Source organism: Brassica napus, chromosome C4, assembly GCF_020379485.1.
Source record: "Brassica napus cultivar Da-Ae chromosome C4, Da-Ae, whole genome shotgun sequence".
Lineage (NCBI taxonomy): Eukaryota > Viridiplantae > Streptophyta > Magnoliopsida > Brassicales > Brassicaceae > Brassica > Brassica napus.
In genome coordinates this window covers 18,073,565-18,206,826 of record NC_063447.1, presented here as the reverse complement: position 1 = coordinate 18,206,826, position 133,262 = coordinate 18,073,565, and the positions used below count along the sequence as shown (strand labels likewise).

At 33.8% G+C, this 133,262-nt stretch overlaps 11 protein-coding genes, 2 long non-coding RNA genes, 1 other non-coding gene and 1 pseudogene across 17 annotated transcripts; 8 read left to right on the top strand and 7 right to left on the bottom strand.

Moving 5' to 3' along the window:
• The first annotated feature begins 14,060 nt into the window (after positions 1 to 14,060).
• LOC106390720 lies at positions 14,061 to 16,828 on the top strand. The gene is made up of 13 exons (XM_048754524.1): positions 14,061 to 14,212; positions 14,391 to 14,510; positions 14,603 to 14,714; positions 14,784 to 14,900; positions 15,056 to 15,160; positions 15,261 to 15,344; positions 15,425 to 15,540; positions 15,623 to 15,724; positions 15,805 to 15,918; positions 16,010 to 16,066; positions 16,150 to 16,216; positions 16,314 to 16,367; positions 16,466 to 16,828. The coding sequence occupies exons 2-13, from the start codon at positions 14,491 to 14,493 to the stop codon at positions 16,667 to 16,669; spliced, it is 1,152 nt and encodes a 383-aa protein (XP_048610481.1). The 5' UTR covers positions 14,061 to 14,212; positions 14,391 to 14,490; the 3' UTR covers positions 16,670 to 16,828.
• Positions 16,829 to 17,450: 622 nt separating this feature from the next.
• Positions 17,451 to 19,401, top strand: BNACNNG76420D (UDP-xylose transporter 1). Its single transcript, XM_013831243.3, has 7 exons — positions 17,451 to 17,727; positions 17,897 to 18,081; positions 18,177 to 18,244; positions 18,319 to 18,451; positions 18,534 to 18,695; positions 18,793 to 19,062; positions 19,153 to 19,401. The coding sequence occupies exons 1-7, from the start codon at positions 17,607 to 17,609 to the stop codon at positions 19,237 to 19,239; spliced, it is 1,026 nt and encodes a 341-aa protein (XP_013686697.1). The 5' UTR covers positions 17,451 to 17,606; the 3' UTR covers positions 19,240 to 19,401.
• Positions 19,402 to 30,115: 10,714 nt separating this feature from the next.
• On the top strand, positions 30,116 to 34,793 carry LOC106396537 (protein ENHANCED DISEASE RESISTANCE 2-like). The gene is made up of 21 exons (XM_013836949.3): positions 30,116 to 30,571; positions 30,646 to 30,720; positions 30,799 to 30,852; positions 30,926 to 30,991; positions 31,074 to 31,132; positions 31,213 to 31,346; positions 31,433 to 31,479; positions 31,566 to 31,663; positions 31,742 to 31,837; positions 31,915 to 31,979; positions 32,065 to 32,136; positions 32,476 to 32,622; positions 32,702 to 33,000; positions 33,089 to 33,152; positions 33,248 to 33,426; positions 33,518 to 33,619; positions 33,708 to 33,758; positions 33,845 to 33,988; positions 34,066 to 34,161; positions 34,257 to 34,358; positions 34,432 to 34,793. The coding sequence occupies exons 1-21, from the start codon at positions 30,419 to 30,421 to the stop codon at positions 34,528 to 34,530; spliced, it is 2,202 nt and encodes a 733-aa protein (XP_013692403.1). The 5' UTR covers positions 30,116 to 30,418; the 3' UTR covers positions 34,531 to 34,793.
• A 299-nt stretch (positions 34,794 to 35,092) lies between these two features.
• On the bottom strand, positions 35,093 to 36,067 carry LOC106394676 (cyclin-dependent protein kinase inhibitor SMR11). 2 transcript variants are annotated; one of them, XM_013835246.3, is made up of 2 exons: positions 35,813 to 36,067; positions 35,093 to 35,654 (listed from the first exon to the last, which is right to left on the bottom strand). In XM_013835246.3, exons 1-2 carry the CDS (start codon positions 36,009 to 36,011, stop codon positions 35,302 to 35,304), a joined length of 552 nt encoding a protein of 183 aa, XP_013690700.2. In that variant the 5' UTR covers positions 36,012 to 36,067; the 3' UTR covers positions 35,093 to 35,301. The 2 variants fall into 2 exon arrangements, with proteins under 2 accessions (XP_013690700.2, XP_048610480.1); XM_048754523.1 differs by lacking the exon at positions 35,813 to 36,067 and having other exon boundaries at positions 35,093 to 35,810.
• Positions 36,068 to 39,585: 3,518 nt separating this feature from the next.
• On the top strand, positions 39,586 to 40,086 carry LOC125585852. Its single transcript, XM_048755555.1, has one exon. It carries the CDS (start codon positions 39,586 to 39,588, stop codon positions 40,084 to 40,086), a length of 501 nt encoding a protein of 166 aa, XP_048611512.1.
• Positions 40,087 to 47,076: 6,990 nt separating this feature from the next.
• Positions 47,077 to 47,985, bottom strand: BNAC04G15940D (cyclin-dependent protein kinase inhibitor SMR11). Its single transcript, XM_013831630.3, has 2 exons — positions 47,840 to 47,985; positions 47,077 to 47,678 (listed from the first exon to the last, which is right to left on the bottom strand). Exons 1-2 carry the CDS (start codon positions 47,886 to 47,888, stop codon positions 47,269 to 47,271), a joined length of 459 nt encoding a protein of 152 aa, XP_013687084.2. The 5' UTR covers positions 47,889 to 47,985; the 3' UTR covers positions 47,077 to 47,268.
• Positions 47,986 to 58,417: 10,432 nt separating this feature from the next.
• Positions 58,418 to 61,292, bottom strand: LOC125585452 (annotated as a pseudogene).
• A 377-nt stretch (positions 61,293 to 61,669) lies between these two features.
• LOC106392070 lies at positions 61,670 to 69,166 on the bottom strand. Of its 2 annotated transcripts, XR_002657788.2 has the most exons (4): positions 68,618 to 69,166; positions 68,355 to 68,534; positions 63,425 to 65,537; positions 61,670 to 63,353 (listed from the first exon to the last, which is right to left on the bottom strand). It is a non-coding gene; the product is annotated as an uncharacterized LOC106392070 (long non-coding RNA). The 2 variants fall into 2 exon arrangements; XR_001278663.3 differs by lacking the exons at positions 61,670 to 63,353; positions 63,425 to 65,537 and adding an exon at positions 66,860 to 67,976 and having other exon boundaries at positions 68,618 to 69,132.
• Positions 69,167 to 71,060: 1,894 nt separating this feature from the next.
• Positions 71,061 to 73,834, top strand: LOC106396631 (putative GATA transcription factor 13). The gene is made up of 3 exons (XM_013837080.3): positions 71,061 to 71,289; positions 71,751 to 72,027; positions 72,835 to 73,834. Exons 2-3 carry the CDS (start codon positions 71,767 to 71,769, stop codon positions 73,492 to 73,494), a joined length of 921 nt encoding a protein of 306 aa, XP_013692534.1. The 5' UTR covers positions 71,061 to 71,289; positions 71,751 to 71,766; the 3' UTR covers positions 73,495 to 73,834.
• Positions 73,835 to 77,632: 3,798 nt separating this feature from the next.
• On the bottom strand, positions 77,633 to 77,739 carry LOC125586630. The gene has a single exon (XR_007323167.1). It is a non-coding gene; the product is annotated as a small nucleolar RNA R71 (small nucleolar RNA).
• Positions 77,740 to 92,010: 14,271 nt separating this feature from the next.
• On the top strand, positions 92,011 to 93,453 carry LOC111207493. The gene is made up of 2 exons (XR_002659745.2): positions 92,011 to 92,896; positions 92,993 to 93,453. It is a non-coding gene; the product is annotated as an uncharacterized LOC111207493 (long non-coding RNA).
• Positions 93,454 to 107,421: 13,968 nt separating this feature from the next.
• Positions 107,422 to 110,350, top strand: LOC106396551 (auxin response factor 10). Its single transcript, XM_013836968.3, has 5 exons — positions 107,422 to 107,677; positions 107,780 to 108,873; positions 108,958 to 109,832; positions 109,934 to 109,999; positions 110,087 to 110,350. Exons 2-5 carry the CDS (start codon positions 107,785 to 107,787, stop codon positions 110,166 to 110,168), a joined length of 2,112 nt encoding a protein of 703 aa, XP_013692422.1. The 5' UTR covers positions 107,422 to 107,677; positions 107,780 to 107,784; the 3' UTR covers positions 110,169 to 110,350.
• Positions 110,351 to 114,005: 3,655 nt separating this feature from the next.
• Positions 114,006 to 115,448, bottom strand: LOC106392910. The gene has a single exon (XM_013833681.1). The coding sequence runs from the start codon at positions 115,446 to 115,448 to the stop codon at positions 114,006 to 114,008; it is 1,443 nt and encodes a 480-aa protein (XP_013689135.1).
• Positions 115,449 to 128,072: 12,624 nt separating this feature from the next.
• On the top strand, positions 128,073 to 129,412 carry LOC106396340 (CASP-like protein 5A2). 2 transcript variants are annotated; one of them, XM_048754522.1, is made up of 4 exons: positions 128,073 to 128,431; positions 128,519 to 128,720; positions 128,843 to 128,975; positions 129,080 to 129,412. In XM_048754522.1, the coding sequence occupies exons 2-4, from the start codon at positions 128,590 to 128,592 to the stop codon at positions 129,398 to 129,400; spliced, it is 585 nt and encodes a 194-aa protein (XP_048610479.1). In that variant the 5' UTR covers positions 128,073 to 128,431; positions 128,519 to 128,589; the 3' UTR covers positions 129,401 to 129,412. The 2 variants fall into 2 exon arrangements, with proteins under 2 accessions (XP_048610479.1, XP_013692155.1); XM_013836701.3 differs by having other exon boundaries at positions 128,073 to 128,720.
• A 63-nt stretch (positions 129,413 to 129,475) lies between these two features.
• Positions 129,476 to 131,393, bottom strand: LOC106396338 (double-stranded RNA-binding protein 2-like). The gene is made up of 3 exons (XM_013836699.3): positions 130,880 to 131,393; positions 130,540 to 130,759; positions 129,476 to 130,456 (listed from the first exon to the last, which is right to left on the bottom strand). The coding sequence occupies exons 1-3, from the start codon at positions 131,123 to 131,125 to the stop codon at positions 129,621 to 129,623; spliced, it is 1,302 nt and encodes a 433-aa protein (XP_013692153.1). The 5' UTR covers positions 131,126 to 131,393; the 3' UTR covers positions 129,476 to 129,620.
• Positions 131,394 to 133,262: the final 1,869 nt, after the last annotated feature.

The following is a 133,262-nucleotide window of genomic DNA, read 5'->3' as shown; positions in this document are numbered from 1 at the left end:
CTGAAAATTTAGCTGTAAAATGTGTATTTTAAGTGAATTGGTTGTAATTTGAAGATTTATTTGTATAGATTTTTGTTGAAATTTTGATTGCAGTTATAAGTTTTTGGCTGTAAATATTTTAAAATAAATTAGTATTAGTTCGACTATAAAATATGTATGGTGTATAAGGTATAGTAGGATACAATTTGATAGATTTGTGACATTTTGGATGGATAATCTCAGAGATACAAATTATGAACGAATGTACGGTTTTTGCTTTAAATTTTAAATCTAATAAACTAATGCTTCATCCAGTCAATATATATAGGGATAGGGTTGCTATGTAAAAAAAAAATATATATATATATATATATATAACTACTATAGTTTATAGATATTTCTTAATAAATTCACACTCATAGTATAACAATGTAAAACTAAAGTTGTACTAATATTACGTGTATATGTCCGTAAGACAACAGTTAAATTATAACCTTTTGATGTATTGTGTCTTTTTTTGGTCTTAAACATTTACTAGAATTGGACCCGCACATTCTTGTGAGTTTTGTATTAATTTAGTGAAAATATAAATTATATAAAAATAAATAGTTGTGTAATTTGAATAACGTAGAACTAAAAATTGTTTTTGGTTGTAAATATTTTAAAATAAATTAGTGTTAGCTGGGCTATAAAATGTGTATTGTGTATAAGGTATAGGATGATACAATTTGATAGATTTGTGACATTTTGGATGGACAATCTCAGAGATACAAATTATGAACGAATGTACGGTTTTTGCTTTAAATTTTAAATCTAATAAACTAATGCTTCGTCCAGTCAATATACAAAGGGTTGCTATGTAAAATATATATATATATATATATATACTATATTTTAGAGAACTTTCTTAATAAATTCACAGTCGTAGTATAACAATGTAAAACTAAAATTGTACTAACATTACGTGCATCTGTCCGTAAGACAACAGTTAAATTATAACATTTTGATGTATTGTGTCTTTTCTTGGTCTTAAACATTTACTAGACTTGGACCCGCACATTCTTGTGAATTTTGTCTTAATTTAGTGAAAATATAAATTATATAAAAATAAATAGTTGTGTAATTTGAATAATGTAGAACTAAAAATTATTTTTGGAGCATTTTGTTGTTTTTTATTTATATTTGCATAAAGTTTTATAAATATTTTTTAATGTTTGGTGATACATAGTTATAATTAATATTAGATGTAGATATTGTGATTTAATTTCAATGAAATAAACATAGAGGAACAAAGTATATGAATTTAATAAGACTAAACAAAGTTTTAAAGATATTTATACTGCACTTCTATACGTTTTAGTTTAATAATTTTTTTTAAAAAAATTGTTGTAATAGAATAAGGATATGAATCGTGTATATATTTATAACTAGAGGGTGTCCGCGCTGCGCGCGGAATATTGTTTTATTATTGCTAAGAGCATGATTTTTTTGGATAATATAATTATGTTGTCGTTTTTATTTGTTAAGAGCATTATTTAGTGTTTTTAATGTATTAAATAGTAGTAGGTGATAGGTTAATATATTTTGTGTTTGTTTTTTTGAATAATGTGTTGTTGTGTGTATAGTACTTGTTAATAGTGAAGTGAACCTGTAACGTAAAAGAATATTGAATTTCAATAACTTTGCATCTATGCATTTGTTGATTAATTCTAAGATTAACGGTTTCAACGTCAAAATTGTTATTTTTTCATATTTTTGAAAATTATAACTTTTAAGATATTTTTTGTCCTCTCCCCATATTTTGACCTTGAGTTGTCACCGTCTATGTAATTCGTTACCTTTCTGGTGTGCGGTGCTTCTCAGCATCACCGAAAAAGACTCACTTCTTTCTCTTGTTTTTCTTTGGATTTTTCACCTGCGAAATTATATGGTATTTGTTGTAGATCAGATTTCTGAGTTTTCAGTTGTTCGGCTGATTCTCACGGTTTGTAGGTTGTTATATTCAATATTGATTGCTCATCTTTTTCTTTAGATTTCAGCTGATGTTAGGAACTGTATCTCCTTGGTTGGGTCAGATTTTAGTCGTGTTTGATGTTTTATTCCTCGTCGTTGGCTTACCGCCAATAGTCTTTGCTCGTCTTGGTTTTCAAGATCTAGTTTTTGGTGTTCTGACTTCTATGCTCTCTTTCATAGCTCGAGGACGGCTTCATAGTTTGCTGATTTCGTTTCGTCTCTCTTTCCCTCTGTATTCTCGCATCTCTTTGCAGCTTTCATCGCATCTCTGGTGGCTCTCCCTTTCACCATGTTTGCCACTCGAGGTTTAGATAATATTTTCGTTCGTGTATGCTCTGTGGGCTTCGAAGGTTATTTTTGGTCTCAAGTTTAGTTTCTGATTTTTTGGTGGTTGTCTTCCATTCTCCCTCCCTCAAGTTGTTTCTTTTCTTTCCATGTTTCTTTTGGTATAGGTGTGCGGAGTTAGTCTCTTGAAGCTTTGGTCCTTTCTATCCAGAACTTTGTGTTTTTTCACTTGCATGACCGTTTTGTATGTTCGTGTTTAGTTTATGAGATGTTTATTACCTTTTAGCTACTGGTTATGATTCCGGTGCTTTAAGCATATATCTTCCTACTTCTTGGTGGCTTTGGCCTTTCGATTATTATTCTCCATCTGGCCCATTTTCTTGGTTATTTGTGTTGGTGCTCTAATTTCTTATTCTTAGTTTGATTATCTTATGATAATAATAGTGAAATAAATATATAATTTGTAAATAAAATAAGAAAAATTAGTAAAAATAATAAAATGGTGAAAGTTTATGCTATTTTAGTTATGAATAAATTAAAATTTTAAAATATATTTATATTATTTTATTTATTTCGGACCAATAAGTGTGAAAAGGATTAGATAGTATACAATTAGAATTTATGGAGTAAATTGCAATAATTTAAAAGAAGAAGGATTTAAAATACAAAAAAAACATGAAGACACATGTCAACAAACCTCCCTTCCACGTGTCATAAGAAGGGAAAAAAACAATTTTATATATATATATAGATAAATAAACTATCAAATCTAACCAATGTATTTGAGAACCAAATTAAACAACAATTAATAAACTATTTTCATTAAATATGATTAATAGTAGGGTTGGGCAAAAAACCCGGATCCAAAAAACCGAACCGAACCCGATCCGAAAAAGTAGTATCAAACCCGAACCGAAATTGATTAAATATCCGTATGTGTTCAAAATTTAGGTATTTAGAGAACCGAAACCGAATCCGATCCGAACCGAAGTATTTCGGGTACCAGATTATATCCAAAATTGATTTATATATCTATATATATTAATTATTTTTAGATTTAATATATATTAAAAACATCAAAATATATAAGATACTTTTAAGTTATCCAAAATACTTATAAATATATACAAATAGTCAAAAGTACATGTCTAAAATAGCTAAAGTATACTCAAAACACCAACAATACTTAAAATATCTATTGATTCTCAATCCAAATATTCAAACCAAACCAATTTATATGTTAATTCTAGGTATTTTGACATTTGCTATTCAAATTTTCATGTAATATATTGTTTTGTTTATAGATTTTGAGAAATTTAAAGTATATAATGAATTTTAAAAGTTTAAAAATAATTTAAATGGGTGAACCGATCTCGAACCGAACCCGCAAAGATCCGAACCGAATCCATACCGAAATCTAGAAATACCCGAATGAGGCTGAAATCTTTGAACCCGAAAACCCAAAACCCGAATGGCCCGAACCGAACCCGAATAGGGGCCCGAACCGAACCGAACCAAACCGAACCCAAATAGTAGATTTTTAAAATGACTCTATTTTAATAGAATAGATGCTTAGATATTTTCAATAAATTTATCTTGTATTTGGAGTCTTATTGTATCGTGTATAAGATGTAGTAGGATACAATTTCTTCTTCTTTTTTTTGATCAAATAGTAGGATACAATTTCATATTGTGACATTTTGGATGGAAATCTCAGAACTACAGATCATGAACAAATGTATGGTTTTTGCATTAAATTTTAAATCTAATCCTCTGTATATTAATAGAGAAACATTAAAAAAGTTATAACGCGTAGTTTAACGCGTAGTTTGTACTAATTTAAAAAGTGTCATGTTGAGTTGTCACGTAATTGAAATTCTAATTTTGCTTATGTGGCGGCTTGGGAATCAATTGAGAATTTTGTTAGTCCAAAATTAAATTTCTAAGAAATGTTATATTATATAGTATGTCTCTTGTGTACCATTAATTTATCAAATTGAAACTATTATATATTCTTTCCTTAAATAAAACCTACGGAATTACCTAATATGATTAAGATATATAAGACAATTAATGATTTTAAATAATAAAGATTTGCTAACAATCTGTATATTTTCTATCATTTTTTTGATTATTTATAATTAAAATAAATTACACAATTACATTAATCATATAATAAAAATTTAGATTTTTTGTATATATTACTAAAACTGTTAAAAGTCTTAAATAAACTTTTTCGATCAAGGTTTAATTTTTTTCTATAATAAGATACAATGATTATAAAATCATATGAATAAATAATTTTATTTTAATAGGTGTTTAAGATACAATGATTAAATTTTTCAAAATGAATATAAATTACTAAAATTGTTAAAAGTCTCACATAAACTTTTGTGATCAAGGTTTAAATTTGTTTCTATAATAAGATACAATGATTATAAATCATATGAATAAATATATATATTTCATATCGTTTAAATTAAACTATACAATATGAATATACACTTATATTTTGATATCTGCGTTGCACATATATTGAAAAATTAATATTTTAATTTTAAAATCTTCATTGTTTTTTTTTAAATGATTATAAATTATTGAAACCACTAACATTCCACATTAAAAAAAAATCGCTGGTGTAAAATTTTGTTACACAAATGTGCAAATAATCATAAAACCATATGAGTAGAAACCACATTTAATAAATATCCATATTAAAATTATACTATATATCTATGTTATTATCATTTAAATTTAATTATATATTATATACGATAGATAAAATTGATTGTTTTGATTTATTTACCCTAAAATAATTGCGAATAAACAAGAGCGGTCGTTTGATTTATATGTGCACGCCAATTTATTACATAATAGTAACTGATTTCTTAGTTATTTAATATATAATTATTATTTTATTATTTCATAATATGCAAAAAAACATAAAAATGAATAAATATAAAATATTTATTCTGCACAAGGCGCGGATCTTAACCTAAGTATGTATCTCTTTAATTTAAATCTTAAACATTTTCTAAATCTCAGGCCAGGACAAAATAACGAAATGAGAATAAACTCAAAAATCAATATTTATATCAAGCAATAACCAAAATGAAAAAAACGACACAAAAATGATAAAAATATTGAAGATAGATAAGAATGACACGTGAACATAAATTTCTCATAACCATAATTAACTTTTAAATTGCTAAATATGATATAAAACCGAACTGACATAGTTTCATTGTAATCAAATAGTATGTCTGAGATTTTTCGGCCTAAACGTTAGGTTCTTATGCGATAAGTGATTTTTTTGATCTAAAATATTTTTAAAAATGAGATAAGCTCATAAGTAAACAAATTATGTAATTAAAAAAAGTTTTTAAAAAATTGTTTAAGAGCCAAAAATATTTATTCGATCAAAAATATAAATTTTATTTTTCCATACGATATTTCTTAAATAATTTTCATATAAATTCATCATGAGCAAGACGCAGGTCTTATCCTAGTAAACTAATGCTTCATCCAATCAATATATATATAGGGTTGCTATGTAAAGATAAATAAATATATATATATATATAAGTACTATAGTTTATAGAACTTTCTTAACCAGTTCACATTCATAATTTAACAATGTAAAACTAAAAGTTGTACTAACATAACGTGCATCTGTCCCTAAGATTCACGGTTAAATTATAACCAATTTTGGTGTATTGTGTTTTTCTTGGTCTTAAACACTTATGCTTATCTATTTTCAATCATTTTATCTTGTATTTGGAGTCTTAGCATATAACAGGTTGTGGAGCGGTTTCACCCAAGAATCAGAGAAATTGAAGTGGTTCAACATCAGAAATCATCAAAGGACGTGTAGTGTGAACCTGTAGAGACGTAGACATGGACGGTAATCATAATCATATCCAACCGCACGCATTATACCTACCCTAATTCCATACACTGCATACAACACAAACTCGTTCCTCTAAATCCGCCTGACATGTACATATTAGACCATCTCCAATGTATTCCTCTATTTTTTTTTCTATAATATAAAAACTCTGTAATATATGTGAGTTTGTCTAGAATATATTCCTCTATTGTTTCGTCTAAAAAAAGATTTTTAAAAGATTTTTTTTTTTAATTTTACAATTAACACCCTTTAACTTATAAATGTTGAAAATTAACCTATTCATTACATTTTTTGGAAATTTTTCATAAAAGTGCAATATTATTTAATTTAAACATTTTATTACAAAAACATTAAAAATAATAAAACAAAGTAGACATTATCTAACCATCATTATTATTATATTTTTCTCATTATGAAATGAGAAATGAGTTTTTTTAATATTTTTGAATTGACTTTAAAACTCTTGGAATCAATTATCTTCATCATATGATATTTGAAACAACCAGCAATAAAATCCACAAGTTTCATGTCCATCCATTTTGTTTGGACAATACTCTAACGTTCTTCGTAGATCCGGAAGTAATTTACCATAATATTAAGTTGTTTTGATATGTTGTATTAATTAATATTTAAGTTCAACTTAAATATGTTATCAATATGTAACATCTATGTGGACTTTTTAATAATTAAATTATAATTAAAAATTTTAGTTTTAAATATAAAATTTTAGTATTATTTGTTAAACCCATGTTGAAGTGTTAATGTCTGGATACATTTATTTTTGAACATCTTTCCAAAGAGTTTTATACTAATTAGGATTAGATACTGCTTCATATACTAAATAATATTTGTCTTAATTAGTTCTTGATATGAGAATGTGATTAATATCCTAACATTTTTTGAAACAATGTTTTTTTATGAGATCTTATCGAATATACACATCTCGTATATGTTGATTATAAACCAATGTCATAATGTGAACTGAATGCAAGATTCCACTTATGCAAGATTCATTTTAGGTAGAAAATCCTCTTTGGCTAATTAAGTAAATTGCAAGTCTTACGAACATGAAGTCAACAAACGAAGAGCTTTTTTTTTTTTTTTTGGCTCAACTTCATACTTTCATTAACCAATTCATGATACAAGAACTTACTTGACCACAGTAGATTTTCACCACAAATGCATTGAGTCGGTCTAGTACCACCCTAGCTCACTTGATTGGAACTAACGTTACCTAACCTTAACTCAATGCATATTGAACCACAATGAGAATGAAACCAATCCACGACTCAGACTGATCCATCTCTTCGACCACACCTAAATTGACCTCATGGTACAACAACGTCTACTAACACAAATGAATTAAAGACTTCACCGAAACAAATTAGAACCTAGCTAAGGATCCGAATGATTGACATTAATGCTCATGACCCAGTAGCCTCTTCACCAAGGTGCATATTCGGGAACTCCCCATCCTCCTGGTCTTCGACCGTTGTGACCTTCAACCTAAAAACGGACACAAGATCCGAATGAAATTCGGGTTTCGGCTACGTAAAACGCGGGTCGCTATAGCTCGTCGGGCTTTCAGAGAAGTGGGACTCATATCAAAGGATAATACTTTCGGCGCAAGGGTTTAGAGTCACCACCACGAACCACCGCTATAATTGCTTCCTCTTGACCACTTTTATCGGCGGGAGTCATTGTTCGTGTGCTTCCCCATAACCAGAAAACCATACCCTGTCCGCCCGCTGTTGAATCTTCCTCCGCTTACCTCACCGTCGCCTAGGGACGTAGATATAAGGAGCAGAGGACGTCTCCCGAAGCCACGCGCCGTCGCCGGATCGGAGTCATCGAGATCTGAAAAGGGGAAAACCAGATCCGTTTTCTCCGATAACCCTAAAAGCCGACTTTCTTCCTTCCGTCGTCTCGTTGACCTCGCCGCGACTCCAAGAATGTCGGATCTTTCCACCATCAGTTTCAATCAGAAACTTTGAAAGGATTTCCGACCCAGAGCACGCGCGCATATCAGCCAGGATCAAGTAAGAGGAGAGAAAGAAAAGTAAAAGAAGAGTGAAGGTAAGAAGAGATGCCTCCGGCATCGGATTAACCGGGCCGGATCTAGGGTTCTGCCTTCTGAGTTAGAGAGATGCGAGAGGTTTTTCTAGAGAGAGAGTATGCTACTCTGTTTTGTTGCGAATACAGACGGAGAGCCTTTTAAATTTTAAATCTTGTTGGTTCGAAACAATTTATTAAAAATAATAATGTGTTCGTTAAATCTAAGTCTATTAAAAGGGAGATATGCTGAGTCCTAAAGCTATCCACATAGGATTAAAAAATCCACAAATAATATAGCACATCTCAGCAACATTTCAGTCAACTTTTGCCTTTACGTCAATCTTGAACATCATTGATCTATCTCTTTGTCTTCTTCTCTACAATCTCAGCTGTTTCTCATACTTAGAGAGCGGCTCAAAGGCTCAGAAAAACTTCCTCAGGTCCAGATCTTAGCGAGATTCCGATTCCTACCGCCGGTAATTTCATCTCTTATTCAATTTTGGTTTTGAATTAAGGAATCTACTTAGATTGTTTCAATTGTAATCCGTTGCAGGGATCAGAAAATCTGAGAGCGAGAATCGACTCTCTGAGGTAAAATTTTATTAAAATTGATCTGATTGGAGAATGGAATTGGTCGTGATGATGAGAATGTTTGGATTTGAATTTGAATTTGCATTCAGCTTTACTGAGTGTATAATTGAACATTAGGAGTTTTTTTCGTATTGGTTTTATTGATAGTATGATCTTGCTGATGATTATGGTTTGTTGTTCTCTCCACATACAGCTGTTGGTGCTTTATATTCTCAGCTCAAAGAGCTCCACAAGAAGAATGCAGACATGGAGGAGCGTGACAAAATGTTGTACTCAAAGGGACTTCCTTTTCTTTGCAGGAAAACAGATCCTGTATCTTTTAGATCCGCTTTTTGGTTTTATAGCTATCCCCCTTCCAAATATATGAAGCAGTTTATATCACAAATGCAGGGGGACACTGATTCTACGAGTAGGTTAATTGGTTATTATATGTGTATTCATGCATTCATATACTTAAGCTATATGAACACTGTATATTTATATAGGTTGGTCGCTAGAGACACTGTTCTTCCATTGGCAGCAACACTGCTGAAAGCATATGCAAAGTTGAGCCTCTGACAATAGCTGAGCTCAATTATTTATCATCACTGCTCCATCTCAGGTAAAACAACTAGCTGTCTTAATTTATAGATGTTAATGGTATGGCTCTGTATGTGATTCTGATATCCAACATGTAGGACATTGACTTCATATGTACCGGGAGAGTTGCTCGCGTTGACATGGACAAAGGGTGGTGTTATGCTGCATGCTCCACACTGTCTCCGCTATTGCGTTTGTGCGATGCGACAATGCTCATGCTGTCGGGACTCTCCGGTACGCCTACAGTTTATAAATATTTCTCTCCGTATGTATACTCATGTGTGTCAATACTTTGTCTTTGCCTTTGTTATGCTTTTTCCTTAGCTATCGCGTGGAGACGGCCATTGCTGATGGTACTGCTGAAGGTGCATTCTTTTGTTTTGATGGTGTAGTGACGAAATTACATAGCCTCAGAGCAAGTGAAGCTGGTCAAATGCTGGTAAGATACACGTCTGTCTCCTTACGTGTTTATCATCTACCAAGTACTAACACATCTACAAAACTTCCTGTGCCAAATAGGCTGAAGGAGTAAACCCTGAGGACTCTAAGATGCCTCCATTTACTACCCATATGGAAGCAAAGACATACACTTTCTAAGTCAGTGTTAGTACATATAACTTCACAGCAATCAGACATTCACCATCACGCGCATTCTCGATGAACGTGACCGTGTGCCAGTCCCTGACGTTGTCGACAACGTAAGTATAATGAGTATTATGTTGTTTCGCTATTTACATTTGAATGTATGTATGGCCATCTGGTTTGAACAGAGAGGTAGCGATGATGATGGGGACGACATGCCAGATGGCAATCCAATTCCTGTTAAGGTGGAAACTAGAGGGACCAGTGGTGAGGCAGCGTTCAATGCTGATATAGATCCAGTTGGTGTGCGCAGAAGAAGACGGCCAACTCATCTTCCGGGGTGGTTAAGAAGACGTGTGTGGCTTGAGATAGACTAGAAAGAACTATAAACACACTACTCAAAATTTAAATACTGCTTATGTATCTTCATTTCCTTTCGCGTATTGATTATCTATGTTTTTGTCTTTCTCCAATTTATGGGTACTATATTTGTTCATACAATCTTCCTAATATGAGTTATCTACCTATTAACTTTCCGCTACTAATTTATTTTTACTTATACATTTGTTTTAAACCTTTTGATTCAAAATGTGAGAAAATATTTTTTTTTGTTAAAATTTCCCAGATTAGATTTATTAGCTAACATGTTATTTAAAAAAATTATATGTTTATCAGTGTTTTAAAAACCGGACTGGTCGGTTGAACCGGTTGGACCGTGACTCACTCTTGTAACCGGTTCCGAGTTTGGCTAAGAACCGGATTTAAGTTGAACCAGCACCAAACTCGCTAAAACTGGTGATCCGGTTCAATACTAAAACCCGGTTTTCTCAAATTTAAGTTGATAATAAAAAAAATTATAATTTCTTAAGAAAAAAAATCATAAAACTTCATATTATATTTTAATATATGTCTAAATAAATTAGTTTTCATTATCTTTACATTTTATTTTCATTCATAAAAATAATTATATATTTAGTTACTTAATTTAAAAGTAAATTAAAATTTTAAAACCCGGTTGAACCTGTCCGACAATTGACCCAGTTATAATGCCGAATCAGTGTCCAGCTCGGTTTTAAAAATATTGTATTTATTTAAACCTTAAATTTTAAAATTATTATTTATTGGTGTTGGAGTATAGTTAATGATTATTTTATTGTATCGCATTAATGCATTGGTTTTATTATAAACCTTAATTTCGATTGGAGCCTGAATAGTATGATAACAAGTAAATAGTAAAAGTGTAAAGTTTAATTATTAGGGCTCATGTTTTATACAATCGTTAATTTACCTTATAATACATGTTATCATCGTTAAAGGCTATCATGACATCTACTAAACTTAATAGTTAAAACCCGGATAATATGAGCCGCAAAGTTGAACATGATATCAAACTATGAGATTTATGCATATCCTGTTGTTGTAATGTCTGACTGTATTTCCTTACGTATTATCAACCATACGTTAAGACTGATGAAAACCAGCTCATCGAACTGCCTGATGCAAACAAATCAGACCATACAGTTATTGTTTCAGATTATATATTTTAAAATATTTTTAGTTATAATGAATAAGTTATTTCTTTTATATCGTGTAAAACATTAATTTTAAGGAAAATTGTATAACGAAAAAGAAAAAAATAATTTATTTTATGAAAAAGAAAAAAATAATTTATTTTATGAAAAATATATATAAATGAGACCGAAATAACTTTATTTTACTTATTATTTATAACACCACTGAATTTTTTTTTAAAAACCGTAAACTAAATATTTATAATTCAAAATTATTATAATAACTCGACATCATATAATTTCTAAAATAAATATTAAAATAAATAGTTAGAATAATTGTGAAATAATTGTGAAATATTTATGAAAATAAATGCGATTTTTAATTAAAATTAATTAAACATTTTAAAGTACAGTTATTAAATATACCTACCAAATTGTAATGCAAACTTCACTTCTAACCTAAGATACTTCATAACCTAAGATACTTCGTATAAGTTTATAGGTGTACAGTCTATGGCTAATATTTTCACATGCAAAAAGGGGTTAAGCCGAGTGCTGAATACACACACACTTAAGACCCATAGATTAGAGCAACCCATAATTAACCAACAAATTAAGGATTACTAATTATATAAAAAATACTATAAAAAAACCCACATACACCTCAAACATAATTCCTACAACTTCTAATATTATAGACCATAAACCTCAAAATATACTGCTATTGCAAAAACGAACATAAAATACACAATGAAAATATACAATTATGAATGCCAATTCTTTTTCTCGTAAATGCACTTAAACATGTGAATTTGAATCTTAGTTGATGTCTCAGGCATATATATAATCAAGCTGTCATGACCGTAAAAAATTATAGTCTGGGTTAATTATATTTCCTTATTAATACACATATATTTTGTCACCCAGACTTGCGATCATGCAAATAGTCATAATTATCATATTTCAAAACCATGAAAGAAAAACACAGTCTAAAAGAGAGAGCACACCAACGCAACTTGCATAATTGGAGAGGATGGATACTACAAGAATAAATGTAGATCCACTAAGAGACTACCATGTCTACTCTTTTTTTTTTCATGCAATTTTAATCAAGACCAGTTAAGATAAACATAGTTTTCAACTTGAAGAGTGGCAGAGAGGTTGAGACATAATTTTCATTATGAGAAGATGAAAGCATATACCGACCAAGCTATTCACACTAACAAGAGTTTGTTTTTAAGATTTTTGTTAGAACATAGTTTGTTTTTAAGATAATATTGGCTTTTTAACATGCTTTTGCATACTCATTGCATAATTATACACACTTGCAAGGCATCGCCAATCTTATATTATACTCTAAATTTTATGTAGTGTTTCCAAATCTACAGAGTGATGGTTCGGTTTATATGATTTAAAGACTAATTTTTGGGTAGTGTTTTAAAAAAAAAATTGGATTAGTTTGGTTTGTGTTTTATTTTTATTTATAATGTGTTCCATAAGCTGGTTTTGAGAAAAATAGCATTTTTGTTGTTTGATATTTTTATTCAGATTATTCTTTATCATAAAATAGTTTGGTTTTGTAAAAATAACTGATTTAAATCATCTATTTTAATCAGAAACCATGTAAAGCAATTTCATTTCTCTTAATTCCGTTGATATTTTATCGGAAAAAAAAATTCTTAACCTTTAGCTAAAAAATTTAGTTTTTAGTCTCCTTGATAAAAGAATTTTGGTTAGTGTATCAAATCAATATTGTACAGCCGTAAATTAATTATACAAATGGAATTATTTATCATTTGAAATAAACAATGCAAAAAGCCCGTATATATGCCAGTTTGTATTTTTTGTAGAGAGGGCAGAAATTGAAAATTTAAAATCAATAATTCTAAATACATAAAAAGTTTAAAATAAAAAGTAGATTTAACAATTGTTTTATATGAAACAAAATATTTTAGCTGAAACTTAAGAATATTGACTATTCATCACTTTCCGTTGATTTTAATAATAAATAAACAACAAAGAGTGAGGGGTTGATTGGTTGTTTTGTAGTTTTTGTTTTTGTTTTTACTTTAGAAAATAAGCTGTGAATTGTTTTGCTATATATTTATTTTTAAAGCACTAAATAAAATCTTTAGAAAAGTTGATTTTGAAAACTAATATATTATTTTTTGAAAAAAAACTTTATGCTGTATCTTTAATTTTAAAAGCTAAAATATGATTGTTTTTTTAAAAAAAAAAATTAGAAAAAAATGGAAGTTTAAAATATTTACCACCATTACCAATCAACCCCTCAGTTTATTCATTTCAAATTCGTTGGACAACATAATAAATTAATTTGCGTATTATTACTTATAATTTTGGTAGTCAATTTTGAAATAATATATATACATGCTTTTATAAAAAATAAACAAACTAAAATTAATTAAAAATTATAAGAAGAAATTTACACGGGCGACCCTAGTTTTTTTAAAAGAGAGAAAAGAACAAATGTGTGAACTAATAATGGAGGTTTTACCTTTTTTTAATCATATTATCATTATTTTATAATTAAAAAAGGTATGTTGGGCCTTTGACAATTTTTTTAAAAAAAGAATCCACAGAATAGGAGGCCTCGTCTCTCTCGCACACTCTCACTCTCTCTCCGCTCTCTCTCATTCGCCAGATCACAGAAAATCTCTCATTCGTCAGATCTCCGAGTTCTTATCTTGTAAGTAATCTCTCGCTCTTCGTTTCGAGTTCTTATCCTGTTTTGAGCTATGTTTTCTTTATGAACAGGAACATGTTTCGGATTAAAACTGAAAGTGAAAGATTAAGACTTCTCACAATTATAACAAATGTTTAAAGAAAAAACTCTAAATTTGTCATTGTTTATTATTGCTGGTCAGTACTTTTCACAGTGTGGGTTTTGATTGCTTAAAGACGGAAGCTTTCCTCTAAGATTTGAGATTAGTATATTTGTTTTGGAGAATATTGCAAAGAAACAAAATGGGAACAATGCACCGAAGGTATGTTGTTTTGATTTTAGTGGAATAAAAAAAAAAGGAGTTATTTAGCTTGAAGAATTTACTTAAGTGGATTAGTAGCTCTGTTGTTGCAGTGGTTTAGCTCCTCGAAGAACAAACGAAAACGCAAAAGTTATTATCACAACAATACTGGGAATCGTCTTTGGCACTTTTATTGGCATCTCATTACCTTCTCTTTCTTTCAAGGTAATACTGAGAAGCTTTGTAGATTCTTCTTCTTCTTCTTCTTCTTCTTTTTAACCTCGTTTTATGCAGATTAACTTACCTTCGGCTCTTATATCATCTCTTGATGTCGCCTTGTCTGATGGCAAACTGTTATCAGCTCGTGACGACAAATCTCCTGAACATTTCGGTTCTAGAAAATTTCCTCAGGTATTATATTGAGTATCCTGTTTTAACATGTGAGGCTGAAGATAAAAATCATTTTCTTTATTTGATTAGGGAAACGAGTAGATTTGTTACTTTAGCTTCAGTTTTGCTTCATTTTTGGATGAAGTTTATCGTTGTATGGTATGTGTGATTTGCAGATATATGTTCCCACCAACCCGCGTGGTGCAGAACTACTACCTCCAGGGATTGTTGTTGCTAAAACTGATCTCTACTTGCGCAGATTATGGGGTGAACCTAATGAAGTATGCACACCTTTCTTTCTTTTTTTTTTAGAAAATTGGAAGCATTATTATATTACTTGATGATTGGAGTTTTTAATTAGTGAAACAATAACCTTGGCAGGATTTGAAGAAGAAGCCAAAATATCTTGTGACATTTACTGTTGGGTTTGAGCAGAGGAACCATATTAATTCAGTTGTTAAGAAGGTTCTGCAAATACCCATATTAATATCTTTTTATTTTTCTTTGGTTCGTTCACTCACTTGAATCTGACTTCTTCTTGTCAGTTTTCTGAAGATTTCCAGATTTTGCTTTTCCACTATGATGGCCGGACAACGGAGTGGGACCAGTTTGAGTGGTCGAAGAGTGCGATTCATATTAGTACAAGAAAGCAAACAAAATGGTTTAGTCATCTCTGCTAGTTTTAAACAATGTGCGTTCATCAGAAAAAAAAATTGTAATGTTTTCTTGACTGGTTTTGGCAGGTGGTATGCGAAGAGGTTCTTGCATCCTGATGTTGTTTCGGCTTACGAGTACATTTTCATATGGGATGAAGATCTTGGTGTGGAGCACTTCAATGCTGATAAGTAAGTTACCTTACCTCTCTGGAGTAGTACAGAGTCATTTTTTTACGTTTTTTGTAATGGGATTTTATTGAAACTTTCAGGTATATTCAGTTAGTTAAGAAGCATGGTTTAGAGATTTCTCAGCCAGGTCTAGAGCCCAACAATGGACTTACATGGGAAATGACAAAGAGGCGAGGTGACCGAGAGGTTCACAAGTAAGATCATCCCTCTCTTTCTTTAAACCATACTTTGCCTCTCTTTTTAATGTTCTGGATTAAGAATATGTTGTGTTTACTGGTGAAACAGAGATACTAAAGAGAAAGCAGGATGGTGTAGTGACCCACATTTACCTCCTTGCGCTGCGTAAATCTCTCTTTTAACTTCTCTTGCCCCCACTCTTCAGTGTTGTCATTGTCAGTACTGAGATTTTTTTGTCCTTCCCACAGGTTTGTAGAAATAATGGCGCCTGTGTTTTCTCGAGAAGCATGGCGATGTGTGTGGCATATGATTCAGGTTTGTGTTCAGCTCAGCTCTTTTGTCCGAGTATTTGTGAACGATAAGTCTAGTCTCACTTTTGAAGTTGAGGATTTGAAAAATGTTTTTGTTGAAGAATGATCTGGTTCATGGATGGGGTCTAGACTTTGCTCTCAGAAGATGCGTTGAAGTGAGTACTTTTTGTCCCTCTGCTTTCCCTAGTTAGTTTCTTTATAAAGTATACCATATTCTTTGGGCTGATGATTGAAAGCTTTGTGTTTTGTGCAGCCTGCTCATGAAAAGATTGGCGTTGTAGATTCGCAATGGATTATTCATAAAGTGATACCTTCGCTTGGAAGTCAAGGTAAGTCAGAGAATGGGAAAGCCCCATGGCAAGGAGTGAGAGAGAGATGCAAAAAGGAGTGGACTATGTTTCAGAACCGATTAGCAGATGCTGATAAAGAGTACCTTGGGAGGATGGTCAAAGGATAGATTATAGATTTTTATATTATGTTATTATATAGAAAAGAAAAAACACTTCCTATGTATATCAAACATGTAAAATCCCTTTTTATTGATATATTTGTGTGAGATTTATATGTTTGTATTGAACGTCATGTTTTATGTTCTATTTGATTTTTTATAAGTCTACCATGAAGCGATTAAATCGGACCGAGATATCAAATTCTGGTTTGAAAATTAGTTTGAACTTTGTTTTCTAAGTTAGAAATGTATTTGGAAACTATTGAAACTAAACTCAAACACTAGTTAACTATCAAAATTTGATTGCGTCACAATGTAGATTTCTTTCTTTTGATTCTGTACAAGGCCCCAATAAGAATATTCTTGGTTTGGACTTTGGAGTGAGTGTGAAGCTTTACACCAAATCAAATATTCGATTTTATTTATATTTTCTAATGTTTCACAACATGTTCTCCAAAAGAAATGTCTGAGAATTTCAGTTTCACCTTCCTTTTAGCTTTTAGTTCAAGTCAATTGGTTTTGTCCATCGAAAATCATAATGTCACCCTTTAATATTTCACCGGCTTTTAATTTTCATTGTTTTTGTATGGTTAGAAGTTTGCTTTCATATCATTAGGAGTAGCCTCTTATGAGGAAGAAGAGCACATATTAAGCAACATCATAATAGTTTCCTCATGTATCTTGTGTAATATGAAAAGACATAATTAAGAAAATATTATAAATTAGGAAGAACAGAAGGCACTGACTGACCTACTTGATGTTTGGTGTTAGGCACCAAACATTTTTAGACTAACAAAGCATAAAAACCTCATAAATCTCTTTTGCCTTTCATTCCTCACCACATTCCACAATCATTCTCTTTCTCTCATCAACATATAAGTTTCTATTCCTCTCTCCTCGTTGACATATTTTGAAGGGCTGCGAAGAGAGAGAAGAGAGGGAAAAAATGGGAGAGATGAAGAGTATGCAAATGGGTGTGATTGGAGCATTGTTTCTATCGGTTGCATCTTCTGTCTCCATTGTCATTTGCAACAAAGCTTTGATGACCAATCTTGGATTCCCTTTTGGTATTATTCCTTTACTCTCTTTTGTTACTTTTTCTATAGATGATCTACTGAATCATTCAATCAATGTGACCACCACATGTTATAAATTTAATATATTTTGATCAAACCGATTGTTCAGATTGTGATGTATAATGTATTGACTGGTTTTTGATACATGGTTTTGTTGCAGCAACAACACTAACAAGTTGGCATTTGATGGTAACATATTGCACACTTCATGTGGCATATAGACTGAACTTCTTTGAGAATAAACCAATAGACACGAAAACTGTTGTTCTCTTCGGCCTCCTCAATGGCATCTCCATTGGTCTTCTCAATCTCAGCCTTGGCTTCAATTCCATCGGCTTCTATCAAGTATATATAAATATGTTCGATATATTTTTGATTTTTTTTCATGTAACCATTTATATGATTGACCAATTTTGATGTTTATGCTTGAATAATACCAGATGACCAAACTTGCTATCATACCATTTACTGTTCTATTAGAAACTCTCTTCCTCAACAAGAAGTTTAGGTGAACCTTCGCTTGTTCTCTAATTATTTCTATTATTATTTACATATACTCAAAAACAGTGTTTAATTTTGCAGCCAAAAGATAAAATTCTCTTTATTTTTGTTGCTGGTTGGTGTTGGAATAGCATCAATAACAGATCTTCAGCTCAACTTTGTTGGTTCTGTTCTGTCTCTCCTTGCCATCGCAACAACTTGCGTCGGCCAAATTGTATGCTTCAGTTCATATCGTATAAAATCAATATAATAAATGATTTATAATATTAATGTATAATTGAATGTTTTGGTGAAAGCTAACAAACACAATCCAGAAGAAACTGAACGTGACTTCAACACAACTCCTTTACCAATCAGCCCCGTTTCAAGCCGCTATACTCTTCGTCTCTGGCCCCTTTGTCGACAAATACCTCACTAGCCTCAATGTCTTCTCCTTCCAGTACTCTCCTATCGTCGTGGTACTTTCACATCAATATATTCATTGTGAATTAGTTTTTAACGTAGAACTAGATTAAGAAACTTGACCGTGATGAATCATATTGTATATACATGTAGGGGTTCATAACGTTGTCTTGTTTGATAGCGGTTTCGGTTAACTTCAGCACGTTTTTAGTTATTGGAAAGACTTCTCCGGTGACGTACCAAGTCTTGGGGCATCTGAAAACGTGTTTGGTGCTCGCGTTTGGTTACACTCTCCTCCATGATCCTTTTACTCCTCGTAACATCGCAGGAATCCTCATCGCTGTCCTTGGCATGCTTCTCTACTCCTACTTCTGCTCTGTTGCTTCTAAATCCAAACAAGGCTCCTCCGAATCCGCTTTTATTGTACATATCACACCAACTACAATAAAAACACATAAGTCTTGAAAATTTCTATGTACTTGTGAATTAATTGGCTTTCTTTCTTTTTAATAGGGGAAAGACAGGGATACGACGCCGCTTTTGAGCCAAGAAAAAGAGAATCATGAAGCCAAGAAACTAGACAAGCATTCTGCAGTGTGATTGATTACAAAATATAATTAAAAAAATACAGTAACTCTTTCTTTCTGTTTTTGCTTGTATACTTCTGTATTTTTTTCAATTCATTGATAAAGTTTTTTGTTATTGAGAAAAATTGATGCAGACAATGGCCTTTTATATATTCACAGCCACATCCTTCACTTATGTTCGTATGCACACATGTATGAGTATTAATATAATTCTTAGATTGATGTTTAAATTGATATGATTCTTCATGATCAGATTCATGATCTTATGTTAACATATCATATATATGTATGAAATCAACCATTCACGCATGTTCATATGTAGTATTCAGACGCTCATATAAAATTGTGAAAATGTTATAGAGGAGTAATATTATCGAATTATAATGACATTAAGAACATTAATCTAACTGTTTGACATTATTCTTAAATAAAATAAATTCAAGATAATATTGACGATATTTTAGTTTGCAGCACCACCATCACTCTCGTATGATGAGTATTCAAGTGTGATAAAGAACCTGCATTTAAAGTTATTAGTACAATAAATTAAATAATATTTTCTTAATATATGCTTAAATAAATAGTATATAACATAACTTGGTCGTGGTTCATTAACTTCGTGTACATAAAGGTTCCATGGTACATGTTATACTAGGGAGTAGGGGCATAGTGAAAGGTCCCGACCCGGTTTTCTTTACCGCCGGTTCGTCCTCAGTTCGCTTGCCCCGACCTAAACTGGCCCTTTACGAAATATTCTCTTTATTTACGATTTTTAACCAGTTTTCTTCTAATAGGTTCAGTTCAGTACACAGGGTTCGATAAGTCTAATCCAGCAACTTAGCAGTCTACTAGTAATCATAGCATAATAAACATGTACCTTACTGCCTCGGTGCTTTGTTATCTGATAATCCATCCATACACTCCTTCCTTGCTGTCTTCCAGCTTCTCATCCGTCTTATCCAGCCAGCTCGATCAGATACTTAACCGAATCCCCTTGTTCCTTAGTCACTCAGCCAACCATCCCCACGTGATCCAAGTAAACAAAGAGAGACGGCTTGGTTTCCAACCAGTCATCCAGAACAGACAGTACGCTAGTCATGCTTAGTGTCCCAAAACCAGTCTCTGATCACACCTGGATCAGTTAGTACACAGTCGGCTCCACAGCCCTCGATCCAGTCAGTTCTCCCCACGGCCATCCTGCTTCTCAGTCATTTCGGTATCAGTAACATGCATCCAAAACCTTGTACATACGCACGGCTCTACAGCCATCTTTCTGCCTTCTCCAGCATACAAACAGATCCAGCCCACTGATATGCGATCGTCAGTACATCGCTCATCGGCTACAGACTCCACCACGGTACCTTCAGTGCTCGATCTCAATCCCATCAGTCCAGTATCCTTCGAACTCAGATTTCCTCGGTCACGTACCCGTCAGAACCAGACTCCATACGCATTAAACTCACATGAACGTCTGTAACCGCCAGTCCATACGTTTTCGATTAACCATAGACCAAGTCCATATTTGCTTCCTCTGGCCTGCGTTCGGTCCCCCATCGAGTATAACCGTCGACTTCTCAGACTCGATCTGATCCCACAACGAACCAGAACTCCTCGTAGACGGACAGAAAGACTCGCGGCCACCATCACAGACTCGGATCGGCCATCCGGCCATTTTTCTCTGTCCACACCGATCAAGTTCTCCTCTCCCTCCCGGTTTCTCTCTGTCTTTCTCTGTATCCCAGTCGCGATCTGATCGTGATCTGTTCAGATGGAGTCGCAGTGAAACAGACAGACCCATGGCTGCTAACTGAAATTTTGATCAGCCTTCCGGCCATCTCTCTCTCTTTCTGATCAGAATCACCCTCTCCCTCGGTTCTTTTCTCTCTATTTTCTCTCCAGAACCGTGTCCAGCAGCCCCCCCCCCCTTCTTTCTGATCCGCGGGATTTCATTAAAAGGAGTTTGGGCGGTTACTTCTCGGCCTTAACCGTCTCCCTAACCATCCCAAAACTGCTTCCGCGCCCATTTTAATTCATAAACTGCCTTCGAGCAGTTTCTTTCTCGGTTCCGTAACTACCTTAGCAGTTCCCGAACCCATAAACCGTCCCAGTCAGTTCAGATAATCCAGAACCGTACTTAAACAATTCCCAAGTGCTATGCTAACCGCTCTAGCAACTGTTCCGGAACTGCTTAGTAACCGCCTCAGATAACCACCCTGTAACCGCCAGATTAACTGTTCCCGCCATCAACCTGGCCTTTCAGTACACACTTAGCTCAGTATCCATTCCCATCAGAACGTACATCAGTCCGTCCATACAAGGACTAACTGATATCGGCTGACAAGTCCAACTGCCTTACTGAATCCGTCCAGCTTAGTCTGACAAGCTCAACTGCTATGTTCGGACAGACAGTATCATCTTTATCTGACTAGAACTATCCAGATGACATGTCCAACATGTCTGTCCCGTTTGATCAGTCCGACCTTGGACTGATCCAGTTCAGACCGTGGGACGGGGATGCTACACATAGCCTCCACGCAAGCGCGGATCCGGGTACGTTATTGACAAGTAATGTGATGTTTAAGAAAAGGTGCAAAAAGTAAACATATTGACATGTAAAATTAGACAACCTGCCATGGTTCTCTATGGTGTTATCTTCGAATAGTAGTACTCTTATTGTCTTCATATGAGAAGACAAGTCAATGAACGGTAAAAGATGGTTCTCTTATTTGTTGGAATAGAATCAATGGGTAACACTTGAAGACTGCATTTCATTACATTTACTTCTCTCCGTCCACAGTGTGCAACAAATCTCTCTTGGAACAATAATAATTGGCATTTTTTTATCAAACTATAACCAGCGTATGCTCCCTTGTGAACAAACCGGGCATGCTTCTCGAGATTCTTAGAAGAATGTTTCCATGTGTGTGTTTGAATGGAGTCATGCCAGTACCCTGCCATCTCAATATTCTCAATGTTTGCTAAAACACAATATTAGTAAAACAATACCATTACCCATACTTTATCTCTCATAATCTAAACATGTTTTATTTTGCATACTTAAAAGAAAAGCATAAAGATGTAAACATTTCTGTTACAAAACAAGAATTATTATAAAATATGTATATTGTGTTATTGTTTAGAGCCCCTCCAATGGGGAATTTACCCATTGGGGTTCTTCACAAAAGTAGTTGACTCCATAACTACATATATATATATATATAACATATACATACATACATATGTATTTTAAAAATGATAGACACCCATTGGAGGTGCTCTTACGTCCTTGGAACGACAAAATGCATAAATATTATTTAAACTCATAAACTATTATTATATTTTTCTATATATTATATCTAACACATTCACTACAAGAAAACAGTGATATTCTGACGGATATTCCGACGGAAAATGAAATCTTCGGAATATCCCGAGGAATTTCCGAGAAAATTCCGAGGAAACACAAAATTTGGTTTCCTCGGAATTTCCTCGGAATATACCGACGGAATTCCGAGGAAATATCAGTCCGTCGGAATATTCCGAGGAAATTCCGAGGAAATATGTGTTCCTCGGAAAAAACCGATGAATTTCGAGGAAATATTATAGCCGTTGGAGAGCCGTTGGGGGATTTTACAAAATTCCGAGGAAATTCCGACGAACTAGCCGTTGGCGTCGGAATTCCGTCGGAATTTCCTCGGTCTGTCGGCAGGATTTAAACTATAAATACAAGCACTCCTCTTCCTCTTCATTCACTCCATATCTTCATCCTCCCTCTTACTCTATTTACACACGAATTTGATTCATAAAAAATATGTCTTCTTCAAATTATTTTCGTTCTTGGATCGATCGACCTCATTTGGATCCGAACACGAGATTGCTTACGGAAGAATACCAACGAGGTATAACCGAATTCATGAGGCTAGTTCACCGACAACCGGAAGCAAAAACAGGTATGTTAAGATGTCCTTTCTCTAATTGTAAAAATAGAAAGGTTATTAAAGAGTGGGATGTTTGGACTCATCTATATTTGAGTGGGTTTACACGAAGTTACAAAATTTGGTATCATCATGGGGAAACTGATTATGAACATGGTAGTACTAGCGAACCTCAGCCAGCGGTTAGATTAGAAGAACCAATTAGAACGGATGTAGATTATGGTGTAGGTACAGAGCAGATGGTAAATGATCATTTTAGAGGGGAAGATTTACCCAATGCACAAGCTAGGAGATTTTATGATTTGTTGGATGCTGGAAAGCAACCATTGTACGAAGCTTGCAGAGATGGTCATTCAGCTTTATCATCTGCAACAAGATTGATGGGCATTAAAACAGATTATAATTTGGCTGAAGACTGTGTGGATGCGATTGCTGATTTTGTGAAAGGTATTCTACCCGAGGATAATGTAGCTCCTGGTTCATACTACGAGGTTCAGAAACTCGTAGCTGGTCTTGGTTTAACGTATCAGGTAATAGATGTATGCAGCGACAACTGCATGATTTATTGGAGGGCGGATGAACAGCGTGTTACATGCAAATTTTGTGGAAAGCCTCGTTATAAAGATACGAGTGGAAGAGTTTCAGTGCCATATAAAAGGATGTGGTATTTACCTTTGACGGAAAGGTTGCAGAGGTTGTATCTGTCTGAACGCACAGCGCAACCAATGAGATGGCATGCGGAGCACTCAACAGATGGTGAGATCAGACATCCTTCAGATGCAAAAGCGTGGAAGCATTTCCAATCAAAGTATCTCGACTTTGCGTATGAGAGAAGAAATGTCTACCTTGGATTATGTACTGATGGTTTCAGTCCGTTTGGCAAGAATGGAAGACAATATTCTCTATGGCCCGTCATTCTTACACCATACAACCTACCCCCAAACTTGTGCTTGCGACGAGAGTTTTTGTTTCTCTCGATTCTCGTTCCCGGACCAGAGCATCCTAAGAGATCACTTGATGTGTTTCTTCAGCCACTAATATATGAGTTGCAACAACTATGAGCTCAAGGTGCTGAAACATACGATGTTTCGTGTAAAGAAAACTTTCAAATGCGGGCAGTACTAATGTGGACAATAAGTGATTTTCCAGCATATGGTATGTTGTCTGGATGGACAACGCATGGAAGGCTATCATGTCCATATTGTCAAGATAACACTGATGCTTTCCAACTAAAACACGGAAGGAAAACGTGTTGGTTTGACTGTCACAGGAGATTCCTACCACCTGATCATCCATATCGTAGGAGTAGGAATTTGTTTACGAAGAACAAGAGGGTGTTTGACAGTCCACCTCCGGAAATTTATGGGAAAGATTTGAAGATACAACTAAGAGATTTTGGTGCAGAAAGGACGCCAGACGTCGGTGGACATGAGCGTTTTCCGGTAGATGCTGTTGGAGAACTACATAACTGGCACAAAAAAAATATTTTCTGGGATCTGCCATACTGGGAGGATCATCTGCTAAGGCATAATTTAGATGTCATGCATATTGAGAAGAACTTTTTTGACAATATCATGAACATGATCCTTAATGTTCAAGGTAAAACAAAGGATAATTTGAAGTCAAGACTGGATTTAGTTGATATATGTGCTCGTTCAGAACTTCATGTTGATGAGAATGGTAGGACTCCTTTTCCCATATACCGACTTGATGCAGAGGGAAAAGATGTGTTCTTTGATTGAATTTCAAACGATGTGGAATTTCCAGACGGTTACGCATCAAATTTGCATAACTGTATCGACAGAAAGGAAGGAAAGTTTACTGGCTTGAAAAGCCACGATTGCCATGTAATGATGCAGCGCCTCCTTCCGTTCGCCTTCAAGGAACTATTAGCACGAAATGTTCATGAAGCAATTGGAGGGCTAAGTGGTTTCTTCCACGATTTATGCACGAGATCAGTGACTCTTGAAGGTATTGAAAATTTGAAGACTAACATAGCCGTGATTCAGTGCAACCTTGAGAAGATATTTCCTCCCTCATTTTTTGATGTTATGGAGCATCTTGTTATTCACCTGGCAAGAGAATTGGAACTTGGTGGTCCTGTGCAGTATAAATGGATGTATTTGTATGAGCGGTATATGTTCCATTTGAAGAAGATGGTGAAAAATTTAAGTAGGGTGGAAGGTTCTATAGTCGCACAGATGATCAATGAAGAAACTTCAAACTTTGCCGAGTACTACTTTCCAGCAGAAGTTCAGACCAAAAACAGAAGACCTGCTCGGCATGATGATAGAGGCGAACGGGCAACATATCATGTTACGGTTCCAAACATTTTCACAAACGTTGGACGACTTAGCGGAAGCCCAAAGGTCCGTCGACTTACTGAGCAGGAGCGCAGTCATTTGAAAACATATTTGCTCACCAACTACGAAGACGTTCTTCAATATGAGAGGTAAATAAATTATCTTACAAATTTTTATTTTAACAAGTTGAAATTTAAATCTTAATTAATTACATTATTGTCATCATATACAGGATTTTCATGGCAGAAAAGCGGTTCGAGTATAGATACGCCACAGTGGACGAACTAGAAGAAATGAAACAGAAAGAATTTACTGGATGGATGTTTACTTATGTGAGTGCTTTAAACAAATTAAAATATATTTTCTCACATATTTATACTAATTCACATTTATTGATATAACATATATATATATATGCTATTAATAGGTGTCTGCTGGTTTGGCCAGAGGTGAAACATTTGACGATTGGATACGTGAGATGGTCGTTGGACCAAACTTTGTTGTGAAGTCATATCCGAGATTTTGTACTCGAAGATATGCATTCACAACTCAGAAGAGGAGACGTTCGAGTACGACTTATGATGCTGGCGTTTGTTCTGCATCAGGAGATGAGGTATACTACGGACACATACATGAGAGTTTGGAAATCAAGTATTTGGGCATGGTTGGATTGCGCTGTACTGTTTTCTATTGTGATTGGCACGACAACACTCCAGATCGAGGTGTGAAAACAGATGCATTTGGTGTTACATCAGTAAATTCGAGGCGAAAGCTGCAATATTATGATCCTTTCATTCTTGCTTCTCAGGCCGATCAGGTAATTAAATGTTAATTATTCAGAATGATTCATCATCATGTGTATTAATTTATAATTTTACTAATAATTTTCTAAATGTTACAGGTTTGTTATATCAAGTACCCCCGGGTAAGGAACAAAGATGATCCATGGGTTACTTTTACAAGACTCAACCCGAGAGGCCGAGTTCTGGGAAGTTCTGAGCTGGAAGACCCACTACAACCAAGCACATCCGGCAACTTAAGTGCAAAAGAAGATTTAGCTGGAGTTGGCCTTGTAGTCGATTTAACCGACTTCGGAGAGGAAGCCGTCGTTCACGTAGAGGATGAACCAGTGATTGGAGAGTTTCACCAAGATCCAGATTCAGATTCATCTGGTGATGATGACTCGGAAACAGACTACCATTGATTTTTTTTTTTTAAAGAAATACCGAGGAAATTCCGAGGAACACTTCCTCTTTCCTCGGAAAAGCCTCGGAATTTTCCGAGGAAATTCCGAGGAACACTTGATATTCTCGATCGATCGATTGGATAATCTAATCGATCGATCACATTCTTACGCTTTGGTCCATCTTAGTGATCGATCGATGCGTTTTCGGACATATATCCATCGATCGATCCGTTTATAAAAAAACTTACGAGATTTTCCGAGGAAATTCCGAGGAACACTTGATATTCTCGATCGATCGGTGGGATAATCTAATCGATCGATCACATTGTTACGCTTTGGTTCATCTTAGTGATCGATCGATGCGTTTTTGGATATATATACATCGATCGATCCGTTTATAAAAAAACGTACGAGATTTTGTTCTCGATCGATCACATTGTTACCCCAAACCCTGTTTCCTCGGAAAAGCCTCTGAATATTCCGAGGAAATTCCGAGGAACACCTGATATACTCTATCGATCGATGCGTTTTTGTACATATATCCATCGATCGATCCGTTTTAAAATAAAAATTGATGTATTGAAACCCCAAACACTAGTTCCTCGGAATTTTCTCGGAATATTCCGACGGAATTCCGAGGAAGAAAAGGGTTTCCTCGGAATATTCCGAGGCTTTTCCGAGGAAATAGGGTTTTTAAACCGAAAACAACGTTTTGCGGTTTGAATAACACCTATATAACCCTTATTAAGTGTCTTACGTTCATTATGAAGTCAAAATTTGTTCCTTACCATATAATTAACACTTTTCCGATTGTATGAATGAAATCCCACAACATAAGAGAAACACTTATACCTTTTAATGAATGGTAAAGGGAATACTTTCAATTAGTTTTGAAATTTGTTATTTCATGGTTTATGCTCATCTATACAAAGAATCCTCAATGGTATGCATTACAATTGTATAAGAAATGAAATACGGCAAAAAAAATTGATGTTTTGAAACCCCAAACACTAGTTCCTCGGTACTTCCTCGGAATATTTTCATTTTACCGGGCAAATATTTCGCGAAAATTGAAATTAGAATTCCGACGGAATTCTGACGGATAATATCTGTCGGACCCTAGGTTTTATAACCACGAGCCACTTCTTCTTCCCCATTTCTCTCTTCTTCCTCTGCGCGACTCCTCTCTTCTCTCCGGCGATTTCCCCCTCAAATCCGACGATATCTCCGGCGATCTCCCCCTTCTCTTACACAAATCATGTAAGGACTCTATCCCACTCTCTTTGGTTCTATTTGTTAGGTTTTTGTGTAGTTTTGATAGATTTTTGTTAGGGTGATTGGTTAGGATTGTGATTTGGTTGTATAATAGGTTTAGAATTGTGATTTGGTTGAATACTATTTTTAATATCTGTAAAACTTTTTTTCTGATTAAAAACTATTATTTGGGATTTAAAAATATATATATATATATATATATATATATTATTAAAACTATTTTTTGTAATTATTAAACTATTTTTTATTTATTAAAACTATTTTTTGTTTATTAAAACTATTTTTATATATTTATTAAATATTTTTAATATCTATAAATCTTTTTTTGTGATTAAAAACTATTATTTGGGATTTTTTTTTTAAAAAAAATTAATTTATATATTTCTGTATTTATTAAATATATTTTTTTAATTTACAAGTCTCATGATGATCAGACCCGGCCTCGACAGCGTCGTGGTCGTGGTGGTACGGGGAGCCGGTCTCGGGATTCCAGCCATTTTCAGGATTCCCCTTCGCCCCACGGCTCCAACCATACATCTCCCTCTGCTGCACCCGCTCCTGATCCTCTCGTTCCCGCTGCTGCATCCGCTCCTGCTCCTTCGGGTCCTCCGGGAGTGATGAGTGTTGCGGAGTTGGTTCAACAGCCCGGTCGTGACCATCTTCCGTATCTCAGTCTGTATCCACATGGACGGGGTCAAACATGGTGATTAAACATTTTTTTTCTTTAAATTTGGATTCATTATTAACTGTTTGTTATTTTTATTAGGTTCAACCGATCCGGGAACGGGATCAGCGCATGGATCAACCGTATGATGTACTCGGCCCTCGACAGGGGACATCCGACTTTCACTCACTTCCCTACCGACAAGCAGGTTCTGTGGTTTCGTCAGTTTGCGGTAAGTATTCTAATTTTTTACTTACATTTTTAATCTTTAATATAAATTTTCTACTAATTGTGTTTTTTTTTTCAGCAAGAGTTCAACTGGAATTCCGATGAGACCCTCTTTATCTATCACCACTTCGTCCATAAAGTTATGGACAACTATGGGAAGTAGATCCACGAGCTTTAACTGCGGTGCAAGACGGGGCGGTTCGTAAACATTCGGAGCTTTGGTATCAGATAGTCGACTCTCAAAGCTACTATAATTCCATGTGCAATTTAAAGTGTTCGTATGAAGAAAATAACCGCAAACAAATTTCCTATAATAATAATATAAAAATATATTAGCAAACACGATTCCAAATACATTGTCGAATTTATTTTTATAACACATTTCATTAAGTTAAATTTCACTTGGTACAATTAATGCCAACAATTAAATTTAGAGTTTAGTATTTGGAGGTGGGGTAGGGCTTGTAAACTTTGAATAATTGTTGAAATATTATAATAATTTAAGGAAATTAATTTTATTTTTATTATAAACTTAAAGTATTTATAAAAATAGCTATCATTTGAAAATACATGTAAAATGTTGTATCAAAATCGAAGTTAAATTAGAAGTCATCCATACAACTTATATTTATGCAATAGTTTGCTTTATAAATTCTGTATTTTTATTTGATTTCAAGCATTATTATAGAGAGAAAATATATTTTTACTTAATAGTGGAGATTGATGTTTTTCTTCTATATTTACAAAAAGAAATTGTATTTATCTATATATGTATCATCATAATTTTATATTTGAAATAGTAAAATAGAAGAGGTCACTTTTCAAAATTTATAATAAAATACATTAGCTCTGAAATTGAAATAAAATATTTAAAATTTTATTTTTAGAAAAATAAAGATATAGTAGAAATCAATCTACTTTTATTTTAATGGAAAAAAAATAAAAACACATTGAAATTTAGAGAAGAAAAAAAAATAGAGGAATACATTTGAAAATGGTAATGATTTTGTAACTTTGTTAGAATATCAGTACAACTGTATAGCCTAAAAGAAATGAAATATTTCAACAAAGAAAAGAAATAAAAGGAATGAAATAGGCCAAATGGAACCACCAATCAGAAATTCAACCGGATCAAAAGAATAGAGCCAAATAAAAAGATTTTAATGGACCAAATGGAACTACCAAAAGAGAAGAGGGTGACAAACCATATTTGCATCATTCGTCCCCAATCTCTTCGACTCTTTACACATTCGCCCCAAAAAATTATACAGTTTTCTTCTGTAACCGGAGAAAGAAACGAAACGAAACAAAACATTTGAATCTGAGAGAGAGAGATCAAAAAGCAATGAGGAGAAAGCAATCGTATCTTTAGTTTCCGTTTAAAGAAAACAAAAAATCGAATCTTTCTGGGTACAATTATCACCCTCCCTCTTCGTCTACTCTCGATTATTTCCTTCTTCTTCTGGGTTTGTCGTTTTATAATAGAGAGTTTCTGTGGTTTTGTAATCGATACACGAAGAAAAGTCTCCTCCTCTAGGGTTTGATTGTTTAGGTCCGTGGAGATCAAGAAACTTTCTAGGGCTCTTATGAAAGTGTAACCAATGGGTGAAAACGAGAGCGAGGCGAAGATGGAAGGTTGGTTGTATATAATCAGATCCAACAGATTCGGTTTGCATTTCTCCAAAAAACGTTACTTTATCCTCGGAGACCATCTTCTCAAGAGCTTCAAGTCCATCTCCGATTCCAAAACCAAGGTTTCTTTCCTCTTTGGTATTTTTTTTTTTTTTTTGTAACTTTTGCAGAATCTGAGAGTTTGTTTCTTTTACAGGATGGTGGAAGAAGTGCGGTGATAGATTCGTGTATACGTGTTACTGACAATGGAAGGGAAAGTGTTCATAGAAAAGTATGTCATCTGTTTTAAATCTTTTATATTATTTTTTTTTTAATGCTTTTTGTTATAATGGTTTTGTCACTCTTGTAGGCATTCTTCATTTTTACACTGTACAACACTTCAAATCACAATGATCAACTCAAGGTAAAGGTTATTATTTATTTGTGTTGTTTTTCTTGGATGAAATCTTGAACATCTCTTTTTTCATTATGTAAAGTTAGGAGCAAGCAGTCCTGAGGATGCAGCTAGGTGGATCAATTTGATTAAAGAGGAAGCTTTAAAGGTTCATTTTAGTAACAAGCTGTTTAAAAAGCTCTTTTATTTGGAGGATGGAGACTTTATTGTGTTATGTATGTTTTGTGTAGGGTTCCTCTAATCCAGGAGATGTTTTTAGTTGTTCCAGGAGCCGATGGGATTCTCTAAGGTACTTTGTGTTCCACTATGTTAGTAACATATAAAAAGCAAGTGTTGAGCCAGTAGTTTCTCTATATCTTCTTTATTCAGACTGAGTAGCTCGGTTCGGGAACATCACTCAAATTCTATTGACTGGACGCTTCGGTCTTCTGCAAGAGTGGATCCTGTTACCACCACTGATGTTGTTGCGCCTTCTCCGTGGACAATATTCGGTTGTCAGAATGGTATATACGTACGCAATTGTTATTGTTTCTTATTTTATTTTTGTGTGGCTGGAATTTAATTGGTTTAATCATTGTGCTGCATGCAGGTCTTCGTCTTTTTAAAGAGGCAAAAGAGAGAGATTCTCTTGGAAGGGTCAGTATCTTCTTCTGTCTTAATCTGTTGTAAAAGTCTGTGAATTGGAAATAACGTTTTGATCATTTCTTCGCCTAACTTCACAGTGGGATGACCATCCGGCTATCATGGCTGTTGGGGTTGTTGATGGAACTTCAGAAAACATTTTCCAAACACTTCTCTCTCTTGGACCCTCAAGATCAGAGTAAGTAATACTACCACTCTTCAAACACCAGATGTGATAGAAGTAGAACATCTAAACTTATTGCTCGGAACTGTGCAGATGGGATTTCTGTTTTTTCCAAGGCAGTGTGGTCGAGCATCTTGATGGTCACACTGATATAATTCACAAACAGCTATACAGCGATTGGTTACCTTGGTCAGCTACTCAACTCTTTTCTGCCAGAGTTCTTGTCTTTGTTTTGTCTTATTACTGAGGTGCTTTAGTAACTACAGGGGGATGAAAAGAAGAGACTTTTCGCTGCGGCGTTATTGGAGAAGGGAAGATGATGGGACATATGGTTAGCTAACACTCAATATACGTAACTGTTTGTTTGATTCTACCAGATGTTCCATATAAGTAACTCTTTATCCGTTTTGTCGCAGTGATTCTCTATCATTCTGTATTTCACAAGAAGTGTCCACCTCAGAAAGGCTATATCCGTGCGTGCCTTAAAAGTAATGTACGCCTAGTTTATTAAAACGAAGTTAGTTTCTTTTTGCATTTCCTTTACATGCTCATTGTTGCAAATACTCATTAGCCCTGTGGTGTCATATATCTCTGCCGTCTAAGGTTTCTGCATCTACCTTGGTGTTTGCGGAAGCTTACTTATCTCTATACACTTTTATGATTAGTTAGGGTGTTGCTTTAAAGGGAGGATATATATAGTTTTAATCCATTTTTTTTCACACAATAGCCTGCTTTTGTTTCAGAGTATGTTTCAGTGTTGCAACCGTTGATAAAAGTACGTTTAGAACAGCAGTTTTGGACTCTGACAGTTTCCTGTTGTATCACAGGTGGCGGTTATGTGATTTCTCCCATAGACAACGGGAAACAGTCAGTTGTGAAGCACATGCTTGCTGTTGATTGGAAGTCCTGGAGATCTTATGTGAAACCATCTCTAGCTAGATCTATTACTGTGAAAATGCTTGGAAGAATCTCAGGTAAATGAAATTGTCTCTAAGACTCTTAGCTCTTTTCTTTTTATTAATCATTAACATCGTCTTTTATTGGTTGGATCAGCCCTTAGAGAGCTGTTTAGGGCGAAACATGGAAGCTTTCCTTCATCAGGGGAGTTGTCAAGAAGTGCAAGACTGAATCAAAACGAAGAGAGTGGCTTTGGTGAATCTTCTTCTCTGACAGAATGCGAAATGTACAAGGACCCCGCTAATGAAGAGAGAGACAAATTCCCCTCAGAGCGCTCTAGCCTTGTGGACTTGAACGATGGAGTGGATGAGTTTTTCGACGTTCCTGAACCATCGGATAATGACCACTTGGATGACAACTGGGCCTCGGATTTTGACTCGGATACATACTCTCAGGTAGAGTGTCAACATCAGACACTACTTTAAATATTTGCTTGCAAGTTAAACGATATTGATTTTCTTTTTTTTTTTTGCCATTTTGCAGGACACCCGCCAGCCAAAACTAAACAGCGCTTCGAGTTTAGTGAGAAAAATACACGATCTTGCAGGTTATCATCTTAAGTTTCATGGATGAGATCTGCTCTTAATCAGTCGTGTCTTGACCTTTTAATGTTATGATTTTTTTTTTTTAATCCTGGAGCAGTTCAAAAGAGGGGTTATGTTGACCTGCACGAGAGGGCGAGGGAAGAGAGTAGCACGCCTTGCTGTTATGGAACCACGCTTCCAACTGATCCTACTTGTGCCTTGCCTTGTAGCTGGACAACAACTGATCCTTCTACTTTTCTCATTCGAGGAAAGACTTATCTTTCAGACCAGAAGAAAGTAAAGAATAGCAAATTAACTTCTGATGTCTTAGCTTTGCATATATCAATCTGTATTCAGTGGTCTAAGCATTCTCTTATGGTGGATCCAGGTCACGGCAAAGGGTACACTGATGCAAATGGTGGCTGCAGACTGGCTAAAGTCTGACAAGCGGGAGGATGATTTGGGCTCCCGTCCTGGTGGCATAGTTCAGGTTCTACTTATTATTGAACTTCTTCTGATAGATTTCCTTCCCTCTCTTACAAGTTCTGATTAGAAGCTTACAAGTTCATAATATGCAGAAATATGCAGCAAAAGGTGGACCAGAGTTCTTTTTCATCGTGAATATACAGGTAAGAGGACATACTCCTACGACCAAAAGTGTTTATATGCCATTTGTCGGTAAGAGAAACCAATTAGTTGTTCAATGACGTAATAGGTTCCAGGATCGACAACGTACAGCCTTGTGCTTTATTACATGATGAGCACTCCAATTGAAGAGCATCCTTTGCTAGTTAGCTTTGTTAATGGGGATGACGCATATAGGAACTCACGGTTCAAGCTCATTCCTTACATATCCAAGGTCGGCTCATTCTTTAGATCTTTTTATTCTTGTCAAATTTAATCATATCCGTCTTGGGTTTTGTGGAAATGAAACAGGGCTCTTGGATAGTTAAGCAGAGTGTGGGAAAGAAAGCATGCCTTGTTGGTCAAGCTCTGGAGATCAATTACTTCAGGGGAAAGAACTACATTGAGGTAAACATAGTATTATTAGTAGGGATGGATGCGATGTGAGATCCTAATAGGAAGAAATAGTATTTTCTTAGAGACGTTACTTTGTTTATTTTCAGCTGGGCGTTGATATTGGGTCATCAACGGTTGCGAGAGGTGTTGTGAGTCTTGTTCTTGGTTACCTCAACAAACTCGTGATTGAAATGGCATTCTTGGTTCAGGTAAAACCAGTTTCCAATGGTGATGTCATTTACTCTTCTTTACTTAGTGAAGCATATAAACTTCATTGTGCAGGCAAATACCGAAGAGGAGCTCCCGGAATATCTTCTTGGAACATGTCGGTTAAACCATCTAGATGCATCTAAATCAGTTCCAGTTGTTACACAGTCCTAGCAAGACCACAAGTTACAGATCAAAACATTCTTTGCAATCCATTGAAAGTCATACGCACGATAGGTTATTTTGGTTATGTGCTTATGCAAACTCAGATTTATAAAGTTCTTGGTGGTACTCTGCCAAAGTTCTTTGTATAGACATAGCGCTTGTATCTATCATTGTTCATTTGATTGTCCCAACTTGGTCTGTTAGACCCAATACTTAGCTTCAGTGCTTTTGGATTCTACTACTATTGGTTTATTCCATTGTTTGTTATGATTTAGCATCGCCCAAAAAAGCAAAATATGAGCAAGCTTGTTAGATTCATATTGAGAGTTGCAACCATTTCAGTTTCAGACTTTTGCAAGGCCCTTTTGTTTCTGTGGTAACTCTTCCAAATAACATTTGATAGAGGATGCAAACACACCCACAAAACTGTGACACACTAACAAATACAAAGACTTAGTGGATGTATCCTACAGATACATATCTATAAAAAGGGGAAAGATGGTGGAAACTTTAGTCCAGATTCTTCACTGCCACAAGCTTCAGGAAACATAAAACCAAAACCCAGAAGAAAGAAGAGAAAGTTTTGATTTTTTTCTTTCTTAAAGATAGAACTGAATGTCTCCAACAACAAGGTTAGCTAGCAAGTCCTCATAAAAGCCTAAGAAGACTGTACAAACATAAGCAAAAGCAAGAAGCTAAAAAGAGTTAAATTACAATCCCTAAAAGCTCTTACAGCTAAGCTAACATTATGTCACAACATCAATCCATCATCAGTCAGATTCAGAAGAGTTTCCTTCTCAGTCCTCCAGAATCGATGGACCTTGATATCTTAGCGAGCTTCATTGGAGCTCCGGGACAAGTATCCGGAACAGTTTCTGCAACCCGCGAAGGAGGAGGTGTCTTGCAATAATCAAAACACCAAATCTCAGCTGAGAGAATGATTAACAAGAGACTCTGATAGACAGACTCGATGATTTCTTCATCGGTTAGCAGGTCTTCTTCTTCAGACAGAGAAGGGTCTGAATCAAATGGAGAAACCGAATCTGGGTCAGCAGCGGTTGGAGCTTTAGGCTCTAAAGAAGCCTTCTCCAGAGCACATGGATCTCCTTCTTGGTCCATTGGATTCACGAGATCTAAGAGAGCAGAACAAAAGGCACATAATAAACCAAAAATTAATTACGAATAAAACCAAAAAAGGACAGAAATCAAATCTAGTTACTGTCAAATCTCTTGACGAAACTATGGATTTAGGGTTGCACAGAAAGTAAGAGCGAGAAGAGAAAGATAGTACCTGTGAGAGAGAGAGAGAGAGTCTGAGAATGGCTGAGTAGGTTTTTTGTTTGCGCCATTTTTAGGGATTTTTTTGCATTTATATTATGCAAATTGAGATGAGAGAAAGAGATGAATATATACCGTTCGATATTTAGAAATGGGACCAATTTTGTTTTAATATTATAGATCTGACGTCTCTCCTTTAACACCTGTTTCATATTTTTTGTGGGGTCTTCAGGAGTCTTTGGACTTCTCGCAACTCATTGTAGTTGCCTTTGTGTGTCCGGTGTTTTGTTAAAGCAGCATCTATCTATGGTATCGAAGTAAATTACTTTGAGGTTTTGTTTGACAACTTAGATAGTACTTTAAAAAAATAGTCATGTTTGAAAACATGGATATCCGTAAGTTAGAAAAAAAAATATTGGATTTATTATATTAAAAATTGAAAGGCCATAACATTATATTAAAAATAATGGGCTTATGTTACTTTATATACATATTCAAATCAAAATAATAATTTAAAATTGATTTATATCAAAAATTCATTCAAAAATATACATATATTCAAAATTTGATTTTTACTAACATATTTTCTAAAAACTATTATAAAAATGTTTTCAATATATGTAAAAAAAAATACAATACAAAGCCCAATTTCAAACAGCAACTTAAATTATGGTTTTTATATTTCAAATTGAAATTTAAAAATATAATATATGTGATTATTTATATGATTGTACATATAAAATATTATTAATTCTAAGATTACTTATTTGATGGTAAGTATAAAATCCGATTAATTATATGATAACACATATTTTGTAAAAAAATTTAAAATTTATTATATGCTTTAATTTGAAAAAAAAATCTATAAACAATAGAATATATTACATATAAATTTGAATTACATATGTCAGAGTACTTAACTTAACATATAAATTGGTTTGGTTTAAATATTTGAATAGATAATTAATAATTATTTTAATATTTTTGGAGTTTTGAGTATATTTTAACTATTTTAGATATTTACGTTTGATTATTTGTATATATTTTCAAGTATTTAAACGAACTTAAAAATATCATATATATTCTGGATGTTTTTATATATATTAAATTTAAAAATAATTAATATATAAGTATATAATTCTATTTTGGATACCCAAAATACTTATGTTCGGATCAGATTAAGTTTCAGTTCTTCAAATACCAAAATTTTGAATAATTCGAAAATTTAATCAATTTCGATTCGGATTTGTACTACTTATTCGATTGAGATCAGTTCGGTTATTCGAATTCGAATTTTGTACCAAACCTTAAATAGTGAGATAAAAAACAAATAGCATCGTATTTTTTTAAAAGTACATCCGCGCGTCCAAAATCTAGCGTCAATTAAATGTGTAGTAAAACCGCGGTCCGAACATATGAAACATTGGCTCTGAATCTAACTATATATGCCTCAAATATTAGACCTTTTCTGATTTAGTCCATTTGGACTTTAGATATTTTGGAAAAACCTGAAGTTGTACATTTTAATATAAGTAGTATTAGTTGCAAAAAATAATAATATAAGTAGTATTATTCCGGAGTTCAAAAAAAGAAGAGTTCCAAAAAAAAAGAGTAGTATTATATTCCTATGACCGTTGCCACTCCTAATATTAATACATTGGTCTAATATTCTTGATCTAAGTTATGAATATATTTTACTGTCTGATCATTACAAGAGTCGTATTCTAAATTCGATAAAGTTGCATTCTTTTTTTTTATGTAGAACATGTTTTTCCAAAATACAAAGTATGGGACATTTAACTGCATGTAACATTAATGCGTACTCTTAAATATTTAGTTTTTCGTTTACATTTGATTGTTTAAATTTTGTTATTTGGTAGCATTAAAAACTGTTACAAATCATTATGTGGATGACCCATAACCAAGACCAAGACAAAACCCAGCCGTGTCCAAGAGGAAAGAGAGTCGGCGCCCAAGAGGAGAGAGAGTCGGCCGACCTTAGATCTAGGATGTTTCCATTTATCTGTTTTAGATCTTTTTCTATTTCATGTTGTATTAGGTTTTGGATAATTTCATTTTTCTTGTACTTTGTAATCCTTATATAAAGAACCTCTATTACTCATTAATAATGCACAGAAAATTCCCCATTCTTTTACAACACGTTATCAGCACGATCGTCTCTAGATCCCTGAGACAAATCGAAACCTCTAACCCTAAAAACCAAAACCGGCGACCACAACCCTAAACCCTAATCTTGTTCTTAGTTCATTCAAGAACCCAGTTGATCCCTCTTGAATCCTAGAAGTTCTCAGATCACGTTCCAGCTTAGAAGAACCGTCCAGCTCACGATCCACACCCGAAACGCGATCGCACACGATCCGATCTCCGCGCAGCTCGCAGCCGAGACACGTCCAGCCCGCGATCGTCCCATCCGCGACCCGATTGGAGTCCACAAGCGTTCGATCGATTCTCTCTCTCTCTCTAAAGGTGGTCCGGTTCTAACCCCCTACAAAACAAAGGTATAACATAATCTGAGAACCTAGATTGATCAGAAACCCTAATCCATAAATATGGAAACTTTGATCTTGATCAAAACCCTAAAATCTACAATCTCTTAACTAGAAAGATAGAAATCGATTCCTTAGAACTTGAATTGATTGTTCCTGATTTGATTTTGAGAAACCCTAATTTAGGAATCGAAACCCTAAACCCTAAAGAACTGAATTCGATTTTTATTGATTGAATTGATTGATTTGAGGTTTTAGGATTGTTAGATTGATTGAAGTAATCTGATCCAGAACTTGAATCTAAAGTCCTTGAAACCTTAATCTTGAAATTGAATCCTTCTAGTGTTCAAATCGGAAACCCTAGGATTGTCTTGCATACATATGAATTTGAATTGAATTGCATTCACAATTGATTAATGAAATCGACCAGCATGTAGAAAACAAACAAATTCGAATCTGATTGCATTGAAACTCATATGGCCGTGTGGCTTTAATCTCCCTGGTACATGTAGAATCATATATTATGATTGTTCGCACCATGGTCAATTTAGAATTACATGTCCGATCCTATTGATTGTCCACATAGCCGTGCGGCTTGTTTGTTCGTACCATGGTCGATTAGATTGATTGTTTTCTCATAGATGCGTAAGACAAGTTTGTGGCCGAGCTTGTTATACCATGCGGCCACATGATCACATTGTGAACCTAAAATTGAAATGATAATGTGATTCAGATGTCGAAAATCTCAAATAGAGACTACGCAGCCCTTAATCTCTCTGGAGATAACTACTTACAGTGGGCGCTAGATACAAAGATCAGCTTAAGGTCAAAGGGACTTGGTGATACAATCATCAAGGACAACAATGAGACTGATAAGAATCGGTACAGGGCTATAAGTATTATACGCCATCACCTCATTGAAGGTCTAAAAGATCAGTACATTACGATGAAAAATCCACTAGAGCTTTGGGATGCTTTACAGCATAGATATGATCACCAGAAAACTGTGTTACTCCCAAAAGCTAGAAATGACTGGAAGAATCTAAGATTCATGGATTATAAGTCAGTGGATGAGTACAATTCGGTCTTGTTCAAGACTGTCTCGATGCTGAGACTTTGTGGTGAAGTAGTAACCGAAGAAGAGTTACTTGAGAAAACATTCTCTACGTTTCATTCCTCAAACATAATCCTGCAGCAGCAGTACCGAATGAAAGGCTTCGCCACATACACTGATCTGATCTCGTGCCTGCTTCTGGCCGAGGCAAACAATGAGCTCCTGATGAAGAACAGTGAAGCTAGACCTGTCGGATCTGCCCCATTACCAGAGGCCAATGAAGTTGAAAAGAAAAATCCCAACGAGTGCAATTACATCCAGAATGATAAGAGATCACACGGCAAAGGCTGTGGTGGATATAGAAACCGTGACAATTACTCGAACGGTCGAGATAGATACTTGGCCGGCCGGAAAGGAAACCACAATAACAGTGGTCGTGGTTCCAATCCCGGCCGTGGCCGAGGTGGATATGGACGAGGTCGAGGCGGTATATCCAAACCGTCTTACTCAACCAAATCCGTTTGTCACATATGTGGGATGAGCAACCATTGGGCCAAGAATTGTAGAACTCCTAAGCACTTATGTGAGCTCTACCAGGGAAGTATTAAAGACAAGAACCCGGAGGCTCATATGGTCCATGATTCCGGTTATGAGGCTGATAAAGAATCCGATGTTGCAAATGACGACCTGATGGACTTTGAGACTTCTGATTGTCTCAAAGACTAAAATTTTTGATACGACTTGTTTTTATTGCTTTATGATTGTTTTATGATTGATTTGGTGTTTTTAATTTCGGTGTTCTGCAACTTTAATAAATGAAAGTTTTGAAGTCTCTGAGAAATGAAATCTTATTTATAGAAATGAATGACGAAATGAGCATACTCGTGGTGGATAGTGGCACAAGTCATACAATACTTAGAGATAAAAGATATTTCTTAAATCTCACAATGCAAAGTGCAAACGTACACACCATTGCAGGTGTAGCCGGCCTGATTGAAGGTCACGGCCAGGCTTATGTATTGATGCGTAAGGGCACTCATCTAGAGATCAGAAATGCCTTGTATTCCCCAAGCTCTAAAAGGAGCCTATTGAGTTTCAAAGACATAAGATTGAACGGTTTCCATCTTGAAACATGGGAAGAAGGAAATAAAAAATTCCTTAATATAATTTCGATCACCAAAGGCTATAAAAGGATCCTAGAAACCTTATCTGCAATGTCTACTGGCCTATACTATGCAAAGGTCAGTATGATCGAGGCTAATGCCTGCGACAATTTCACCTTATGGCATAACCGGCTTGGCCATCCCGGTACTAACATGATGCGAAAGTTGATGATGAACTCACAAGGGCACACGTTCAAAGGAGTTGTCCCATACAATCTCACATGTGCAGCATGTGCACAAGGGAAACTCATAACTAGGCCGTCACCAGCCAAAGTTAATAAAGAGATCATAAATTTTCTGGAAATGATTCAGGGAGACATATGTGGACCAATACACCCACCTAGTGGGACGTTTCGGTATTTCATGGTCCTGATTGATGCATCGACCAGATGGTTGCATGTCTGCCTACTGTCCACTTGGAACTTGGCATTTGCACGCCTGCTTGCTCAGATAATAAGACTAAGAGCACACTTTCCAGACTTTCCTTTAAAGACTATACGTCTAGACAATGCTGGTGAGTTTACGTCCCAGACGTTTAATGACTATTGTATGTCCATGGGGGTAAGTGTAGAACATTCTGTGGCACATGTACATACGCAGAACGGCTTGGCCGAATCATTCATTAAACGTATCCAGCTGATAGCCAGACCATTGCTCATGCGGTCTCAGCTCCCGGTATCAGCGTGGGGACATGCCGTATTACATGCAGCAGAACTGATTCGTATCAGGCCATCTAGTGAGCATAGATATTCACCATCCCAGTTACTCACGGGTCATGAGCCAGACGTGTCCCACATCAAAACATTTGGATGTGCCGTCTACGTTCCAATTGCTCCACCACAGAGAACTAAAATGGGACCACAAAGGAGGATGAGAATATACGTAGGATATGACTCCCCAAGTATTATAAAGTATCTTGAGCCAACAACCGGTGATTTGTTTAAGGCCAGATACGCAGACTCACAGTTTGACGAGTCCACATATCCGACCTTAGGGGGAGATAACGGCCGGTTGAGCAAAGAAATCGAATGGTCTCGACCATCAATATCTTGGCAAGATCCTCGGACTAAAGAATGTGATATGGAAGTCCAAAAGATTATACATCTTCAAAAGCTAGCTAATCAACTGCCAGATTCATTTGCTGACCCAAATCGAGTGACAAAATCGTATATCCCGGCTTGTAATGCACCAATACGAATAGATTTCCAGAAGGGACAAGATCAAGTGGCTACAGAGTCTAAACAACGTCTCAAACGTGGTAGACCTATTGGTTCCAAAGATAAACAGTCTCGGAAGTCCAAGAGAGGTGCTGGATCCGAGAGCATCAAGGAAACCGTCCAGAACATTGATGGACCGGCCGAGCCGACCCAGACGGTCGAGCCAAGTGAGCCGGCAATGCCAAATGATCCGACCGTTCCAAATGATGGGGTTCGGGACGCCGAACTTCATGGGACACAAGGGCCGGACAATCAGGAGATCTCTATAAACCATATAATGTCTGGAACGAAATGGAACATAAATGATATCAACGTCGATGATATTTTTGCTTATAAAGTAGCACTTGAGATCATGGAAAAAAATGAGGATCTAGAACCCACGTCTATATATGAATGCATGCAAAGATCAGATTGGATCAAATGGAAAGAAGCTATAAACGTGGAGTTAGAATCATTAAAGAAAAGAGGCGTTTTTGGCCCTATACCCGTGACACCTAGAGATGCCAAACCAGTTGGATACAAATGAGTCTTTGTGAGAAAGAGAAATGAGAAAGGAGAAGTAGTGAGATACAAAGCACGGCTTGTAGCACAAGGATTCTCACAGAGACCAGGAATAGATTATGAGGAAACTTATTCCCTGTGGTGGACGCAACTACATTACGATATTTGATCAGTCTGGCCGTGAAAGAGAAGCTTGATCTACGCCTAATGGATGTAGTAACTGCTTATCTGTACGGTCCACTGGATAATGAAATTCATTTGAGAGTTCCAGAGGGTATTGAGCTCAAAGATAAGAAAGGTTCTCGAGAACAGCATTGTATTAAGCTGAATAAAGCCTCGTACGGTTTGAAACAATCAGGTCGAATGTGGTACAACTGATTATCAGAGTACCTAATGAAAGAAGGTTATAAGAACGATCCAATAAGTCCATGTATCTTTATAAAGAGATTTGACAGCAAGGGCTTCATGATTATGTCTGTCTATGTGGACGACCTGAATTTGATTGGAACCCCTGAAGAGATTTCCCAAACGGTCGAATGTCTAAATGTATTTGGCTAGCCATACAAGACCGGACATTAGTTTTGCCGTGAGTTTACTGTCTAGATTCAGTTCATGTCCGACACTTAGGCACTGGAACGGAATAAAACATCTGTTCAGATATCTGCAAGGAACAACCGATCTCGGTTTGTTCTATATGAGCCGACCAGGAGATAGCTTGGCCAGATATGCAGATGCTGGGTACTTATCTGACCCACACAATGCTAGATCTCAGACAGGTTATGTGTTTATACACAGTGGGGCTGCAATAAGCTGGCGGTCCTCAAAACAAACCTTAGTGGCAACATCATCTAATCATGCCGAGATCATAGCCATGTATGAAGCAAGCCGAGAGCTTGTGTGGTTGAGGAACATGACCGGCCATATCCTAAGGAAGAGTGGCTTGGCCGTGGGAAAAGAAAAGGAAGAACCAACGATCATCTATGAGGACAATGCAGCTTGTATAGCTCAGCTCAAAGATGGATACGTTAAGGGAGATAGAACAAAACATATCTTGCCTAAATTCTTCTTCACCCACGACCTGCAGAAGGCTAAAGAAGTTGAAGTGGTTCAGGTTCGGTCCAGTGACAATTCGGCCGATCTGTTCACTAAGTCTCTGCCGACCTCAACGTTCAGGAAGCTGGTTCATCAGATAGGAATGCGCCAGTTGAAGGATCTTCAGTGATGCCTTCATCAGGGGGAGTGTCATGTGTTGTACTCTTTTTCCTATCTACGGTTTCCATTTTTTCCCACCTTGGGTTTTTGGTTTTCCTAGAGAGGTCTTAATGAGGCAACGTCGTGCATGATACAAACCCATATGGTTATGGCATCCAAGGGGGAGTGTTATAAATCATTATGTGGATGGCCCATAACCAAGACCAAGACAAGGCCCAGCCGTGTCCAAGAGGAAAGAGAGTCGGCGCCCAAGAGGAGAGAGAGTCGGCCGACCTTAGATCTAGGATGTTTCCATTTATCTGTTTTAGATCTTTTCCTATTTCATGTTGTATTAGGTTTTGGATAATTTTTTTTTTCCTATACTTTGTAATCCTCATATAAGGAACATCTATTACTCATTAATAATACACAGACAATTCCCCATTCTTTTACAACACAAACAAGCTATTCGTAGAAACCGTATCTTTTTAAGTTTCGTAGGGGTGTTCAATCCGGATATCGGTTCGGTTTAGGTTCGGTTTTTTCGGTTTTCGGTATTTCAGTTAGTAAAATATAACTATCATTCTAAATCCATATTTAATTCGGTTTGGTTCGGTTTATATACCGTCGGTTTTCAATTTATTCGGTTTTATACCAAAAAACATAATTATTTAGTTTTAGATCATATAAAATGAATTTTAGAGTCATATTGTCAACACAGTCATTTATTAAAAATATATTACATGTTCAAATAAATGAACAAAAACGTAAAAATGCTTCTACCATCAAATAAAATCATCAAATCTGTAATTAAAATCAGAGCCTGAAATTTTGAAAATAAAAATATGAAACAAAACAGAAACATGAAAGAAAAGTTTTTCCACTCTTCCATATTTAGTGTTGATTAAAGTCATTCTTTTTCGATTGAACACGAAACTCTGTTTGTTTATAAATAAGAAAAAAGTTGTGAAAATTTTCCATTAATTATTTTCCATCAAATTTATCATCTTCATATTAATTTAGTGAATACTAAAATAAAGCAAAAAAAAAACTTAGAAAATAAGATGTTTGAATTGTGATGTATTCAAGTGTTTTACAAATTATATAAGGTTCTTTATTACTATAACATTATGGTAATAGTTATTAACACAAATTTAACTTATATAACAAATAGATTTACATGTATTGTTATAAAATAGATACATATTTACATGTTTCTACTTTTAATCGGTTTTGTTCGGTTTATTCGGTTTAATCGGTTATATACCAAACCATATCCAAATCCTACGGTTTTTATAAAATAATATCCATTCGGTTTATATGGTATATACCAAAACCAAACCATATTGTCTATTTCGGTTCGGTTCGGTTCGGTACGGTTTGGTTTTACCATATTGAACATCCCTATAGGAGAGGTAACCCCTCCGTCACAGGTTGAAGACCTCCTAAAAACGTGTATAGAACTAAAAAAAAAAACTGAAAAGATTTTAAAGTATATGAATTTTTTTAAACCACTTATATTTGAAGACGAAAAGATGAATCTGCATTTTTACAAAAACTTAGATGTTTTAAAATGGCGAAAGTGACATCTAGTATACAATATTATAATAATTACTAGGGTCGGCCCGCCTGTAGGCCCGTATTAGTTAATTTGATATTTACTAAATGCTCGAGTTGAAATTTGTTTTAAGATTCAAGAATTTGGCTATTTGTTATGTCTTACTTATTAGTATGCGGTGGTATAGTTGTTTTTCGATTATTCTTTCTTTGGTATTGTATCAAATTAACTAATTGTCCAACTCATAATTACAGATGTACAAATGTGGATTTGTGATAAAGTTTGATGACAATACTGTTTTTTTTTAATTCTTATTCATAGTGGAGTGTGCATGTGTCAGAAAGAGGCATATAACAACTTTTATGTTTTTGTATATGGATTTTAAATATATATTATTTTGTATAATGCATACTTGCTATACAACATTTGCTTGTAGACTAAAAAAATTGTTTTCTATATTTTTAAAAGAAAAATATTTAGTCTAGAATATAACATGGACATATGTATTGACTATATATAGAAGTTGAGTGTTATTTTAAAATGACATATATATAGAGATTTTTCAACTATTACTTCAGTGGCACAAAACATTTATAATTGTAAATACTTTCTTTTAAAAGCAAAACTAATAAAAGCGTGTACAACAAATGTATTTTGATATATATTATATGCATCAAATTATAAAGGTTGGAAACAATGCAAAACTGTTTGGAGCAAAGTTGTTAACTTCACGATCTTCATCTTGACGTCAGTTCAGTGTCGGCCCTGGCCACAAGCAGAAGAAGCATGGGCTTCCAGCTGACACGATAATAAGTATTTTCGCGGCCACATATTTATAAAAAGTGACTTTAGCCTAGTGGTTCTAAGAGAAATTACCAGTGCTAGAGGTGCTGGATTCAATTACCCTTAACTGCATTCATTTATTTTGGCTCTAAATATAAAATGGGACATGTGTTACTCCCAGAACGCACGAATTGATGACGTGGCTTCACGGGAGAGGGGCCAACATTTCTTTATATATATAGATAGATAGATTTCAAAAACCTGAAACTTTTATATTCTTAGTAGGCCGAACTTTAAAATATAAGCCCAAACTATTTTTGGACCGTATCCGGTCGGATTCAAATATGGATTTTGGGATGGACCAGGATGAGCCCAGTCAAATTAAAATCCATATCTTAAAGTAACTCTTTTGTTTGTTGTTTTGGCAAAAAAGTTTTGTCAACCTTATAAAAACCTTTAGCTAAATCTGTTAAAAATCAAATTCAAAATTTAAGCCCAATATATTCTTCAAACCCCACCAGAAGCCTAATCTTCAAAGCCTAAATCTGTTGATATTGGGTCATCACGGTTGTGAAGGAGCGTGAGTCTCGTTCTTGGTCACCTCAACAAACTCGTGATTGAAATGGCATTCTTGGCTCATGTAAACCAGTTTCCAATGGTAATGTTATTACTCTCCCTTACTTTATTAACTTCATTGTGCAGGCAAATACCGAATAGGAGCTCCCGGAATGTCTTCTTGGAACCTGTAGGTTAAGCCATCTAGACGCATCTAAATCAGTTCCCGTTGTTCCATAGTCCTAGCAAGATCAAAAGTGTTTCAGATCAAACATTCTTTGCAATCCACTGAGTCATATGCACGAATCGCGATAGGTTATTTTGGTTATGTGCTTATGAAACTCAGATTTATAAAGTTGGTTGTATTCTGCCGAAATTCTTTGTATCTATCATTGTCCGTTTGATTGTTCCAATACTTAGCTTCAGTGCTTTTGAATTCTACTACAATTGGTTTATTCAAGTGTTGTTATGATGTAGTATCACCCAAACGAAGAATATGTGCATGTTTGTTGATCCTTGCACTGCAATTTCCCACGATAAAGATCCTTTGACAACGCAGATTCATATTGAGAGTTGCAATCATTTCAGTTTCAGACCCTTTTTGTTTCTGCTGTACTTGCCCTTTGCAGATAAAGCTCTGACACACCAACAGATGCATATCTATTAAAAAAGGGGGAAAGATGGAAACTTTCATGAAACATAAACACGAGAACTACATAATAAAACAGAACCCACAAAACAAACTAAAGACTTAAGTTTATTCTTTATATAAATCAGAAACTGAATTGTCTCCAACAACAAGCTTAGTTAGCTACCAAGTCCTCTCATAATAGACTGTACAAACATAAGTCAAAGCAAGAGTTATTACAAATCCCTAAAAGCTCTTTTAGTTATACCTAACAACAACAAATCATCAGTCAGATTCAAATTGATGTCAGATTCAGAAGAGGAGCTTCCTGCCCCGTCCAGAGCCATTGTTCCTCCATTTCTTAGTGAGCTGCATCGGAGCTCCGGGACAAGTATCCGGAACCATTTTGGCAACCCGCGAAAGAGGCGTCTTGCAATCATCTAAACAGCAAGTCTCAGCGCTGCCCTGTTGCAGTCGCGCCGAGAGAATGATTTGCAAGAGACTCTGATAGATAGACTCGATGATGTCTTCATCGGACAAAGTGATGGTTCCTCTGGACTCTCTCTGTGTGGTTGTTATCAGTTCCTCTTCAGACAGAGAAAGGTCTGAATCAGATGGAGAAATGGAATCTGGGTCATCAGCGGTTGGAGTTTTAGGCTCTAAAGAAGCCTTCTTTTTTGCTTCACATGGATTTCCTTCTTGGTCCATTAGATTCACGAGATCTAAGAGAGCAGAACAAAAGGCATAATAAACAGAAATTAATTACGAATAAAAACAAAAAAAAAGGACAGAAATCAAATCTAGTAACTGTCGAATCTCGGGAAGCAACTATGGATTGCAGAGAGCTGAGAGAGAGAGAGGAGAGAGAGAATGAGTAGAGTACCTAAGAGAGAGAGAGAGAGAGAGGCTGAGTAGGTTTTTGTTTGCGCCATTTTTTAGGGATTTTTTGTACTTATATTATGCAAATTGAGATGAGAGGACTAGATGAATCTCCACCGTTCAATGTTTAGAAATGGACCTACACCTACCGTTCAGAGTTCAGACTCTCCTTTAACACCAGTTTGATTTTTTATAACTTTTGTGGGGTCTTCAGGACCAGGAGTCTTTGGACTTTCTCGCCAGTTAACTCATTGTAGTTGCGTTTGTGTGTCCGGTCTTTTTTTTGGGTTCAAATATCAATTTTCATTAACCATTATATCATGGTTACAAAGATTTCGACCTCAGTAGATTTTCAACCAGAGATATAATAAACTGATCAAGAACATGTCTATGGATCATTCTTGGTCTTGATCATTTTTTTTTCTTTTGGCAAATTTTAATAAAAAAAATTTAGTAAACCTTTTTTAGATGGTGAAGTTACTCTACTATTTTTTCTAAGAAATAAAAGAATAAAATTTCAACGCACTTTATAATAAAATAAAAAACAACAAACATTAATTTTCAAATCAGCGACTAATTATTTATATATCATAAATTAAATTGTAATTTTTGAAATATTTTAAAAAGTATTCACGAATTACAATGATTTTTTTTAACTATCGTAAAACTAATATCATTTATTTAAACAAGAAAAATAAATTTAAAAGTTTATACTTTCCTATTGATCATATCCCCAGTATATTAATACAAAAAACATTTTAAAAGTTATAACATGTAGTTTGTACTAATTAAAAAAGTCTCTTGTTGAGTTATCACGTAATTGAAATACTAATTTTGCTTACGTGGCAGCTTGAGAATCAATTGAGAATTTTGTTAGTTGATATATGGTGTTTTAGACATCTTGTATATATGATTTTCAATTGGTTTTCAAGTCTTTATCGAGTATTCTTAGTCTTTTTCGAGTCATTACAAGTCTGAAATTGCATTGGATGGGAGATGGACCAGCTGAAACAAAAGAGGCAGAAAAGAGTGCAATTTGGTGATTTTCACGCAGAACAGTCTTGATGGTTGTTCCCGATCGCGCGAAACACCCCGAGTGTTTGTTCCAGCGGCAGAGATTTTTAAAGAAGTTTCCAAATATTTCGGGATTTTACTTAAGGCTTCCCCCTTTTACTCTCAGGCCGCCATAGACCTGCATATTTATCTTTTCTTATTATTCTAGACATTCTACGTTACTTTTTAAAGAGATTTTGGAGAGAGAAAACTTGTACTCTTGTTAAGGGAGAAGAATCTCTACATCCTTTGGAGAAGATTTCTAAACCCTCTTTACTTTTTATTATTGATTCAAATATGTTTTTTTTCATCTGTTATCTCTATGTTTTCTCTGTTCATGGCTGAGTAATCCACTTGCTTAGTCTAGGGTGTTAGATCCGTGAGTTAAACATAGATAAATGAAACCATTGATTGTCTTTATTCATAACTGTTCTTAATGCTTGCATTAAACTGGCCGCTTAATGTTAGATCCTAGGTATAACTTGTTCATTAACCGTGTAATATGTTGCTAGATCTGTTATGAATGAGCATTGCATCCCTAATAAGCGAAAGTAGATATTAGGGTGTTTTGTGAACATATCGGACTTGATCTCTATTGCTTGCTGTCGCGTCTTGATCCAAACGAGAGTTTAGGTATCAAGATCGATCAGCATAGGGAGCAGTACCACGACAATAGACTGTTCTACTTGAGTGATCCGAGTTCTAGACTTGCTCTTAATTGAACTTGAATAATTATTTGGCCCACACTTGTTTAACACCCTATCAAACCACCCTAGGCTAGCATTTTAATCATCTGAAATCTTTAATTAATGTTGTTACTTGCTTGGCACGATAAACTTAATACTATATTTTAAAAATATTATCTTATTTAATGTTTATATTTGAGTTCGTGTTTTAATTAAATTTATTAGATTTCAGATATATATGTTTTATGGTCTGTATATGATGACCATTTACTTTAATATATACTAGATTTTGACCTACGGGTGTTTGTTATTCATAATCATATATTTTTAACTTTCGAAAATTTGATAAATTCAAATGCTTATACTCAAGATGTTATAGATTCATATGTTTTCAGGTTTAACATTGGTGCGTCTTGTCAATGTGATTAGCCTTCGTTTATAAATTATGAGATTGTGTTTTTTTTATTGTGCCTTTATTTAGTTTATTTGGTAAATTAAACTGTAAAGTTCTAGAAGTTTAAGTATACTTGTTAGTTTTATTAAATTATATTACAAATATTTTTTTTTAAAGTTGAATATAAAGTTCAAAAATTTTATATAGATTTTTAAAACAAATACATTATTTAGGCAAACCAAAAAATAATGAAACCAAGTTAAAAATACATTCAAAAATAAAAAGAATGTAAAAAAAAAATAAGAACAGATTTAAAAAATAATAATTTAACAAACCTAATAAATGTTAAATTGGGACATTTTTTATGAAAAAAATTGGTACATCATAATTGACCTTTTTCAATAATCCAAGCCCATATGTGTATATTTAATAAATCTATTTTATTAAAACGGGAGTGAATTTTATTTTATATAAAATATTTTATTTGACGTAAAATATTTTATTTTGAAAAATAGATTTGTTAATATAAGTAAACATGCTAATTGGTTTTCTTAGTTTATAAATAAACACATCAAAAAATAGTTAATGTAATTAAAGTTACTAATTGACGAATATTTATATGACATATTATTTTGATTAATTTAGTATCTAACCACAATATGAACAACCAACAAATTATAAACAATTAAAAATATCGATCTATCATATATGTTATATATTACAAATCGAAAACCAACACCTATATGGATATATCTGATATTTAGTTATTTAATGACTTCTAACATCTAACTTTATCTCATTTTAATCATTTAGATTGCATATTAGGTGTATATATATATTGCATTTGCATACATAATTGCATATACAAGGATTAAAGTGCACACTTGAGAAGTTTGAGTCAAAATTCTGAGGTTATTCTAATCAATTTAGAATTATTGGGGCAAATGTGAAAACAACAGAAAATTCAGATACCAAGGTTACAAAATTGGAATATTCGCTGGGTTTAGATAACACAATTGAAAGATTCGGGGTTGATTTGAAAGGATGTTTCTGTAATTTACAAAGCTTTTGGTCGATCTGAAAATAATCAGAAATGTGAGGGATCTAAAGTGCAAATACGGAGAAGCCAGCCATTGGAATGGATTGAGCTTTATCTTTGCCGGATCTGGAGCTTGACGACGCCGGCGGCCATGACGACGAAGCCCACGACAGAGCAGAGAGACGGAATGGAGAAGTTGTGGAGTTTCGTTATGCAGCAAGCAGCAGAGATGGAGACTGGAGGCCAAGGAGGAACATCTCTCTCGATCTTTCTCTTCTTGCTTCCTTTTATAACCGGAGTTTCATAAAGATCACAACTCTTTTTCTTCACAAGGAATCTGGGCACGGCCATAGGAAAACAGAGAGAATATTTTCAGAATTGTTGGAAGGTTCTATCTATAGCAAAAGGAGAAGAAGAAGAAGACGTATTTTGCTTTGAGGCAAACTGGAAGAAATCCTAGAAAGAGAGGCAGATAATAAAGAAGAAGGAGAAGATAGAAGATCAATAATACTGGAATGCTGAGACTTAAAACGATCAGGTTTCGAAGAGGGAGACAGATATAAATTTCATGTTATTTTAAAGTTATGATCGATGGCTTGGTTTGTAATGGGTCATTGAATGTACGAAACAACAGATCATTGGTTTCCTTGGTTTGGGTTAAAAAAATGTAAGGTTTACACTGTCCAAATTTAATTAATTGGCTGGTGGTAGCGAAGGCACAGTTTAGGAAATATATAAAACTATTGTGTTTTGATTAATGTCACACGATTATGTTTTGATTTGTGGCATAGGATTGTAATTATTAGGGAAAAGTCAGGGTCAATTCAGTTTTGTACTCCTGTTTTAATAGTTTAGATATAGTATCTCTGTTTACTGTAATAATTAGGATGCGGTTATTATCCGAGCCGAACCTACCAAACCGAACCGAAAATTTCAGTTGTCAGTTAGTTTGATTTGAAGGTTTGGTTTGGTTCGGTAATCGGAAAGTTTGGTTTTATAAAAAATAATTATTTTACCAAATAGTACCAATTAAAAAAGTCCACATTGGACTAGCCGAACAAACCAAAATTCAAACCGAAATAACCAACATTAATCGGAATAATTCATTTTAATTTAATTTAAATCAAAAAATTTACCGAACTAACCGCAAAATCAAAAACATCTGAAATTTTTTGGAAACCGAACTAACCGAAAACCTAGCTGAATTCCTTTTTTTGTTCATTTTGGTGAGATTTAAGCGATCCGAACTAACCAAAATTCTAATTGACCGACCCGATTTAACCGAAGAAACTGAACCCGCAGGTCTAATAATAGTTGTTCGACCTTAAATAATAATGATTGAAGCCACAACTAAAAATATAGTGTTTATTTCACCTTTTAAGGCGAACCTAGAATAAATCGAAGTTTGTATATATATATATATATTATTTTTTTTGTCAACCGAAGTTTGTATATATAATGTAACTATACACACATACGTCTATCTTATTAAATTAGAAAATCACAACTTCTTCTAGGTAGATTTTTAAGGTGGACTTTATATTTTAATTAAATGTCTATCTCTTATAAATTAAAGGTACCATAACCGATTTCATAGTTTTAATTAAATGCCTAATCCCTTATGAATTAGACGTACCATATCCAACCTCATAATTATTATTAAACGTACCATAACTGTCCCTATACTGATATCTATGTTAATACAAACTATACAGTTTCAGAATATAACCGTCGACTATGTCTTATAACCCTGTTAAAATCGGACTGAATTTTAGAATCATAAACACAAAATAATAATCAACCACTAGACTATGCCAAACGAACAAGAATACATTATACATGCTCCAATTTTAATGTTTCAGCGATGGACACATAGATATCAGAACATATGCTATAAAAATATTTTGTTAAAAAAAAATCACTTCTGAACATCGGTTCATACCACAAGTTCATCTTAGTTGCTCATTTTTTTTTCTTTTCAAACTGATCAAACACAATATTTCGATTTGGAAGTTCGTATATTTCTGTTAATAATTTATATATATATATATCTATAATTTCGGTACATTTCATAACAGAAACATCAAATTTTACTTAACAATAACCCTTTCTCCAAGTCGTATCAAATATGCATAATATCTTGGTGACCATATTGCATGATTTGGTATTTATTATAGATTAGGAAATTGCCATAGGGAATATTTGTGTAGTATATTCGATGCACATGATTATTTACATAACCGATATAGATATCTCGAATTTTACTTTGAAATAAAAAAATTTATGAAAAACCATTTCTCCAAGTCGTTTCAATTATGTCTAATATCTCGGTGACCATATACTGTGATTTGGTATTTATTATAGGTTTCTTAATTGGTTTAGTGAATATTTGGGTGGTACATTCGTTTCCTTGCCCCAAAATTAAACTATAAATACTGGTCTTCTAAATCATCTTTACACATCCACGATAAACTCCAAAAAAGAAAATGACGAAACCAAGCACTTTCGATTACTTAATGGTGTCAAACCATTAAGAAACAATTGGCTAATTCGCGTTAAAGTACTTCATGCTTGGAAACAAAACACCAGTTTTGGAGGCGACACATTTGAATGCGTCTTAGCTGATGAAACTGTGAGTATTGTTTATTGTTATATTTTAGTTACCATCTTATAGTATTCATTATATAATTTGAATTTTTATGTTATGTAGGGTGTAAAGATTGCAGCATATTGCAAAAGGAATCAATTTTGTTTGTCTCCAACGTGATTTACCGGTTTGAGAGTGGAAAACTATCGATACTTTTTAAGTTCTAGCCGCTTCTGGACAATATCGCCCAACAATTCATCAATACAAATTGATTTTTTCAGGCGACACAGTGGTAACTGGATGTAATTTTCTATCTGATCATCTTTTTCTTTCTCTTTCGAGTTACGATGAGTTAAGGAATATCGACGAGAAGAAAAATATTTTTCTTAAAGGTACACATGTTTATTGATTACTTTGTAATGAATATTATGATCTTATTAAAGTTTTGGACAGATCTTGAATTCTTTTGTCGTAAATTCATTATGTATTGTTGTTCACACAGATGTTATTGGACAAGTCGTGGATCTTCATGGGGTTCAAACGGTTCAAGCTTTGGGGAAATAGAAAAAGAAAGTTCAATTTCGTTTGCGTGATTGCATGTAAATTACATGTATACGTTGGGACAGAATATTGGTGTTATGAATTACGTTGGTTCAAATTATGTTTCTAAAACAAATATAAACATATATAGTTTTATATATTACATAGTATAGTAATATTGTATAGTGTTATATTTATAACTTTGTCCTGAAAACAAACCAAACTGAAATATAATATATATCAGAAAATGTTTGGAACCATTACACAAAATATATTAGACGTCAGAATATAATAAATTCACTGGGAAATTATGTAATAATTGTTTAAAAAATTAACTTCATAATGTACACAACAAAATCAAAACACAAGTTTCATAGCAAATTTTGCATTACAATAAAAAAACGCAACCCACATTCGCAAAAGAATGAAAACCCGTCTGACCGGGCGGGTCATGATCTAGTTATAACTTAACGTAGCTACATAATAACTATAAGGATGATATTATACTATTCTTTATTAGATAGAAATCTGACATAAACATTTAACGATGACTATTCATTTATAAATACCAATGATAATTGTATAATGTATACCAATAATGACTTTTGTTAGAAATATAATTATTTATATGTACATTGTATTTTGTTAGAAAAATATTATATTTGAGTAAATTTAGGTTAAGTTGTTAAGTTACTAATTAATGGTCCTACTATGACTTCTTTATAGTAGATAAAAAATAGGATCCTAAATTAATAGATTAGATAAATTATTGAAACCAATAAACATTTCATATTTAAAAAAAAAATCGTTGATTTAAAATTTTGTTTCACAAATATGCAAATAATCATAAAATCATATGAGTAGAAATCTCATTTAATAAATATTCATATTAAAAGTATACTATATATCGATTTTAATATCATTCAAGTTTAATTATATATCATATATGATAGATAAGATTGTTTGTTTTGATTTATTTACACTAAAATGATTGCGAATAAACAAGAACGGTCGTTTGATTTATATGCGCATTCAAATTTATGACATAATAGTAACTAATTTCTTAGTTATTTAATATATAATTATTATTTTATTATTTCATAATATGCAGAAAAATATAAATAAGTAATAAATATTTGCACAAGGCGCATATCTTAACCTAAGTATGTATCTCTTTAATAATTTTAAATCTTAAACATTTTTTAAATCTCATGCCAAAACAAAATAACGAAATGAGAATAAACTCAAAAATCAATATTTATATCGAGCAATAACCAAAATGAAAAAAAAAATGACACAAAATATTGAAGATAGATAGGATTGGCACGTGAAATACTAAATCATGATATAAAACCGAGCTGGCATATTTTCATTGTAACCAAATAGTAGGCCTGAGATTCTTCGGCCTAAACGTTTGGTTCTTATGCGATAAGTGATTTTTTTGACATAAAATATTTTTTTAAATGGGATCAGCTCATCAGTAAACAAATTATTTAATTAACAAAAAATATTTAAACTTTTTTAAGGGCCAAAATATTTATTTGATCAAGAATATAAATTTTATTTTTCCATAAGATATTTCTTAAATAATTTTCATATAATTTCATCCTGCGTAAGGCGCATGTCTTGTCCTAGTACATGTTAATATCAAATATTATTTTCTCATTGTAGAAACGAAGAGGTGTGAGTTTGCTGTAGATACTTCTACCATGAAGATGGTTATGGATATGTTATCAGATGTTAGATTGGACACAAGCTTATTAGACATGCTTTCTTGAATAATGTAAGCTTCTGGCTGTTTATAAAGGTTTGCTTATCTGGTCTTCCTGTCAGTGTTGGCATCTACAGACAGGAGTCTGAAGAGGGATGTTGAAGAAAGATCATTTAATTGTGTCTCCAATGCCATCAAAAGAAAAATTGTTGAAAAGAGATAATTTATTTGTATATCCCCAAGAAGAAAAAGGAGCAGATCAGGCCTCAAAAGTCATAGTATCTGCCTCTTTTCTTGTCGAATCAAACAGTACAGTGGATAGATATCTTTCACCAAGACTCGGGAAAGACATTCAGCTGTTACATCGCTGTTCATGAACTAAGCTTCCATGAGTTCACTGATTGTTGTTTATGTTCAGGTTTTAAATTGTCGTTGGCCTCTTTGCAAGTTTGATTGCTGTGGCAGCTGCTAGTCCAGATGAGATTCCCACCTAACAGTATATATTGCTTTTAGTTGTTAGGAAGAGACAAGTAGTGTGATAACTATTAGTGGTTAGGATGACATTCAGTGGATTGGACCAAGGACTAGTGGTTAGGATGACATTCAGTGGAATGGACCAAGACCAGGCCCGACCCTGACCTAAAGCCCAGCAAGCAAGGACTTTGGGCGCCAAATTATATGACACATTTAAGGGCGCCAAAATTTGTCAAAATTGTCTTTAGTACAGTGGCGAAAGGTATTATCAAATATTCTTATGAACCAGAGTTCGAATCTGGCTCACGCACTTATGGGGCAATTATTTTTTCTTTGCTTTAGGCATAATATGAAGCTGGCCGGTACTGACCAATACATTGTTATTTGTCAGCATAGCGGAGAGCATGGTATATATGTTTCCTTTTGAAATGCGAAGAACTCACTAATAAACCTTCTTCTCGAATCCCGAGCAAGAAGCCTTGCCATGTCAATGGATTCTACCAGAAACAAAACCATCATTTTTTCCAAATGAACCTTTCCATATCTCAGGTCCAGTTGTCTCATATTGGATCTGCAACAAAACAGTGAAAACACACACACAGCATCGTGCCAAAGTATCAAAAACAATAAAAACATATTATCTATCAGCTTCTCGATTAACAATAGGTCATTACAGAGTATATTACAAAACTAACAAGCGAATTAAAATTATTCATGTCACGCTTAAATTTTGGTGATATAATATAATATAGTTCTAAAATATATTTAAACTAGGTTAGGATCCGCGCCTTGCCCGGGACGAACATTATATATACTATTTTTATGTATTATATGTTCTTTTACATATTTATAAAATTATAAATATATATTGAATAATTAAAAAGTCAGTAAGTATTACATATATAATTAAATTGATGTGAACACATAAATAAATTTTATTAATTCAAACAATTACTTTTTCTATATTCTATTGTATATAATTAAATTTAAATGACGTTAACATATATATAGTATGTATTTTTAGTATTGATATATATTAAATGATGCTTTCTACTCATATGGTTATTTTATCATTTATATTTTTTTATAACAAAAACTTTAAATAACCGATAACTAAATTTTCATTGTGTGATTAATAGTTTTAGTAATTTAAAAAAAAATCAAAGCTAAGTTTAAAATTTAAATATTAAGTTGTCCATATTTGTTCAATAACATTTACCAAAATATTTGTTCAAAGCAAATTTCAAAATTAAAATATTTATATATTTTAGATGGTATATAGTTTAATTTTAATATATATCTTTTACACTTAATATTTATTAAACGAGACTTCTTACTTATCTGATTTTGTAATCATTTATATTTTATCATAACAAAAACCTTTAAACCATGGATCGCAAAAATTTGAATGTGAGACTTTTAACAGTTTTAGTAATTTATAGTCGTTTAAAAAAATCAAAATATAACATATACAGAAAATTTTAAATTTTTATTATATGGTTAATGTAGTTATTTAATTTATTTTATTAATTTATAGTAAACAAATATGATAGAGAATACACTAATTTTTATCAAATCTTTATTACTCAAAATCATTAATTTTCATATATACTTTAGCCACATTAGGCAATTCCGTAATTTTTATTTCAGGAAAGAATGAAAAACATTAATAACAAATTTATGGTTAGTTTAATAAAATGCTTATTATATATCTAGATGGACCAACATATTTTTCTAAGGATTCTAAGACTCATTGTGGTGATGACACATGGTTACCTCAAATGTTGTAATGCTTATCTTTTAATATATAGAAGATATTTATTAAATGAGACTTCTTACTTATATGATTTTATAATCATTTATATTTTATCATAACAAAAATCTTTAAAACATGGATCACAAAAAATTTAATGTGAGATTTTTAACAGTTTTAGTAATTTATAGTCGTTTAAAACATCAAAATATAACATATACAAAAAAATTTAAAATTTTATTATATGGTTAATGTAGTTGTTTAATTTATTTTATTAATTTAAAGTAACAAATATGATAGATAATACACTAATTTTTATCAAATCTTTATTATTTAAAATCATTAATTTTCATATATATTTTAGCCGCATTAGGCAATTTCATAATTTTTATTTAAGGAAAGAATGAAAAACATTAATAACAAATTTATGGTTAGTTTAACAAAAACATTAATAACCAATATATTTTTCTAAGGATTCTAAGATTCATTGTGGTGATGACATATTGCTACCTAAAATGTTCTAGTGCTTTTCTTTTAATATATAGGAGATTCACCAAAACCCATCGTGAGACGCAAAGAAATCTGTAGATGAATAAGCAAAAACCCATAAAAATATTCACAAACATGCTATGAAAGTTGAGATAAAAGCAGATAAGTTTCGGTTGACGTCGGTTAATCTTTGTCATGAACACCACCAAAGCAAGTAAGAAAAATGTAATATACAGAGACACAAATCTTGATCTGGTTTGGAAATTTGTCACCATATGAAAATGAGCATATCAAACCAAGAACTATACAACCCAACGAAGAAAGGAGCAGTAAATATTAGCAGATCAGTTCAGTATATTTTTCTTTTGGTCCAGAAAAATGTGCGTAAAAGGAAACGAACCGTGAAAGATGGGTCAACCAAAGAGAAGCTAAATCCATCTTTCACGTTTCGGTGAAAGGAATTCAATATATTATTCAAATGGCATTGTTTAGAAAAAAAAAAGATGAAAGCTGCCAACAAAAACATACTTCGGTGTGTGATGGACCAGTTTCATTATCTGTCTCTACCTTATTGCTAGATTTGAACCAAACTTGGAACATACTTGAAATAAATGGTGTATTCGTAGATTCTTCTTCATAAGGGATTAATCGGTAACAATTACCATTCTCTCCAAGAGTGTATACCATGAACTAGCTGACCTCACTACAAGCACAAAACTAGGCCACTTCCTTATCCTCATCGAGCAAAAAACTCATTGGAAGAGGAACATAGTCAGGTTCGTCCACTGTAAAAGATTTTCTCCACCTCAACGCGGCTTTAGTATCAGTATCAATCGTCACCCACATGTCCATTTTTGATGTAAATTTGCTTAAATGTATGTAACAATGCGAGTTTTTCTTCTCCAACAACTGATACAACATTACAGCCGGAATATTGAAATTGGGGAAGACACATACTTTTAACTCTCTCTTTTGTAAAATCGAAACAGAGTAAGAAGTCATCTATTGTATATGTATTAGCCCAGTAAATATTTCCCTTGATAGATACGCAACCATGTGGTACTTCGTCAAGAGTAACGTCATCAAGAACCCTCCATGAATCAGAGCTAAACTCATAAGTTTCAACAACTGGCCCGTTTGTTTCACAACAAGAATATCTATAACGTTTCCAACACCTAATGATCTTGTAGCTACGACCAGATTTGGTGTTTACGTATCCTAGAGCAAAGATACTATCTTCGTATTGGATCCATCTAGTTTCCCCTAAACATGGATTCCAAACCATGAGTCTACGGTCAGTTGTGATGCATAACTTCATCTTTAAACTCTACCGAAGGAGGAACAACGTTGAGATCGACGTTCACTGGAAAAAACATAAATTCCTTCAACATGGTAACATGAGACTGCCTTGGAGCTTTACCAAAGTTTTTCTTGGCGAATCTTGGATCTTTGAATAAAGTGTTCCATTGTTTACAACTTGATCGTAGTGGTTTCAGAGATGTGGCTGGAACCCTTGAAAGTATTTCCTCGACCAAATCTGGAGGAAGATCGGACATCACCATTGTTTCTCCTGTAGACTAAATCCCACGGAAGAAGAAGAAGAAGGGTTTTGTATCGTTCTATGTGATCAGATCTCCAAGGAAGAAGAAACGTTTTGATGGTGCTCTCTATGGTTTTTACCATTTTCACTGTATGCCCTTATATACCCATCATATAATATTTTTCCTATTTTTACTGTGGATTATATTTATTAAATTTACTTCTTTTTTCTTTCCAATTTAGTTTTTAAAGAAAATTGAAGCATATGTATACAACAATTTTGTTTCATTGTCATATCAGATTTCAGAGTTTAAGCAATGTTAAAAATCATCACTGCCACTTTTAATGGAAATCAACGAAAATAATTTAGTCAATCTTTAAACTGGTCCGAGTATTGATAGGGTGCAAAGCCCACCTCCAGTAATTAGTCGGGAGAAAAGTGAGATCTAGCGTTAGATCAAGACCTTTTTTGTCAGAAAGCTACAGAATCTCCACCATTGTTAATCGCTTCACCATCACCGGTCCATAATGTTTCTCCAACCCATCACCACCACCAATATTATCTTTATGTTGCCGTCATAATCATGTTTGGTTCAGTTCGGTATTTGGGTAGTTCGGTTTTAACTTTTTTTACTAAACTAACCGAAATTTTTGGTTTTAATTATATTTTGGTTAAAAAATCGGTTAAAGTTGGGTAATTTTTTTAGTAATTTTAGTTAATTCGGTCACTTCAATTCAATTTTTTTGTTATTTCGATTAGTTAAGTTTGAAATTTGGTTAACAATTTTTTTTCCAAAAACCGAACTAACTGATTACCGAACCAAACCAAACCAAACCAAAAACTGAAGTTTTTTTATAAACCTACTGAATCGACCTGAACTTCTCACCAAACTAATTGAAATTTTGATTTGGTTTGGTTCGGTTCAAAATCTCAGACTTAACTATACCCATAAATATTGACAAAAAAAACCTATATCCATATATTTTGATGAAAAGTTCATTGAAGTCTCACTTAATAACTTTTGTTTGCAATAGTAAATTTTAAGTTGACTGCATATTATAAACAAATGACGAACCTAATAATCGTGGACAAAATTTCTTATAACTAGGGCCAGCCCGCCCTACGGGTGGAAAGTTATTAAAAAACTATTTTATATGAATTTATAATAATTTTATGAAGCATTTTAAGAAAATTGTAGATTGAAAACAATATTATAAACAAAAAAAAAGAATTTAGCCAATTAAAAAAAACGGAGATCATGTTGTTATTTTGAATAAATATTTTTGGATTGAATTAAAGATCCACTCCCATCCCGACTATCTCTTCACCTAGCAAATGCCTAAAGTCAGAAGAGTTAAGTTTTTTTTTTTTTGATAAATAAATGTGTAATGAATAACGCTATGTACTGTTGTGAATGTTGTAAGATCTCTACTCTTGATTTGAGCTTCAAGTAGTCCTCGTACTTCTCCGGTTACTTCGAAAAAAATTAAGGACAATCTTGAAGTTGGGATTAATCTTTGACAATTCATATCTATATACTGAGTGAGGGAATGTAAATTTTTAGCTGATTGATTTGGATCCAATGTTGCATAACTATATCCTCTAATTCATACAAACAAATTATTAACAGAATCCCAATGTATGTCTACCAAAGTCACTGATCATATCATTGCAAATCATCCGAAAGCCTCAGAAGTCATTAGTCATAAATACATGATTCATATCGTTATTGTGTAAACATATTTGATGCTCAGAAGCTCAAAAGAAGAAGAAATGTATAGTCATAATTCATGGGAAAAGCATCCAGATTTGGTTCATTGACATCTCATTGTCTCTCTTGGTTCTTCCTTGTGAAAAGCCCATGTATGGAAAATATTTGATTACCTTTAAGAAACGTGAACGATGCCAATATCTGGAGATCAAATAACATCAAGCAAGACCACTTCTTCTGAAATAGAAAAATAGCATAAACAATATTTAGAAAAATAGCATAAACAATACAAACTTATGTGTATTGTTTCCTTGTTTTGATCATAGCTAAAATTATTTAAGCAGATCTGTTGCAGGCTGGAGAACAGAGTGGGCAAGATGGAAGATGGAGGCTTGATGGATCGACCAAATCTATGATCGGATGGGTGATATGAATGGAATGCAAGTTATGATCCTGAAAACAAATGCAAAAACAAATGAGATGTAATTTCTAATATGATAAAACAAGATAAATAAAGATAGATAGGATGAAATTAGGTTGTTGGTCGTGTGACACTATCAGCCTAATCAGTTGATGATTGAAGTGGATCGAGATGGTGCTTTGCTTGTTGGATGTTTATAACTCTCAAGCTTGGCAAACGAAATGGAATGGAAGGATGGGGGATTGAGGACGCCACAAGACTCTATGGAAAGGAGGTTTGATAAGCCAAGATGCTCTGGAGCTGCTTCACACACACTCAAAAGACGTAGAACAATAGTTTTGACAAAACTATAAAAACTGAATAATTCTTATTACTTTCAAAATGGAGTGATTTACACTGAAAAAAAGACTAAAGCTTTATAGGCTCGACTAAGACAGACTCTTACAGTCATAAAATGATAAAAGAAAAGAAATAAACTTGACATAAAAGTCTTGGACTCAAAGGCTTTGATGGTTCCATGAAAACTAGCCGTTAGGCTGATTTGTTGCTTTTGGAGAAGACTGATCTTGTATCTTGATATTATGGAGAAATATCCACGAAATAGGAATATCTGGCTTCTGATTAAACTCCTAAGGATCTTGGTTTCTTCTGGTTCAAAGGAATAGAGCCGTTGGTCCTTGCTCATTAAGTGGTGAAGACTTTCCTTGAATGCATATGGTGTGGCCGGATATGGAAAGTAGATGAGAATCCGCCTGATCCTCTGGGTGCTGGTGCATCTATGGACGTCTTGGGTGTCTTCTGAATGGTCTAGAGTATCTCCTGGTTTCTATAAATAGGCTTGGGTCGGACCAAATTGAATTGGTTGGAAACTTTCCCAAATTGATGTCGGTTTGGCCGGTTTTAGAAAATTGATTGCATCTTGGTTTTCCCTTGGCCAATTCTTTTGATTTAGGGCTTTCTGGAAAGATAAGACATTATAATTGAAGCCCATGCTTGATTATGGATAAGTATGCTTCATGGTTGAGCTGAAATCCACTTCTAATGGCTGATACTCGCAACTGGACGGGCTGGGGAACCTCCAGTTTGTAAAGTTTATAACTTCTTCCACCGTGAAGATTTTCTTGTAATTCCAAGCCTCATTAATTCCTTGATGAGTTAGTCTTATTTTAAAATTGGATTCATGGAAAATACCTTCTGGTTGTTGAGATATTCGCTTTGGACGGAACCTCTATCGCTGGTATCTCCAAAGTGGCCGGTTTGGAGAGCTTGGTTGATCTCTGGTTCAACCACTGATTTGATGGCTGCATCATACCCTCCCCTTTGAAATTTTTTTGACCTAGAAACTGGATAAACTGCACCAAGATAGAGCAAGTCAGCTTTCATACTCTTTTGAGATTGATATTGTTTCGGTTTGGGGATTGTGCATCAGGTGGCTCTTCTTTCAGCAAATAGGATACGATCACGCCCTCTGATATGGAATTTGGCATTGCTTCTCTTCTTCAGTGGATGGTCCTTCATACTTCTAGTAGGCTCAGTTCTGACCATCTTTGGGGTTGATCCTCCTAGCAACAAAAGATTATCAGGTGGGATTTCTTTGAAGCTTTCTTCTTTGCAACCTAAAAAATTCTCAACATTCTGGACAAGGACAAGTGAATTATATCTGATACTGGAGTTTCATGAACAGAATGTGTTATGGTCGAATTTATCTTGGATGCTTTAGCATAATGAAGAAGGATATTCTTCTTTGGACAAGTTTGGTTAGATGACTGCCTTTCTTGCAACTTTTTACCTTGGTTGGTATGACCATCTTCTTGTGATGGCTCAGCTTGGTTTTTATGTCCTTCTTGACTTATCCCTGGATCAAAACATTTTGGCAAAGACAAGTGTATTATACCAAAGTATATGGATTTATAAATTGAAGAAAACATAGAAGAATTAACCTTAATGTCAAATGCGGCAGTAAGAATTTCTTGTTCTTTGTTTGCCTTGTACTCACCTTGATTTTTTGTACCAATTTCACTTTTCTTTGGACAAGACAAGTGCATTAATCTTGCATAGAATAAATAAGAACATTCTGTTTTAAAGTGAATTTTACCTCAGATTTTGGCACTTGAACAATACATTGTTCAGATTTTGGTTTCCACTTGTGGTGTGGATTTTGATTGAACTCATGTACTGGTTCGGCCCTTGGAACTTCAGTAAGCATATGGCTCCCATCTGGTATACATGTACCAAGAATACAAATGTTTAAACCAGTATCTAAAGGTGTTGTTAAACACTTACCTTGGTTTGATACTTTGATCACTGGTTTTGGTTTATTAAGCAACTTTAGTTGCTTTGTGCTTTGAGCTTCCTTCTGGTCCGTGGGAAGGCTTGTGCCTGGCGTCTCTTCTTCTATGTACCTAGGCTCCATTAGACCTGTAATAACACTCTTGGACAAAGAAAAGTGCATCAAACAAGTGGTAGATGATTTATGAACAATATCATCAAGTATAGGACTTACCTTAGCTTTTACTTGCATAGTAGCATGCTCTTGTTTTTCTCTGGACCTGATCAAAGTGTTTGGGCCGACACTTTTACTCATCTTCATGGCCTCTGGGATGTCACTCTTCTGGTCTAAGCAGTGGACAATGGCGTGCCCCTGGTTTGGCTGAAAGTTATCTTGTTGAGACAAGACCCTTTGACCTTCTTGTGCCACTAATTTTCTTGCTTCTTTGGAACCATGAGTTGGATACCTCCTTGGATATAGTTCCTGGATTTCAGAACTTTTAAAATCTGGTGCAAACTTATCCTTCGTGACTTCCTTAAGAGCTCTCCACGTTTTGATAGTTGGCTCCTTGTAAAACCGCCTATCATCTTCTTTTTGTACCCACCATTTAAAGGCTTCTTCTCTAAGTTGATCAATAGCATAAGCTAGCCTCTCTTTCCTCAGGATGTTTTTGAAGTGAAACTATTCATCAAGGTTCCTCTCCCATCTTAGATAACCTCTTTTTCCTGAAAATTTAAAGAGTTCAATTTTATCAGCAAAAGAGTTATAATCAAACCGAGAATTAACAACATGATGGTTGTGGGTTTTAGAAGTTGGAGTTTGATTGATCCTTGAAGGATCTGGTTTCTTGGGCTCGACATATACAGCCCCTGGTACATCTCCAAATCTTGTTTTTCTTTGCCGTGGTCGTTGACCCTGTGCCTGATTTCTTTTCTCCAATTGAGCAATCTTAATTTGGAGCTATTGTAGAGCTGCGGACTGTTGGCTCAATGTGGCCTTTAGGTTTTGGCCGTGTCCCTCCTCTTGCATTGCTTCCTGAAAACAATCTCAAAGAGCAAGTGAAAGTATGTGAAGTTTTGGTAGAACCAAAATAAGACAAATGCAATGATGCAATTTAACTAAACCGAGAGAATATGCAAATATGAACCGATATGAAATAACTATGCAATAAATAATTTTTCTTTTGGTTTTCTGAATGTAAACTCGAAATTAAACTATATGATATGATAAGAAACACAAATGGAAAGAAAATATGGAAATTAAACTAACACTGATTTTTTTTTTTGAATTTTCTTAAGATGCAACAATTAAACCAACAATATGCAAACAATAATAACTATGCCCTTAAATATTTTTTTTTAATGCAAGCATGGAATGAATACAATATGAAATGATAATAAACACTATGGAAAGAAATATTAAATGCAAAACTAACAATGATGATTTTTTTTTTTTGAGTTTTCTTATGCAAGTAACCAAAATAGAAACAACTATGTATGCTTGAACCCAAAATGATATAAACTAAGCCGAATGATTTTTTTTGAATGCCAATAACAAACTTATGAAACAAATATGGTATGCACGAAATTTAATAAAATGCTATGCCTTTTTTTTCTATGCAAGATTCAAACAAGAAACAAATATGGAATGCAAACTTTTTTTTTTGACTTTTCTAAAATGAATGCACAAAATCTAAAAATGGCAAGTGGAACTGAGGAATGAACGTAAACAACTAGACAAGAATTTCAAAATAATTTCGTGAATCAAATGCAAGAAACTTCTTCTCTTTTGTTTTCTTTTCTTAAGAACAATAACAATGCAAAAACTGTTTTTATGGATTTTTCGGTTTATGAATGGAAAAACAAATGCAAGCAAATATGAATGATGCAAGGATAGATGGACTTGATTCAGGAGCTTGAGATCTTATACCAAATGTTGCAGTCTGGAGATCAGGGTGGGCAAGATGGAAGATGTAGGCTTGATGGATCGACCAAATATATGATCGGATGGGTGATATGAATGGAATGCAAGTTATGATCCTGAAAACAAATGCAAAAACAAATGAGATGTGATTTCTAATATGATAAAAAAAAAGATAAATAAAGATAGATAGGATGAAATTAGGCTGCTGGTCGTGTGACACTCTCAGCCTAATCAGTTGATGATTGAAGTGGATCGAGATGGTGCTTTGCTTGCTGGATGTGTATCACTCTCAAGCTTGGCAAACGAATTGGAATGGAAGGATGGGGGATTGAGGACGCCACAAGACTCTATGGAAAGGAGGCTTGATAAGTCAAAATGCTATGGAACTGCTTCACACACACTCAAAAGACTTAGAACAATAGTTTTGACAAAACTAGAAAAACTGAATAATTCTTATTACTTTCAAAATGGGGTGATTTACATTGAAACAAAGACTATAGCTTTATAGGCTCGACTAAGACAGAAACTAACAGTCATAAAATTATAAAAGGAAAGAAATAAACTTGACATAAAAGTCTTGGACTCAAAGGCATTGATGGTTCCATGAAAACTAGCAGTTGGGCTGATTTGTTGCCTTTGGAGAAGACTGATCTTGTATCTTGATATCTTGGAGAAATATCCACGAAATATGAGTCTCTGGCTTCTGATTAAACTCCTAAGGATCTTGGTTTCTTCTGGTTCAAAGGAATGGAGCCGTTTTACCTTGCTCATTAAGTGGTGAAGACTTTCCTTGAATGCATATGGTGTGGCCGGATATGGAAAGTAGATGGTAAGGAGAATCCGCCTGATCCTCTAGGTGCTGGTGCATATATGGACGTCTTGGGTGTCTTCTGAATGGTCTAGAGTATCTCCTGGTTTCCATAAATAGGCTTGGGTCGGACCAAATCGAATTGGTTGGAAACTTTCCCAAATTGATGTCGGTTTGGCCGGTTTTAGGAAATTGATTGCATCTTGGTTTTTCCTTGGCCAATTCTTCTGATTTCAATCTTTCTGGAAAGATAAGACATTACAATGGAAGCCCATGCTTGATTCTGGATAAGGCCGCATCATGGTTGGGCTGAAATCCACTTCTAATGGCTGATACTCGCAACTGGACGGGCTGGGGAACTTCCGGTTTGTAAAATTTATAAATTCTTCCTCCATGAAGATTTTCTTGTAATTCCAAGCCTCATTGATTCCTTGATGAATTTGCCTTCTTTTAAAATTGGATTCATGGAAAAAGACCTTCTGGTTGTTGAGATATTTGCCTTGGACGGAACCTCTATCGCTGGTATCTCCAAAGTGGCCGGTTTGGACAGCTTGGTTGATCTCTGGTTCAACCACTGATTTGATGGCCGCATCAAGATCCGACCAGATAAAAATGCTCCATCTTACTCACTTGCTTCGTGTATATATCTCGACTTATCCGTCACGCTCTTCATCTCAATATCTCTGTCACTTACTCTGTTGCTCTCCATCACGTTCTCTCGGTTTCTTACTACAGCGCTCTCCCTGTCGATTTCTCAGATGTGAGAGACGATTGGTTCAGAAATAAGCCAACAAAAACAATCAAACCAGAAGGCTCTGTAAATCAGAATTATAAGGGAGACGAAATTTGAGAATTGATTTGGATCATCACTTGATGTTTATAAAATGAATAAAGAAGAAGACTGGAGAGAGCGTGACGTTCAAACTGTTTGATTGACACAATTAAAAAAAAAAGAAACAACTTGGAATTTACTGAGAAACAGATGAAGAGATGCTAAAGGGGAAAAATTGGTGTGAAGGAGACGAAAGAACAAACCTATTTTTTTGCAAAAAGAAGTCAACTTAAACCAATCCTTCATTCCCTTTATCGTACAAAAAAAAATCCAGCTCTTATAAACTCACCATGTCCGAGAGCCTATTGCTTCCCATGTGAGAGCTTGAACTGCAGCAATCGACTTTGCTATCTCTCTCTTCACACTCTCCGTAAATTGTTCCATGGCTATCCATCTTGATCTGCCCGTCACTTGGTCCATCAGCTCTCTGCCGCTTGCTCCGTTCTTGCCCCATCGCTTGCTAGCCTCCCTGCAAGTAGCCATAACACGATCTATTAGTATGAAATAGAAGAGATACGAAGATAAGATGAGATCAAGGAAAGCAGCACTCACACATATTTATACTAAGAAATCACCGCCTTTTAGATCGAAGAAGCATTGAAGACGACGCAGTGGGGGAGTGAATAAGCCTTCATTCATACCGTTTCGACTGATGTGAAGAAGCGCAAACGGCATCAGGTCACCGCCGCACGAAGGGGGAAGATGATCTTGGTTTCTTCTCCGCCGTATTAGGGTTTAGCGAGAACATCACTCAGTCAGGTCCGACAGAACAACGAACTTCACAGCCCAACGCTCAACTCAGAAGACAAAGCCCACAAAGGTAACGTTTAATGAAATGCGGCGTTCGCAACCCATCAGATACGTGTCGTGCTGTCGACGCTCGGAAACTACCCCACATGGTATATGATTGCAGAAAATAACAAACCGAATGTGTATATACAGAAATTGTAATTTGAAAACTTATGCAAATTTTGGTAATGTTAAAATTATGGGGAAAGAAATGATTTTAACTTGATATTTAAGAGAGCCCATCATGTGGTAGCTAGGCAGGAGGAGACCCACCTTCCCATGAGGAAACTCCATAATCATTCAGTTCCGGGACTCCTCTCTTAATCGTCGGTGATCTATCCATTTCATTTTTGAAGATGTCATCTTTAATTTGTTTCTAAGACTATTAACAAAGGATGATGTACTAGTTACAAATTAATAATATATATATATATATATTATTATATATATATATTATAATTTTTATTTAAGAATCGAGAAATAGTATAAGAAAATAATTGTATCAGATCGGATCTACGAGCCATATTTCTTCAAGGCATGTCGTCTGATTTGACATGTGGGGCTGTTCATGTGCTTGATAGTTTAGTTTTCCTCTTACTCGACACAATCATATTGTATATTTAATTGAGACTAGTTTCGTATTATATCAGCTCCAATTGGTACAGTTTATTTTCCTTTTTTTCTGATCAAACAGTTTATTTTCTTTGTAGTGTTGTTTAAGAACAAAAGAAGTTTCTTAACTAAAAATTTTAGTTATCTTTGCAGAAGCCAGAAGTTTGTAAGGATTTCAAGCTTGTTAAGGTCTCTTTATAATCGATTATCAAAACGAAGTTACATGATCTATCAATAAAGATTTCTTTAAAAAATTGGATTGTGAGTTTATAAAGAGTATTGATGATTTTTGTAAATAAAATAGTTTTCTAAAATTAAAAAGAGCTTTAAATGTTTTTATATTTTAATTTTTTGTTAAATATTTTTGTATATTGCTACATATTTTCTAATTGAAGATAAATATATAAACTTTTGTAAAATTTATTTTTAAGTATTCGCCAATAAAATAACAATTTTTATCGCGATATCCAATATCAATTCATTAAACAATCAGAGAATCTACGTTTGATACAAATCAATGCAATGGAATCTCTTAAGAATAAAATATTAATTTACTTAAATTTTGAAAAATCTCAAAAATTTTTGTTTAATATTTCTATAAAACATCTAAGCAAATAAATGTTTAAGTCTAGTAAAAACACTATAAATTTAATATAAACAAAAATAGAGAAAATTACTCATTTATTACTTTTAACAACAACTAACTTAATATTAAATATAAATAAATTATATTTAATAAAATAGTCTATAATATATATAGAATAAAGTATGAGAATCCAAAAGCCTTAGAACACTTTAGTCCTAATTAAGATATAAAAATGCATAAAACATTAAAATGCATCTATATCATAAATTTATTCTGATTATAAAAATATTTTAAAATTTATATCAAATTATAAAAACATTTCATATTTTAACGATGTTTAAATCTTTAATTATAAAACTAATTGTTGGTTTAGTAAGAAATTATAAATCTTCAATCATAAACTAAATCCTAAACCCTTTAGCTCTAAACCTGAACAGAATCATCTATTTATATTATAAAAGGTCCATCCTTATTTTTAAATAGATTTTTTTTTTTTAGTTTTCTAAGACATGCAAGTATTGGTTAGCCCATTGAATATTATAACTAAATTACTTATAAAACATAAAACTGAAATAAATTTTAAAAAGGTTTCCAGCTAAAACTTTGTATCTTTGTATTTTAGATTTTTCGATTAATATAATAATGGTTACTTGGACGTATTTCAGAGGTTCCACTTATATGCTTGTGTTCAAATATTATCGAACCTACACATTGGGGAAAAAATCTCAACAACAAAGGAATATGAGCTGTATACGTATTTGTATATATCACAGAGAAATATGTTCTGTAAAAATGTTTAACCATATAAGAAGTTTTTTAAAAATCATTTGCTTAATATAAAGTTTGAATTGAACTTCTCCAATGAATATATGTCCCAATTAAAAGCGTGGAAAAGTCCCAGAAGTTATTTCCTTTCTTATTTTTTTTGTTGGTCAGAGAACTCGGAAGTTATTACCTTTCACAAATAAAAAATGATGTACAAATGTCGTTAAAGTGAAGAAAAAAAATGGAGTAAATTCAGTTTACCAAAAAAAGAAGATTTGTAATAAAGAAGATACACTGAAAACTCCATATGCATGACCGCATATTAACTCTTCTCTCTCTATCTTTTCTCTCTCTCTCTCTTTCAGTTCAGTTGTGTAATCCCTAAATCCCCAATTTCAGACAAGTTTAGATTCTCTCTCTCCTTCGGCTCGCGCTTGTGGAATACGTTCTGCATAGTCAGCTGTACCAGAAGGTTCGTGGGTCTTTTCTCACTTTCCCCTTTTCTCTCGTGCATTCTTCTTCTTCTTCTTCAGATGAAGATTTCTCCTTATGTTATGTTTTTTAAACATTGAGACAACAAATGTTTAATGCAAGAAAGGCTGTTCCTTTTATCTTGTTCTTGTGTTTAAATTGAGACAAACAAATGACTGTTCTCTTGGTTTCTCTGATTATCTTCTGTCCCCGAAATGGGTTTACCAAATAAATTAAATTAAATTAAATGATGAAAGATTTCATCTTTGTGCTTAAAATAGAATTTGCCATTTATATATATTCTGAGGAAACTGCTTTATTGCTGCCCGCTTTGTGTGTCAAGCCATGTTGACTGTGCTTAAAACTCAATTTGTGAAATGAAAAAGAAAAAAGAATTTGTAAAAGATGTTCAGAATTATTCACAATACATGGTTTTTTTTTGGGGGGGGGGGGGGGGGACAGTGAGTGGGTGGACAAAATGAACAACGGTTCGTGGTTACCTGAAGAGGACTTCAAGGGTCTCACGGACAACTTCTTTGATGATCTCATCAATCACATCGATTTCCCTCTGGAGGACATCGAAACAACGAACGAAGAGGGGGACTGGGGTGCCGATTTTAAGAACCTCATACCTCCACCATCGGATGTGCTCACAAGTTTGTCCTCTGAGTTCACTCGTGGTGGCACCAATGGCAATGGACAGCGTGTGGGAGCCCAGAAGAAGCCTGTGCCCACTCTGGTGAGTTCTTAGTCCTGATAAGCACGCTGCTATATCTTCTCTTCTTCATCATTTAGGATAACATAATTGCTTCATTTTGAATTCAAGCCTTGATAGATTATGCTCTGCATGTAGGTTAGAACTTAGAATAATAGTGTGTGCAAACAAAATTTGCTTTGCATAAATTATTATGGTTTGTGAAAAGTTGGGTGTACTTCTGCAACATAGCAACTTTCACATAGATATTGTCTGCACATCTGTTATTTCATTATCTACGCATATATTGTACTTTTAATGCATTTGTAAGAGGAAGTAAGTAATTAGGTAATGTAAGAGATTTTTCGTATTCACTTGGGTGCTTTCTTTAACCGCTTCAGGTAAATAGGTTATAAGGGTGCACGCAAAAAGAAGGTGATTGTTACTTTTGTAGTATTAGTGTATTATTTTAGGAAATCACCTGCAAATGAATCCTTGTTGTGGGGCAGTAGAGAGTGTATATCTTGTGTTTAACTTGTATGAGAAAAGGAATTTTGCTGTTTCTTAGGTCTTTTCTCTTGATCTTCCTGTCCTGGTGTGTATATAGGATGTGGTGAGGAAGTTAAGTTATTATGATTAGATTAGTGTCTTCAGAGTGGGTTAAAGGATATGGATATGTGTTGATTAATGTGAAATCCTGATCGTGCTTTGTTCTGTTTGTATACTTTTTATATGGCTCTACTGATTTGAAGCATGGTTCTGTCCCTAACTCTTCTAATGTTCCATGATTGGTAGCATGTCAGATCCTGTCTGAATATATTATATTCATTGACTTTATCTTCATGTGTGCAGAAGCAGGAGTCAGGAATCTCTTCTACCGTTGATACCTCCCTCCCTGATGTCAAAGTCTCAAAGCTGTTTCAGTCCTCAAGCCCAGTCTCAGTTCTCGAGAACGCAGCAGCCAATGGTTCTGCGGCCTCGTTCCAGAACCAAAACAGAGCTCAGAGACGGGCCTTCCCCGTCAAAGGCATCCGAAGCAAGCGCAAACGCCCCACAATCCCCACATTCATGTCTCTCCACTCCTTCTTATCCGAAATGTTAGAGAAGAAGCTTGCTATGCTGGATGATGATTCAGGCTCTGAAGACACTTACAACCTCTCTTCCGAAAGTTCCGCCAAGAAGAGACGCAAGAAGACCAACAACAACAGCAACAACTCTCACTGTCCGGAACCGTTCAACGCAGATGGGACAGTCAGGAAGTGCACTCATTGCGAGACAACCAAGACCCCACAGTGGAGGGAAGGTCCCGGTGGTCCTAAGACACTCTGCAATGCTTGTGGAGTTCGGTTCAGATCAGGCCGTCTTCTTCCGGAGTACCGTCCAGCTTCAAGCCCAACCTTCATCCCAACGGTGCATTCAAACTCTCACAGGAAGATCATAGAGATGAGAAGGAAAGAGGAAGAAGGCCAGTTTGTTACCGGAATGCCCCGTGGCTTTAGATACCGAGGGTAGACAGAGAGAGAGAGAGAGAGAGAGAGACTTTGTAACTTTATCAGACCGAAGTGAGTTTGGTCTGTGTGAAAACCAAAACTATGAGGATCCCTAGAATGGGATTAGCTCTCTGTAAGACTTGTCTTCTTTAAAACTAGGGTTTAGTATCTGTCTTTTAAACAAAACAAAAAAGAATCTGATGCAGAGAGTGTCTTTAGGGTTTGTAGTTGCAAAGTTTTTAGGATCTTTTAAAAGTGTTTGTTTGATTTATGTTGGCTGACATCTGTTTTATCAGAGTAGTGTAATGCCAGTTTTCTTTGTTAAAGCTATTTTGATAAGAAACCATATTTTGCTTGTATTATTTTACAGAAGAGATTCTGAACGTTTCTTTGAGCTGCAAGATGAGTTTAATACCTTTTTTGAATGGAGAGGTTCTATGGTTTATCTTACACCAATCAAACATGTTTTCTACTCCACTATATCCAGAAGACTCAAGTCCAATTTGTTATGAATTTGCATCAAGATATTGATGCAATAGTATCTAAACAAACAAAATTTGTATCCAGAAGCAACATCCAGGTTAAATCAAATTTCACTAATCAAATGATTATTTTTAGAAATCGTTATTTCCAATTGATTATAACTTAACATAGAAATATTGCTTTGTGCGTGTTTTGAAAAGATTTGCCATAGATATTTAAATTACGCTAAAATCTTCAAATTTATCTCTTAAGTTACAAAAGTAATATAATTCTAGTGTAAAAAAATAATATAGATGAATCATCTTCATCAAATCCAAATAATTGTCATCAACTTAACTGATGGCATTTTCTTTTAGTTTAAGCTAGAGGTAGTCCAAAGAAAATTGTCTAACTCCATGTATATATAAGTGGAAGTCCCTTTATTCCAATGGTTTTACTAAAAGTTCATTAATGCTTCTATACTCGAAGGTCTAGAATTCAAACTCCAGAAAATGCAAATTATGCAAATTATGGAAAAAAAAGTTACATGAGATCTTCAATTATGGAAAAAAAAGTTACATGAAAAGATTTATCATTAAACATGAATCTCATATGACGGCTCGTAGTGGCGCAGTCAGACGTGTATTCTCACAAGGTGATAGAATTATCGGCTGTAGAATCGTCTATGTAATATTTCTCATCGTTGTAATTGCATAATTAACCAGACGTTAAAAAAAACTTTGTGTATACTACGCATAAACTCCTACGACATCTGTTGGATGGAACCAAACATGCGACATTCCATGCATGTTATCCTTAAAACACCATTCCAATCTACCAGTGCCTTGCTTACATATGAAAATTTGAAACATTGGCTTAGAGCATAATACTTTTATATAAAACTTAAGGGGCATATTTAAAAATTTTATTTTATACCATTCATGAAAACTCTTATTGAAAAAATGTTATAACTTGAACCTAGATAACAACTTACTGTTATTAAAACTTCTTTGATGTAGTCAAACTTAAGTTTAGAAATCAATTAATTACAATTATATCTATATTATCTTTGAATATTTTATTTTATTTTTATTTAATTTCTGTCAATTTTTTTTTATTTTTATATATTCACTGTAATAAAAATTCCTAAGCCCAAAAAATATTGATATCATTGTGATTAATTGTTTAGTCTATTATTATTTATCCTAAATTTTTTAAAGTAAACCTTTTTGGCAGAGTAAACCTTATGATATAATTTTAGAATAATATTATTTAGACTAAAATAAAGTTATATGTTACAAGTTTTATTTTACAAATGAAACATAAAATAATTCTAATTTTATAAAAATATATCTTACAAAATAATTATATTTTAATATTTTACTGTAAAATAATTATATAAACAAAATTATTTTTAGTTTGGCCTATGACATGAAAAATCCTTCGCATGGCTCTGCAATCTACTAACTGATCCATAATCAATCTAAGAAGCACTGATTTGGGTTGGAAATACTTGGGATTAAGGGGGCCAAAGGAGAAAGTCATATGGCGTTTCAATGAAAGGGATCGAATCTTTTGGTTTGCGATTTTTTTTTTAAAGTTTCATGATATCTTGCGTATTTACATTGTTCTATCCATTCATCCATGAGCATTTTCATCATATAGATTAGGATTTAGTCATGTCTAGGTTGCATTTTACATTCATTGTCCTTATTAGGTGTTGGAGTGTGCCATGGAGTGATTTAAGATGTTTGGGAGCATTGTGATCCAAAATGAGGTGAAAGGTGAGCATGGATGGAGCCTTTAGAAAAATCTCTTGTTGCTAAGATTTTGTGGAGACATAAAAAATTGAGTTAGCTTTCTAATGGAAGTGGTTTCAAGTCATTTGGAGATGTAATGAAGGAGTTATGATCAATTTACTAGAGGCATATCCATCCTGGTCGAGCATCGCAGAGTGACCTCTCAGAGTGACCTACCGAGGTCGCTCCCAGCCAGAGCGGCCAGCCAGAGCGACTAGCTCAAGTCACTCCCAGCCAGAGCGACCAGCCAGAGCGACCAGCTCAAGTCACTCGCGTTTTGACGGGTCAAGACACAAAGAAACGCGTCGGGAGCGACCTCCTGGAGCGACTATGCTAGGTCACTCCGCGTGTTTTGCTTGGACGATTTTTATGTTATTTCAGGGGCCTTTTGGTCATTTGTTTTGATGTTTTTACACTTTCTAAACCTAAGTTAAGTACTTTTGTAAGTCATTGGAGGCAGATAATCTTTTTTCGAGAGAGAAGAACTAGTAAAAACTTCTTTTGATTCAGATTTCATTGCTTTCATCTTGTGTTCTTGTTGATTTCTTATCTATTTCTCTACATGATTAATCTGAAATCCAATATGGGTTTAAGAGGAATCATGTATATTAGTGAGTAATCACCTTTTGAATTCATGGGTTAGGGAGATTAAGGGTGATTAGGTTAGTTCTAGGATGTTTTAGTGTAGATCATTCTTGTTCCTTGCTAGTAGAGTATTCATAATGCATCTTCTGAGTTGGCCACTCAAAAGTTTATCAATAGACATTTCCCACCCAAAAGGTGTTTGATGAAATGCCTGAGACAACTCTCCTAGGCTTTTAGTATACTTTGCCAAAGACATTTGTTGTTAAAGGTGCTAAAATAGCTAATAGACTTGTTAGTAATGATTACTTTCATATTATTCAACCAAAGACATTTGATGTTTGAGATATGCTAGCAAATGAGCATTCATCTAGACATAGAGCTTGCTTAGAATTGTGTCTAGGCTTAAGGTTGATAGTTTGATTGATCATTTGTCATCCTTAGTTCGATACTTGATCACCCAAGGTCTAATCCCTATGCCCATGAGTTCTCTTTTCTCTTAGTCAAGAAAGTATCATTCTGTTATTGCTTTCTAGTATTAGTAGTAGTTTAAAACTCATCTAAATCATTGGTTGCACTTAGATTAAGTGAGTACTTGCATTCTCGGTGCTTTGATATCCCTCAGAACTGGTTCGACGATCTTTTATACTACAACATTTGTCTTAGGAGCCTTGAAAACTCTTAATATCAAATTGGCGTCGTTGCCAAATTCTGAGTAGATTGAAACATTGAGATTTAGTCACTTGCTTGAGACTAAGTCATTTTAAATTTTGTTTTGTTACTGATTCTTCTTCTTCAGAGCTTTAGAGAGAGAGAGTGCTAGAGCTAGAAGAGAAGAACAGCAACAAGCCCACTTGCAGGAATTGGACGTTGATATGGCAGATCCACAACAAGGGGCAGAACACCAACCGCGGGCAGCTCGACCCATTGGTACTTATGACCGGCCCAACATTCATGGTCATAGACTGGGAATCCGAGCACCGGCTGTGGCAGCCAACAACTTTGAGGTCAAGTCAGGACTCCTCAACGTGATCGAGAACAACAAATTTCATGGCTTGGCTTTAGAGGACCCATTCGATCACTTGGACAGGTTTGACAGCTACTGCGGGTTGTCAAAAACCAATGGTGTGTCAGAGGATGCCTTAAAGCTGAAGGTATTCCCTTTCTCTTTGGGGGATAAGGCGCGTCGGTGGGAGAAGTCTCTACCCAGCGACTCTATCACCCCAGCGACTCTATCACCCCAGCGACTCTATCACCACTTGGGATGACTGCAAGAAAGCATTCTTGGAGAAGTTCTTCTCTACTTCAAGAACTGCTAAGCTGAGAAATGAGATCTCCCGCTTTCAACAGAAAGGCTTGGAAGGATTCAGTGAAGCTTGGGAGAGATTCAAAGGCTACCAAGCTCAATGCCCTCACCATGGTTTCTCTAAGGAAAGCCTGTTGAGCACATTCTACAGGGGAGCTCTTCCTAAGTACAGAGCCAGATTGGATACAGCTAGCAATGGGTTCTTCTTGGGAAGAACTGAGGAAGATGCAGAGGAGCTGGTTGACAACATGGTAAAGAGTGACACACTCTACAGTGGAGACCACGACAGAGGCAGTAGAACAGATGACAAGCCGACGAGGAAGGAGTTAAAGGCTCTACAGGATAAGATAAACATACTCATTGCTGATAAATCCACACAAGAGCAGCTGAACTTTGTTGGTAACTCAAACCAAGATGCACCACCTGGGATCAATGAGGTTGAGGGTTTGGAAGGTCAAGAAGAGATGTGTTTCATCAACAACAATGGCAGTTGGTACAAGAAAGAGCCCAACTTTCAGTACAACAACTACCAACAGAAATCATATCCTAACAACCAACAGAGTGGTTATCAGCCTAGGAACAACCAGCAAGGCAACTATCAGCCTCAGCAAAACCCTCCTACTAGTTTCTCCAACAAAGGGAACCAGTCTTCTCAACAACAAGTTAATCCTTCTACCTCTACTCCTCAGGAAAGCAGCACTGATGTTCTACTGAAACAGATCTTGGAGTCTCAGACTAGAAGTGAAAAACAGGTTGGTTATGAGTTGAAGAACCTTCACTCCAAGATTGATGGAAGTTACAATGAGCTCAACAACAAGTTCAGGGCTTTGGAAAACCAGTTTGCTTCCATGACCACTCACCAGAATCGCCAGCAAGGGTCTCTACCTGGAAAATCTGAGCAAACACCCAAGGAGTATTGCAATGTTGTCCTCTCTACCACTTCTTTAGGGATTGAATTGAGTAACCACAAGAAAGAGGTAGATGAAATTGAAAGATTTGTGTTTGGAACTGAGATTGAACAGGTTCAGCATCTGATTGTAGCAACAACTGAAGCAAAGATTGTGGAGGAACCTGACAAAATGGTTGAAGTAAAGATTTTGAAGGGAGATGAACCCATGGCTGAGAAACCAGTTGCGAAGAGAGCTAACCAGAAGCTGAAAGAGGTCAAGCTGGAGGACACCACTGAGGTTGAGCAGTCACCCTATGACAAGATCCCATTTCCACAAAGGGTTCTCACCAAAGATCAGAAGAAGGTGATTTCCAAGTTCAGAAAAGACCTAAGTGATATTGGAGTTAAGCTTACAACGATTTCGGGTATGCGTGAGGCTCATGTCCAAATGATGCTCATCAAGGACATTGTAGACCACCAAGCAGAAGTAGCAGAGCTTCTCAACATCTCAACTTTGAAACTTGATCCACCAGTCACACCAAAGTCTCTCCCTAAACTAGAATCCCAAGGGAAGTTCACCTTGTCTTGCTCTCTTGGTAAGCTCAACTTTGATGGTGCTCTTGTTGATTCTGGTGCAAGTGTGAATGTGATCTCAATGGAGATGGTGAAGAGTCTTGAGATTGAACACATGGAGCCAGATACTTCCTCTCTCACGTTTGGGGATTCTTCTTCTACTACCCCTATTGGTCTCATCAAGGATTTCCCTTTGAAGATTGGATCTTGCACCATCCCCATAGAACTCACTGTCTTGAAGATGGCAACTGAGAAGAGAGTTCCATTGATCCTGGGCACACCATTCCTTACTACTGTGGGTGCTTGCATCGATTTCGCCAACAAGAAGGTCACACTCTTCAATGTCAACAAAGTTGTCTCTTACCCAATTCAGTCTCCACTGGATGTTGAGTATTGTGGAACCATCACTTCTGGAGACCCCTACATTGAGAAGGATCCTCCTTCTCCACTTTCCACTTGAGGTACTTCTCTACTTTCCCTTGTATATACCATTTCATTTTTGCATATTAGCTTTCTCTTTTGGGTATCTCTCTCTACTTGACAACACAGAGACTGTGTCATCTAAGTTTGGGGGAGGTACCAAGTATTTGATCATGTTTGCTTTGATGATTTTTCATTGAGTCCTGCATACATACCTTTTAGCATTAAAAAAAACAAATCATATAGATTGCATCACTTGCATTTTTAGGAGAGTCTAGAGCATATAGGTTGCATTCACTTGCATTGGGAGCAATGATTTTAAACGACTTGTAAAGAACACCACTTTGCACCTGAGTAGCTTATGCACCTCTCAAAAAGACTTGTATGCTTCGAGCCTTGAAAACTCTTCCTGAAACTAGTTGATTGCTGAAACTCAGTCTTTGAAGCCAACTACAAACCCTATTTGAACTGAATGAACTTAATGCTTCTTGCTCATGGTCCCTTGTGTACTGAGTCATGGCTATACACACTTGAGTTGTCACATCCTTTATGCCAATCTTATTTTGACAAACTCTAGTGGTAGACCACTCCCAAAAAAAAAAAAACCTTGCCCTCCTTTTAAGCTTTCATTGTTTGATGAGTGAGGCATTCTTCAGAAAGTCTTACATGTGCATAATGTTGAGAGTATCGGGAACGACAATGCTTGATCTTCATTTTTGCTAGATTGGGCACTCTATTGTCTAGCTATAGGTGGGGGATGAGTGTTGTGATTATGATTTGGGAGCAATGAAAAAGGAAAAGAAATGACTCTTTGTGTTTAAGTGAATTGTTTTATTGGGATAAGTAGATAAACCTCTAGTTCAAGTTATGAAAGTTTTGGCTCCCACCTAAAAAAAATAATAATAATAAAAAAAATGAAATAAAAAAGAAAAGAAAATAAAAAAATGAAGAAAAGAAAAAGAAAGAAAAAGGTGGCTAGCAAAGTTGTTAGGAGCTAAGTAATGTTTTGAGGTTGTGAAAAATCCCTTGTAAATTTCAAAGAGAAGGAGTTAATGTTCTTAGGATCTTTTGGTGAGAGATGTGAGTTGGGTTTGACATTTGAGAATGATTGTGTAATTGTATGTTTGGGAAAAGGGTAGAACAATGGAGATTGAGCATTGTATGCATGAGTTGATCCCTTTCTTAGATATATTATGTGCAATGTCAAGTCAACTTGTTTCGAGAGTAAACCACCTTAAAGATCATATGTTTTGAACCTCTTGAATCACTTGAATAAAAGTCTTCCCTTACCCAACCAAATTATTTGGACCAACTGACCATTTGCAAGAATTCACCTAATGTTTTGTGCTTAACGAATGTGAGAGTTGGTTGATTTGAATATGTGGATGATTGATGATGAGTGTAAGGGCAAAAAGAGTTGAGATAGGCCTAGAGAAGCTAGAGTGTAATAAGAGAGTGTGCTAATTGTGTGTGCTAGTTGTGTTTCTTTTGGCTATGAGCTCCCAACTTCAAACCTCTCTCCCTATGAGTTCTAGAAAGTTCACTTGTGGACAAGTAAAAGAACAAGTTTGGGGGAGTTGATATCTTGCATATTTACATTGTTTTATCCATTCATCCATGAGCATTTTCATCATATAGATTAAGATTTAGTCATGTCTAGGTTGCATTTTGCATTCATTGTCCTTATTAGGTGTTGGAGTGTGTCATGGAGTGATTTGAGATGTTTAGGAGCATTGTGATCCAAAAGGAGGTGAAAGATGAGCATGGATGGAGCCTTTAGAGAAATCTCCTGTTGCTAAGATTTTGTGGAGACACAGAAAATTGAGTTAGCTTTCTAATGGAAGTGGTTTCAAGTCATTTGGAGATGTAATGAAGGAGTTATGATCAATTTACTAGAGGCATATCCATCCTGGTCGAGCATCGCAGAGTGACCTCAGAGCGACCTACCGAGGTCGCTCCCAGCCAGAGCGGCCAGCCAGAGCGACTAGCTCAAGTCACTCCCAGCCAGAGCGACCAGCCAGAGCAACCAGCTCAAGTCACTCGCGTTTTGACGGGTCGAGACACAAAGAAACGCGTCGGGAGTGACCTCCTGGAGCGACTATGCTAGGTCACTCCGCGTGTTTTGCTTGGACGATTTTTATGTTATTTCAGAGGCTTTTTGGTCATTTGTTTTGATGTTTTTACACTTTCTAAACCTAAGTTAAGTACTTTTGTAAGTCATTGGAGACAGATAATCTTTTTTCGAGAGAGAAGAACTAGTAAAAACTTCTTTTGATTCAGATTTCATTGCTTTCATCTTGTGTTCTTGTTAATTTCTTATCTATTTCTCTACATGATTAATCTGAAATCCAATATGGGTTTAAGAGGAATCATGGAGATTAGTGAGTAATCACCTTTTGAATTCATGGGTTAGGGAGATTAAGGGTGATTAGGTTAGTTCTATGATGTTTTAGTGTAGATCATTCTTGTTCCTTGCTAGTAGAGTATTCATAATGCATCTTTTGAGTTGGCCACTCAAAAGTTGATCAATAGACATTTCCCACCCAAAAGGTGTTTGATGAAATGCCTGAGACAACTCTCCTAGGCTTTTAGTATACTTTGCCAAAGACATTTGTTGTTAAAGGTGCTAAAATAGCTAATAGACTTGTTAGTAATGATTGCTTTCATATTATTCAACCAAAGACATTTGATGTTTGAGATATGTTAGCAAATGGGTATTCATCTAGACATAGAGCTTGCTTAGAATTGTGTCTAGGCTTAAGGTTGATAGTTTGATTGATCATTTGTCATCCTTAGTTCGATACTTGATCACCCAAGGTCTAATCTCTATGCCCATGAGTTCTCTTTTCTCTTAGTCAAGAAAGTATCATTCTGTTATTGCTTTCTAGTATTAGTAGTAGTTTAAAACTCATCTAAATCATTGGTTGCACTTAGATTAAGTTAGTACTTGCATTCTCGGTGATTTGATATCCCTCAGAACTAGTTCGACAATCTTTTATACTACAATATTTGTCTTACGAGCCTTGAAAACTCTTAATATCATTTCACTTCTAATAAGGCAAGTTTGTTCACTAGTGATATCTCTTTTTCATTAAAAACATTGGCGTTCTATTTCTTCCATATTTAACAAGTGATCCATGGATAGATATCGCTTTGTAAATCAGGAAGTTACGTTTTTCTGTTCTCCAAATAGAACATTCACATTTTGATATAATTAAATACACTTGGGAAACAACCTTAAAAGGATGAAAGGTCCGAAAGAGCTCAAAGTAAACATTCAAAGATAACATGGTTAATTGTTTTTTCAGTGTCTCCATTTATACAACAACTCTTTTTTTTTTTGATAATCCAGTATCCGACCACTTTGCGTGATCGACTAGCCCACCGGGCCGAAGCCCAAGCCATTACAGGATTTTTAAGCGTCCACTTAAGGGCCCCTGGTTACGCAAAGTGGTCTGGAGGGCGAGAGGCAGCCCATGTAAATACCCCTCGTGGCCGGGGCTCGAAGTCGGGTGGCGGGCACCTCAGCCGAGGTTCCTTTACCACCAGACTACGAGGCCCGGTTATTTATACAACAACTCTATCATTATCAAAATGACATGAAGTGTAGTTAAATTGGCTACACGTCCGGTAAACGCTTTCGGTTTGAAGGGGTCTCGTCTTTACCTTCTACACTTCGTTCTAGAGATCGGTTTCCGCACTTCATGGGAGTCAATGTGTAAGATTTTTGGCTTTCGTACTAAACTTTCCAGATTTCATTAAATAATTTTCTAATTTGGGTGATTCCAACATACACATTTATGACTAAGTAGCAACCCTAAAATAAGAAGAATACAGTTAGGTTGGAAAGGTTTTGGAAATTCAATACTACCTCCGTTCCCGAAAGTAAGATGTTTTAGATTTTTTTCTTGTTACACAAAGATAGATTTTCTATATTGTTAAGGTACTTTTTTATACTTTTGAGAAACATTAATGAAGAATATTTGAATTGATTAAATTTCATTGGTGGAAAGTTATTGGAAAGTGTATAATAAAGTAAAAAATAAATTAAATTATAAACATTTATTAAAATTCTTAATAAGCGTGCATACTCTAGAAAATCTTAATTTCAGAAACAGAGGGAGTACATCGCAGTCATTTGTGTTTGTGTATAAATAAAGAGCATTGTCTCATATGTAAACGTGGGCTGAAAATGTAAACTTGGGTTTGCAGTTTATATAACACTGACATATATGAGTTGGGTTCAAGGCAAACAACAAAGCCCGCCAACCGCACAAGCGCATTTGTCGCATGAGGATCAACCAGCGACCAACAAAATCACAATCCCTTGCATAACAAGCGAGGAGAAACGATCCTTTGGTCATAAGAAATCTATTCACGGTCCTAAGTCCTAAATTTTGAATAGCCAACACGTGTTGGTTGCTGATCGGTCAAGTTTCTCTATGAGAACCCATTTATTCGTGTTGTATATTAATTCTTCCCCCTTGCTTTCATTAATTTTTTTTGTCAAAATGAATCAGAAACCATATTTGAAATGCATAGTATTATTAGATTGTATATGTCATATTAATTATTAATTTTCCAACTTAGTTTTAAGGTCAGTAAAATAACGAGGCCAAGAAAAATAGCTACTATAAGTTAAAGAAAAAAAAGAACGAAAAAAAAAGAAATCTATATATATAAAAAAATGTTGGTCTCTCTCCTGTGAAGACACCTCAGCGCCACGTCATTAAGTCGAATGTTCTGGTATCGACACGTTTTCGTTAACTCCAAAGTGTTGTGTTTCAATTAATGGGATAAGTTTAATTTGGGCTTACTAAAAAACCAAGAAGTTTGACTTAGGATGAGTCATACAGCAAGACTATTATTTTTAAAGTTGGTCTGTGAACCTAAAACATAAATTACAAAATTATTTACAAATTAACTAACCAATAACTTAAATTAATAAAATAGTATATCTCATACGCACCTTTTGCAAATGTGAACCTAAAACATAAATTACAAAATTATATAAAAAATAATAACATAGATCAGAAGTAAAGTATATCCCGTCCGTAGGTTAGTCATGTTCAGAAAAAATTAGAAAGATGAGAGAGGAACACAGATGAAACAGAAGGTGTCATCTGAATCTGAAGACATAACGACACAGATTCCTCAGACTCCGTTGTCTTCCTCTTCTCGTGGGTCCCTTTATCCCACACTGATACACATCTCTCCTTTCTTTTGTCTTCATCTATTTATTATTTCTTTTTATTTTATTTTATATTTATTTGTTAATGGACAAAAAACAAAATCATTTAAGAGTTGAGTGAAAACAAAAACATCAATTATTTTGGCCCAACTTATCTTCAAGAGTATGTTTTTTTTTTGTTTAAAATATCCAATTACATATGTTTTGTTCTGTACCATCGATTATTGTTGATAGCTAGCTATTCGACTAGTTCCATGAAATATACAATAAATGTACACAATAAAAAAAATACAATAAATGTACAAGACTCATACTATTTCTTTTGGTATTAGTAAGGTTCATACTAATCCTTAAGAGATCAATTTACCAGTAATAGATAAGCCTAATTGTTTTACATGATAATTAGATAATGTAAAATAGATTTTGAATCCGGAATGGTTAGCACCTTTCTGAGTCCAATATTTCAAATAAAAGTTTATAACAAATCATTTTAACCTATAACTAGATTTTGATCTGCGCTTTCTTGACAAATTTATTGATATAGCTGTTTGTTAACTAATTTGTTTCGCCATAAACATTTTTGCTTTTCGTTCTGACTCTAATTTGCTTTTATTGATTTTTTATTTCAGTTTGGTTGTGGTTTTTGGTTTAGAAATATATGAACAATTTTGGTTATATATGAAGTTGAGTTTTGGTTAAAGTGATTGAATATTTTGATATTTTGTGTGTTATGGATATATAAAATTTTCGAATTTTTTAGTTCTGTTTACATTTCTGTTTTAAATCAGACATATGCATTATAATGAACTCCAATATATTTGGTATAGTTTTTTGGACAACGGGTTTTTGATGGTATTAATAGGGTTTGAATAGAGTTAGAGTTTGAATAGAGTTTTAGGGTCTAGGGTTAGAACACAAACGAATATGGATGAGTTAGTAAACATATACGAAATAGGCTTAAAAATTGATTGATATATTGTTTAAATTATTGGGCGGTTTTGTTTAATTGGACAGAAACATACTACTTTTCTAATTGTTGGGCTCTCAATTTCCGAAAACCATTTAAAACAATTAAAAAAAGTAATGGAAATTTTTGTAATTAATTGGAAAAGTCAGAGACATAATCTTAAGAAGGATTCTGCTTTAATAGTATAGATAAATATACATGAACTCATACTTTTTTTTTTGAGAATTAGCATCGAGTCTTGTGGTCAGTATTTCAAACAAAAATTGTAACAAATCACATATACTTTTATAGTCTTTTTTGAGTAAAGATTCACAACGATGCCGGTTTGAATCATTAAGCGTTTTAAAAAGATTTGACATAAGAAACTATTATATTATTTAAACAAGAAGTGATCCGAAAACCCTATAGAAAAATTTAACAATTCTAACTAATGAATCAACAATTGCATTATGCATCCGAAATATACAAGAAATGTTGAAGGCTTAAAAACTTTTTTGTAATTTTGCAAACTCCTTCGGCTCTATTAAAAAACTTGGCCATATTTAAGGTTTTTAGTCATCAAAATCATGTCTTTGCAATCTGATCTGGTATGTTGACAACTAGAATGGCGTAGCATACACTGCTGAAACAAACACTTACAACTCCGAGTGCGTTTCTTTTTTTTACCCATAAGCTAAATTATGTGTGATGTGTCTTTCCAATCTCACTTCACACCCACTATATTGTGATACAAAATTCCAAAAATCATAGACCAAACAGATGTTTTGAAAATATATGACTTGTTGTAAGTGGTGGCTACATCTCTATATATACTTTAAATTTATTTAGAGTAGATGTTATTGGCGAGAAAAAAATATTATAGTAAATCAACATTGCTTATTTTTAGGCGAGCATATTTTAGCATAAATTAAGCAACACGATTCATTAACATTAGGGAATTTATGCACACCCAAAATACTTGACCTAGTTAACCACTGCGCCATCTTGCTTGAGTTAACTTTTATTATTTTGATATTGATGGAACAATAGCTACATCCTAAAATCATTAAGATGTTGACAACAAATATAATAAAAATCATTTAAATGAAAGAATATTGTTCCATTCTCTTATATATTACTCCTTCCATTTCACAAAAAATTATTTTGTTGCGTTTTTCACACATATTAAAAAAAACATTAAATCACTACAATAAATATTTTTTTTTCTGCAATTTTCAATTTTCAATATCTTTTAACCAATAGTAATTCAATAAAATCAATTAAATTTTTTTAAGTTTACAATTTTTTCATAAAAAACACAAAATATTTATCTTTGTGAAATAACTTTTTTTTTCTAAAACATCTATTTTTTTAAAACAGAAGGAGCATGAGCTAAGAATCTTTTTCATCATCATTGCTTGAAACAAAAATAATAATTATAGGAAATCACAAGAGATGAGTTGACAAAATAAACAAAAAAGATGTAAAGATTATAAATGGAATCAGTTGGCCAATCATGTTTCAGCTAATAGGGTAACAGAGAAAGGACATAACGTGGGCGACAAAGTTCGCCGCGATGTTGATGCCACGTTTACATCAGATATGTGCCAGATCAGCAATAACATGTCAACTTTCATACAAAACAGACCCACTACACTTATAAAGCGTTTTGAAGTTAGTTGTCTCTAGCTGTCACGAGCGTAAGTTAACGAGTTGTTAAGTGTGTGATTTATGGGCGCGTCTGGCTCAGTATAGCTCCGCTATGTCCTTGTCCTTTGGCCCAAATACTTTTCGTTTGGCCCACTTTTATAAATAAGCCACGAATTTATTTATCTTGTCGAGACGCCATTAGTTTTTTTTTTTCCCTTTCTTCAATGTCCCAAAAGGCCAGAATACACTTTCGTCTTACAAATTTTTTTGATAATTTTTCTTTTTGAAAATTAATAAAACTTTTCTTAACAAAGACTTTTGTTTAATCAGAGTTTTTTTTATGTTCTTACCCGGCCTAGGCGTTTTAATATGGATCTGAAAACCCGAACTAGAACAGACCCGAAAACTCGATCGGAAACCGAACCGAAAATTTATAAGTACCGTTTGAGTCCAAAATTATTTTACCCGAAAGAACAGGAACCGAAAGGAACGACCCGAATAGAGCCGGACCCAAAAGTAACCGACCCGAATAGACCCAACCCGGTAAGAATCGATTTGTACCCGACTTAAAAATATGTATATCCAAAACTATGATTTTTTTCTTTGTATTTTATATATATTACTTTATGATTTAGTTGAAATATATTTTGTTAGAAATATTTGTTATTATTTTTTTAACATTTTTAAGTAATATAAAGCTGTAAAATGTAAAATTTAGAGTTTAAACATGCTTTATTTTAATTATTAATATTTTAATTTACGTTATTTTGTAAAATTTTAGGTATATATAACCAATATCGACTAAATTTGAGTTTGGATATTTCATGTCCTTTTTTATCCTAAATACATGAACCTGATCCAAACCCAAAAATTACAGATATTTTACAGGTATTTAATTATAGACCTGAACCGATCCAGACTCGAAAAAAACCAACCTGAACCCGAACCGAAAATTTACAAGTACATATTGGAACTAAAAGTTTAGGACCCGAAGAACCCGGATCCTAAAAGAATCGGCCCGAATCCGACCCGAAAATCTGAACGTCGAGGCCTAAGTTCTTACAAATGATAATTAATTGATTAACTATGTGCATCATATGCAATCATGATGAACAGTGGCTCTATGATTCAAAATTTTCTGCAGTATATAAATCTTCAACTAATGATCCTACATACTTTTTTCAATATATATACACTACTAATTTAAAGTCCTATTTTTATGTATTGACAAAATTTATCATTTAAATTTTAAATGGTCCAACAAAACATATAACAGTATTTGGAGTGTTGTAAATATATTTATTATAATTCGATTACATTGTATCCGCGCATAACACAATTTTTTGATAAATTATATTCGTCATATTTATAGTTGGCCTTTACACAAATATACATCGCTTCAAGACTCATATAAATAATTTAGATCACTCAAAAAAAAAATAACAATATTTTATACCAAAATTTATAAAATATCACTAAATCATGAAATTGTAAGTTTAAAACATAACTTGTAAATAAAAATAGAAATACCTCATGCAATCATGTTAAAATCTAGTAGATGATCTATTACAATAGACAGTTTTGTACGGTATTCAAAACCACAAAAGACGATTATATGACATCTTTTAAATCTACAAACCCTAACTAGCTGCAGGGTTGTTTGTTTTCAGTTTTATATGCATATATATTTATTTTATATCATTAGTGGTATATATTTTTAACGTTAATCATATATTTAAAAGGTTATATAATTGTTTCAAATACAATAACTTTATAGTTTACATGTTGTAATCCATCAATTGTTTAAAACCGTCGCATGTATTTGTTTCTTTTTATTATATATTTATCTTATTGTATTTGCATTTAGTTATTAAACAAATTAAAATATGCATGAAAAAACATTTTTGAAAATTATTTTGTATTTAGTTTATGCTAAATTTTTATCCGCCCTTCAAAACTGGATTCTTTTTAAAAATATTTTTCTATGTTTATTCATTTTACATAATATATTATTGTATATACAAAAATCTTACATGTATTATATAGTTTGCAAATATTAAGCCGTTCTGTAATCGTATTAGACTTTTAACATAAATATTTCTATTTACGAAAATAAAATTTATAAATTTAACAATATAATTTTCTCATATTTATTGCAATATAATAATTTTATTTTAACATATGATTATGATTATAAAATAGATAAACATATGATATAATTTTTTATTTTTCATTTTATAAACAATAACTTAATATATATTAATGCATAATAATAGTTCATTTCTAATAAAAAAATTAGTGAAAATATTTACACAAACTTTTTGAAAATTAAGATATTGTTAAAATATTAAGCTCAACATAATAGTTGACCAAAAAAAAAATTTAGCTCAACATAATAATTTTCTTTTAATATGTTTAATTATAATTATATAATAGATAAAAATAGGATAAATTTTATTTTTTATTTTATAAAATATAACTTAATATATTAATATATAAAAATATTTCAAAACTAATTACGAAATTAGTAAAAAATATTTACATATAATTTTTGAAAATTAAGCTCTTGTTAAAATATTCTTAAACAGCTTTGTTAGAATTTTTAATATATATATATATATTTAAAATGAAAAGATATCAAAAGATATTATGATTAAAGTAATTCAACGATTATATATATTATTAGTCTTAATAAAATACATTTAATAAAATTTCTAAAGGATGATACAACTTAAAAAATTCACACATGAAATGAGGTTGCGATTTCTATTTTAATAGAATAGATGGATACATGGAAAATGCCAAAAATATAACATTCATAATACCATTTTTCATGTTTACTCTAACCACTTTTACCTTCACTTTTAAAGAGGGAAAAATATATTTATAACCCTATAGTTAACTAATCTAGATTTAAAATTTAGAGTTGAGGGGTGAGGTAGAGTTTTTGGAATGTGAAATTTAGGATTCTAAAAAATATATAAATAAATACATAAAATTTTAAAACTAGTTTTTCAAAAAAAAAAAATCGATTTTCAGAAAGAAATTTTGAAAAAAAAAATTCAAAAAAAAGAATTTTATAAAAAAGTTCGAATTTGAAAAAGTATAATTCGAAAACATAAAAAAATATTTTTTTATTTATTTAAATAATTATTTATTATATGTATAGAAAACAATGGTATAAGAGTGTTTTGATTTTTAATGAAAAAAATATTTTTGAAAATGGTTCTTTAGTGGTGGTAAAAATGAATAATGATACCAAAAAAGTGGTAAACATGAAAATTTTCCTAAATACATTTGTATTTATCTACTTGCATAATCCACATTTTCTTAAAAAAAATACCCCAAATTTGGTGTAAAGCCATTTAAACATTTAACCACTTGGGTAATGGACTTCTACTAGAACTAAAATACTTATGTTAGTGACGATAATATAATATATTTTAAAAGCTAAAATGTTATTTGTTTTTAACTATCTTAATTTAGATGTGATACGTGTTTATAATTTATATTATTTTCGCACCATAAATTAAGATTGGTAGACAAATAGATTTCACCAATGTCTTGTCTATATCTAAAATAAAATTTACATCCTTCAGCCCAATTTTTTTTTTATCTAATGATATAGACTGTAGTTTTTATGGCAGCTATTAATTTCAAAATCACTAATTTTGTGAAGTGAAATTAAATAACAAAAATTACATTTAAAAAAAAAACAGGTGGTCACACTATGCACATGCAGTTCATTTATCTTCTCTTATTCATGAAATAGTTTCAAATATATGATTTGACTAGGTTAAGATCCGCGCCTTGCGCGGGATCAACATTATATATATATAAATTATTTTATGTATTAAATATTTTTACATATTATGAAATAATAAATATATATTAAATAATTAAAAGTTAGTAACTATTAAAAATATAATTAAATTGGTGCGAACATATAAATCAATTTTATTAATCTAAAAACTATTTTTTTTTATTTGATAGGATATGTTATTAAATTTAAATGATACTAACATAGATAATATATTTTAGTATATTTTTAATATTAATATCTATTAAATGATGATTTCTACTCATCTAGTTTTTTGATCATTTGTATCTTTTATAGAAAAAAATTTAAATTACTGATAACAAAATTTTCATTGTGGGATTAATAGGTTTAGTCATTTATAATTTAAAAAAAAAACTAAGTTGTCAATGATCGTTCAAAATTTTTATCAAAAAATTGTTCAAAGTAAATTTGAACTAAAATATTGTATTTTATATGGTTTATAGTTTAATTTAAAACGATATATATATTAATCTTAATAATTAATTAAATTAGACTTTTTACTTATATAATTTTTGTAATCATTTGTATTTTGTCATAACAAAAATTTTAAACCATGGATCATAAAATTTGAATGTGAGACTTTTAACAGTTTTAGTAATTTATAGTCGTTTGTAAAAATAGAAAATATAACATATACATAAAAATCTAAATTTTTATTATATGGTTATTGTGGTTGTTTAATTTATTTAATAGCTTAAAATTAAACAAATATGATAGAAGATACACTATTTTTTTATCAAATCTTTATTATTTAAAATCATTAATTGCCATATATACTTTAGCCACATTAGGCAATTCTGTAAATTTTATTTAAGGAAATAATAAAGTACATTAATGGTGAATTTATTATTAGTTTAATTAAAAGCTTATTATATAATTAGATGGACCAACATATTTCTCTAATGATTCTAAGAATCATTCTAGTGATGACATTGGCTACAAAAAGAAGTTGTAATGCTTCTCAAATAATATATAGGGGATATGTCTCTTGTTTTCATTTGTATAAACATAAACTACAAAAGTTAATTATTTAGGGAAGGGTTTTCAATATCCCAGATTATTCAATGGCCCTCACAACAATTTACTTTGTTTCTTATAGAAGTTGTCTACCAAAGAAGAAATTGTGAACCGTGTGTGTGACAGAAAGGTGTCGTAGAAAACAAAAGAGAGGAAAGAGAAACGATTCTCTCTCTTCAACCTTCACCGTAAAACTCTAGCCACCGCTTTATTTTTCCTGCTTAGTAGAGTCGACGACAGCTTTAATTGCCACCGGTCCCCTCCCATCTGGCCCATGTTTGTCTCACTTATATCCACAATTTCTTTCATCTTACGTCGCAACCTTCGTGTCGAACAGCCTAAAGAAAGACGGGGTGTGTGTCTTTCTTCTCTAAAGTGTGGATGAAGTCGTGATCGTTTACAAAGCCCGGTGTCCTTGTTTCTCTGCCTCCTCCGATCGTCGGCGTCAAATATGGGTCAAATCTGAACCCAAGACTAGGTGATTTTCTTGGAAGCGTCGATGCCTCATCTCTCACCCCCATCGTCTTATTACCTGACAGTCTCTGTGCCGCGGATCTCCAAGGTTTGTAGAGCCTCTGAGTTCCTCAGAGAGCGGCATAGTGGTGGTAATCCTTTGAGGGCCTCTTCGTCTAGCATAAAGTTTCAACTTCCGTTGTATTTCTCCTGTTTTGGCTTGTTCTCTCTCCCCTGTGCTTAGAAGGTTTAGATGTTTAGGATCTTTGAGGACGAATCCGATGTGTCATTCACGGTAACAAAGCCAAAGTCTCGCCTTAGTAGTGGTCACATGCTTAGAGAGGTCTTCAGATTTTTTCCGCTAAGTGTTTATGTTGTGTTGTGTGGCCAGTTTCCGGAGAATTTGTACCGCATGCATTTGATCTTAGCTATTTCTCGTGTCTCACAGAAGTGTTGACATCTGAGTCTTGTTCAGAAGAGAGCTCCTTGAGAGGTCAACGGATTTGGTTTCAACGGAGTCTTCATTAGCTTGCATCGGAGTGGAATGCCAGGCCCTCTGTCACCGCAGCTTGAGGGACCTTTAGGTTCATCTCCGGAAAATCATCTCTGTGTAGCCTACTCCTTGTTTCTCTCAGTTCGCGTCCAGCTTCTTGGAAGTGTTGGTGGAAAACATAATTTGATTTTGGCGCTTTTCTTGTAGTTTTAAGTTTCTTATATTGAAACTAGATTCGTTCTTAGATTGTTGCTATGAGTTTTTTTATATTTTTTGCGGCTCATTTCATCGGACCAGCTTTTAAACAGACGAGATTGCAATCTCTTTGTAATTAGACATTTATTAACTTGTTAGTGATATTTACATCTTTAGAATGAAAAAAATTAAGGAAATGTGAGATAAGGTGGCAGGTTACATACATTATCCATTTTTGAGTCATTATACGACTCATATCCGTCTCGAAAATCAGTATAAATAATTTCTAAGGTTGTGACTGTTATTTAATAGAGTAAAAATGTGAAAATAAAAAAGTGAAATACGGGGAAAAAAGAAAAGCATAACCTATAATTAAAAAAATTATGAGTTTGTTTAGAATAATAGATTTCACCACTTTCGTTGCTTTTTGAAGTAAATGAAAATATATTTTACTTTTTTTTTGAAAACTTATTCTATTTTTTTGAAAATATATTGGTGAAATATAGAGTAATAAATAGGAATAATGTTTTACTCCATAACATATATTGTTAACAATACCATCCAATCACACTCTAAATCAAATAATAATTATCATAATTTTACCACCTGTAGATAAAGGTTATTCAATAATAACTATCGTAATTGACATATTTATTTTGTGTATATTCAGCTTAGTTGTGATATGTTTGTGTTTAAATAGCTTTGAATATATAAAAGAATACTTTGGGAGAAAGGAGTTAATGGTGGTTTAAGCAGTTGATGGTGAAACATCGAAAGGGACGTTTGGGTAGTTTGGTTTGGTTGTCTGAGCAGTGACGCTTCTGTTTGATTTGGAAGGTTTGGTGGACAGTGACGCAACAACTTAACTACACCCATCTTCTCTTTTGTCACATCTCATGTCTTTCAACCATAACTCTCTGCTCTACATGCATTACTTACTCTCTTCATAACGGCGGGGGGGGGAGGGGAGATTGGGCAAAATATTAGTTAATTTGATTCGATATGTTGTTTGTGTCGATTTGATTCAAAATATAAAAATATCATTAACTCTACAAATCAAATCAAATACCAATATTTATTATCTGTTGTTAAAGATGGATTAAATCGTAAATACTAATATATTTTTATCCGATCCGATCCGTTATATTCATATACACATGTATAAAAAATTAGATATCATATCATTTTTTTATGTATTTATATAATTTTATAATATTTTTATTCACTAAATTGATTATTTATTTACTAAAATTTTTAAAGTATGTAAATCTTTTAAAAAAAACTAGAGAAATATTATTATTTTATATTTTTCATTATTACTTTTTGCGGATCGGATCCGATATCTAGTAAAAATACAAATTTTCTAATATCCAAAACACCAAATATCAAAAAGTTACAAATCAATCGAATTGAAAATTGATTATCCGCGTAAAATGGAACATATCAGATTTACCCTTAAAATTTTGAATATCCTTTTTGTGCCCATCCTACTTAATATTTTCCTAAATAATTGATATATTTAAGATTTAATTTTGGTATAAAGACTTCTAAGCAAGAAAATCATAAATAATCACAAAATTTGCCAGTATTAAAAATGATCATCGATAATTTAATCGTTTGAACCTTGGTTACTAACTTTGATATACATACACTTAGGCTTGGGCGTTCGGTGGACCGTTCGGGAGATTGGGCAAAATATTAGTTAATTTGATTCGATATGTTGTTTGTGTCGATTTGATTCAAAATATAAAAATATCATTAACTCTACAAATCAAATCAAATACCAATATTTATTATCTGTTGTTAAAGATGGATTAAATCGTAAATACTAATATATTTTTATCCGATCCGATCCGTTATATTCATATACACATGTATAAAAAATTAGATATCATATCATTTTTTATGTATTTATATAATTTTATAATATTTTTATTCACTAAATTGATTATTTATTTACTAAAATTTTTAAAGTATGTAAATCTTTTAAAAAAAACTAGAGAAATATTATTATTTTATATTTTTCATTATTACTTTTTGCGGATCGGATCCGATATCTAGTAAAAATACAAATTTTCTAATATCCAAAACACCAAATATCAAAAAGTTACAAATCAATCGAATTGAAAATTGATTATCCGTGTAAAATGGAACATATCAGATATACCCTTAAAATTTTGAATATCCTTTTTGTGCCCATCCTACTTAATATTTTCCTAAATAATTGATATATTTAAGATTTAATTTTGGTATAAAGACTTCTAAGCAAGAAAATCATAAATAATCACAAAATTTGCCAGTATTAAAAATGATCATCGATAATTTAATCGTTTAAACCTTGGTTACTAACTTTGATATACATACACTTAGGCTTGGGCGTTCGGTGGACCGTTCGGTTTCGGTCCGGGTGATTCGGATTTTCGGATTTTCTGTGTTATGTTCAGAAGTACCATTCGAGTTTACTAATTATTGGATCGGATTCGGTACGACTCTTTTCGGATTCGGTTCAGATCAGATGTAACCAATGTTTAAAATCGTCCAAAAATATATTTTTTAAACCTCAAAATTGACAAAAAAAATTCAAAATATATAAATTGTTTACAAATCTAATTGAAAATTAGTTAAACTATCTAAATTAACTAAAAAGTATTCAAAATAGCAATTAAAACAAACTAAAAATATTTTGAATATTCTAAAATATCTAAATCATCTTAAAATGTATAAAAACATTAACATATTTAACTAATTTCGGATATCTTCGGATTCTAGTTCGGATTTTGATTCGGTTCGGGTTATAACCAAACACCTAAGTACTAAGTTCATAAGCCCCGTTCGAATATTTTTGTATAACAGTTTGGATTCGGTTTTGGTTTTTCCGGTTCGGATTTAGGTAAGTACTTTGGATTTTTGGATTGAGGTAAAAACGCCCAAGCCTAGATACACCTTCTCGGCGGCTGACCAGACAGCACAAATATAGCTCAAAACATTTATTGATATTACAACTTTAAGACAAGTATGTTATTCCTCAGAACTATAATGACAGAAAATATTGCTATGGAATATATTTCAATGAAATACTCCCTCCGTTTTATATTAAATGTCGTTTTAAAGAATTTTTTTCGTTACAAAATAAGTGTCGTTTTCGATTTTCAATGCAAAATTTATTAATTTTTTGTAAAATTTATTTTTATATTGGTTGAAATATGGTTAGGTGTATAGATAATAGTGTTTTTTTATAGGAAATGTACAAAATTAATTGTTTCCTTAATCTGTATGCCGAAACCTAAAACAACACTTATAATAAAACAGAAGGAGTAGTATACAAGTTTATTTTTTAATCACGGAAACATTTACCTATAAAGATTTTTGAATAGTAGATTGACAAATATTTCCGAAGGCAACATATATCCTAATTTTAATGGTATTTTTTGAATCCAGAAACATTGTACAGTAGTACAAATTGCTTTCCAGGTTTACCTGTAGTCGTCGAATATAATAAAAAAATTGTTTAGAAAATGTTCATATGTTCGATAGTCTGTATATGTTTTATGTGAGCAATTACTAAGAGCATAAATATCGCGGATCTTTAAGTGGATTTGTTAAAACAAGTAATGCTGAGAACTCCACAAAACAAGTAAAATTGGTAACAAAAGTCGCCAAAGAAAGATCGACTTTCTGCTGTTTTTTGTATTATTTGCGGACTCTACTGACACGTGGCGGCACGCGATTGATTTTTTATTTTTATCAGAGAAAAAAAAAATTTAAGAAACCAAAAAACTGTTTTAGCGATAATCATGGCCTAATACCCCTTTTCAACCGTAATAATAATTACTAATAACCAAGTTTAAAGATTTCTTGTTGCTTAATGGGTCATTTAAACGTATTCATGTATGATTCAACGGCTAATATTTTCTCTAAGAAGTATATAAGTCAACCTGTTCGTTACTAAATTTCAGTTTTATATACAAATTCGTCAATATATTTTCCATTCATCAATTAACCCCTCAAACTTTTTAAATAAATTATCTTCAACATTGGATTAAAAATTACTTGTTAACGTCAAATTGTACGTGAGATTATTGACACTGAAGAAGTATACGGAGTGCGATTGGAAAGCAAGAAAATAATAGAGTTAAAAATATTTCTGATGTGTTACGCCACTTTTGTCCAATCAGGTAAAATATTTTTACTTTGTTTTCGCTAAAAGAAAGTAGGGAAATCTGTTTTTTTAGAGCAAAAAATGGTAATTATGTCTTTTTAGACTAAATTATACTATTTTATGTCCTATTAGACTAATTTTTTCCAAAATGGCAGTAATGCCCTTAAAATTTTTTTAAAAAGATATATATTGAGTTCGACAAGTGGGATCGATCGATCCCACTTTACAAGTTATAGTGGATCGATCGATCCCGATCATTATTCAGAACAAAAAAAAACGTGAAATATATACTGATCGACCTGGTCCATTTCACTCGATCGGCGAAGGTCGATTTACACAGATCGACCGATCTGTAAGAATAGATCGATCGATCCCGTGCCGAGGAAAGAATCCCAAATCGATTTTTTTGGTTTTGTATGATTATATCTGGATTGATTCCCACTTGATTTGAACCGACCAAGCATGATTTCAACTCTTTAAACTCGATTTCTCTGGGATGAAAGTGAATATTCTCAAATATTCTCAAATATTTGAATTTCTAAAAATAGGAATTTGAATTTCTAAAAATAGGACACGCCTCTTCAAGAATGTTCCATCGACAATAACCAGTAGCACCCCTTTGAATTTGAATTTCTAAAAATAGAATATTTTTCTCTGGGATGAAAGTGAATATTCTCAAATCGATTTGTCGCTTTTTTTTGTTCCTTTTTCGTTTTTTTTTTAAATCGATTTTTTTAAAAAATATAAAAGTGAATATTCTCAAATATTTTGTTTCCATATTTTTAGGAACTGATTTCTTATCCGTAGAATACAACTAATATGTAGAAATCAGTTTCTACAATTTTTTAGAATTATAGTAATGTTTAGAATTTGATTTCTACATGTTTTAGATTTATAGTAAATCTGTAGAAGTCGGTTTCTACATGTTTTAGAATTAGATTAATGTGTAGATTTTGATTTCTAAGAATTTTAGAATGGTAGGTTAAGCGCGGAATGTGTATTCTACATATTTGTAGAATACTCCTATTTACGTAGATCACGTATTCTAAACATTGTAGATTCAATGAAAAAAGTAGATTTCGTTTTCTACTTCGTAGAATGTCATTTCTACTTTTTTTAGAACATAATCTGAAATTTATAATTTTAACTTTTTTATAACTGGAAAATATACCATTAAGTTCATATAGGTATTTTAACAAATGTTACTATTTTTCCAAATTTTTTTTGTTTGGAAAAAAAAATATAAGAAAAATATTAACTGGAAAATATACCATTAAGACTATTTATTAAAATTATTTTCATAAATATTAAAGGGTATTATAGGAAAATATTACACAAAATATAGATTAGTCTAAAGGGACATAATTACTATTACAGTTTTCCCAAGAAAGTAGAGTAATTTGTTACCTTACATTTAACCGGGAGAAAAATTTTACTCTGGATTTTGTTTTTCTTTTTCCCACCTTTTTACTCCATTAAATACCCAATCACACCCAAATTTTCGTGCGCAGAGACGAGTTGAACACAAATCAAGAAAGCTAAGTGTATATAGTTTGGGAAGAAGACTACGATTTTAACAACAGGCAAAAACAAAGAACAGAGGTGAGTTTAAGATAGGATAGGACCATTCATAAAGCATAATGTAAGACAACCCACCAACACATCATTTACTTACCATTCTAATTTTGTGTTGCTTCTTTTTGGCAATGTCATGTCCATTTATTAATTATATATGCATTTATATACACGTTTATATGTATATATCAGTGTGTGTATTCGAGATATGATGTAGAATATATGGCTGAAATACACTAGAAAGACAAAGAAACTGCATGTCTTGTCGATGATATTAATGTTTTTTTTTCAGAAGTCATGTATTAGTTGATCCTTTTGTTTTTTTCCTTCCTCATGTCCATTTATTCTATACTATTATATATTTTTGGTTTGCTCGTTCTTTTTTCAACTTTGTTTGGTCATCCTTTGAAAACGAACGTACAAAATATTTATTTACATTTTATACTAAACCTTTTATAAATTTTCTTAAATTTTTTTTTGGACATCAAAGTTTTATCTAAATTAGTACAAATTGACAAAAGAGTTATTTACTTCGTTTAATGTAAGATCATAAGAAGTAAATAAATAGTCCCTCCATCTTACTTAGGTCGTTGTCTGAATAGAAATTGGCGAGAAGAAAACGCATAAAAGTATGGATCCGTTCTCGAGATGAATGATGGATGGATGATTTGGGAAAATAGAAACGTTAATAGTCCCATTATTTCAAATGTTCGAACTAAAGGTTGATTAAAGTAAGAATATAAAAAATATCTGAATAGACAAATATGATACATATTTTGATCTATTTGTTTGCAGTAGTATTTCTTTAATTTGTTTTCTCGCCAACACCTAGATAAGGCAGGTTTTACTTTTAACGTCTTACATTTGTTAGTTGCAATTTGATTGTTTCCCACAAGAAATAAAACTCAGACCTTATGTCATATCTTTCTTTTTTGTTTGTTTAGAGTTATCAGTTTTAAATAACTGCATTTTTTTAGGTTGAGTTGTTTTTTTTCTTGGAAGTAAAAGCTGTGATTTATAAAAGATGAAAAAAAAATTCATCAAAATTTTGATTTTCCTAAAAAATGAGATTTTTCCCTATATATTTATGTACAAATCTATAAAAATTACTACTGACGAAGTTATTTTAGTCAAAATAATTATTTTAATTTTAATTTAAAATAATAAAAATCCTACAAAACAAACACCAAAAACTCAACAAACAACTCTATGCATCCGCAACTTTAGCTTTTTTTTTTTTCTCATATACACAGAGAAAGAACCTTATATACAATTTCAACTAAAACAGAAAGAGAAAATTGAGGAGAAATACCGGTTTTTTTAAACAAGGTAAAACTACCTTTCTAAATCTTACGAAACTAGTTTTAAAATTTCATCAGGTGAAAATCACAAAGATGTGACCTATAGCTTTTGAACTAAAAAAATGAAGCAGGTTTCAGGAGGCAGGACTAGATGCTAACACACCTACTGTAAAAAACTAAGTCACAATTATCCTGGTCATTTAATATGAATATATGTCCATGTTTTAGGGTCTCTTTGAATGTCCGGATAGAAGATTTATTCGTGGGTTATATCTCCTTTTGTGAATTAGTCCGGATCTCTCCATAAACCTGGAATACCTCAGATTAATTAAAAAAAAACAAATTTATGAATGAGCCGGGGTGTGACGTGTAAGGTTATCTTTGGCAGATGTAAGCCCGACAAAACAATCGGACGAGTACATCTCAAAAATCCATTTTTACAGCCGCGTATTAGTAGGGGTTATTGGTTGTTGTATTTTAATGGATTTGAAAATCCGAACTAAATCTAGTGTTATTGGTTCTATGATTTTCAAATCTGTATTAAAATCATGTGTTATTGGTTTAATGATTCATAAATTATGTATCAAATCAAGTGTTATTCAATCGTACGGATTTACTAATATATTTGATTTTATAATGAATTTGAATGGATTTGTTTGGATTTTTTAGTTAAAAATACAAAGACTCAAATCCGAGGGAAAACCTCCGGATTTGCATATTTTACTTGGATTTATAAATACTATATGGATTTCTAAATCAATCAAAATATATAAACCAATAACACCCCCTTAATCTTCGGGTCAACCCCTCCCACGTACGTTATATTCTAATTTATGACATCATTAAGACAACTCGTAATTTTTTTAATGATGTCGCGGTGGATTATAATAAACCAGTAACCTCCTTTATATATTCTTTTGTTTCAGTTTAATTGTTCTAGTAAAATATTTTTTTTCAAAATTAGTATTTTTAGAATTTGAATACAAAATTTATTAACAACATTTTCAGTTTATTTTTATTTTGGTTGAAATCTGGTTAGTTGTATCGGTAATTATATTTTTATTTTGCAAATATACAAAATTAAATATTTTATTAATCTACATGCATAAACCTAAAATGAAAATTAAAATGAAACGCAAGGATTATTATTTAGTGGATTCTTAAACAATATATGATTAATATTTCAGTAATATATTTTTGACATGTAATCATTTAGGTTTGAAAACAAGTAAGACTTTTCTTTAAGACAACCTCAACCATGACATTAAATTTGGTATTTGGTTTTTTATTTTATTTTTAATTTCAAATCATAACACTGAATTTCACATCAAAAATATTATTTTATAAAATATTATTTATTTGTAATTTAGTAATCCTCCTTTGAATAAAGAAGAAAATTGATAACTTAAATATATACAATCATTGCATAAATTATATTATGTTTAAAACTTTTTTAAGCGTATTTAGTTACAAATTTGAACTATTTAATAAATATATATATATATATATATATATATCATATTTAATAAATAATGCAATATCTATCATATATAATATATATCATATATAATAAAAATAAAAATAAGTAAAAATAAAAAATAAAATAATTATTTTTAATTACCAATTTAAATATTTAATAAATAGTAATGTAGATATATTATAAAGTAAAAATAAAAATAAAATATTTTAATGTTAACTATGTAAAATAAGAATACAAATTTACTGATATATTTATTTTTAAGAATTTAAAATAATTAATAACATTAATTTACTTATATTAATAAATTAAAAATAAAATATTATTTAAATGGTTAGTGCGCAATGTAACACTACTGATAAAAAACCAAATTTGGTGAAATAGTATTATTTTAAAGTTTCACTATAAAAATAAAGTTATACCAAATTTAATGTTTTTGAATTTCATTCGTATAGTTGTTCAAAAACGAGTTTCATTAGAGTTGACTGTAGCATAGCGTAGGTTATTTACAATCAATAGCTTTTGTTAAAAACATATTATCTTTATATAACATTTTAACTAATCACTGAAATGATATTATTATAATTTAATAACATATATATATATAGTTTGAACATTAATTAGGATCCGCGCTTAGCACAGTTTATTTCATTTTGATTTTAAATTTTAAATTTATATGAAGATATATTTTAGGTGTTTAGAATTTTATCAGTTTCGAAGTTTTGTATAAATTTGTTGCATGTATGTATTTCATCTAATTATTTATGTATTGGGTTTAGAGATAAAAAATGTCTAGGCTAATTTTATTTTCTTAAATTTATAGCAGTGATGTGTATATGTTTTTATTTCACCATATTTTTACAGTTTGTGATAAAACCAAATTTAATACTATACATAAAATAGTTGATATAATTTTTTAGTCAATTATCTTATATTTTATATTTCAATGTTTTAATACATTTTATTATTAATTTCATATTTTGAGGACTTTGGTTACCCAGTCTCACATTATATGTACCAACTAACTGTCTAAAATTTACATTACCATGATATCTTTAATAAATGATTAAAACTAAATTTAAATATTATCGATATATTCTGTAAATAACACATCAACTAAAAGTTTCTTATAAATTAAAACCCAATTTTAATAGATTAAATAAAATTAATTATTTTTAACATACAATCAATCAAAATTTAGTAATTTTTAAAAAATATGCCACTCATTTTAGAAAAATGGGAGAAGAGATACATAATGACCATCCACTAACGGCAAAACATAGAATTTAAAATATTTAAAACTAATTTCACAGAAAAAAAGACATTTTAGGAACTATATATTTGTATTTTCCGCAAAGTAGGATAATCTCTTTTCAAAATGTGGAAGAAGTTAGATGAATTATATTATGTGTATTTCTTTAAAAAATAAATAAAAAATATATATATATATATAAGAAATGGTAAAGAAAACATATTCTAATAGATTACACAGTAAGATGTAGAGTTTGGTTGAAATAGATAAAAGTGAGAATACATGGATGAGAGTTATGTGGAAAGGGATGAGACAAGAAATTATGTATTTTTTTTTTTTTTTGTAACACAGCAAGAAATTATGTATATATTTTATCATCCTTACTCATTTCACTGTTTGAAAAAGTCTGGTTTGAGGAATATTTGAATCGCAAACAAATCTGAATTAACAATAGACGCTGACAATGGTAAAATAGCCTAGACTTCAACGACTCGGCTTTGTTTTGATCAAACTGGTTTTCCAAATGACAATCTACCATATATGGCGAGAGAAGAAGGCTAGGCTGACATGACATGCAATAGACATCTACAGATCAATACCAGAATATCATACAGATCATGCCTCTAAAATACAACCCTCAACACAAATATGCATGTGTACTACAAAAATGGTTCCAGATTATCCTATAGTGTTTTTTTTTGAAAAAGGGCATATTATCCTATAGTGTTGAATGTATAAATTATGTTCTTTCATAATTTTAAACTCTATTGATATTCCTATAACTTTGATTCTTTTGTAATTGTCGTTCTTTTTTCTATATACTAATAAATTGAAATTTTATCTAAAAATAAAATATTTTTTTGGTCAACCTTTTAAAAAAAAATTCATTTTTTTGAACCAATCATGTGAAATATTTTTCTTATTTAAAATTTAAAACATTTATTTGAATAATCTATATTATTAAAGTTGAAGTACACAATGAGATTGTTTGGAAACTGTAATAGTAGTTTTAATAAAATTTGTTTGGATATATGAATAGCAGTATCTATTAATTGTATTTTCATATTTCACTTAGTTTAACAATTTCATTAATTATATTATTTTAACAATAATTCACATCATTAATTATATTACCATAATAATAGTGCATATTTTTATTTATTAGTTAATCAATATTAACTTTGTGCCAATTATAAAATCAAAACTGTTAAAAAACTAGGTTTTGCATATGATTAAACGTTTGGTTTAGTTTATTTTATTAAAACATTTTTATTTGAGTTTCAATCGGTGGAAAATCACGTAGCCAAAAACATAATTCAAAGATATGTTTTTGTAAATAAAATAATAACTTAAATCAAAATAATAAGAATATGCTACATTTGTTGCCACTTAATTTTCACTCCATATAATTATTTTACTTAACAAAAAACTCTTTCTATTTCACTTATTTTAGCCAAACACATAAAAATAGATTTTTTTATCAGTTTATAAAATCAGTTATAAATGAACATTATCTATCCATTTATGTATATATTGTTCCTTTCGGGTATCGTTTTTTTTGTTTTGAGTCCCGCTTAAATATTATAAATTTATGTGTGAGTTTTGAGTTGGGTCATTCTGGATCTGGATGAATTCAGTTCTGATGTATATGAACCTAAAAATATATAAATAACCAATGTATCTAAAACATATTCGGATATTTGTAACAAAATAGTCATATTATCTGATCCGGTCCAGGTCTTTTGAATATCATTAGTTATATTATGATACATCTAAAATATATAACACTAATTATGAAAAATAAATATCAATGTATAAAAATGTACAAACCAATATCCGTGCGGGTGCGCGGTTCAATCTCTAGTATTTACTTAAATTGATATACAAAAAAAATTGTTGAAGAAATTTATACTAGCTGAGTTCATTGTTTACCAAAATCCCTTGGAATCAATTACAACAAAAAGAACCACGCTGTATTACTCTTTTAGAGGTAAATTATTAAAATAGTTTATTTTGTTAGAAAAATATGAATGTTTTAACAAGTAAAACAAACAAATGACATCTTTTTAACTTTCAAACTCCCCAATTTTATTTCCCAGTCCCTAATTCATGATTTCGAGTGTTTTTCTCAAATTCGATATCTCTCTAAACTACTAACTTATTGAGGGTAATAAAAAAATTCATATCTTGCTTTCTTATCACTCAAACCGATTTTATAATTATTAATTTTTGGGACTAAAATGTATGATGATATTTTTCAAGAACATTGTGAAATCTGGAAATTTGCTTTAAATTTATTCAAAATGTTAATTAAGGAATGCAAAATGTTATACTTAAGTACTCATCTTCCATTTAGATTTCACTTGATGTTTTGATGACTATTTGTATATTTTTGAAAACCTATATAACTTGAAATCATGACAATTTTTTTTTAAATGAAAATTATGGATGTTATAAGAATCAATGCTGTTTTATTTTTACTCTAATGGTATTGGTAACAGTTATTACCAGTAAATAAACGAAAATAAATTTTGCCTAAAATAATATTTAAATTGGTCATGTCAATACAAATTCTGTGTTTTATGTTTTAATAATTTGTACATTTGTTGGCAAAAATAAATTATTTTGATCTTTTAATAACTGTTTTCCTATAGCTAATAAATTTCAAATACATTCATGTGTTTTGGTGTGCTGGTTGAGACTCGTAGTTTAGATGGCAGGATGTAAACTTTTATTTTTATAGGATCCTTATCTGCTTGAAACAACCATATATATATATATGGTTAATTGAAGCTGGATCAAATTAGAGTTTCGGATCGGGGGGAGGGGGTTATTGGTATATAAATTCTTAAAATTTTGGTAAAAGCCTTTGTTATTGGTTTTTTTTGGGGGGGGGAGGGGGGGGGGTGAGGTTATTGTCACTTGAATTCTAATAAATTTTTCGAGATACATTGTTATTGGTATATAAATTGTTAAAATTTTGGTAAAGTCCTTTGTTATTGGTTTGAAATTTTGAAAATCCTTTAAAATTTCTTACCATTCAAAAAGTTTACTTATATTTGATTCTCTAATTCAAACTCTAGTGTTACTAAGAGATGAATCTTTTACATTTTTACTCATGAAACATAATTTTCAAAATACTATGCATATCTATGAGATTTTCAAAATCTAGGTGAAAAGAAATTAAAATAACTATTGTTAACAAATATATAATTCATCATCCTTTATATTTTTATATTTTTCATTGTATAATTATTTTTTTCTTTAATTATGTTTTCATGATTAAATAGAATAGCATAACAATTTCCAGACAAAAATAATATAGTTAAAATTATTAATATATAGTATTCATCTTATCATATAACATAATTATACATGTATCCTTCTTATTTTCTTTTTAACAAATAATATTTTTACGAAAAGAAAAAATAAACATGCTATACATCTTAATTTTACTTTACAAAAAAAATGACAGAAAAATACAATCCAAAATTTTTTAATAATCAAGAAATTGCTAGGCGGTGGTTACCCACCTTATAAATGATCAATGTTTAGGCAGACGCCTTACACTATTTTAATGCATAGACCAATTTAAAAAAATGGTCTGAACAAATCATTTCGTTCCTGCATGATTTACCGCCTAGATGCCTAGACCGGTTTTTATAACAATGTGAAAGTCTATAGTAATATATAAAAAGGGTTATAGAATTTTACAAATCGAAATTATATATTATATTTGCATAATCCACGTAACTTTTAAAATCTATCAGTTTTAAAAATTTTTCAACTCGACACAAATCAATCTCCAAATAACATTCCATTATAATAATATTTTGTTTTGATAAGGGTCAATTTGATAAAATAAAGGATAAAAATGTGTTTTCTTAGAGGTAACAATCTTAATTACTATTTACCTAGTCATCTACCAGTTGTATCATTTAGTAAAATTGCTTTACATATTTCACCATTTCCCAATTACATTTATCAACCTATCTTATCTTTTTACCCTAGTGCAGCAGTATGAACTATTCACTTTGCCATGGGTGAAAAGACATGGGTAAAGAGGATAGGAAAAATGGTCTAACCATGGTTAGGTTTGATAACCAGTCATTAAATGGTTTCTGATTTCTAGAGTACGATTAGTTTCTAATTAGTACCGAGCAAATGAAACAAACAAGTTAGTTGCAGGTTTCTTTCAAACATTTTATGGTATATTCGAATTTATCATTTTATGTTATAATAAAGGAAAAAAAAAACAGTTTAAAAGTATGTGTTGAGATAATCTCTCGGGTTGTTTGGTTCTTGTTCTGTATACATCATGAGAAGGGAGAGAAAATAAATAACAATTTAAAAATGAGTGTGTTTATTACTATTTATTGTGGTCTTGTCCGTACCTGATTATTGCTCCTCTGTGATCTGATCGGCCATTAAAGCACTATGATACATCTTTTGAAGTGAAAAAAAAAAACACAAGCTCTGCTGTTTCTCTTTCACTTCACTTTCTCTTCTGTCTCTCTCGCTTCTTCTTCTATGCGCAAGTGAGAACACTTGATGTTCATGTCTTGAAGAAAGCTTTAATATTCTTGTCTGAAAAGGAACACGAAACGACTAAATCTTTCTATCAGTAAGGACAAAATTAATATTGGGATTATCATCATTTATATATTTCTTCGTCATCTTCCCTTTATTTTTCACAAAGAAAACTGAATTTTGATTTATTTTACAGTAAAAATGGAGCAAGAGAGAAGCTTGGATCCACAGCTATGGCAGGCTTGTGCAGGATCAATGGTTCAAATCCCTTCCCTTAATTCAACCGTCTTCTACTTCCCTCAAGGCCACGCCGAACACGCCCACGCGCCTCCTGATTTCCACGCGCCGCGCGTCCCTCCTTTAATCCTCTGCCGCGTCGCCTCTGTGAAGTTCCTCGCCGACGCAGAAACTGACGAAGTCTACTCCAAAATTACGCTTTTGCCGCTCCCCGGAAACGACCTGGATCTGGAAAACGACGCCGTTCTCGGTCTGACTCCGTCTCCCGACGTTAACGGTAACGAGAAACCAGCGTCTTTCGCCAAAACGCTGACGCAGTCCGACGCTAATAACGGCGGCGGTTTCTCCGTGCCCCGCTACTGCGCCGAAACGATTTTTCCGAGGCTTGATTACACGGCGGAGCCTCCGGTGCAGACCGTGATCGCCAAAGATATCCACGGCGAGACTTGGAAGTTCCGGCATATATACAGAGGAACGCCTCGCCGTCATCTTCTAACCACCGGCTGGAGCACTTTCGTCAACCAGAAGAAGCTAATCGCCGGAGACTCAATCGTCTTCCTCCGCTCGGAAACCGGCGAGCTCTGCGTCGGGATCCGTCGCGCCAAACGCGGCGGTCTCGGATCCAACGGTTTAGGATCCGATAACAACAACAACAGCAATAATCCCTACCCCGGATTCTCAGGCTTTCTCCGCGACGACGAGATAACAACTTCGAAGCTAATGATGATGAAACGCAACGGCGGGAACGTTAACGACGCGAACGCGCCTGGGGGGAGAGTACGAGTGGAGGCGGTTGCGGAAGCGGTGGCGCGTGCGGCGTGTGGACAAGCTTTCGAAGTTGTTTATTACCCGCGGGCGAGCACGCCGGAGTTTTGCGTGAAGGCTTCCGACGTGAGATCAGCAATGAGGATAAGATGGTGCAGCGGCATGCGTTTCAAAATGGCGTTTGAGACGGAAGACTCTTCGAGAATCAGTTGGTTCATGGGTACCGTCTCCGCCGTTCAAGTCGCTGATCCAATCCGTTGGCCTAATTCTCCATGGCGTCTCCTTCAGGTAAAACAAAAACAAAAAGTCTCTCTTCTGACCTTTACCAAAACGCAAACGCTCAAAACGTTGTTGTGTGGTTTTATTATATAGGTAGCTTGGGACGAACCGGACTTGCTGCAAAACGTGAAACGGGTTAGCCCGTGGTTAGTCGAATTGGTATCGAACATGCCAGCGATTCACCTCTCTCCTTTCTCTCCGAGAAAGAAGCTGAGGATTCCGCAGCCTTTCGATTTCCCTTTCGACGGCACCAAGTTTCCGATGTTCTCCCCTGGATTCGCCGCCGGTAACAATGGCGGCGGCGAATCCATGTGTTATTTGTCAAACGACAACAACAACAACGCTCCTGCAGGAATACAGGGAGCCAGGCAAGCTCAACAACTCTTCGGATCACCATCTCCGTCTTTGTTGTCTGATCTCAATCTCAATACTTTTCACTCCGGTAGCAAATTACAACAATCTTCTTCTTCTCCGGCCATGTTTCTCTCCGGTTTCAATCCCAGGCATCATTACGATAACATCGTTTTGCCACGTCAGACTCGGGACGCCGAGTTTAATAATAACATTTCGTGTTCTTTGACAATTGGGAATCCTGGTTTAGCTCAGGACAAGAAGAAGTCCGATTCGGTTAAGACGCATCAGTTCTTGCTGTTCGGTCAACCTATTTTGACCGAACAGCAAGTCATGAACCGGAAACGGGCTTTGGAAGAAGAGGCGGAGGAGGAGGAGAAAGGTGGGTTAACATGGAATTACGGTTTGCAGGGGCTCGAGACGGGTCACTGTAAAGTTTTCATGGAATCTGAGGATGTTGGACGAACGCTCGATCTCTCGGTTATTGGCTCGTACCAAGAGTTGTACCGGAAACTGGCCGAGATGTTTGGTATAGAAGAGAGGTCGGATTTGTTGACCCATGTTGTGTACCGGGACGCAAATGGTGTTACCAAACGCATTGGAGACGAACCTTTCAGGTACATATATCTCAAAGAATTCTCTAAATTACTCAAAACGGTTAGGTTTTCATTTTTCGATTTTTCTACATTGATTGAACTTGTGTGTTTTAAAAACGCAGTGATTTCATGAGAGCAACGAAGCGACTAACGATCAAGATGGACATAAGCGGCGACAACGTGAGAAAGTAAGCCTATCTCTCATGCATATTTCTTTGGCTTGTGTTCCAAAAAAGAGGAATACCGATTTCGGTTTGGTTTTCGGTTTTGTGCAGGACATGGATAACCGGGATCAGGAATGGCGAAAATGGTATAGACTCTTCTACTAAGACCGGTCAGCTTAGCATCTTCGCTTGAAGCATTGAAGATGTTTTGATCCTAGTTTTGTTTTTCTGTCTTTAAATTTGTTTTGGTGTACTTTGGTTTTATGTGTGGAACAAACTATTTCCAAGTTTTTAAGTAATTCCTGAGATTGGTACTTGAATTTTATTTGTTTGGGTTGTGAGTTGTATATGTTAATGAAAGAACCTGACATATTATTTGGGAATACCTAACAAAAGCTATATATGCTTGAAGAGGATACTATATTATGAGCAAAATGTGTGTAAAATGCCTAGCATTTTTCATGGATAAGATTTTTTCTGTTAAATTGACATTTCATAGCTTGTTTAAATATTGATTCATTAAAAAAGCTTAAAATGTTATAATTACATTTGGTACTTATATAGTTTTATATCCCTCGTGAAAGTTGATTTTTTTTATGGAACAACTTTTTCTTGTTACCGAACTTTAATGCTACTATTAGCTAGGTTACTGTTTCAAAAACTTCCCTAAACTGTTGCTTAAATTCTTTATATATGTTTATAAGAATTCCGGAGATATCCCACCAAGATATTGTCATTCAGATCCTCTAATCCAACAAAATTTTCCTGGAAGAAAAAAAAATCAAATTAAACATAATAATCCCACTATTTATCAAAAACAAATGTTTTTAAAATACATCAAAAACATAGAATTTTGAAGTTTTCTAAATATTTTGATTAATTAATAAGAATAAATTGTTATTTTTTATAAAATAACAATTCATAATATATATACTCCTAATTTGAAAGAGAGGGAGTATTTACTGTCCATCGGATCTACATGAATTTCATAATTTGGTCTCCCCCTCACTCCATATTTGATTAGTACAGTCTACAGAGGATCCATTAAATATTTGGTTTAAGATGCCTTCAATTGTACTTAAAGCTAGTTGCTTTGAAAATTAACCACATATATTTTATTCAACATTGTTACTCTCGCACACACGTATGTTAATAATATATAGTATATACATTTGTGCGCAGAACAAGAAATTGATATTTGAAAATCGACAGAACAGTAAATGATTAAAACTATACAGTGTTCTGTGGGGTAATGTTCATACTTTTATTGGCATCTATTTACCCAAATATATGTAATTTGTTACTAAATGGCCAAATCTCGAGTGGCTAGAGCTCTAATTCAACCATAATACTCTTCTTTTGATCGTTATGTTACAGTTCAATTCGTTGAGACAACATAAGTAGAAGAAAGTGCAAATGTTATAAAGGTTTGTTAGTTGTAAGAGAGAAGAAGGCTTAGGGATCTAAAATGCGGAAAACATGACAGCAAAAACTTGACTGTCCCAGCGAAGTTGTCGAGAAAAGTCAAAGAAAAAGTCACGAGTTCTAAAAGTAAAAAAAAGACATACATTAGCTAATGGGTCCCGCACATGGCATTGTCTAGGTCCATCTCACGTGCGGTCCCATTTCTGCCGCCGTTTTGGTGCTTGTGCCTTCTCTCTTTTAACCCTTCTTACTAATTTACATTATTATAGTTTTTTTTTTTTTTGAAACTTCATTATTATAGTGTTTTTTTTGGATGGAATTTTAAATTTATTGTGGGAAAATTTATATGTACAAAGATGAGTTCGTATGAATCTACTACTAAGCTTTTTATGGAAAAAAGTTAGGAATGAGCATGAAACCATCTCTGCATTAGTCCCTACAGTCTTGGCTTCAAGTAGTACCTCGTGAAGGAGATTATGTTCTTCATTGATTTCTTGATCAATCGAGCAAGCTTCACAGTCCCATTATGTCGTCGATCATTGCGTTCCCTTCATATGAAGTAGATCGTGGTCTGCCACACCAGCCTCAAAAGTATGTAGGTAAGGCGCTCATAAGTGCCCCCAAGCATTCTTTGTAACGTGATTTTCCAGTCAGGATCCGGGTCTGGACCAAACAGATTGCCAACTACATTTAACCACAGTGTGAAAGTGTATGGGCAAGCGAAGAACAGGTGGTCCCTTGTCTCATCTGGCTCCCCACAATAGACACAACACTGCATTTGGCCCCATTGTCGAGTGCGGTGGCCTGTCGCGAGCCTATCCCTTATGGCCAACCAAGAAATGAAGCCATACCGAGGCACACCTTGTGGAAACCAAACAAGCTTGCTCCATCGGACCTCTTCCTTACGCCCACGGAGTAGATGCCAAGTATCAAATGAGATAAACTTTTCCTTATACTCATCTTACCCACACTTCCAAAGCACGCCATCAGGCTCCAATACAGTTAATGTTAAAGGGAAAGAGGACACGACCTGGATCACTTCTCCAATACGCTGATCTCTGCAGTTTCGGAATCTCCACACACCATCACGCAAAACTTCACTGATCTTTGCCTCTCTTGCGATACCAAGCTTCTGCGTACCAATCTCTCCAGTGAGCTTAATGATACGACCCTGCGAATGCCACACATCTGTCCAGAACCGCACATTTCGACCATCTCTGATGTCCATCCTTATGAAGTTTTTAGCTAAGGACTTCAACCTTAGCAACTTCCTCCACCCCCAAGACCCTAAGCCTGTATCCTGTGCATCCCAGAAAGTCTCGCCTCTCAGTAAATAACGCCTGACCCAGTCTCCCCATAAAGAACTGGAGCAGGAGAACAACCTCCATATCAGTTTCAACATGAAGACATTACTGACATCTTTCACACGCCTGACTCCCAATCCGCCCTCTTCATATGGACAGTACAAATTCTCCCATGCTACCTTTGCCTTTGATGTATCATGAGGTGATCCACTCCATAAGAAAGCAGCGCACATGCTCTCGATCTCATCAATACAAGCTTACGGCAGACAGAACGCCGCACACCAGAAATTAGTCATACTCGCAATCACTGATTTGATGAGTAAAAGTCTTCCTGCATAGGAGAGAGCTTTACTGGTCCAGGAGAGGAAACTATCCCTAATCTTTGAGATCAACGGTTCATAGTCATTCCTCGACATAATCTTTGAGGTGAGAGGAAGTCCCAGATACCTAATAGGTAGAGCCGAGATAGATAAGCCCACTGCTGCAGCTTCATTCTCCAGCAGCTGTTTCCCTCTCCCTGCTGCAAAGACAGTAGACTTCGCTATGTTTATATTCAGACCCGACAGATTTCCAAACTCCTCAAACACTAGCAGAGTATTACGAAGCGATGTCGCATATCCATCGGTGAAGACAACGATGTCGTCTGCGAAACTCAAATGGGATAGGTTGACATCTTCGCATTGTGGATGATACACGATCAGACCACTTGAAGCCCCCCTGTTTAATAACTTTGACAACACATTGCTGATAAGGACATATAGATATGGAGATAAAGAACACCCCTGTCTGATCCCCCTGCTGCTTTGAAAGAAACCCTCAAGTTCACCGTTGACTGATACCGAAAATGCCACCGTGTCTATACAACGCATAATCCAAGTAACAAAAAGATCTGGGTACTTCATTGCAGGTAGAGTATCTTCGATGAAAGACCAACTAATCGTGTCGAAAGCTTTGGATATGTCCAATTTTACAGCTGATCGAGCAGATATCAAAGGCTTGTGGTAGTCCTTGACGAGCTCGGTAGCTAACATGACATTCTCCAACAGTAGACGTCCCTCAACAAACGCACACTGATTCAACTAAATAGCCTCAGGAAGGGTAGCCTTAAGACGTGTAGCTAATATCTTCGAGATAACTTTGTATATTACATTGCAACATGCAATGGGGCGAAAATCAGACATCGTCTCAGCATCAGTTGTCTTCGGCACAAGGGATAGCAGAGTAGCATTGACACTGCGGGGCATGAAACCGTAAGTGAAGAAAGACTGCACAGCCGTCACAAAATATTTCTCGATCACAGGCTAAGCAGCCTTGTAGAACTCCATGGGGAAACCATCAGGCCCAGCCGCCTTGTTACTAGGCATAGAGAATAGAACTTCTTTAATCTCAGCAGCTTGAACTGGTTTCATAAGCCTGCTCCCTTCCTCAGTGGAGCACCGATGACCTATAAGCGCAGCGAGCTCTTCCTGAGGTAACCTCACATAGTCTGGCTGGGAGCCATTCAGAAACGTCTCAAAATGTGTAGCTGCTTCTTGCTTTATATCAGGCAGTGATGTGAGAATCCTGCCATCTGTTGTAACAATCTTCCTAATAGTATTCCTCGCGTTTTGGGTGACTCTGTGAAAGAACCGCGAGTTCCTGTCCCCAAGCCCCAGCCACTGAATCCTCGATTTTTGATAGTAAAATTGTTCTTCAACACCGGAGATATGATGCCAGTGTTCCCAAGCATCTGAAGCAGCTTCGAAAGAAGCAGTATGTGGATTCTGCATCGCTTCTGTTTGCTTTGCACAGAGATCTTCATAGGCTGCCTTTACACGCCCTGGTAGATCTCCATACATATCCCTATTCAGACTCTTCATTTCAAACTTCAGTGACTTCAGGTTTTCATGAAATTTACGAAGCGCTGCGCGTGAATGAAAGAGTGGCTCAATCTCATTCCAGACCCTAGCGACAACCTCCAGGAACCGAGGATGCGAAGCAACGTGGTTGAAAAACTTGAAAGGCTTCATATTTCCCTGAGCAACCTCTCTAAGTTGCGTATGCATTCGCATATGGTCAGACACTCCACTGGACTCAAAATTTGTAAAGGATTGTGGAAATGCACTGATCCAACAATTGTTTGCCATAACCCGGTCCAACTTCTTGCTTATAGGATTGTCATCTTGACAATTTGTCCACGTAAAGGAAGATCCAACCTGAGCTAGATACATCATGTCACAATTGTGAACAACCTCCTGGAAATCTCGTATCGCACCATGATCCGATCTTGTTGCTAGTGCTCGAGAATGCTCCTGCACTGATAAAGCAACATTGAAATCTCCATGCATGATCCAAGCATTATTTGTACCCACCACTGATCCATTAATTAACTCCATCTCACTCCAGAGCTGCCTTCTCTCAACCGCACAGTTTGATGCATAAACAAAGGAACATAGAAACGTATCTCCAGTACCTTTATACTTCACCCATATTGTGATCATATGTGCACTAGTGAGAACCGGACAAACCTCAACTTTATCAGACCAACAAACCCAAATCCTTCCCAAACTATGATGAGAATAGTTATGTAAACAACTCCACCCTGGAAAAGACGCATCAAACACTTTCTGAAAATTCTCCACACTCACCTTTGTTTCCAACAAACATCCAAATGGCAGTCTTGCAGCTTGAACCCAATGCCTTACTGTCTTTTGTTTGCGTGGCTGATTGAACCCACACATGTTCCAAGCAAATATAGACGACATCAGTGCTTTCTGGAGGAAGCTTTTTTCGCTTGGTGAGGCCCCTTCTGTTGTTGAGACACTGCTTGTACTAAGCTTCTTGAATTCGCAAAAACCTTCTTCGACCCTCTACCACGACTGCGCGCCGAACTACCCCGTGAAAGCCCAACAACAGTCTCAGCTTCATCCTCTTCTCCTGTTCCAGTCAGTGGAAATCTCACAGGATCAGAGCTCGTCTGACTATCCTGAACGGCATGATCCAGCACACAATCAACATTCTCCACCTCATCACTCTCTACGTGAGTCTCATCTTCACCGTCAATCTCACCCTCCTCTCGCAAATCTTGCAAAACTTGGAAACCATTAGGCGAGACACAACCTTCTTGCTCTTTCACATTTTGATCCTCAATCATGCCTCCATCTGATCCTTCAGCCAGAGTCCACTCCTCCGCAATCACACTCACCGTATCATCTTTAACCTGGTCGACCTCTCTACCCAGGAGAGAAACACCCGGTAATCTCTCTTTGTCAGAAATTGATTCTAGCTCAACCATTAGCTTTGTAATTATCACTGAGTCTTTAGGGGAGAAACCCTCTAGAATGACAGAATCATAAGGGAGCTCCCCACCTACAACTTCTGTCTGTGAATGCATAGGAGCCGAGTGCTTCAGAGCCTGACAGTTCCTTTCAACATGACCCCATTTAGTACACACTGCACCTAAGGGGGAGCCAAGGGTAGTTAATTGAGACCATTGTATCAGTGCCGTTCTGCCCCTTAAACTAATTTTGTTTGGCAAAGGGTTGGTCAAATCAACCTCCACTAGGACTCGAGCAACGTCCATACGAATACATCGCTCAGTGTGAGGGTGAAGCTTTATAAACTTTCCTGCAGTGCGTGACAATTATTATAGTTTTTCACTCTTAAAGACACATTTTTCACTCTTAACGACACATTTTTCACCAATAGCTATTGGCTGCGAGGTCTACGCAACAACGAAGATGATGTCAACGTGGTTATTGAGATTGTTTTCACGGAATGAACTACAATGAATGGATCCGTATCGAGAAATCACAACCAGAATAACCGATATATAATGTGGTATGCGCTTCGGAAAAGGACTGAAAACTAAATCTTTACATGTTGCTATATGACTGTGTATTTGCTATTTGCAAATTAAGTTCGCCCAGGTCATTCTAATGAAATGGTAGGGCTGAGTTACAATCCGGTAGACCAAATTTTTTTTTTTTAATGTTGGATAGGTTCACCCTTAAAATTGGACCTTTTTAAAATAAAAACACCTCTTCAAATACTTATTATTTTTTAAATACACCCAAATTAAATGCTTTTGGAGTATATACACCATTTTATTGGATTTTTAAAATTAAAATTTAAATAACTCACTTGTTCAACAAAAAATCGTCGAATATTGATTATCCTAAAATACAGCTAAAATCAAAACCTATTTTCTTGCCATCGACAATTTTTCAGCTAGTTGAAATACAACTGATCTCACCGAAAAATAGCTATATCTGTATTTTGGTGACGTTAGACAAGTAGATGGAATTGTGAAACAAATAATCTTGATATAAGTTTTAATTAATATTTTTAGTCAGAGGTTTAACTGATATAACCTTTTCATCTATTAGGTGAAGAATTTCTTATATATTACTTAAGAAACATTATAACTTGTGTGTATGTTATATATGTGACATCAATATAATTTTTTAAAAATATTTAGAGAAAACTAGTCAATCTAAATATATATTATATTTTTATTAAATTAATCATAAATTAATTAGTAATCTACGAAAAAATAATCTTCTCTCTTTCCTTAAATAAAAGCTACGAAATTACCTAATATAATTAAAATATATATTTGACAATTAATGATCTTGAATAATAAATGGTATTTGATAGCAATTTGTGTATCATCTATCATTTTTATTTCAGTTGATATTGCTAAAAGAAATTAAAAAATCACATTAACCATATAATAAAAAATTATTTTTCGTATATGTTATATTTTAAATTTTAAAAATAACTGTAAATTACCAAAACTGTTAAAATTTTCACATTAAAAAATTTGCACATTAAATTTTTTGTGATCAATGGTTTAAATTTATTGTTCTAACAAGATACAAATTATCAAAAAAACATATGAGTAGAAAGTCTCGTTTAATAGATATTCAGATTAATATATATATATTATATTAATGTCAATTAAATTAAATTATATACATATAAAATAAATAAATATTTTAATTTCAAAATTTTAGAAATATGTATCATACTTGAATTGATAAAATTTAAATATTTTTCAATTTTAATTTAATCAAATCATTAAAGTATATTTTGTTATTATTATAAATTTTTTTAAAAAAATCTATAATATCTCACTCTACGTAAGACAAGTGTTATTACCCAGTATGTGTTAATTGAATATAACTGTATAAGGATATGTGTTCTGGAAATAATGTCACACTTTTGTAAGAATTGAGTCTAATGTCAATTAACGGTCATAATTGTTTTGCAGACAAAAATAAATTATTATTTTTGTTTGAAATCTAATTTTTTCATTGGTTTTATCTTGACACTAATTATTTCATAACAACAAGAGCTTGGTTTTATCAGCAAAGATAGAATAAAACTATAGAAGTTAACGTTTTCTAAAATGCCCGTGTATTGTATGCTATAAACAACAAAGAATTACGGCTGAAACAAAAGTAAACATATTCAATATTTAGATAAACCATAGAAATTTTTTTACAAAATGCATAATAATTTAGTAGAATGTAGAAGGAAAAATATACATTCCTTGTAAAACCTAGATCAGCAAAATATTGCGTTTAAAACTTGTATAGTTAAATATGTTAAAAATTAACTGAGTTTATAGATTTTTACTTCTTTTCTGAGTTATATACAGTTTCAATATTTTTTTCATTAAGTAGTTTTGTTTATCAATATTGACATATTAACGCAAATATATGGATACATTTATGCTTAATATGGTTTATTTACCAATATTTCTTTTAAAATTATACATCTTTCGTTAAATTAAACTAAAGTTTAATAAGAGAATAATATGTGTTTTTATAAATGCGGATGAAAATTTTGTTTAAATTCTACCAAAACTTAGTAACTGCATTAATAATTTAATAATGATACATTTTGGTAATATAAAATATCACATCAGGTCAGTTGGCATGCTATCACGATCGATTAAAATTAAATTTCTTTACTTAAAGAAAAAACAAAATTTTGATGTTCACTTATTCATTTGATTTTGTAACTTTTCTCTTATAAAATCATAATCTGACTTTGATTTGATCTATGTTCTCTAGTATCCAGATAAGACCTCAGCTTTGGTAGATTTATATTCAACTCATATAGGATAGGTGTGCCTCTTGATGAGTTAAATTTTCTATTCCAGTACAATATATTTGCCACAGAATTAAAAAAAAAAATCAAACAGCAATGATATTGAAGAAATCAAGTGGTCAAAACTTATCTAGAGAATAGAGATGAAAAAGATGAAAAATTAGCAGAAAAGACAACAAAGGGCGAAGCTTTTCGAAACAAACAAAACAAGTTCCCTTATTTTGCTCTCGTATTTTTCAGTTCCAATCCGATTGCCATGGGATCTGTTTTGTTTTTACTTGCAGTTCGTTGGGATAAACCAAAGCTCGATTTGACCCAAAAAGACAAAGCCCGATTTATTTATATACAAATGCTTCTGATTACATATGGTTGTTTAAAAAGGAAAAGTAATTACATGTAAAAAAAAGACTTATTCTTAGCCTTATCCATTTATTTTAAAAGAAAATGACAAAACTAATATGAAAGTATATTAAAAAAAAATTAAAAAAACTTACAAACCAGTAAATTACCGTTTTGTTGATGATTTGCTTCAGTGCATACAAATAAAATTGTTCGAACGTTAAAGCTCTTTTATTCTGCTGTTTGATTATTCGTAAATGTTTACAATCCGTAATTTCGAGTAGTATAAACTTTAGAGATTACTCTAGCTTTCAGTTTAACATAATCATAATTATATATTTTGAAAAATAAAAATATAAAGCAAACTCTAAAGGTTTTTTTCTACCTAATAAATAAAATAAAATAGTTTTTTTATCTAATATTTTTTTCTGGTAAATGAATTTATCTGACAAAAAGGAACCTTTATCTATTAAGAAAATAGACGGTTGACAAAAAAAAAAAAAGACTGATGTTGAGCAATGAACATGTTTTGAAGGATGATAGTATCAGTTTCTTTCTCTTTAAGAAGAGAACAGCTTCAGAAGTCTATACTAAGGTCCAATTACCAATTGTAGGGAGAAGAGGACATTTAAAGACGATACACCATGCGAGTTTTTCTTTTCTTTCGAGTTTGAATAGTTTTTTTTACCATCTATCTTAAGTTAACTCGTATTGGAAGAGTTTCACGGTAGATTAAGTTATAGTGTTAACGGTGTAGTTTGTATAAACATAGCACATGTTTCATGATTTGGATATGAAGCCGTATCTTAATGTTTTACTATTCTCACGAGATCATTTCATGATCATTAATGAGCTTGAAAATGTTGTAGAACAATAAAAAAGAAATATGAAGCCGTATCTTAATATGAAGCCGTATCTTAATGTTTGACGATTGTAAACGTTAAGATCAATACCGAACGTGCAAACTATCTCTTCTCATCTTTCCCACACATATTTTAATGTTTAGGTTAGAAATTTGTAGATTTTAGGTTAAAAAGTAGAAGACGGGGACATTTTCATCCACTTCAATCATACTATATTAATTATATTATCAAAAGAGTATACATACTGGAAAAGTTAGTTAGGCAGATCTGATTTTTGTTATTTCACAATAAACAAATGTGAGAAGTTTGTTCAAAACTAGTTACATGTTTCACACACATTAAAACCATGATTAATGATTCATTAATTGGTTAAGGTCCCGATATATTAATAGTTAACTTAGACATTGAAAATTTAAAGAATTGAATGAGTCAAAACTGTAGCCATAGGGTGGTGAACCAAGCAAACGCTGTTAATGACAAATGTTTGATTATATAATTCAATTACCCTAAGTGTAGACAGAAAGAAAGCACTCGCACAAGATCCAAGACCATTATCATATACGTAGGAGAAAATAAAAACATTAGAGTCTCTGTCAATAACATCAAATTCACCACGAACCATTTAAATTAATCAACATGGATGATTCGGTTGGTATCATCATGATCTATCTTGTGACATCTTTTATTATTCTCACACGCTAATAAGTGTGTGTATGCAATACTAATTTTTCTATTTTTGACAACATGCAATAGTTATTAATTGATCGGTTGCTACAACAAAGTATTTAAATTTTTATAATAAAATTAGGATAATGTAGGTTGGGTCCAAATGAATGTTACAACTGTGGTTGTAATCTCTTATAACGAAACCATACACTCCATCAGTTTAATGAAAAGTGTTATTTTGACATTTTATAAATCTTTAAAAAAATAATTGATATAGCTTTATGTTCAAAATAACTACAAATATTTAACCAATAATGTTTGAAACAAATTAAAATATTGATAAAATTAGTGCATTTTGTAATTGATATTAAACTTAAAATATGTATATAACACTTTTTATGAAACATAAGAAATATCAAATTAGATTAATAAATATTTGACTTTAAACTGTTAAAATTAAATCTATTCTATTAAAATAGAATCATATTTTTATCTACTGTACAAATATTGTTAGACCAATTCACTAGAAATCCAATATATATTACTTAATATTAAATAGTAAATACATTTATTTGACAAATATATATTTGGTTTACATAATCGTAGGTATATTTATATATATTATATATTTATTGTATAAATATCTACATAGATTTTCGCATCTAAATATATACATAATATTTTGGGATCCCGTATTTTATTTGAAATAGAAAATATTGTTATAAAAATATACGAATAGTAGAACATATGAAATTTAAAAAAGTAGACTATGAAAACTATATGATGGAGGTTTAAATTATTTTAACAAAAAGTAAATTTCACATATATTTTAGTTATATTATATATGATATTAATTTTTAATAATAAAATCAGTTACATTACTATTAATTTAAATTTTATAATAAAAATGATAACAATATCCGCACATCCAATTTAATTTGTATTTTAAAACTAAAAATCAAAAGGCAAATTCATGAACAAAGGCACATTTAAATTTTAGAGATTTCAAGTTAGACGAAAAAGACAATTTTACACATTTTCATTTATAAAATAGACAGGTTTATAAACAAAACCAGTGCTGAATTAACGCACTATAAACTCCATCTTTGGTCCCTTTGAATTTGTAGCTGCCCTTTTTCATAGATCTTCGTTTAATAAACTAATTTTAAAATTTAAAATTTGGTTCTTTATATACAACTAGTGTAATTATTGGTTTTGAAAGAATTTCTTCTTTTTTAATTTCCATAAGTAATAGTAGTATGTTAGTTCATGATGTTACATGTACGAGGTGAAATGGTAGACTTTTTCTCTCTTCTCTTTCTGAGATTTTGAGAGTTTGAAAGTCGCGGTGGTTCCCCTCCGAGCAGAGATTACCGGCTCCGATACACGGTGGTCCCCTCGACAGAGTGTAGCCGGCTTTGTTTCTTGCGGTGTTTGGTTATGTGACGTGTGTCTCACATTGGTGTTTCGGGCTGACACGTGTCTTCCCCTTTCGTTAAATGCAACACGCGTTTTCTTTGGCGTGTTTCTTGTCGGTTTGTCCGACTTTGTTCTTTTGGACCTGAGATTGTTTGTGTTTTTGTCTTTGGTTTGGCTTTTAGGGGTTGGGCCTAGCTGTATGGTTTTTCGGCGTTCGGGCTTGGCCCGTTTAATATAATAAAATATAGATGAAAAAAAAAGTATGTTAGTTCACGGTAGAAAGATAACTTAAGAAAATAGTAGTTTTAGGTTCTGTATGTTAGTTCACGGTTAAAGAATCATATTTTAAAAAGTTGTCTTTTTTTATCAAAAAAGATAAAGATAAAAATATGGAAGACAGAAATATTTGATAACGTTGCACAGACGTCGCGTTCGTGCGGTAGGTCCCACATCATGTGCTTTGTTTATTGTTTGTTCGGATCGTCGAAACCGGTCTTTCTTAGATTAACATGTCAGCTAACTGTAAGCGTCATGCCACAATGTACGGTAGATTCTGCATCATTCTCATTCATCTCTTTGATCCGCTTCAACCGGTTTATCGACTTGGTTTGGTCAAACGATATTTTCTAATTTTTAAATCTCTGTTTTTAATATCCTGTTAAATCGCGTATCATGGGTGTATTTTTTTGAAATGTTGTACTAACAATTTATTTTGCTACGAATAAAGTTGCAATTTACAAAATGTCACAAAATTTCTAAATTTGGTCTCACTACAAAAAGATTAAAAAACAGGGAAGTAAAGATAATTTCAGTTTGGGAGTGAACATGACTAGAAGTAGCAATACAAACTTGAAAAACCCGAATGAAAGATCGTGCCATGTCAGACAAACAAGAAGAGGTTTGAAAGTGCGTGTACGAAAATCTGAGCAAGGTAGAGAGTAAAACTAGCACTAGCTTAATACACATTAGGCCTGTTCGTTTAATAAACGCCAACGACAGCAGCCGTAGTTCAAAATAATAGCTATGATCACGCCAAATACACCACAGTCGCAACAACGAAGATTTTCTTTTTCAATCGGTACATCAAGTAATAACCTGCAGATGCTATGCTAGAAATAATAGCAAGCGGCAACTCCGGTTTCCAGTCTCTAATCGATCTTTGGCGGCTGACGCGGCCGCTGACATAATTTTACATCAAGTAAAATTATTTCTGGCGTAGCTTTATTTATTGCCGCTGACGCCAGTTGCTGCGTTTTTAAAACGAACATGCCTATTGTCTTTACTTCCCTGCTAGTTCTACTCTCTACCTTGCTCATTCATCTCTTTGATCCGCTTAAACCGGTTTATCGACTTAGTTTAGTCAAACCGAGCTAATGATAGAGGCAAGAACAACTTTCCGGCCAAGTCTGATATTTCAAGCTACTGCTAGCTCACTAGTAGCATTTATTCAGTGACATGGTAAAACAACCATAGAGAAAATGACTGCTCTTTGCAGATAGCAACAATGTTTCATCTGATGACTGCTTTTAGCTAAGCTACACAATATTATATATCCAAAAGACTCGTATATACCTGAACTTTTGACTTCTTTTGGTAACTATATAAAATTATAAAGATAAAAAAATGATAAATTCATATAATCTCTCTAAATTACACCTAAATTTAAAACTTGGAATCTAGATGGCCACCTGTTTTATCGTTAAACAGGACGGTTTACTCTTTGAAGGTTGAAATTTTGGACTGAACTTGTAAAAAGGTTTGAATTGAGCTTCAAATGATACGAATTTCTGGATTGTACTATGTTTTGGAGTTTCTCTTTTCAGCTGGAATTTGTTTTAGGGTTGTATGGTGGAGACGTTAGCTAAGTTTCTTTCATTATATGATGTTGTTCAAGAGAAATCTAAAATGTTTCTTTTAATATTTCTACTTTTTTTTTTCTTTTCTTCTGTAGAACTTTGAATATAAAAAGAACTATAAAATAACTATAAAACAAGATTTTAAGTGTGTTTTAGAGATATTAAATAAATATTTTAAATTTGCCTCAACTCTATATTATAAAAGATTGGTCTTTTTTTGTCATCAACTTAAACAGACTCATACTACCTCTGTAAACCAAACTGGATGTGGAAGCTCCACATCCATGTGAACGACGAAAGACGGTTGGTTCCTGACATTGCATGCTAGATTATCCGCCTTTGAATTTTGCGTTCGTGGTACATGAATGATATCTAAGCTGATGAAGCTTTCTTTCAAAGTCTTGATATCTTCCAGATAACTCGCAAAAGCTGGCCATTCTTCTGGTTCTAAAACCATCTTCACCAATTGAGAACAATTTGTTGCAAACGTAATCTGAAACTGTCGCAAATTCCTCATATACTCCATTGCCCAAAGTAGCGCTTCCACCTCCGTATGAAGAGGGGAAAAACTAGCTCTGACATTTTTTGCTCCCATCAAACCATCAAAATTTTCTAAAGTACTATACCAAATTTGTTCTGAAAAAAAAATCGTTCTCTTTCCAAGGGTAGATTCGTTACCTCTACATGGTGTGCTGCCCTTTGTATGTTCAACTCATGTGCCTCGGTCCAAAGTATTGATTATGTTTCCGCTAATTTAAGCGTGTCCTAGGATCAATGTCCAAATTACTGAAAACTTTATTATTCCTTTCTTTCTAGATGTACCATAGTATCCAAGCAAACTGATGATCATCCATTTGCGGAAGAACTCTCCAAAAGAGATGATCCATATTTGTGAAGAGAGAACTAGTTGGAAAAATAGATGGATTTGATGGTATCTTTAAGAGCGCCCAAACCTGAAGTGCTGGAGGGCATTCAAAAAACACATGGTTTATCGATTCGTATGAAGCTCCGCATCTGGCACAAACTATGTCTTCTTGTATCCCTTTCGCTCGCAGATTTTTCTTAAGTGCTATACACCATGCATGACACCAATTGCCAAAAGAAATCATTTATCTTCGGTGGGCACCATACTTTCCAGCAGAACGCTTTCAATATATCAACTGTGGGTCTAAACATTATTGGTGTTTTTTTTTTTTTGGGTAAACTCGTTCTACTTGGTATCCTGATTTGACTGTATATTTTCTATTCTTTTCGAAGTGACTTCCATCTCTATCCACCATTTGAGTTCTACTCGGTGGTATAAGATTGGTCATGTGGGTTATAACCTTAACCCGTTATAACCAATAAGTATGTTTTAGTCTTGGTATCAAAATTTACGGTTTTAAAAAATTTATACGGATTGCGCCAATCCATTTCCCATAATAGAAAAACCTTTTTATACATAAACTGTTATTATTACCACGAGTCCACGACATAATGTAAATCGACAAAATTAAGAGGTTGAACCTATAACAACACAACATAACTAGTTCTTTGCATTAACCAGCTACCATACCTTTCTCGAGGAATTGCTGTTCTGAGTGGGAAGTAAAGGATAGATGGCATGCAAAATGATGTGAAACTACAACTACAAAGTCACTAGACGAGTGCATCAACTGTCAATGACTAATACTATGAATCATTATTATCTTTTATAGAGATAACTGGACCATAGTGGGATGTTTTCTACTGAGCAAATCACGAATCGTGACGAATGTTTTTTAAACCTGCATTATATGGTATTAGTGAACAAAAACTGCAAAAAAGTTTTGTCGGAAACAAAAAGATGTCAACGGACAGTATTTTATGACGACAAATTCCAATCAAAATTGAGAAAATTGCTGAGTTAAGTGGACTTAGTTTGAGTGGGTATAAAAGGAATGTAAATTGATGATGTGAAACAACAACTATAATGTCACTAAAAAAGTGTATAAGTTTAATAATATTTCAAATTAATAGAAAAAAAAAACAAAAAGGACCAAATTGGGATGTCATTTTTTCTACCGACCAAATGACGATTCGGCTTGAATTTGTTAGCGTGTCGCTTTTAGTGGGAATCTTCATATTATAAAGTTGAATAAGGACCTTGTTAAAATAAATATCACTCCAATTTCTCCAACATATTTAAAAACGAGTTTGATTGAAAATATATTATAATGATAACAGTTATATAAACAAAAAAAAAGACAGCATGATAAATTACGAAACAAAAAAAAACTATTAGAAAAAATGCAGACTTTATTCAGGCTTCTGTAGTTATTTATTACAATTTCGTATATTTTACTCCAAAACTGTAACTTGTTGATCAACCCTCCAAAAATTTGTATCACTGAACTCTGTTACTCCCGAAGTCTCTGCCTGGTTTAAGTTTTCCTGAACAATGTTCCGCTTCACCGACTATACCTTCTTTCAAAGCTTGCTCCATTGATTTCTCTGTCCCTTGTGCTTCCACTCCCACAAACTCCACATCCTCTTCAAACAATGCTCGTACCCCAGCAGAAGCAGGAGGTGATTTCATACATCGATGGATGGGTTCAGATGGTACGTTGTTGTTCTCCGAAGTGCTGATGCTTGTTGATAAATTGATGTTCTTTGGTTTCTCGGTTAGATCATTATTGTCTTCTTCTCCAACCATTACTTCATCGTCGCTGCTGCTATTGTTGGCATTTGAGTTTCCGTTCATGTTCATGTCTTTGATCGTTGTGTTGTTGAATCTGTCGTCTTGGAATGTGAACCAGTCTGAATTTGTGAGCAAGCTGCATCAAATAGTTAAAATTAGTTTCAGTCAAAGAACCGATATGAGAACAAAGAAACATTCAAAAACGCACCTTCCTTTCAGCAGATTCATCGTCAAGAGTAAGCATCCTGTATATAGTATGATGACAAAATAAAAATATGACAAAAGCCCATCTGTACACATTCTCAACAGTGTTGCGCTCCTGCAGAACACTCTTTCTATTCACTGTTTTCCTAATGATTGTAAGAGAGGGTAAAGTCTCGTCAGAGCAACAAGCCTCTATGCCTGCAGTTGATGGATCTAATTTGTACTCTACAGAAGATTGTAATACTAACCTGAAGAGATGCCTTAATCAACAGGGCACTGCTATCACTCAGCTGGACAAGTTTATTACATAGTCTTGTAATATGTCCAACATATCCACCGGGTGGATTCCACCCCGTACGTGATGTTTTGTAATTGCACATAATGTTTCTGCTGCATTTGCCTGAACCTCAGGAGGACTCTGATTCAAGTTACACAAGGTTGTGAGAGAATGGGATCACTGATATCAGTGATAACAACCTACTTGCAGAAATTTGGGATAGACATGATCTTTCAGCCCCAACCAAGCGAACCAAAACCTAGACAACCGTCACAAGATGTGATGAAACGATGAAGTCACACCAAGTTGCACAGGGTCTCACAGACAATCATATTTACCTCCATAATGGATGTTATTCCAATCAAAATCAAATCAACCACATTGGCTAGAAACATTTCGATGACCCTGAAACCATCAAAAACTATATTTAGAAACATAGCCGGTGCAAATATCTCAATGTAACCGGAATTGGTAGGTGCATCAAATGAAATATTGTGATAAGTTATCTGAACCAATTTGGTCACACCAATCTGATCTCATCACTAAGTACTTACAACAGAAACAGCCATCATTTCACGATGACAATAAGATATTATATACTGAAAATGTACTGAGAAGCCAGATATAGTTTCAGAGAAATTCCATAATAAGATATGTACAAGAATGCAATAAGAGAACCAAAACATTGATGCAAGAAAAGAGAAGATAAAAAACTATCAGGCATTCCTAAGGTAAAGCGGCATTACTTAATTTTATATATAGTTCATAAGTGGTGCAGTCTTTCTGATCATAAGACATATGACAACCTAAATCAAACAAAGACAACGTAATGGCAGACCTTAAAAGCAGTTGGTCTTTACACATACTTCTTAAATAGTAAAGTAAGCAACCGAAATAGCCAGCCAGCAACGCACTATGATGAGGACGATTCGGTTCCAAAAAGGAGAATAGCAAATCGCAAATAAAAGGAAAAACATACCTCCTCGTCCTCTAATAACTTCAATTTCACAAGTGAACATCTCGCAAGAGATGGACGGAAACCAAAGAGAAGAAGAAGAATTAAACTTGTTATCGAACTTAAAAGAAGTTATAGATTTTTTTTGATCAAATTCGGATAATTTCAGTTAATTAGTAGAAGTTGGTTTAATTTAATATTAAAGTTTGGTCAAGTCTGGTTCGGGTTCAAAACAGCAGGAAAAGAAATAAGTCAACAACTCACTAAGGCATAAACCTTTACTTTTCCACCAGTATACCAATCCATCCAACGTGTTGTGGGTTTGCAACCTCCATGGATTTCGTCGTGCCCTGCTTGATTCGAGTCCCGCGCTCTCTCTCTCTCTCTCAGGTATCACATAAATCTCTCAATCAATCCACACAAGTAAAGTTGGAAATTAGATTTTGAGGATGCAAATGAGTGTGAGCAATGCATCAGTCCACCCGGTGGAAGCTCCTCCTCCAGCAGCAGCTCCAGCAGGAGCAGGTACACAAGCGCCACGTGTGAGGATGGAAGATATACAAGGGATGCCTGCAACGTTACTCGGACTCGCACTTCGTTTCTTCCAGTTCTTCTTCGCAGCTGTTTCTCTCTCCGTCATGGCCTCTACCAACGATTTCCCTTCCGTTTCCGCCTTCTGGTACTTCATTCCATTTTACCACATATAACATACATAATATTTGTATGGTTCATATGATGATGACTAAAGCAAGGTTTTGTGAATATTTCTAAACATGGTTTCTGTTTTTATTGTATCATCAGCCATCTAGTTGCAGCCACTGGCCTGCAGAGCTTGTCGAGTCTTGCACTAGCCACAGTTGATGTCTATGCCATTATGGTCAAGCGTTCCCTACAAAACCGTCGACTCGTTAGCCTGTTTGCTGTTGGTGATGGGGTGAGAGATTCCTCTACTCATTCAGCCTCTCAATTTTATTTTAAAAAAAAACCCTGTATTAAAAGAAAAGATGGATGAACAATGCCATTTCTTTTTTTTGGCAGGTGACATCGACGATGACTTTTGCAGCGGCTTGTGCATCGGCAGGGATAACGGTTCTGATAGACAACGATCTGAATAGCTGCTCGGCAAACCACTGTGTTCAGTTTGAAACATCAACTGCATTAGCCTTCATTAGCTGGTTTGCTAGACTGAACACGAGATCTGTTCCCACCCGTGTACATATAGTGACTGGTTTTTTCTTCCTTCTTATTTGGAGTTTGTATTTAACTTTCTTCAAAAACCCAGTACTTGGAAACCATTGTTCGTTTTGTTGTCGTAACACTGACCAAGAAACTTACTATGCAAAATGGTTGCAGTCTTGAACTACCTGTGGTCATAGTTGTGAACTTGATGCATCTGTAAGATGATTTATCAGAAAAGTGAAAAAAACAACAAAATAAAACGAAGGGACACAAACAGACTTAATAAGGAAGTGAACAGATTACAAATCTAGAATCCAGAGATCGACAAGCCACAAAACTCCCAACAATATATAATACAAATCCTTGCCATTACTAAAGTTACAATCTTGCAGATACACTATCAGATCTTGAGATTCTCCAGTCGCTCTCTCGCTGTTTCCTCTTCTCCTTTCACTTCTGCTCTCTCAGTTTCCTTTGCACTCTTTGAAACTGGTTTAGCACTTCCTTCTTCTTCAATTTCAAGACTGTCAGGCAAGACAAGAGTTGTTCTTTCCTCTTTTTCTTGAACCTTCGTTTCCTCTACTTTAGTCATGGACTTGGGAGGGTTTTGGATATTCACTTTTCTAACAGGCAAAGGCCCTTCCTCCTTTCTAACCGAAGCAAACACAGGCGCTGCCGTTCTGATTGTGACAGGTGGCGCGATTCTCACCGGTGCAGCACGCATTATGGATGGGACATACACAGAAGGAAGCTGCTGCTGCTGCTGCTGAGTGTTTGCAGAAGGTGGAGGAAGCCTTGGAGGTGGTGCAGAGAAGACCGGTACAGAGGTTCTGATAGTGACCGGTGGAGCCATACCACGGTGGCAAGGCGATCCTAAATGCCTCACAGAAACATAAGGGGGTGCTGTTCCTGGAGTTGCAAATCTCTGCTGAGGTCGGTAGTGACGGTTTTCCAAAGCTGACGCTATGGCTCTTTCAACAGATCTGCTTCTAGAAGAAGGCTGCGGGCAAATAAACGGCAAGATTCTCGATGTGGCTGCACGACCAGGCTGTGGACTCGTTGGTCTAGGGCTCTGCATGAAGAATCTCTTTGCAAATGGAACCGGGGCACTCGAGGAGCTTCCACTGCCAATATTTTCCTTAATACGATAGTTTATCAAGGCTCTTGCTATAATCACCTGCTCTAGCTCGTCAATGTTCTCACTCTCAGGCATTGTGCTTGAAGTTTCTTTCGCCACTTTTAACCAAACAAGAACAGAGTCTCGTTAAGTAAAAAAACCAAATAGAAATCAGGTGAGGAGGAAGAAGAAGGAGACTCACATAGTTTAAGGGAAGACCAAGCAGCCATAGCAGCATTCTTCTCTGCTTGCTTCTTGTTCTTAGCCTGATCTCCTGTGAATGTGATACCAGCTAACTCCACAGTACCAGTAAACACAGGCTGGTGGCCGAGACCAGACCTGAAGGTTGTGTAACGCGGCAGAGGAGCTCCCACTCTTTGAGCTATTTCTTGCAACAGATTCTTGTACACACCCGTCTCATCCTACAAGCATGATCACCCATACAAGAACAAGATTCAAACTTTGGATCCCTAATAACCTAACCAAACCCAATCACATGCAAATTCGACACAAAACCCCAAAACCAGGGGCAGGGAACAAACCAAGATCCTGGCGGCGAGAGAGTGAGAAGGGCCGCGATTAGAGAGGGCACCGAGAGCAACTTCAGCAGCGGAGTGCTCAGCCTGACGGAGAGTGGAACAGTACTGAGGACTCTCGAAGATCTCGCCGTTGAAGTTAACGGTGGCCTTGAACCGCGGCGCGTGGTCTGGACCTTCTCTTATGCAAGTGTACGAAGGGAGATTGAAGCAGCTCCTCTGCGCGAGCTCTTGCAGCTGATTCTTGTACATTTTTTTTGTTACTTATCAGCTGCCTCCAAATTTGGAAACTACTATAGATCAATTAAAGCTTCGATTTTTAAGGTTTCGTTTCCATGATTCGGCTTCGTCCTCTTCCAATCGTTGAAAATCCCAAACTGGGTAAGCGAAATGGCTGGGATGGAGATTGAAGAGGGCGAAATCGGAGGAAAAGTTAGGGTTTTTGCAGAGGGAAGAAGAGAGAGAGAGAGAGAGAGAGAGAGAGGTGTGAGTGGGGTTTTTTGTTTTAAATGAATTTGTAATTAATGGAGAATTTATTATCTTGCTTTATTTGCTGGTAGTCAACTGAACGTTGTTAGTCTGCATGGATGTGATATATCTATATTATATAATTTCTGTATTTTTCTCTTTTTTTTCTTATACGAAAATGTATGTATCTCAGATTAGGGACTGTACATTACTTTAAAAAGCATGTTACCTGATTATACGAAAATATTTTGTTTTGGTTGGATTTCTACAAATCCCAGGTTTTACAATCAGTTACAATTTCTTAATTGGATGATTAAATTTAGACCGCCGGTTGTATAAGGTTTGCCAAAATTTTGAATATGATATAGATATTTTCACATTTATATCAATTTTGATTTTTTTTGGTAAATATATAATATACTGAAATATAAGTAAAAAGAATATTCCATTTTCTTTATTATTGCTATTATTTTGCTTTTCATTTTTTTTTTGTCTTCTTTTGCTTGTGAACTGTGACGTGTCTGATCAAAATTTATTTTCACAAGTTTTATATTTTTTTATTTTTTTTCTACATGTTACAAACTTACAATAGCTATATACTTGTATATACCATAATAATTTTTGATTACTATATAGATTTTTTTCTTAAAACTTAGCAGAAAATAAAAAATATCGTTGAATTGTGTTTAGTTCGGTTGAATTTATTTTAACTTGTTTGGTTCAACTAGCACTACAAATTGTTGTTAGAACATTTTGATTCGTTTAATGTCTTTGACTCTTTGAGAATCTATTTCATTGTAAGTTTTGCCGACAATTTTTGACAATTTTAAATTTTGAATAACAAAAACAGCTGCAAACCTAGAAGTATTTTTAATATGTTCACACACCTCTATAGAATAATGTTAGCTTCTGATCTAGTTTCGAAATATGTACACAGGTCAATGTGTGCAACCGTGCAGCAAATGACAAGCCCTGAAATTACCAAAATGCCTATTTCGTTTAGAGAGTTAAGGGGCAGTCTCGTAAATAAGTACTAGAGTGTCTTGCTGTAATAGAAAGTGGGATTCATCGCCATGACCATGGTTAAGCTTAGTGGCCAACATTAACTTCTTCTTTTTTTTTGTGTGTAAATGTTAAAATTCATACTAAGCTTTTCTGTTTTACATAGTTGTTGAGCAAATCCACTTATTACAAGAAAAAGGAGAAACATATTATAAAAATTATAAAGACAGGAGGAACAAATAAACAACACGAGAGAACAACACCAGGAAAAGAAAGCTAAGTTGGTCGGTAGGTGAGGGAGAAGAACAGCTGAAGCAGTGTCGGATGCGCTGAACGAGCAGGAGGAATGTAGAGGAGTCTGTCCCGAATGATCCGATCAACACGAGCTATAACCCCTAATTCCGAAGAAGTGACCTGTCTGAAGATGCGGGAGTTCCTCTCACACCATATGCAATACACAATTACTTGCATCAATAACTTAACCACAGCCTGCAGCCTTGAAGATCGTGCAACATGGCTGAGAGACAGAATATGTGCGACATCGAGCATTGAAGACGGAGCAGCCTGCCAAAAATTTCTTGAGAAGTGAGACTAGACACATGTACTAAAGGGACAGCAAAAGAAGAGGTGCTGGTGAGACTCCTGATCCATAGAGCAAAGGACACAAAGCGTTGGAACACTGATGCCCCCACGATGACAATTTATCTTTAGTAGGAAGCCTTGACTGAATAGCCATCCAACAGACAAAGGAGCATCTAGGAATTTCTTCTTTAAACCATACCAAGTCAAACCAAGGGACCTCAGGTGATGTTTCACGAATTCGGTGCCAAATTGCTTTTGAGGAGAACTTTGGAACGAAATGGTCTGCCCCATTATGCCAAAGATACACATCTGGGCCTCGATTAGGTTGAGGGGGCAC

What these genes read in the sequence shown, in the direction of transcription:
- LOC106390720 (XM_048754524.1), top strand. Translation starts at nt 14,491, where the DNA reads ATGGGAACAATGCACCGAAG. An exon ending in ATGGGAACAATGCACCGAAG is followed by an intron (nt 14,511 to 14,602) that starts GTATGTTGTTTT and finishes CTGTTGTTGCAG; the next exon opens with TGGTTTAGCTCCTCGAAGAA. An exon ending in GTGTGTGGCATATGATTCAG is followed by an intron (nt 16,217 to 16,313) that starts GTTTGTGTTCAG and finishes TTTTTGTTGAAG; the next exon opens with AATGATCTGGTTCATGGATG.
- BNACNNG76420D (XM_013831243.3), top strand. Translation starts at nt 17,607, where the DNA reads ATGGGAGAGATGAAGAGTATGCAAATGGGTGTGATTGGAGCATTGTTT. An exon ending in TTCCTCAACAAGAAGTTTAG is followed by an intron (nt 18,245 to 18,318) that starts GTGAACCTTCGC and finishes TTAATTTTGCAG; the next exon opens with CCAAAAGATAAAATTCTCTT. An exon ending in CAACTTGCGTCGGCCAAATT is followed by an intron (nt 18,452 to 18,533) that starts GTATGCTTCAGT and finishes TTTTGGTGAAAG; the next exon opens with CTAACAAACACAATCCAGAA.
- LOC106396537 (XM_013836949.3), top strand. Translation starts at nt 30,419, where the DNA reads ATGGGTGAAAACGAGAGCGAGGCGAAGATGGAAGGTTGGTTGTATATA. An exon ending in AGAGAGATTCTCTTGGAAGG is followed by an intron (nt 31,480 to 31,565) that starts GTCAGTATCTTC and finishes CTAACTTCACAG; the next exon opens with TGGGATGACCATCCGGCTAT. An exon ending in GTCCTGGTGGCATAGTTCAG is followed by an intron (nt 33,620 to 33,707) that starts GTTCTACTTATT and finishes CATAATATGCAG; the next exon opens with AAATATGCAGCAAAAGGTGG.
- LOC106394676 (XM_013835246.3), bottom strand. Translation starts at nt 36,011, where the DNA reads ATGAAACAGGTGTTAAAGGAGAGACGTCAGATCTATAATATTAAAACA. An exon ending in TCTCTCTCTCTCTCTCACAG is followed by an intron (nt 35,655 to 35,812) that starts GTACTATCTTTC and finishes CTGCTCTCTTAG; the next exon opens with ATCTCGTGAATCCAATGGAC.
- LOC125585852 (XM_048755555.1), top strand. Translation starts at nt 39,586, where the DNA reads ATGAAGAACAGTGAAGCTAGACCTGTCGGATCTGCCCCATTACCAGAG.
- BNAC04G15940D (XM_013831630.3), bottom strand. Translation starts at nt 47,888, where the DNA reads ATGGCGCAAACAAAAACCTACTCAGCCTCTCTCTCTCTCTCTCTCTTA. An exon ending in TCTCTCTCTCTCTCTCTTAG is followed by an intron (nt 47,679 to 47,839) that starts GTACTCTACTCA and finishes CTGCTCTCTTAG; the next exon opens with ATCTCGTGAATCTAATGGAC.
- LOC106396631 (XM_013837080.3), top strand. Translation starts at nt 71,767, where the DNA reads ATGAACAACGGTTCGTGGTTACCTGAAGAGGACTTCAAGGGTCTCACG. An exon ending in AGAAGCCTGTGCCCACTCTG is followed by an intron (nt 72,028 to 72,834) that starts GTGAGTTCTTAG and finishes TCATGTGTGCAG; the next exon opens with AAGCAGGAGTCAGGAATCTC.
- LOC106396551 (XM_013836968.3), top strand. Translation starts at nt 107,785, where the DNA reads ATGGAGCAAGAGAGAAGCTTGGATCCACAGCTATGGCAGGCTTGTGCA. An exon ending in CTCCATGGCGTCTCCTTCAG is followed by an intron (nt 108,874 to 108,957) that starts GTAAAACAAAAA and finishes TTTATTATATAG; the next exon opens with GTAGCTTGGGACGAACCGGA. An exon ending in ATTGGAGACGAACCTTTCAG is followed by an intron (nt 109,833 to 109,933) that starts GTACATATATCT and finishes TTAAAAACGCAG; the next exon opens with TGATTTCATGAGAGCAACGA.
- LOC106392910 (XM_013833681.1), bottom strand. Translation starts at nt 115,448, where the DNA reads ATGTCGTCTATATTTGCTTGGAACATGTGTGGGTTCAATCAGCCACGC.
- LOC106396340 (XM_013836701.3), top strand. Translation starts at nt 128,491, where the DNA reads ATGCAAATGAGTGTGAGCAATGCATCAGTCCACCCGGTGGAAGCTCCT. An exon ending in CCTTCCGTTTCCGCCTTCTG is followed by an intron (nt 128,721 to 128,842) that starts GTACTTCATTCC and finishes TTGTATCATCAG; the next exon opens with CCATCTAGTTGCAGCCACTG. An exon ending in TGTTTGCTGTTGGTGATGGG is followed by an intron (nt 128,976 to 129,079) that starts GTGAGAGATTCC and finishes TTTTTTTGGCAG; the next exon opens with GTGACATCGACGATGACTTT.
- LOC106396338 (XM_013836699.3), bottom strand. Translation starts at nt 131,125, where the DNA reads ATGTACAAGAATCAGCTGCAAGAGCTCGCGCAGAGGAGCTGCTTCAAT. An exon ending in CTCTCGCCGCCAGGATCTTG is followed by an intron (nt 130,760 to 130,879) that starts GTTTGTTCCCTG and finishes TCATGCTTGTAG; the next exon opens with GATGAGACGGGTGTGTACAA. An exon ending in TTGGTCTTCCCTTAAACTAT is followed by an intron (nt 130,457 to 130,539) that starts GTGAGTCTCCTT and finishes TTTGGTTAAAAG; the next exon opens with TGGCGAAAGAAACTTCAAGC.